At 35.3% G+C, this 125318-nt stretch overlaps 2 protein-coding genes and 1 pseudogene across 3 annotated transcripts in view; all 3 read right to left on the bottom strand.

Annotated features, from left to right (window-relative positions):
- Positions 1-6115: 6115 nt before the first annotated feature.
- Positions 6116-69252, bottom strand: LOC115424787 (potassium voltage-gated channel subfamily H member 4-like; annotated as a pseudogene).
- Positions 69253-75222: 5970 nt separating this feature from the next.
- hcrt (hypocretin (orexin) neuropeptide precursor) lies at positions 75223-79988 on the bottom strand. The gene is made up of 2 exons (XM_030141873.1): positions 79657-79988; positions 75223-75685 (listed from the first exon to the last, which is right to left on the bottom strand). Exons 1-2 carry the CDS (start codon positions 79732-79734, stop codon positions 75329-75331), a joined length of 435 nt encoding a protein of 144 aa, XP_029997733.1. The 5' UTR covers positions 79735-79988; the 3' UTR covers positions 75223-75328.
- A 10182-nt stretch (positions 79989-90170) lies between these two features.
- The window catches only part of LOC115424443 (inactive phospholipase C-like protein 2), a 218188-nt gene continuing 183040 nt past the window's right edge, over positions 90171-125318 (bottom strand). The window contains exons 5-7 of one of the 2 annotated variants that reach the window (XR_003936083.1): positions 114872-114981; positions 90232-90911; positions 90183-90199 (exon numbers count right to left, since the gene is read on the bottom strand). Coding sequence is in view for 1 of the 2 variants with exons in the window: in XM_030141711.1 (XP_029997571.1) it covers positions 90447-90911; positions 114872-114981 (575 nt within the window). In the remaining variant the exon portion in view is untranslated. Of the gene's footprint in view, positions 90912-114871; positions 114982-125318 lie in introns of both variants that reach the window. The other variant, XM_030141711.1, reaches the window with a different exon arrangement.

Genomic DNA, 125318 nt, shown 5'->3' with positions numbered 1-125318 from the left:
TTTTTCCTGAGTGTTTTTATTCCTCTTTAGGCATGAAAAAAAAAAAAAAAAAAGTGATTGAATTTTCTTTTTAAAATCAGCCTGTTTTTCATGAGTTACAAAAATGTCCACTCAGCTCAGCACACCCATGAATTTATTCTTGAAGCAAGAAACATGTATTTAAAACCCAATATCATAAAGTGATATGAAAACAGTGAAATGAAACCATGTTTATGCAGCTAATCTGATGTTTTTCTCACATTTTAACATTCTAATACTAGTTATTACTCACTTCATGGAGATAATATGCAAACAATAAATATTAACAATTGATTTCCACTCAAGAACCAATCAAGAACAGCAAAGTTACAATAATGATGAATTGCAGTTTATGAGATGCATAAGTGTCCACTGTGTTGGTTGATATGGAACTAAACAACAAAACCCATGAATATACAAAATTAAAGCTGTAGAGTAACTGTCCACTGTAGTGACCACTATGCATGAAGGGTTAATTTCACTAAAATGCAACTCAAACCTTGAACCTTGTCTTGAGTCAGTTATTTATTTAAAAAAAAACAACTATGAAACTACTGTGATACATGACATTTTCAGCTCTGTATTTACTCTCTGATTTCACAATTAGTTTCCCTTCAAAAAAATAAGTTTAAGGCTATTTCCATAACCATTTGTCACCACTGAGTGGCGCTGCACAATCACAGCTGATTGCTTGTATCCAAGTCTGCACTGTCAGACTGACATGAATACACCATTTGGCTGTTTATATACTGTACATCCTCTTGAGACCCAGCGATGCATTTTTGTCCTTGGTAGTGGACAAGAGTTTCACAGCTTTACTTTAACCCTTTCATGTATAGTGGTCACTACAGTGGACAGTTCTCTACAGCTGTTCTCTTTTATATTCATAGGTTTTGTGTTTTAGTTCCATATCAGCCAACACAGTGGACACTTTTGCACCATCCCATAATAATACACTGACATTCATACCATTATTGTAACTTTGCTGTTCTTGATAAACCTGATCTGCAGTGACATGTTTGAGTGGAAATCAATTGCTAATAAAATTGGGAATATAAAATGTGAGAAAACATCAGATTAGCTGCATAAACAATGTTTTGATTTGATAGTTTTCACAGTTTTTTGCATTTACGTTCTTTGCTTCAAAAATTAAACATGGTGTCTAGCGGAATGAACATTTTTAGAACTTCACGAAAAATTATGAAGATAGATTTGTTTCTTTATTGCTTTAACCAAAAAAAAAAAAAAAAAAATTAAATTAAAAAAAAAGAAAAATTTCAATTAAAAAAAAAAATTTCACTTAAACCCCCCCCCTACTCAATCAAAGTTAAAAAGTGTTCAAATACAATTTTTTGGATCTTAATATTCTTTGCATTTGTCTTATTTTGTTACTTTTTTAATATATTTCAGATTATTTATTGAATATTTTACCAGTTGAATCACCCAAAATTGCTTTTTTGACTTTGTTTTCTAGTAGTGGAGAACCACAGTACATTTACTATGCTACAGCTACAAACCAAAAACAACTATTTCAATCAAAAAAAATAATATTCACTTCACTCAAAAAAAAAAAAAAAAAAAAAAAAAATTGAATTTTTTTATTGAACCTATTTTTATGAAGGTACATTTGTTTCTTTATTGCTCTAACCATAAAAATATTTCAATCAAAATAAATAAATAAAAAAAAGCAATTAAAAAAACATTTTCAATCAAAGAAAAAAAAAGTGATCATGTGCAAGTTTTTGGATCTTAAATATTTTTTTTTTTGCATTCAACACTTTTTTTTCTTTGAAGTTTTTTTTTTTATTGCAAATTTTTTTTTTATTGAAAATATTTTTTATGATTAGAGCATAAGAAACAAATCTACCTTCATAAAAAATAGGTCCAATAAAATAATTCAATCGCATGGTTTCTTCATGCCTAAAGAGGAATAAAACACTCAGGAAAAAAATCTCGACTAAGGTTCTCATAATTCATGCATGAAAGGGTGTAAAAAAGAAAAAAAAAAAAAAACAGACTACTGAAAGGAACATTATATATGAAAAAAATTAGTAAAAAATGTATCTGAAAAAACTGTTGCATCATGCTGTTCACAATTAAGGCAATTATTTAATGTAAAATGGCAAAAATGTTTACTTACTGGGTCTCAGGAGGACAATATATATTCAAATTTGTTCTCCCTTTTGTTTGATAAGTGGTTCATTTCTAAGAGTGTTCATTCTGTGGAATAGTCGTATTATTTATCCACTTACATAAGAGTAAAGATGAGAAGTGAAAGAGTTGGATTTTTGAAATGAGTCACAGATCCGAGCCCCATAAGGACGACAACATAAGAATGACCTACACAGGTGTGTTGTGCATATGTAGTGATAATGACACCAGTTAAAATATCTGGCAAACATGCATGGAAACACGACAGCTTGCAAAGTTATTAGCTAAGCTCAAGAACACAATATATTATGCTGCAGATATTGGTTCATCATATTTAAATAATATTGCATTAAATGTGAAATGTTTCTCGTTCATTGCTTAGTGAGTCGGCTGTTAACCCATAGGGCAGGGGTGTCAACTCATTTTAGTTCAGGGGCCACATTCAGCCCGATGTGATCTCAAGTGGGCCAGACAGTAAAAAAAAAAAATGAAAAAGCATAATAATCTAGGAATAATAATCCTAATTTTTACCTCTGCCAGGAGGTATTGTGATCACTTTGCTTGTGTGTTTGTTTGTTTGTGTGTTTGCTTGTTTGTTCGACGACTGCAACTGATCCAGAATGCTGCTGCTCGAGTCCTCACTAAGACCAAGAGAGTGGACCACATCAGTCCAGTTCTGAGGTCTCTACACTGGCTCCCTGTCTCTCAGAGAATAGACTTCAAAATTCTCTTACTAGCATATAAAGCACTGAATGGTTCAGGCCCAAAATACATCAGAGACCTTCTAGTCCAGTATGAACCATCCAGACCACTCAGGTCATCTGGTGCAGGTCTGCTCTGTGTTCCCAAAGTCAGAACTAAACATGGAGAATCAGCGTTCAGTTTCTATGCTCCATATATCTGGAACAAACTACCAGAAAATATCAGGTCTGCTGAGAGTCTGAGTTCTTTTAAGTCAAGGTTAAAGACTCACCTGTTCACTGCTGCCTTGACTAAAAGGCTTTTGACTTTTAAACTTTATATTCTCTTTGAAACTCTGCGATGCAACTCTTACTTTAATATGTGTGTTTTTATTTTTATTTTATTCTATTTTATTTTTTTATTTTTATGTTTGTTTTTATAACTCGCTGTTTTTAATCACCTTTTACATGTTTCTTTTATAATGTTTTAAATGTGTTTCTTTTTGTTTCTTTTATTTCAATGTCCTGTGTGAAGCACCTTGAATTGCCTTGTTGCTGAAATGTGCTATACAAATAAACTTGCCTTGCCTTGTTTGTTAGCAACTTTATAGGAAAACTATTACAACCATCTTTACCAAATTGTACCCACAGATAGGCCTAGGCCCTGGGACCAACCCATTACATTTTGGGCCAAGTAGGCCAAACTTCAAGGTCACAGCAAGGTCACAAAATCTACAATTTTCCTATCTCTCATCATCAAGCAATTTTCGAAAATTCATCAAAAATTCAAAAGAACTCCGATTAGCCTCCGATTTGACACACCATAGCTTATAACAATATCTTGTATCTGGCACAAAATTGTCCAGATCCACTGTGGAGTGTGGACTCTGGTGTAATTCTCAATTTAACGTTGAAAATCCCATTTACCACACATTTTTCATTATAATAAATAAATAAATAAATAAATAGACAAATAGATAATAAATATAATTAAAACACACTACAGACCCCCTGTACTGAAGACCTATAGTTCAAATCTATTAACTCAATCAAACTATAACTATAAAAATTTAAAACCTATAAAAAATGTATTACCATGTTTGACCGCAATTTTTCTGCTGTAGGAACAACCTTGAAACTGTTTAATTTAAAAAGAAAAAGTCGATCCACACATGCACACCGTTCGGGGTGCTTGGCGGAGGTTTGCGTTCTCTGTACACTTGTTGTCTTTGTTTTTTGTGTTGAAGTTAAATACTTTATGAAAATGTGAATAACTTGAACAACCATGTACATCCTGAAAATATCTATTAAAAATATAAGCGCAATTCAGTTGTGTCACAGCTTTTTATTAACACAATTCCTCCAAATGCAGAAAACATTTATAATAGGCATTATATTGTTAAAATTCACATATTTTTGTTAAGAAATCCAGGTTTCTCATATTTGTTCAGATTGTTCGCATTAGACCAAGGACAAAACTCGTAGTTGTCATTATCTATAGGTTATGTTATAATTTTACTTGATATCACAATTGATCTGTATGGTGGCCCCTGAACACCCTTGACTGTCAGTATGTTCAGTGGTAATTTTTTGCAACTGCTAAAAAGTCACCCCATGGGCCAGATTACACCATTTGGCGGGTTGTTTTGGCTGCAGGCATTATGGTTGACACCCCTGCCATACGACTTAGAACAATTTTGTTTCTACATGTAACCTTATTATTTATTACTTTTCCCACTGCATTTGAAGCAAAACTGACATTTTCAGTAAATAGTATCATTAAAATAATGTAAAACAAGTGGTCTACCACTGGTATCTTGTCAAACTACAGTTTACTTGAGAATTATTGTTGTAGAAGTAGTTATAAACGGCTAAAATTTGCTTAGAGGTCTTATTTATGTTTTTGTGCATGAGAAATCAATATTAATTGATAAATTTACAGGATTTCAGTTCTGTTGCAACATGTTGATGTTCATATGAACTACGTTTTTCAGCTCAAAAAGGTTCAATTTCATCACAATTACTGCTATATTTTCATGTCACAAATGGCCAAGTTATATTTTAACTGAGTTTACCTGAAAAATAAATATTCTATTCTTTTAGATTCCCCAATTTTTCTTACAAGATTATATACTACATATCACATGTTTTATTTTTACAGGTTGCAATATGGAGTATGGTGCTGATCCTCCTGCTTATGTTACGCCAATACATACATTAAGATGTCACAAACTCACTTTTTAAAACCAACAGTTTTGCTAATAATAAGCATTTTTATAAAGAAATAACAATTCTATATTGTTATTTACCTCTTTAGTATGATGATAAACTAGACAATAAATAATTCTGATACTAGTTTGCACTGGGATCATTTGTGGAAACGGTGACATGGCTGCTGAGCATCAGTATGATGGGATCTGTAACAACCATGTCACATCCGTCCACTGCCACATTTTGTGTTTTTGTGTCAGCTGTTATTGTTTTAGATCCACAATACTAACATTTATGAAATAGAGGAGAATTAGCAATAGTAAGTAGATAAGTTTATTAGTAATAAAGTACTGGTACTGACCAGAGCATCATGGGTATGTCACGTCCGTCCACCAGCAAAAGTTTTCACATACACGTGCTATTCAAAATCCATATTTCTGAAAATATCCACTGTCAAATAATATCAGTAGTCTGTGCACAAATGTATTAGCATTATTGCAACACAGTTCTATGCATTCTTACAACTTTTTTTTTTTTTTTTTAACAAAAATAGCACATCATTTGACCCCCTAAGTAAATTTTAGCCGTTGTAATTTATTGTTGTAGAAGTAGTTGTAACTGATGCATAGCTGAGAAACTACATTTCACCTGAATTATTACATGTATGTGATAAGATCAGTGCTTCAGAAGTTATTTTATATAACATTTTAGATAAGTATGCTGTCTCTTTTCCTCTTTTATGAAGGACTTTTTTGATGCAAGTGCAAAACTTACAGTAGCACATTTGGACTGACAGGATTTTATTGATGGAACAATAATCTATCACTTTACAATAAAAGCATCATTACACATGAACACAACACAATACTGAGGTCATTAGTACTGGGCTTGTATTCCTTCCATGTCTATCAGAGGTGGCTGAGTTTTCTGTGGTTGGAGGTTCAGTATTGTCCATCCTCTGCTGCACAGCTCTGCAGCCTCTATCCCCTACTGGTGCCACAGAGAACATGCAAGGTCCTGTGTTTGGTGCATAGGGCTGGATCCTAGTGGGGTCATTATATCTGGGACCCGCCGACAGGAACCTGCTGGTTGTGTCGGGTGCATCCCGAAGTGTGGACCCCTGGAGAGGCGAGAGAGCTGAAGGCGGTGTGGAACTGCGGCTGGCCTGTGGGAGTGACGGAGGAATGGATAGGGGTCTGGGGGTTTCTTCTATGTGTGGGATCAGAGTTAGTTTGAACATTTAGAGAGGCGTGGGAGAGGGTAAGATTTACAGGGGAGCACAGAGGGCGAGAGCTGCTCATTGTTGGAATAGACATGTTGTAACCCACTTGGAGCTGCTGAAAGGAGAACCGATCCCCAGGAGGGAAGGACCTGCCTGCCCATGAGAGTGTGTGGGCATAAGCAGAGTTTGGACTGGCTCTGGGGTTTGAAACGGGCTACACTGGCTCTGTAACATGTTCCCGTCTCTGTCAGAGCAGCACATGTGTAAACAAGGCGAATTCAGTAAAGAGGGACTCCTGCCTGAGAGGGTATCCCACGGCAACCCCAACGCATTTCTGGCAGGGTGGCTGATGGCGTCATGATGGAGGTGCAGACCGGTGGCGATATTTAAAGGGCCGTGCGGCTGCCAGTCACTGGAGGCCGTCACACTGGAACTGGGAGCCATCTGGCAGCCGTAGGAATAGGTTGAGCCTGCAGAGGTGTATGCAGCGTGGCCATGTGGACTGGAGGAAGTGCATCATATCATGGAGCTCTTTTGACAGGTTTGGAAACTTCTTGGTTTAAATTGTTTACCTGAAAAAAAAAGGGAAACATGAGAATGGGAGGGGGGTTGGGTGAAATGTCAGATTGTGTATTTTTTTCTTCTTTCTTTGTTTTTCCCGAGTTCTGTGAACGAAAATGGTCGTCGGAACTGGATCCGCGCCCCGGTTCACAGCGGCTCACTGCACAGCTTTGCAAGCCGCAGAAGCTGGCATTCGGACCCCGTAGGACGGCTTCCATGGCAGGCAGCGATGTGGGAGTTGGAGTTAACATTAAGGAAGTCATAAATGACATTCACCAGCATTAAAGAAAATGTAAACAGCAGAGGAGTGCAAATGTGTATTACTTTTTGGCTCAGACCTGAAGGAGAGCATTATTCGGAACTAGATCCGAGGTCCGTGGAGAGGCGGCTTGGTCTCCCCGGTTCACCCCATTTTAGAGCACCTCCCAGGCCCACAGAAGCCGGCCATGGAGGGCCTGATGCGGGCAAAGCAGGGCTTGGAGGTCGGTGCACGGCTTGGTTCTGAGTTCGGTAAACGAAACTAGTTCATTGATCCTTAAACGGAGCTGGTTCCGAATAAGCAGATCCAAGAAAGCTTATTCATAACCAGCACAAACTGGACTTCCGAGGTCCGTTTAATTTATACGTAGCCGATAGCTGATGAAAAGCCTGAGCTTGGAGGTCTGTGCTGTGGCGTGGTGTACCGGGTCACAGCGGCTTCGGTGCACCGGTCTGCAAGTTGTGCTAGAAGCCTGGAGCCCGCTTTGTGCAGGGCACAACGGGTGATGTGGAAGTTGGGGTTGGCATTAATGAGTAAATAAAATGACATTCACCACATTAAAGAAAATATAAACAGCAGAAGGAGTGCAAATGTTTATTAATTTATGGTCGGACCTGATGGAGAGCATTATTCAGAACGAGATCCGAGGTCCGTGGAGGACCGGCTTGTTCTCGCGATTCACTGCGGATTAAGCAGCTCCAAGCCCCACAGGAGCCGGCTTGGAGGGCGCTAAGCGGTGCATGGAGGTCGGAGCACGGCTTACTTCCATGACACTTAAACGGGACTGGACCCTTAAACGGAACTGGTTGTGAGTTCCGAAAACGGAACTGGTTCCATAAACGGAGCAGTTCCGTTTTCGGAACTCGGAACTGGTTCCGTTTACGGAACCACTTCACGCTTCCCTCTGCTCAGTGCATTGCCCGTAGACGCTCATCGTCCATGCACTTCAATGGTACTGAGTGGAACAGTTTTCCTTCATTGCCTCAAAACTGAACGGTAATTGGATAAATGCCACGATGTTGTCCCGCCCCGGACGCTCAGCGTCTCTGGGGTGAATGGAGCTATGGGGCGGAGCTCGGCTGGGCCTGGACGCCGGATTCCACGTGCTGATTGGGGGATCAGTTGAAAGGCTGAATCCCATTTGATTGACAGCTATTTGGAGATCTACTCCTTACTTGAACACAGTTCAGTTTATACTGTTGCACATTCTGCCTGTGAAATCATGAGAGAAACCACTACGAAATGGGCTTGTTCATTTCTTGCACTGTAAATAAAACACACAAATTGCACTGTCTTGTTCAATTTAACATAATTTCAACGTTTTCCTTGTTTACTTTGGTACGATAAGGTCACTGACCATTTCTTAAAAAGGAACAGAGGGACGAATTTATGTTTAAATAACTTGACTTTTTTTTTTTAATGTAAGCTGACAATGAGCTTCCCCTGTCTGAAAGACGAGCAGGCCGCCACTGCTGTAAATACTTGTTTCAATATGTAACATGTTAATTTGCAAAAATAAAGTACTTCAATGATGAGTTAAAACACAGGTTGCCACAAATATGTTGTTAAACATTTATTCAGTCTCCTTCACTTTGGCAAATGTCAATTCAGTCACTACACAATGATTCTACAAAATATAATATATATCAGCACCCCTAGAAATAATCTAAAATGACTCATATCAGCTGTAAACTGTTGTGCATTTTGAAACTTGATAATACATGATAATGACATACTAACATGAAATACTATTATTACTACTACTACTACTACTACTACATACTACTACTACTACTTATAATAAGAATACGAACCCACCTCTTTGCTTAGTTTGCCGATGGTCCTGTCTGACTTCCTCTGTCTCCAGAAGCAGGCCGGTGTTCCTTGGATCTGATCTGAATACAAATTAATAATTTGGAAGGAAAATTACACGTTAGTTGTTATCATCTAATCTTAAATGAGTCATAAAATGTTCAAATCTGATACTTTCCCATCTGTACTCAATCTTAAAAAAAAAAAAAAAATCACAGACCAAGTTTTTTTTTTTTTTTTTCACTTTACCTGCTGCATTTGTCTTCGCTTCACTCTGCTCTACATTAAACTGAAACCTGTGTCCGTTTGTCCTCAATTCCATCCACGACCCTGACAAAGACATAAATCACACTTAGATCAAAATACAAGTGAATAGATTGATATAAATCAGGATAATGCGGGTTTATTCTGTTACCTGGGGCTAAGGTTCAGTGGACTAACACAAGGTAAGGACGGCATAAGTAACTTGGCTGGCCGACAGCTTGGGGTTCGTGTCACTGATGATACTCGGTAAAGACGACGAACAGAGCTCGTCGTTGAACAGTTGAGGTGAAGGGCTACAGCCTCGGCTGCCCTGAGCCGGTGAGCGGCAGAGGCGAAGGGGGTGGAGCTCCTCCCCCAGCAGCGTACTCAGACGGGGCTGACGAACAGGGCTGCCCATTCCATGTAACAGAGGAACTCTTCTCTGGTGTCTCAGGTCATCTCCGTGTCTGACATCGTTGGCCTCAACAATATAAGGTAGTTTATGGTCCTGAGGAGAAAACACAGCACAGTTAAAGGATTTCCACAAGCAACTTAAAGTGTCCGAAAAATAACTTCTTGAAATGTTTATATTACTGATTTATTTACTAATCAGTGAAGCTTCATTACATTTTTCTGGCCTCAAATATCCTTCCTTCTTTCCTTTAAATCCTTAAAAAAACACATTGATTGAAACCCATATCTTCAAATAGTCCTGTGGTACTAAAAGAAAGTCTTAATGCTGACTGATATATTGCATCTAACAGTTTGGGGGTTGAAATAAACCACAAATAACATCCTCATGGTCTAAAACCACCTAAATAATCTTTTCAAGGTTGATAACATGTATTAGTATTTACAAAGAGTTCCGAACAACACCAAATAAAAACTTTGCTAAATTAATGAATTTCCTGTTGCTGTTATTTCATCTTTTAAAGGGGTCATATTTTGCTAAACCCACTTTTATTAGTCTTTGGTTACATTATTTGTGTATTTGGACCCTAATAGTGTGGTGTCAAAAAATCAGTATTTTAATCAAAAGTATTCAATTTGTATTCAGAAGTATTTAACCTGTATTCATTTGCATGCCAGAAGTTATTCTTAGTGTAATGTGTGGACTGTACCAGAGTAGCTGACTTTTTTTCCTGGGAGACCCACAAAAGAAAAAAACTCGTGTAGCCAATGAAAGAATGTGTGAATTTATGGAAAGTTAAAAAATGGGGCAGGCAGAAAGAACATGTGAGGTCATGGAAAGTTTTGGAAAACGTGGTGTACAAAAGAAGTACAAGTGAGTGGAAATTTGGACATTCTGGGAAATAATTGACATATTCTGGGAAAAAGTTTCATATTAATACATGATAAACTAATACTGGGAATTAGGTTGCATATTTATATATTCTGTATGTTCTGACAATCCTGACAGACACCAAAAAAGACCTTACCCTATTGGAGACAAGCTAAAAGGGGGTTTTCCGACATGACTCATTAAGATCAATATCTCACTTACAAGAGAGACCGAGTACAACATATAACAAGTGGTGCCAGGCACAACAAACCCCGCCCCTCGTACGTATTGTAGCTTATTTTGGCATCGATCCAGCTGATGTCATCATGTCTACGCATGTGGTGAATTCAGCATATCCGTTGCCTTCTATATATGTGCCAAGTTTGAAGTAAATTGAAATAAAATGAATGTTTTTATAAACGTGAAATTTTCGCCCATTATAAGTAAATGGGAGAAAAAAAAATAAGATTTAAAAAATTCATAAAAAATTTGAACTTTGACCCACTTTCCCAAATGTAATGAGTTCTATTCTGGTTCACAGGCATCTATAAACAATATAATGACATATTAATGTGAATACACATACAAAGAAACAAATAAACTGAACCAAAACAATACCTCTTGCCTTCACTTTGGGGGGCGGGGTAATAACAGTTCATTCAAAGTGAACATTTTATGTGGTACATCCTCAGAAATAGAATCACTAGTTAAAACAGCTGCAACTACTGCTGAAAATAGAGCCTATTGCACTGCACTTGGACACCATCTTCCAGGTGTCATGTCTGCTCCCAGACTGTGTCTGTCTTTTCTGTTTTGTCTGTCATTTCCTGTTTTATTTTGTTAAGTTTCCCTCTTGTGTCATGTCTGGTGACTTTACTTCCCCTCCTCGATTGTTTCACACCTGCTCCTGATTACCTGACTCCTCCCTGATTATCTCCACCGGTGTCCAATTGTCTTCCCGCCCTCTTGTGGTATTTAAACCCTGTGTTTTCCCCTGTTCTTTGCCAGTTTGTGTTCTACCTTTGTGTGCTCATTACCAGCGTTTTTGGATACATGTCAGTCTGTCTGCCCGTTTTGCCTTCCGACCACCGATTCTGCCTGTTCCTTGTCTGCCTCTCGTCTGGTTCTGACCTGGTTCGTACTTCGACTTCTGATTCTTGCCTATTCCCTGACTACCTCAGCCTCCAACGTGTTACCTTGTGTTTTGACCCTCGCCTGGACCTTGACCGTGAGTAGCCTTTCCCTCATGTCCCGTTGCCTCCTGAATTGCCCTCCTGTGTATGACCTGGCTTGTTTTTTGACTATCCTCTGTTTTGCCCTAGTTGGTGGTGTTGACGGAATCCTCTGGCTCGGCTGTGCTGACCATCCATATTCCCCGCTCACAGCCCGGACGAAGAGTCCAGTATCACACGCCTTCATAGACGTGTTAACTATTTTGTGCTGTGTTTTTCCTACTGTGATTGTGTTTAATAAACACTCTCAATTGGTCATCTGTGTTCTGGTCTTGCATTTGGGTTCAGCCTTTGTACTAGTCCCATTACACCAGGTTCAATGCAAGAAACTATTTAGGTTTGACTTTTATTTTACTCATTTGCCTGATTCTCCACAACTCTTAGCATCCATTATTAGGCCAATTTTTCTTCTTTTTCTTTCCCATTGCATTTCATCCATTTTATTCCAGAAATTTTTGTAATTCATGAAAGACAACAGAGTTTTTTCCACTTTGCCTGAACAAATTTTCAGTGAAACACCCTAATCTTGAGCTGTATCACATATTATCCACATGCATCATGCAGATGAAGGCTAACTTAATGAATCACACATACCTGAGACATCTTCTGAGACCATGGAAACCTTACCCCTGGAGATATGAAGTTAAAAAAAAAAAGGTTAAAATATGTTGGTTCAAGTATTTTATGATAATTAGCAAAGAAATGAAATCCGGCACATTGAAATATTTGGTTTAACACTTACGTCAAATCATTGCCTTCTCTCAAGTTGTAGGTGAGGTTGTGGTGGATGTCAGAGCTGAACCTGCTGCCATATTCTGGATACAGTTCAAGAACCTCCCTCAGAGGCCCGGACACTGATGTACTGAAGGTCACAATAGGTCAGCGCCTTCACGTCTGCATTGGTTTGATCACCTGATCATGTTCTGGGAGGTCAGCCCCGATGAGGTCACCTTTACCTGTAGGGATTAATGCAAAGAAGGTAGAAGAGGTTACGACAGTGTTTTTCAATCCTGGGGCTGGGACCCTACATGGGGTCACCTGAAATTTCTGGTAATTGACAAAAAAAAAAAAGCTACTAATAAAAAAAATATATGGTGAATTGAGAGACAATCCCAATACATAAAGGACATGCCAAACTCTGAAGCTGAAACTGAAGAACTGTGGTACTGTTTATCTGTCAAATGTTCATTGCAGCCGGTTTAAGATGCTGCAGCTCTTTCATAATTTCTAGTTATAATATACATTATATAGCCTAAATATCGTCTAAAATTAATGTTTATTTGCAACATAGTATAGAAAACTACATGATTAAAACAAAATTAATTTTATTCATTTATTTATTTCATTCATGGTTGTGCATTTCATCAGTAAACATTCATAATCATCAAGTAAACAAACATGTACACACCCATGCTCCAAAAGCAGCAGGATGAAGAAAATTTTATATTTCCTGCCCCCTTCTAAATAATAATAACCTTAATGGTTAGCCATACACACCTAGCTATAAAATCATACTGTATAAAGTTCAGACAAACCAAACTAAATACATCCAAGATAGTACCAAATGAATACAAAACCAAGTGCAAAACTACATGTCCAGAAAGTACCAAACATAGGTAAATATAAACCCGATGAAATGATGCAAAAACATTTTACCAGTCCAAAATAAGTAAATAAATGTCACAAAATACAAAACAAATATGAAGCCAAATGTAAAACTTATAACTGTTCATATAATGTCATTGTCTTTCTTTATACACTTTTTTCAGTTGGAATATGTTTTAAAGTCCTTCAGTTCATTATAAAGAGAATTCCAGAGTTTAACACCAACCACTGATACATCTGCTTCAAAGTTGTCCGTGCACACTGGTGTTTGAAATGACCTTTCCTTCTATGCTCTTCATTCTCTGAGGTGAAGACAAACAGTTCTTGTAATTTAGCTGGTAGAGCTTTACTTTTGGCCTTGAACATAACAAGTAATGTCTGTAATTTAGTTTTAGTGAAGAAAAAAAAAAAAAAAAAAGGGTCCGTTTTGAATGTCTGGGGTCGCCAGAAATTTGTGATATTAACCCTTTCACGTGTAGTGGTCACTACAGTGGGCAGTTCTTCTCCAGCTGTTCTCTTGTATATTCATGGGTTTTGTTGTTTTAGTTGCATAATCAGCCGACACAGTGGACACTTATGCACCATCCAATACACTGCAGTTCATACCATGACTGAAACTTTCCTGTTCTTGATAAACCTGATCTGCAGTGATATGTTTGAGTGTAAATCAATAGTTAATTGTCAGACTGTAATTAGCAGGGTTTTTTTTTTGAAAAACAAAAAGTTTTTTTTTTTTTTGCATATTATCTCCATGAACTAGGAAGATCATTGCTGTTATTGATTATTTAAGGAGAAGGAGTGGGATTTTAGAAGTTATGCTTCTTCTCGCTCCTTTTCAAATATGCATTATATGTCTTATGTTTAAGTGTTTTGTTTATTTTCTTCTGTTTGGATATTCATATTCAAAATAAATACATCAATCAATCAAATCAATCAAGTGAGTCATGTGGTGGAAAATTTACTTCTACACTGTTGGTACATCTTCTTTATTGCTGAGTCATTATTCATGTCATATGCCTCTATTTGTGATATTTACAACTGTGTAACATCCTGACCCAAGAGGGGAGTTCTTGCCTTGATTGGAAACCCAAACACCTAAATGTCTGAATGTGTAGATAGAGGATGGCGCCTGCACTCCAGATAGGATCCAAGCAAGGTTAGGGTGAAGAGGTCATGACCTCTTCACGGAGCAGAGAAGGAGTAGTATGGAGTGGCACGATGTACGTAAGGGATGACATCATGGTTTGAGGGGGTTGGATTTTGGTTCTATATAATCTTTAGTTTTCTCTTGTTTAATCAGACTTCACTTACAGAGCTTCTCTGTGAATAACTTTTCAAATAAATGATCATTTATTTTAACTCTAAGTTTCTCTCCTCTTCTTTGAGTCAGTGGTCAGTTGAACATTTCTACAACAGTCATAAGTAGTATTAGAGTATGTTAAAATGTGAGAAAACATCAGATTAGCAGCATTAAAAATGTTTTTATTTCATTGTTTTCATATCACTTTCTGATGTTGGATTTAAATACATGTTCTGTGCTTCAAGAATAAAATGTATGGTGTAGCCAAGTGGACTTTTTTGTCCACGAAAAAAAAAACCTCAATTGCATTGTTTTTTCATGCCTAATGAGGAATAAAAACACTCAAGAAAAGATCTCGACAAAGGTTCTAATAATTCATGCGTGAAAGGGTTAAAATGGGGTCACAGCCAAAAAAGGTTGGGGAACCACAAGGTGTAGGAGAGATAATAAATGCAGACATGAATAAGTGTAAAATATGTCCAAAACTGACCCAGAATGGCGAGGACCATTCCGTCTTTCAGGACCTCCAGGGAGCCGGAGCAGACATAATAGTGGCTTGCAGGGCATCTCCGTGTCGAATAAGATATTCTCCCGGCGCACAGAAGGAAGTCTTGATGTGCAGGAGAGGGAGCGCAGACATCCTCTACTGGCTCGCTCAAACACAGGCAGCTGCAGGATGTCTTTGTTCAGATGCATGGCGATGTCAGCTCGCAGCTCATCTGGGAAGTCATGCAGCAGCTGAAAGAGCAAAGAGATCCCAAAGTTTTTGAGGGTCTGTGCATTGTATTTCTACGGTGGCCCAGAGGTGCAACAGCCCAAAAAATTATCCACTATAAGAAAAAAAAGAGAACAGTCCAAAAAATTATCCACTATAAGAAAAATAAGAGAACAGTCCAAAAAATTATCCACTATAAGAAAAAAAACAGAAGAGTCCAAAAAATTATCCACTCTAAGAAAAAAAAGAGAACAGCCCAAAAAATTATCCACTATAAGAAAAAAAAGACAACAGTCCAAAAAATTATCCACTATAAGAAAAAAAAGACAACAGCCCAAAAAATTATCCACTATAAGAAAAAAAAGACAACAGTCCAAAAAATTATCCACTATAAGAAAAAAAAGACAACAGCCCAAAAAATTATCCACTATAAGAAAAATAAGAAAACAGTCCAAAAAATTATCCACTATAAGGAAAAAAAGAGAACAGCCCAAACAATTATCCACTGTAAGATAAAAAAAAACATCATCCACCTTTTCAATTACAGGGGCGTTTACCTGAAAGGTCTCTTGCTTTAAAATTAAGGCCACCACAAAGAATAAAAGCATAGGCTGAAAATTTTTAAGGCCTTGAGTTAATGTGGCTAATAAAGTTATTCTAAAAATATATAGTGGATAATTTTTTTGGGCTGTTCTCTTTTTTTCTTATAGTGGATAATTTTTTGGGCTGTTGCCTTTTTTTTCTTATAGTGGATCATTTTTTGGGCTGTTGCCTTTTTTTTCTTATAGTGGATAATTTTTTTGGGCTGTTCTCTTTTTTTTCTTATAGTGGACAATTTTTTGACTGTTCTCTTTTTTTTTCTTACAGTGGATAATTTTTTGGGCTGTTGTCTTTTTTTTCTTATGGTGGATCATTTTTTGGGCTGTTGTCTTTTTTTTCTTATAGTGGATAATTATTTTGGGCTGTTGTCTTTTTTTTCTTATACTGGATTATTTTTTTGGGCTGTTCTCTTTTTTTTTCTTACAGTGGGTAATTTTTTGGGCTGTTCTCTTTTTTTCTTATAGTGGATAATTTTTTGGGCTGTTCTCTTTTTTTTCTATAGTGGATAATTTTTTGGGCTGTTCTCTTTTTTCTTATAGTGGATAATTTTTTGGGCTGTTCTCTTTTTTTCTATAGTGGATAATTTTTTGGGCTGTTCTCTTTTTCTTCCGACAGTTGATAATTTTTTGGGCTGTTGTCTTTTTTTTTCTTATAGTGGATAATTTTTTGGGCTGTTGCACCTCTGGGCCACTGTACATTTCATATTGACAAGCTATGTATGAAAATATCAATATGAAACATCAAACACTTTATAGAGTGAGATTATCTGGCTTTTTTCTTAGCTGTCACTATCTCCGTGTTTGTTTGCCAAGTTGAATACTGCCGCAGAATGAACTGTCCTTCAAAGTAACCGACTAAACTTCATACTGTGCTTTAATTTGTAAAAAAAAAAAAAAAAAAAAAAAAAGCGTATTTGCCTTGAGGTCTCATTCTCTCTTATCTCTTTTAAAAGAAAAAGCACTGATTTTTTTTTTCTCGATGAAGTACCAGGCAGTTCCATAAAAACAAATGTGAGGCTTTAAAGCCAACATGTTTGGCCAGACTACTGACTGTGGTCGTTCAACAGGGAATTCATTATCTACAAATGACGGCAGCAGGAGTGTTAATGAGTATTCTTGTAATTATAGGGAGCACCTCTTTAGATCAATCTCTCATTGTTAAGAAAATTATATTTATAACCAAGTACTGTCTACTTAAGGAAATGGAATAAGGCTCCAGAGAAAATGAAATGACCCACATACTTAGGATGACATTTCTGAATCTAGGAGTACCACCACATAACGTATATTCTTACAAAAAGAAAAACCCATTAACACAACCTAGTCAGTGAAAAGTAAATATACAGTACCACTATTCAATCAACGCTTCTTATCAAGAGCAAAGTCGCCCATCTGTGAAGAAATATCATTTATATATTTATAGCATTTATTTATCCAGTTGAAATCCTCATCAAGGTGAAAAATCTCTTTTCCAAAACTAACTTTAGATTAGATTAGATTAGATTAGATAGAACCATACTGATCCTTTGGGCAGAGCCCTCAGGAAACTGAAAGCAGCACAACACTGAATATTCACACAAAACACCACAAGAAAAAAGCAATTCTCTCTCTCTCTCTCTCTCTCTCTCTCTCTCTCTCTCTCTCTCTCTCTCTCTCTCTCTCTCTCTCTCTCTCTCTATATATATATATATATATATATATATATATATATATGAACTATAGAAAGCAGAAGTGAAAAAATTGTAATTGCACATTGGAAAGTACTAGTAGAAGTGGCAAAGTAGTAAATAATCCAACCCAATCTAACCCAACCCAATCCAGTCCAGTCCAATCTAATCCAATCCAATCCAACCCAACCCAGTCCAATCCAATCCAATCCAGTCCAACCCAACCCAACCCAACCCAATCCAACCCAGTCCAACCCAACCCAGTCCAGTCCAATCCAACCCAATCCAATCCAGTCCAATCAAATCCATTCCAACCCAATCCAGTCCAATCCACCCCAACCGAATCCAACCTAATCCAACCCAATCCAATCCAATCCAGCCCAACCCAATCCAACTTTATTTGTAAAGTACTTTAAAATAACCACAGTGGACCAAAGTGCTGTACAGAAGAATAAAAACCAAAAACCAAAATAAGAGTAAAATACAAGAATAGATTAAAAGACATAGAACTGTACAAAAAAATTGAAAAACAAAAGAAAAAACAGTGCTGTACAGAAGACTAAATAAAACCTAAATAAAAGAATAAAATACAAGAATAAATTAAAAACATAAAAAGCTGTACAATTTAAAACAACAGCAACCAAAAAAACAACAGTAAGAAAAAGAACAATAAACCAATACCAAATAAAAAAAATAGAAAAAAAAATACATTCAACCATCTCAAATGGTTTCAAAGACGAAGAGGAAAAGATGGGTTTTAAGAAGGGATTTAAAAACAGACAGAGAGGAGGCCTTGTAATAATGCACAGATAGATATATAGAACGATATATAGAACGATAGAACGATAGATAGAACGATAGATAGATAGAACGATAGATAGATAGAACGATAGATAGATAGAACGATAGAACGATAGAACGATAGATAGATAGATAGATAGATAGATAGATAGATAGATAGATAGATAGATAGATAGATAGATAGATAGATAGATAGATAGATAGATAGATAGATAGATAGATAGATAGATAGATAGATAGATAGATAGATAGACAGACAGACAGAACCACAGAATAAAAGTTCTAATTATATGATAAAGTAATCATAGTAACATCTGACCAAGAATTCACATTGTTCCCACCAGATATCCACTAACCTCTCTGTGGTACATGAGACCTAAAACCTCCACAATATTCTGGATCTTCCATCAGCTACACCTCCATAATTTCTCATCCCCATTCCATCTGGTAAAATCACCCATGTGGCTGATGTCAACACTCATTTTACGTCCATCCACTCACAGGGGAAAAAAATTTACATAAAAGTAGTTATTTCATGCATGAACTGTAATGTCATATATATGTTAAATACCCGTGTGCGTTGGCTTAGAGTGGGAAGGCTGGCAGATGTTTAAAGACTAGGACTGCTGAACATGGCAGTGGAATAAGAAAAAAAGATTACATCTAGTCCGCTGGCTTCACATTTTGCAGCTGAAAATCGTAACATTGCTGTGCTGAGATATGTGGATATAGGGACAATTAAACAACAATGTAAAGGGGGAGATATCAGTAATCTACTAAAATTAGACCTGTTTAGGATCCACGCATTGGACACTAAATGAGGACTGGAAATGTACTTATGTTACCTTTGATGCACATTTTGTGTATCGGCTAAAATTTGCGTAGAGGTCTTATTTCTGTCTTTGTGCATGAGAAATCAATATAAGTGAATCCCCCAAATGAACTTTGTGTTGGTAAATGCAAGTTATGCAAATTTACAGGATTTCAGTTCTGTTGCAACATGTTGATGGTCATATGAACTATGTTTTCAGCTCAAAAATGTCCAATTTCATCACAATTAATGCTATATTTTCATGTCACAAATGGCCAAGTTATATTTGAACTGAATTTACCTGAAAAACAAATATTTTATTCTTTTAGATTCCCCAGTTTTTCTTACAAGATTATATACTACATATCACGTTTTATTTTTACAGGTTGCAATATGGAGTATGGTGCTGATCCATCCTGTTTATGTTACACCAATACATACATTAAGAATGTCACACGTCACTTTTGAAATCAACAGTTTTCTAATAATAAGCATTTTTATAAAGAAATAACAACTCTATATTGTTATTTACTTTTTAAACTATACAATAAATAATTCTGATCCTAGTTTATGCAAAATGTAAAACTGGTTTACATCTAGTTAAAAAAAAAACAAAAAAACATTAAAGATGTACTTTGAAACTTTAACTTGTTTTTAGGAGAGAATTCTTTATATTTTGGTCTAATACCGCCTGTATACCTGTTTACCAAGACTTTTTGAGAGACATTCTTGACATCTTGTACCTTTATAAGCTTTGGTATAACCCTAAAATAGTGATTTTGTTGTTCAATCATAGCACTATACAGCTCTATACAGAATACCATATGTATGTAGTATTTATGACAGCTATGTAAACTTATTTTCCACTACATAGTAGATCTACTCCTTCTGATTTTTAAAAAAAATTATAATTAGAATTTGAATTATTTTACAAATTCTTTATTTATATGTATGCATTTTTGCACAACTGTACATATTTATAATAATATATAAATAATCTACTAGAATAAAAACTGTTTAGGATCCATGCATTGGACACTAAATGAGGACTAGAGATATATTTTTGTTACCACTGACACATAATCTTGTATATGCAAAACGTAAAACTGGTTTTTACATCTAGTTAAAAAAAAAACATTAAAGATGTACTTTGAAACTTTAACTTGTTATCAGGAGAGAATTCTTTATTCTTTGGTCTAATACTGCCTGTATACCTGTTTACCAAGACTTTTTGAGAGACATTCTTGACATCATGTATCTTTATAAGACTTGGTATAACCCTAAAATAGTGATTTTGTTGTTCAATCATAGCACTATACAGCTTTATACAAGGATACCATATATATGTAGTGTTTATGACAGCTATTTAAGATTATTTTCCATTAAATATTGAATCTACTCCTTCCTATTTTTATTATTATTAGAATTATAATTATTTAACTAATTTTTTATTTATATGTATGCATTTTTGTGCAACTGTACATATTTATACTATTATATTCCACAACTTAGTTTTTTCTTTTTGTCCATTTTGTTAGTATTTTTGTTTTCACGTGATGTAACACCAAGAGATATGGGAAATTTTCATTAGAAGTCTGAGGAAAAACAATGCTCAAAACATTACTGCTGGAAAAAATTTTGCACAAGAGTTACACTGGTGTGCAGATTTTTTGTTGTTCTACTTGAATCAGTATATGAAGACAAAACAAACAACTTTTAAGCATTATCCATGAATAAATACAGCATCTGGTTAAATACAAGATGAATAAAGAACAAGTTCGACAACTATTTCAGTGCAAAGTCATTAATCCATAAAGACCAAAACATCCACCGGTGACCAAAAGCATCTATTGAGATCTACTAAGATGTTTAATAATTGTAAAACCACTCATCCTATCAATACATACAAGTAATTCAGGTAAAATCCAGTTTGTCATCTTTTCATGGTCATCAGATATGACCCATTTGGACGTTCACAAGCTCCGCAGTGAACATAGAAACACTGTCATCTTCTACAACATTGATTCACCAGTAAAACCACTGGAGTTGGATCAATGACAGTGGATGGACACACTTGACATTGACACATCTTAATTTAGGAAGTGTCAAAAAAGTAGCGTTGGGTCTTTATGGGTTAAATGGACTAGAATTTCCCCAATAACGCATTCTGACAGTTTTGGATCTGCCTATAAAAACTCTGTTCTAACTCTGGGAACCATCATAGTAGGATGTTCTGAGAGCGCAGACCTTCCTCACTCACCTCATTGGCATTGATACCATTGTTGGCTGACCAGGTGGCCTGAATCCATGTAAATAATTCAGATAAAATCCAGTTTATCGTCTTTTCATGGTCATCAGATATGACCCATTTGGAAGTTCAGAAGCTAACTGTTGGTGTGGTTGAGAACTTGTCTGTGGATGCAATTCTGGGTTGGGACTTACCTGTGTTAATGGACTTGTTGCATATGGACAATGAACTATCTGAAAAAAATGACTCTGGGAAAATGGGGGAAGGTGATGTGGATGTTTCTTGTCCTGTTGTTACCAGAGCCCAAGTAAAAGCTGGTGTCGAACCTCTTCCAAATTTTGATGTTAGTCTGTGTGAAGGTGGTACTAAGGGCCCCAGAAAATCTCGGCGTCAGCGTCGATTTGAGAAACAGCTAAAGCTAACAAAACCAGACCAAATGCTGTGTGACAAAATGTGGGATGTTCCTGATAATATTTCTGTGTTGCAGAGGGCAGATGCTACACTGAATCCTTTATTTTCTAAGGTGGTAATGGAACCCAGTGGGAACTGTGGGGGGCAGGAACAGTTTATTATTGAAAATGATGTGTTGTACTGTGTGGGTAATGATGCTAAGCGTCTTGTGATCCCGCTAGCTGTAGACCCCTTGTTATGCACTTGGCACACACACTTCCCTGGGCTGGGCATCTGGGTCACCACAAAACTTACATGCGTGTCAGTTCCCGTTTTTATTGGCCCTCTATGTACACCGACATTCAGAAATATTGCGCCACATGCCCCCACATGTCAGGAAAACATCCAACACACGCAATCTGACCGTGCTACTTGCAGCCACTGCCTGGTCATTTCCACACCTTTCCGCAGAATCGCATGGACATTGTCGGCCCTCTGGTAAAGAGCAGCGGAGGTCCTCAGTACATCTTGGTGGTCTGTGACTATGCTACACGGTTTCCTGAGGTCTTCCACTCCGCACCATCACTGCACCAGCGGTAGTACGAGCACTGGTACAGCTGTTCTCCAGGGTGGGGATACCAGACGAAATCCTCACTGACCAAGGCACCAACTTCACATCCAGGCTGATGCAGGCTCCTGTACCGACAACTTGGAATCACCGCACTCAAACTACACCTTATCACCCACAGACCGATGGACTGGTGGAAAGGTTCAACCAGACTCTTAAAAAGATGCTCTCAGAAGTTTGTGGATGACACAGGAAGAGACTGGGAGCCGCTGGCTGCCTTTTCTGCTGTTCGCCTACCGGGAGGTTCCACAGGCTTCAACAGGGTTCTCTCCCTTCGAGCTCCTGTATGGCTGGGATGTCCAGGGCCCACTAGATCTGCTCCGGAAAGGTTGGGAAGCTCCACCCACCACGGCAGGGGACAGAGGGATTGTGCAGTTTGTGCTGGAGATGAGAGAGCAGCTGGCCAGGTACCAGGAGGAAGCAGAGGTCAACTTACGTGAGGCCCAGAGAAATCAGAAGACCTGGTATGACCAACAAGCTCGTCATCAAGAGTTCCAACCTGGCCAGAAAGTCCTGCTGCTTCTCCCCTCTTCCAACAGCAAGCTCCTGGCCAAGTGGCAAGGTCCTTACCTCATCACCCGCAGATGGGCCCCGGTTACCTATGAGATCCATCATCCAGAGAAGAAAAGACAGAAACAAACATACCATGTAAACCTGCTGAAAGAGTGGAAGGACAGGCAACCTGAAGTACCGGCTCTACTGGTGAGGGAAGGTGGACCTGGAGGAGGAAGAGGATGCTGGCCCAGAAACCCAGCTGGTTTCTGAAACTCCTGTCCTGACACATCTGGCTCCAGAACAAAAGCTCAGCTGCTCAAGGTTTTCCAGGAGGCGCCATCGCTCTTCGCTGCAAGCCCGGGGAAAACCACAGTAGTGGAACACGTCATCAGGCTTAAAGATGGACGACCAATTCGCCAACGTCCCTACAGGGTCCCACAACAACTTGTGGTCAAGCTGCAGCAGGAAGTGGAGGAAATGCTGAAGTTGGGGGTCATCGAACCATCTAACTCTGAGTGGTGCAGTCCGGTGGTCATCGTTTTCAAAAAGAATGGGTCTCTGCGCATCTGCATTGATTTCAGAAAACTCAACTCCATCTCTGAGTTCGATGCCTACCCGATGCCGAGGATTGATGACCTCCTGGAGAAGATTGGAGCCGCCAAATACATCACCACGCTGGATTTGTGTAAAGGGTACTGGCAGGTACCACTGGAGGAGTCAAGCGACCATACACAGCCTTCCGAACACCAGCTGGCCTTTTCCAGTTTACTGTGATGCCATTTGGTCCTCCATGGAGCACCGCCACCTTCCAGAGGATGATGGACAAAGTTCTCCAGGACTGTGGGCACTGCAGCGCTGCTTACCTGGATGATTGGTGATCTTCAGTAACACCTGGGAGGATCACCTGAGACACCTGTCCCTTGTCCCTGGGAAGATTCAGCAGCAGGGTTAACCCTTAACCCAGCCAAGTGTGAAGTGGGCACAGCAGGAGACAAGGTACCTGGGTTACCAACTGGCCGAGGAGAGGTGCGTCCACAGTGGATACGGTGGAAGCTATCCGCAATTGCCCTCGTCCTCGCACCAAGAAGGAGGTGCGGTCCTTCCTCGGGTTGGCTAGCTGGTACAGGAGGTTGGTGCCGCATTTGCCACCATTGCAGCCCCACTCACAGCACTCACCAGCAAAGACCAGAAAAATCCAGTCGGTTGGTCAGAAGAGTGTGAGACAGCTTCAGCACCCTAAAATCCTTCCTGTGCTCATCACAGTCCTCAAGAGTCCTGATTTCAATCAGAAGTTCCTTGTGCAGGTGGATGCTTCTGCTGTGGGCCTGGGAGCAGTTTGGCACAAGGGGAGCACGGAGAGGAGCACCCATCCTGTATCTAAGCCGCAAGCTTCAGCCTCGTGAGACCAGGTATTCCACTGTGGAGAAAGAAGGCCTGGCCATTAATGGGCGCTGGAAAGTTTGAAGTATTACTTACTTGGAAGGGAGTTCGACCTTGAAACAGACCACAGGGCACTCACCTGGATCAATTCCATGAAGGACCACAACAGCCGTTTGACCCGATGGTACCTGTCACTCCAGCCGTTCCACTTCACAGTCCGACACCGAGCAGGAAGAGCAATGTGGTAGCTGATTACCTTTCCAGGCTGCCGCACATCGTCAGCCTCCGGGAGGTGGGGGATGATGTGACGGAGCGACCCCGTCACTGAGTCTCCGCTGTCTCCTGCTACGTGCGGAGCACACCGACCCGGCACACGCACACACATACAGGCACGCGCACACACACACTCATGTTATTCAGTCTCTCCCCGTCCGTGTTTGCACTCATTCATCAGTTCACCATTCACACCCTCTTCTCCATCCAAACTATAGCGCAACCGAGGGTGCACACTCGGCCGCATTTTTCAAGTAATTGCATACATATCTACAACAGTTCAATCACTTACCTGGGTCTGTATTGTCTCGGCGTTCTGCCATGCCCGCCACGTCACTCAAAGGGACAAGAACGAGGGGTCATTTCCGGGGCATTATTATGGGGGGAAATCTCGCACGGTTTCCAGTCATGTGATTTAATTATGTAGTGTTTTTGGTTTTCTGTATTTTTATTTCAAGGAAGAAGGTATTTTGGTTTGATATTTAATTGGAAAATCTATTGAATTGTGAAGTGTTATATGTTTATTTTAGTTGTGAATAATTGTGTTTAAAAACACTGGTAAAAATACATTTTGTTAAAAAGTCTTTATTTGACCGGCCCATAAGGAGGGGCTTAGCATTTAAAGGAGGCTGCTGAAGCCCTGGTGAGTGAGTCTTCTCAGAGTTGCAGAGCTGGCAACTGAGCTGTTGATTCTGAACCTTGGTGAGATTTTTTTTTTAGTGTGTGACAATTTTTTGGTGAGTTATGGAAGAACTCTGTTTAAATGCATTTTTTTTTTCTTGAACTTTGTAAATTTGTAAATAGTGTTTTTTTTGTTTTTCCTTTTTTTTTTTTTTTGACTTCACTTGTAAATATTGCACTGCACTTTGGGAGGCTGACGGCAAAATAAACCACCACCATTTTTGCACTTTCAACTACGCCTGTGGTGTTATATTTTTGAGCAGTGTGAGAAAGAACCCCGCAACAAAAGGTTAAATAGAGAGAGGAATTAATTTGGGAACTGCCAAAAAAGTTGCGCTGTGTCTTTATGAGTTAAAATAGACTTAAATTTCCCCAATCACACATTGTAACAGTTTCGGATCTGCCTTTAAAAACTCTGTTCTAACTCTGGGAAACCACCATAGTAGGATGTTCTGAGAGCGCAGACCTTCCTCACTCACCTCATTTGCATTAATACCATTGTTGGCTGACCAGGTGGCCTGAATCCATGTAAATAATTCAGGTAAAATCCAGTTTATCGTCTTTTCATGGTCATCAGATATGACCATGGGACGTTCAGAAGCTCCGCGTTTGAACATAGAAACACCGTCATCTCTACAACACTGATTCACCAGAAAAACCCATGGAGTTGGATCAATGACAGTGGATGGAGATACCTGTTTTTATTAAGCTAACGATATATTTTCCTGCAAAAGTCAGGTTTTCTCTGTTTTTGGGATGATAACTTTCAAATGTAATTCAGCACGTTGATTAAAGTACATGATCAGTAAAATAAATACTGGAAAATACCTGATTTTCACTGAAAAAGTGCAAAATGGAGAGGATGATATATGATAAATAGCGATAAATCACTTAAGGAAGGTTAAATAGAGAGAAAAATTAACTTGGGAATTGCCCAAAAAAGTAGCACTGGATCTTCTGGTTTTAAAATAGACTTAAATTTCCCCAATAACACATTCTGACAGTTTTGTAAATATGTAAATAATTCAGGTAAAATCCAGTTTGTCGTCTTTTCATGGTCATTCAGATATGACCATTTGGACGTTCCGAAGCTCCGCAGTGAACATAGAAACACCGCCATCTTCTACAACATGATTCACCAGAAAAACCCATGGAGTTGGATCAATGACAGTGGATGGACACACTTGGTTTATGTTCAGTTAATGATAGATTTCCTGTAAACTGTCATTTTTTCCGTATGATAACCCTCAATGTAATCTAAACATGATGATTAAAGTATATAATCAGCAAAATAAATATAGGAAAATACCCAATTTTCACACACAAAAACAGCTAAGGGAGAGGATAATATGATGATAAATAGTGATTAAATCACTTAAGAAAGGTTAACCCTTTCATACATAGTGGTCACTACAGTGGACAGCTGTTCTACAGCTGTTCTCTTGTATAGTCATGGATTATTTATTTTTACAATATCTTTATTTAAGTTTTAAGACACTACATATCTTTTCTGACATGAATTGGTAACCTTGTGTAGATCTCCCCTGAGCATAAACCCCCAGAATCACAAGCCCCCCCCCATAGTTTTCACAGAATTTATCAGGAAATACATGTTTCTTTGCTTCAAAAAATTAAACGCACGATGTCCAGCTGATTCTTATTCTATTATTATATTTTACTTTTTATTTTCTAATTTTTTGAAAACTTTTTAATTTATTTAATCAATTTATTTATTTATTATGTATGTTATTTTTTATAAGAAATTTTCAATCACATTGTTTTTTCATGTTTAAAGAGAAATGAAAACACTCAGGGAAAAAATCTTGATTAAGGTTATCATAATTCGTGCATGAAAGGTAAATATAACGAAAAATCAATTTGGAACCTGCCAAAAAAAGTAGGGCCATGTCTTTCTGGGTTAAAACCAGACTTAAATTTCCCCAATAACACATTCTGACAGTTCTGTAAAAACTGTGTTCTGGCTCTGGAACCCCAATTAGTTGGATGTTCTGAGAGCGCAGACCTCTTCCTCACTCACCTCATTGGCATTAATACCATTGTTGGGCTGACCAGGTGGCCTGAAAGTACTCCAGCATCCTCTGCTTCAGCTGCTGAGGGAAGTCGATGCACTCGAATGAAGTCCTTGAGGTCCTTCATTCGTGTTGTGGTACAATGAGCGTAGCGAGTACAATGCGCTGGATGATGGCAGTTACGTTCCAAACACCACAGCGTGCATCAGAGCTGAAAGCAGGACAGTGATCTTAGATAGGACATCACGGTAAATGTATCATTTTTTCGTGATAAGCAGGAGACGTACCACCCATGAGCATGATGCAGATGGAGAAGATTTTTTATGCATCTGTGTTGGCGCACACGTTTGCACGAAACCCGACAACGGTGAGGCTGCTGAGGGTGAAGTAGAGCGAGGCGATGTAAGCGCTCGGCATGGAGGGTCTCCTATGGTGCGTTGGATGTATGGGGTCTCTCCAGACGCTTTCCCAGCTCCTGAAGCCAACCTGGAGGAGGAGGTCAAAATGTGGTCGGATAACATGAGCATAGATGTTGTAGGTGTAAGGGTGTGTATTGGAAAGAATCTGGCGATATGTAACAAATCACACTAGGATCACGATATGATATATCACAGGTGTCAAATATGGGGCCCAGGGGCCAAATCCGGCCCGCCAAAGGGTCCAATCCGGCTCGTAGATGAATTTGTGAAATGCAGAAATTACACTGAAGATATTAACAGTCAATCATTTTACTTTAGGGCCCATATAAAGCCCTCCTTATGTCTCAAGTGGGTCAGATCAGTAAAATACTACCATAAAAACCTGCAAATAATGACGATTCCAAGTTTTTCCTTTGTTTTAGTGTAAAAAAAAAAGTGAAATTACATGAAATTGGTGTAAATTTACAAACTAGCCTTTCACAAAAAATATGAAAAACTAGTAATGTGTTAAGATAAGTGCAATTTTACTAATATTCTGCCAGTTACTAAAATATTTTGTAAATTTGCAGATCCATTGTGATCTGTAAGTTTTAATGCACATTACAAATGATAAGCAGAGGCAAAATATAGTTAAAATTGCACTTATTTTTCTTAATAAATTTCAGTTTTTTCATGGTTGTTCATGTTATTCACATTTTTAAAAGGGACAGTTTGTAGATGTAAATGTTTCCATAATGTACTTTACTTTTTTCACTATAAAACACATTGAAATGCTTGGAGTTGGCATTATTTATATTATTATGTTATTATTTAGTGGTCCGGCCCATTTCAGATCATACTGGGAGGATGTGGCCCCTGAACTAAAATGAGTCTGACACCCCTGTAATATATCATGATACTGTTAAAAAATCAATTTTTTGTTTGTTTCATTTTTTTTTCCTGGAAGAATTGAATTACACCAGAAATATGCATAAATACTAAACACATTTTTATTTGATCACAACGTGAGCTAATGCTATATCACAAAATATTCCTGTGTTCAAACTTAAATTATATTTTACAGACATTACAGTTTAAGCTCCTGTTCAAATGTTCAGATTCTATTAGTTCATAACTAACATCAGAACATTATTTTTGTGCAAACCCAACAAAGTAGCTAACAGCTGCCTCTCAGACAGTAAAAAGTGATTTTAGGATGCTACAAATAACCATTATGTAATAAACAGTGTTAAGTAATAATAAATAAATAGAAACGAAAAACAAAACAAAAATTAACCTCTACAATATCTGCATTATTATAATACTTTAAAAATATCAATACAGTACTTTTTAATATCGATACAGGTGTGTGAAATGAAATATCGCGAGATATTGCAGAACCAGTATTTTCTTACACCCCTACTTAGGTGACAGTATTATAGGAAATCTCTCCTCCTCATTCCTGTTGTTAATGGATGTCCCCTCTTTTGTGGTAATACACTATAAAAATTCTAAATCTTACCAAGTGTATTTTTCCTCATTTCTAGTCAAATATCTCATCACACTTAAAATAAGGCATAAACACCTAAAGAGGAACTTTTCAGTGAGATATAAGACTTATTTTTAGACAATAGATCTTGAAAATCTTATTTTAAGAAAATCTTACCAAGATAATTTTCACTTGTTCCATTGGCAGATTTTTTTTTGTTTGCTAAATTCAAGATTTTTTTTACTTTTTCAAGCAATGGAAGAACATTTTCAAGATCTGTTATCTAAAAAAATAAGTTCTTATATCTCACTGAAAAGTTACTCTTTAGGTGATTATGTTTTATTTTAACCCTTTCATGTATGAATTATGAGAACTTTAAATCAAGATTTTTTTTTCCTGAGTGTTTTTATTCTTCTTTAGACACGAAAAAAAAGAACTGCAATTGAAATTCTTTTATGACCTATTTTTCATGGAGTTCCAAAAATGTCCACTCAGCTTGACAGACACCATGCATTTAATTTTTAAAGCAAAGAAACATGTATTTATTGATATATTGTGTGAAAACAAGGAAATAAAAAACATTTTTAATGTTGCCAATCTGTTGTTTTCTCACAGTTTAACATACTTTAATACTAGTATATTCACTTCATGGAGATAATATGCAAAATCATAATGAATGAATGAATAATAAATAATAATAAATAAATAAAACCTTTTAATTGCAGTTTATAACAATAACAATCAATTAATTTACACTCAAACATGTTAGTGCAGATCAGGTTATCTAGAACAGCAAACTTACAGTAATGGTATGAATGTCAGTGTTTGGGATGATGCATTAGTGTCCATTGTGTTGCCTGATATGAAACTAAAACAACAAAACCCATGAAGAGAAACAGCTGTAGAATATCTGTTCACTGTATTGACCACTATGCATGAAAGGGTTAAGTGTGATGAGATATTTTGACAAGAAATGAGAAAAATACACTTTCCAGTGTATAAAAGGCAAAGAGTGATATAATGCAGAAATGATGTAATGAATGGCTGGTGATATAATGGATTTACTTCATGACTTGCACTTCCTGGGGACTGAGGAGCCAAGCTAGAGGTTTAAACTGATGCTGAGGCATTCAAGCATGACTAAAGATGTGCAGCGTGCCCCCTTAGCTGTCATGAGAGGCACTAAGAAATGGTTTAGTAAAACTAATGAGAAGAAGGACCGTTATATTTTTGATTTAATGGTGTTGGAGTTGTCAGACACACTCACACAATGACTCATCCTATGTCCCAGGTAACCGGGTCACTGCTTTCTATCTCATTGCGGGCCAATGACGTACCAGACACAAGCCATCCAGTGAGCCAGCAGGGCAAACACTGACATAAGCAGGGTGAGGACCACAGCGCTGTACTGGGGAGTAGCGATCCGTTTCTGTAACAGGCGCAGCAGACGCAGCAGGCGGACCTGTCTTCAACAAGTGGACCAAAGACGTCTGATAAGGAGAGGGGCGAATGCAAGGGAAGGGTTACATCTGGTCAAAACAATTAAACTACAATAATCTACACCAAACTTATATTTTGGGTAGGTAATTACTTCTATTTTAAGGATTTTTTTTTTTTTTTTAAACTTAATTTTTATTTAGTTTGCTCATCCAATATATAAGACATTTCACTATTACACACATCCCCATATGGCACACATGAAAAACAACAAAAACAACAAACAATCTATATCTACAGTAATATTGAATTACAGTCAATCACAAATGAAACATGAATGACAAAAACATAAATCAATCAATCAATAAATAAATAAATAAAAATTATACACACACACACAAATACGTATTATAATACTACTACTAATACTACTACTAATACTACTACTGCTACGACTACTAATAATAGACATTTTATTTATAGGCGCCTTTCAGGACACTCAAGGTGCACCGTACAAAGTTGTTAAAAGTAAATAAGATAAATAAAACACAATTAAAATATAAATACACACATGTATACAATAGGGTGGTCCAAACATTTTTTTTAAGATTCTCAGATTAGAACCCTGCATTTGGTTCCATATCTGGCCAAATTACTTCAGTCCAAATTTTATGCAAATTAATTAATATTAAGGTTGCACAAGACACATGAAGACTACTCTATATACCATAACAGAACTAGCCAAATGAATAAGGCATATTAGAATATTTGTAATTTTATTCTCAAAATCAAACTACAACTCGCATAAAAATGTTACTTAGAAAGTCCAGCAACCACTGCTGCTTTATTGAAGTTACAAAAAATGTTCCTGTGTTCTTTGACATTTTGGAGCCAGTACTGTTTGTGATCTTCATTTTTTGTTCGACTACAGTTGAAGTCTTGAATAAGTGTCACCCCTCTTTCAGCAACATCATTGACAACTTTTCTGGAAAGCACAATTTTAGCAGCCTTCTGAAAGTCTGTATCATCAGCCCTCTTCTGGAGGAATTCTGAAGAATGTTTGTGGCAGATCCAAAGTTTCAAAGAAACACATGGTGCTGGTGGTGACAAAATCCCTGATTGCTTCCCTTCATAATCTGCTGGATTAAGGGCATCCCATATTGACTAGATGAAGCACTCAAACCTTGGTTTTGATAGTACTGCTGCTTCTCATAGCAGTCAGCTCGGCTATGCTGAAAATGCAAAATTAGTCAATTTCAAGGAAAATTCCAGCAACTTGTGCAACCTCTAAAACATCTCCTTTTTCTTCCAAATTTTTTCCTAAATCATCTTTTGAATGCCAAACCTAATGCAGGGTTCTAATTGAGGTTATCTGAAACTTTACTTTTTACCATGATTGTTGGACCACCCTAGTATACAACCACTTGTGAATGTTTATTGCATTAAAAGCTTAATCATGGGACTCCATCTCTTTATAAATAGCTCTCCCTGAATTCTAAGTACATATGTAATTTGCTCCATCTGATAGATTTCCCTCACTTTCTCAATCCAAATGTTATATGTTGGAGGTTCAGGTTTCAACCACTTGCTAGTGATGCATTTAATGGCTGCTGTTAGTAAAATTTGCAAGAGGTATTTTCGGTTATTTCCCTCTAAACTTTCTGGGATTACACCTAAAATAGCAAACTTAAAATCTTTAGAAAAGGAAAATGTATTTTGAAATGAGAAAAAAAAATCTGTGATAAAAAAAATAAAAAAATAAAAAAAAAATTGAGAAGTTTTAGGAGTGTGAATGTTTGGAAAATGGCAAAGATTTCTGCCGTCATTCTGGGTTCATTTTATAAACTCTCATAAACGAACTAAATTTATTCCAAATACATTGATATTGACAGTTATATTATTTGTCATATTCTAAACACACAGCATTTAAAATTAATAAATGCATTATCTATGCAAAATTAATTTGAATATAATGTTAATATTATTTGTATGTTGTAAATATTGTAAAAAAAAAAAAAAAAGTATATGATATTGATAATTGAAATAAAAATGTTTCATTTGATATTTACTTTAGTCGTCCATCCTGACGCTGACATTTTTTAAAACTCTTTCTATTTTAATATGATAAATATTTTTTCTTCTTAACAAAAAAAAATTAAGGAGTTTTATGATGTGAATGTTTGGAAAGTGACACAGTTTTCTGCTGTCCTTCTGGGTTAATTTTATAAACTCTCACAAGTAAACTACATTTATTCCAAATACATTGATATTTGACTATTATATTTTTATGTCATATTCTAACACACAGCATTTAAAATTAATAAATGCATGTATCTATGCAAATACATTTGAATATAATGTTAATATTATTTGTATGTTGTAAATATTGTAAAAAAAAATGTATATGATAGATATTGAAAAAAACTGTTTAATTTGATATTTACTTCAGTCATCCATCGGTGACGCTGCCATTTGTCAAAACTCTTGCTATTTAGGTATGATAACATATTTTTTTCCTCTAACAAATTATCATCGTAAAATAGAGGATTTAAGGTATACACTGAATAATAATATAATAAACTTCACCTTTGAGAACTTTGTAATTCTTGCAAAAAATAGAAGTTAATTTGTGTCCATCTGTGATGCAGTAGTTTTTGATATTTTTCATTTAAAAATTTTGAAACTAAATTTTGCCCTTTGAGTATGTTTAAGATGGCATTTAGACCTTTCCAATTCTGTGTAATATTTGTCTTAAACTTGTCTGGTTCAAAAAGTTGGTCTGTCCATCTGTGACACACAAACAATGGATGAATCCATTTTTCCTGACCCCTACAAGATCATTAAACCTTCTACTTCTACTTCTGTTCTACACTTCTACTTCTGAAGTTCACCAACTCTTTCTTTGTGAACTTCTTGTTATAAATGGACTTTGAACATGAAAGCATTTAACTATACTCATAAAAACTTGCAAAGGGTTCATCTTACCACTGTGATGTTGAAAGCGTGAGGAGGTCAAAGGGCAAAGCCGCAATCAGTCCACAAAGAACCAGGTGCAGTAATGGAGGTAAATGGATCGGGGTTGTACACTACCTGACCAGACTGACTCACATAGGTGGTGGGAAATTCAGAATAATATCTGAAAGAAAAAAAAAAAAGAATACAGAAAAACGTGAAATGACTGCTTGGTAAAAATCCTCCCTTGAACTTTAGCTCAAATAAATGCAAAACAACAAACAGACTGCAATTTAGTTTCATAGACCAATCACTGTGACAACTCTGATGGATACACTGAGCAAAACACTATAATAAACTATATCACATCAGTTCTTAAGCCTTAAAGACCTCCAGTTATTATGAGGTGACGTCCAAATGACCTGGAATAAGTGATTTATCACTATTTAAAACTATTTACTATAATATTATCCTGAAAATCAAATATTTTTCCTACATTCAATTTATTGACTGTGTAAATGTCCGTAAAAGCTCAGAGTAAATTCAACAGTTACAGTGAGAGAGACAGAGAGAGAGAGGGAGGGGGAGAGAGAGAGAAATAGAAAGAGAGGAGAGAGAGAGAGAGAGGGAAAGAGAGAGAGAGAAGAGAGAGAGAGAGTGAGAAGGGAAGAGAGAGAGAAGAGAGGAGAAAGAGGAGAGAGAGAAGAGAGAGAGAGAGGAGAAAGAGAGAGAGAGGAGAGAGAGAGAGAGAGCGAGAGAAAAGAGAGAAGAGGGAGAGAGACGGAGAGGAAAAGAAGAGAGGGAGAGAGAGAGAGAGGGAGAGAGAGAGAGAAGGAGGAAGAGAGAGAGAGAGAAAAGAGGGAGAGAGAGAGAAAAGAGAGAGAGAGAAAAGAGAGAGAAGAGAGAGAGAAGAGAGAAGAAAGAGAGAGAGAAAAGAGAGAGAAGAGAGGAGGAGAGAAAAGAGAGAGAGAAAGAGAAAGAGTGAGAACGCGAAGAGAAAGAGAGAGGGAGAAAGAGATAGAGAGAGTGAAAGAGAGAGAGAGAAGAGGGAGAAAGAGAAAGAGAGAGAAAGAGAGAGAGAAAGAGAAAGAGAAAAGAGAGAAAAGAGAGAAAGAAGAGAGAGAAAGAGAGAGAGAGAAAAGAGAGAGAGAAAGAGAGAGAAAGAGAGAGAGAAAGAAAGAAAAGAAGAGAGAAAAAGAGAGAGAGGGAGAAAGAGAGAGAAAGAGAGAAAGAGAGAGTGTGAAAGAGAGAGAGAAGAGAAAGAGAGAGAAAGAGTGAAAAGAGAGAAAGAGAGAAGAGATAGAAAGAAGAGAGAGAGAAAGAGAGTGAGGGAAAGAGAGTGAGAAAGAAGAGAGAAAGATTGAAGAGTGAGAAAGAGAGAAAGAAGAGAGAGAGAGAGTGAGACAGAGAGAGAGAGAAAAAGAGAGTGAGTCAGAGGTGTGCTGTTTGCAGACAGACTTGGACAGCAGCTGTGTTCACATGAACTCTGTGAGGAAATTCCAGTCATTTGCTGAACATCAATAAGAGAAACTGCAGCAAAAGTATGATCTCATCGCTCTAGTATGGATCCCATACCCATACTCCCTTGGTATTGATACTATTGACATTCAGATGGATAAGCCCAGCCCTACCACTCCATAATAAATAAAGCACAGCCTTTGTTTCTTACCATTACTTTTTTTCCAGACAAAGGCCCATGACACTGAAAAGGAGTTTGTGACCCACTTTGGGTGGTGACCCACCAGCTGACAGTCCGTGGTGTAGACACTGTCACTTACCATAAACTGACATATCTGCATTAAAGGTGGTGACACACCTGTGAGAGCACAGAGGCTAATTTTAATCATTATCATCACCACGGCCGTCACAGAAACAAACCCCATCCCACATGACAGATGTGATATCACACTTCCTTCAGAGCAGAAGTAGTTCAAAGTGAAGAAAATCTAATTATGATTTACATCCGGGGGGGGGTGTCACCCAGTGTGGGCGAGTGGAGGTGGTGGATTCAGTCGTGCATCTGCCATCACCACGGAAACAGCTGTAGCTGCCTTGGGAAATAAAGTTGTTCTTAATATAAACTCAATATTATTGTCTCTTCACAATGAGGATTCTTTTGTTTAAAGGTCAGCTCAGTGCGCAGTGTGTAATCAGTGGAGATGTTTCTTTAAATACTATAAATGCTCCTCAATAACAAGTAGACACCAATGCCTACGAGAAGAAGAAACACTTTCATTTGCTGAGTTTTCTTAAAAAGGTTCTGAAATTACACTAAAATATTTTCAGCACTTGCATCATGTTCTGCTTTAGTGTGATTTATTGTGACTCTTGTTAGAACTATGTTTGAACCCTTTCATGCATGAATTATTAGAATCTTTGTCCAGATCTTTTCTTGAGTGGTTTTATTCCACATTAGGCATGAAAAAATCAATGCAATTGTGGTTTTTTTTTTTCATGGATTTACAAAAATGTCCACTCAGCTACACCACACATTTTATTCTTGAAGCACAGAAACATGTATTTAAATCTCAACATCAGAAAGTGATATGAAAACAATGAAATAAAATTTTTTTTAATGCTGCTAATCTGATGTTTCTCATTTTAACATACTCTAATACTAGTTATGACTCACTTGATTGATTGATTTGATTGATTGATGTATTTATTTCTAATATGAATGTCAAAACAGAAGAAAATGAATAAAACACTTCAGCATAAGATATATAATACATATTCAAAAAGGAGTGAGAAGAAGCATAACTTCTAAAATCCCACCCCTTCTCCTTAAATAATTAATAACAGTAATAATCTTCCTAGTTCATGGAGATAATATGCAAAAAAACCCAAAATTTTGTTTTTACTGTTAATTACAGTCTAACAATTAACAATTGATTTACACTCAAATATTTTACTGCAGATCAGGTTTATCAAGAACAGCAAAGTTACAGTAATGGTATGAATGTCAGTGTATGGGATGATGCATAAGTGACTGAATTTTAAGTGTTTGACACAAAGAGGCAAATGAATGTTGAGTTTAGTCACTATGACAGACTATGTGTGAGTTATTTTTAACCCTTTAATGCATGAATTATGAGTACCTTAGTCAAGACTTTTTTCTTTAGTGTTTTTATTCCTCCTTGGGCATGAAAAAAACCAATGCAATGGAGTTTTTTTTAATTTTTTTTATTGAGTTAGAAAAATGTCTGTGCATTATATTTTTGAAGTAAAGAAATATGTTTAAATCCCAATGTCAGAAAGTGATATGAAAACAACGAAATAAAAACATTTTTAATGCTGCTAATCTGATGTTTTCTCACATTTTAACATATTCTAATACTAGTTATTACTCACTTCATGGAGATAATATGTAAAAAAAACCAAAATTTTGTTTTTACTGTTAATTACAGTCTAACAATTAACAATTGATTTACACTCAAAAATTTTACTGCAGATCAGGTTTATCAAGAACAGCAAAGTTACAGTAATGGTATGAATGTCAGTGTATGGGATGATGCATAAGTGTCCACTGTCGGCTGATTATGCAACTAAAACAACAAAACCTGTGAATATACAAGAGAACAGCTGGAGAAGAACTGTCCACTGGAGTGACCACTATGCATGAAAGGGTTAATTAATAAGCACCACTTATACATTCTAATCAACTGAATGCCCTGGTTCAGTGTGTGCACGTGCATCAATAACTTTAGTTTGTGTAATTATGGATAAGAAGAAAATATCCCACAGGTTAATATGAGCACTCTGAGACTATTACACATAAAACATAGATTGTGCAAATTATAATTCAGAAACACAATACATAGGAAGACTGTAGAGGAGTTTAACGCTAGAAGCTGATGTTTTACCTGACGAATTTTAAGTGTTTGACACAAAGAGGCAAATGAATGTTGAGTTTAGTTACTATGACAGACTATGTGCGAGTTATTTTTAACCCTTTCATGCATGAATTATGAGTACCTTAGTCAAGACTTTTTTCTTTAGTGTTTTTTCCTCCTTGGGCATGAAAAACCAATGCAATGGAGTTTTTTTTTTTTTTCATTGAGTTAGAAAAATGTCTGTGCATTATATTTTTGAAGTAAAGAAACATGTTTAAATCCCAATGTCAGAAAGTGATGTGAAAACAATGAAATAAAAACATTTTTAATGCTGCTAATCTGATGTTTTCTCACATTTTAACATATTCTAATACTAGTTATTACTCACTTCATGGAGATAATATGCAAAAAAAAAAAAAAAGTCTAACAATTAACAACTGATTTACACCTAAACATGTTACTGCAGATCAGGTTTGTCAAGAACGGGCAAAGTTACAGTAATGGGATGAATTACAGTGTATGGGATGATGCATAAGTGTCCACTGGGTGGCTGATATGGAACTAAAACAACAAAACCCATACATATGAATAACTGTCCACTGTAGTGACCACTATGCATGACAGGGTTAAAGTCCTGGTACCTTATTCTTGTGAGATAAGTGAATAAAAAACGTGATTTTAATGGCAATATTTGAGTTAACTAATAATCATTTTTGATATAACCTTACTCTAAATATCTAAGCTCTGAAAATGTAATTTATCACTTAAAAGGTGTTCCAATCTTAATGTAATTTTTAATTTTTTTGTACTTTTTATTTTAATATTTTAAATCATTTTTACAGTGCAGTAACAAAACAAAAGAAAAAAAGAAAAAAAAAAAAACCACACACAATACAACAAGGGGGGATGCTGTTCCTGATGCATTCGACTGCTTTTCTGTACTTGATCTGATATCAGGAATTAGTGTCTTTGAATATGGTCCATTTCTCTCATCTTAATCCTCAGATGAAATGTTAATTTTTCCATGGTATATATTTCCTCTATAATGTCCAGCCATTGTTGTAGTGGAAGAGGGTCATTTTTTTTTAACCTGTTCCTTGTGACTACCTTTTTGCAGGCAAGAATTAAAATTTTAAATAAGTAAGTGTCTTCTCTTTTAATTACGTCATCAGGTATTAAACCAAAGTAGATAATCTGGGGGTCCATTGGGAAATTTATAATTTTAAATATTCTCCATTGTCTGAACAACATGGTTCCAAAACATTTGCATTTTTACACATATAGAAGATATGCGAGTGGTTGGCATTCATGTGAACACATCCTCTCCTCACAGCATTGCTACTGTTTTCCCAATTGTTTGCTTTTAATATTTGGTGTTATGAAAAACCGAATAAGGTTTTTCCAGCCAAATTCTCGCCAACCTTTAGAGCTGATGGATGTTAGCTGCATTTTACACATAGAAATCTTAACCCTTTCATGCACGAATTATGAGAACCTTAATCAAAATTTTTTCCTGAGTGTTTTTATTCCTCTTTAGAGATGAAAAAACAACAATGTGATTGAAAATTTTCTTCTGAAAAATAAATAAAAAATAAATAAATAAATAAAAATTATTTAAAAAATGTAAAAAAAAAACATACAAAAAATAACAATGAAAAAAAAAAATCTCATGAACCTATTTTTCATGAAGTTGCAAAAATGTCCACTCAGCTGGACACCACACGTATAACTTTTGACGCGCAGAAACATGTATTTACTGATAAATTGTGTGAAAACTATGGAGAGGGCTTGTGATTCTGGGGGTTTATGCTCAGGAGAGATCTACATGATGTTGCCAAATCATGTCAGAAAAGATATGTAGTGTCTTAAAACTTTAATAAAGATATGTGTAAAAAAAAAAAAAAAAAAAAAAAAACTACAAAAAGAAAAACAAAATCCATGAATATACAAGAGAACAGCTGTAGAAGAGCTGTCCACTGGAGTGACCACTGTGCATGAAAGGGTTAATGTAATTTTAACATTTACAATTTTCCAGTGAACAATCCGAATGTATCGTACCAAGTATGAAGAGCACCTCCACTGCGATGTCGCTGCCTATCGTGCTGTGAGTGATCAGTGAATGATGGACGCTGTCTTCATCATGACTGGCAAAGCAGACATCGTATGGCACGGTGACTGCTACGTAGAAGGTCGCCAGCAGAATTAACCAATCCCATAAGGCCTTGAAGATACTGTAGTGAAGAAGTATGAAGCGGACTTCTTTACAGACGCCACCTTGTACTCGAGACGGTTTTCTGGAACATGCTCTGGTGGAGGGTAGAAGATGGAGCACATTTACTGTAACTGACAGAAAGATCCTGACTATCACAATGTAGAGCATGAGATTTAACCCTTTCATGCATGAATTATGAGAACCTTAGCCGAGATTTTATTCCTTAGTGTTTTTATTCCTCTTTAGGCATGAAAAAACAATGCAATTTTTTTTTATTGAACCTATTTTTTATGAAGGTAGACCATAAAACCATAAAAATATTTTCAATAAAAAAAACAAAAAACATTTGCAATGAAAAAAACATTTTCATCAATGAAAAAAAGTGTTGAATGCCAAAAAAAATTTAAGATCCAACAAATTGTATTTGGACACTTTTTTTCTTTGATTGAAAATGTTTTTTTTTTTTTTTTTTTGAGTGAAAGTGAAATTTTTATTTTTTTTGATCGAAAATTTTTGTTTTTGGTTTCTATGTGTAGCATAGTAAAACATACTGTGGTTCATTCCACTACTACAAAAACAAAATCAAATAAAGCAGTTTTGGGTGATTTAACAGGTAAAATATTCAGTAAAATAATCGGTAGTATAATTAAAGTAACAAAATAAGATGAATGAAAAAAAATATTTAAGATCCAAAAAGTTGCATTTGAACACTTTTTTTCTTTGATTGAGTAAGGTTTTTTTATTGAAGTAAATTATTTTAATTGAAATTTATTTATTTATTTGATTGAAAATATTGTGTTTTTGATTAAAGCAATAAAGAAACAAATCTACCTTATAATTTTTCATGGCGTTCCAAAAATGTCCATTCCACTGCACCCAATGTGTTTAATTTTTGAAGCAAAGAATGCAAATGCAGAAAGTGATGAAACTGTGTGAAAACTATGCAATAAAAACAATTTTAATGCAGCTAATCTGATGTTTTCTCACATTTTATCATATTCCCAATTTTTAATTATCAGTTGCTTTACACTCAAACATATCACCGGCAGATCAGGTTTATCAAGAACAACAAAGTTACAGCGATGGTGTGAATGTCAGTGTATTATTATGGGATGGTGCAAAAGTGTCCACTGTGCCAGCTCATATGGAACTAAAACAACAAAACCCATGAACATACAAGAGAACAGCTGAATAGATGTCCACTGTAGTGACCACTATGCATGAAAGGGTTAAATCCACAGATTTCCAGGAAAATTTATGTTGGTAGTTTGGGATATGAACTGGGAAGGACCAGGCATGTGATTGGAAAAGGACAAAAAAGCAGGAATATCCTCTTTGTATATGATAGAAAATACATTAAATGTTCAAGATGCCAAGATTTAAAAAAAAAAATAAAGGAAAGAAGTAGGAAACTATGGGTCCAGGGACATGACCCTGATGAATTCCAAAATCCACCAGCCATTCAATTTCTTATCAGAAAGTGTTTTTTTTTTCTCCCAGCAGTACAATTTTAAGTCAAACATATAGTATCTATAATATTCCAACTGCTGTTTCTTTAATCCCTCACAAACATTGACTCTTGCTTTGACAAGAGTTGGAGGCGGGGTCATAGGTTCCAAAAACTGCGGCCTGTAAAATCATCTAATCATCGTCTGTCTCAATCCACTGACAAATCACTCTAACAAAATAAAGTTACAACTGAATTCTTGTTTCCAAATAGCATAACTTTATACTTCCCTCCCCATCTAAAAATATTTTACTCTGGATCATTCATGAGAGTCACATTTTCAGGACAGCAAACCTAGAATGACAGATTAAAACCAGAAAACCTGAAAAATCACATGCCTGAAGAACTTTTGATTTTGATGAACATACTGAATCTAAAGTTTAAATACATGAATGAATATTTTGTTCAAAGAAAAGCAAAATCTAGACACAGAAGACAATATAATGCAATTTTTTTTTCCCACCGCGTCCATTAATGTTCACATTTGACATTATCATTACGAGAATCAGGACGGGCACAGATGAAACGGACATAAACTCTTGGAATAAAAGTTAAGTTCATGAATGCTTTAGATGCATCAGTTCATTAATGAGTTCAGTAACAGGGATGTACGATATGAAAATTTCATATCCCGGTTATTGTGCTCAAATTATCAGTTATCTTATTATCACGGTATTGTTGAATTGTGCACAAAATGTTCAAAAAGTACTGATACACACACTGAAATAATTTAACCAAATTATGTTTGAAAACAAAAAACAACAGCAAAATAATCAATAAAATAATCGGCACAATGTACTTTTCTCTTGGCAGAAACATTCAATATTAACCCTTAGTGGTCTGAGTCTATTTTCGCCATTTTTCAGTCCTTTTGATTTTGCCTTTATATACTATATAACAAATGTTTACTACACCTGTGAGTGCAGCTTATCACTCACTAGCCATGAGCCTCGGAGTTCTTCTTACCCGACACGTATCAGTAAACAAAAGGGTCTGGAATCCAACTTTTGTGTTTGCGGTCTTTACTTAAAACTTAGAATAATACAAACAAAAGATGAATTTCTAAATTAAATTACACGACGGTCGAAAGACTGTGATGCTCCAGGCTTCAAGCTTCTGGTTCCGCTCCTTTTTCTTTACATATTTATAATCTTAGCGGCCAATAGGATTGCATCACAAAATTATATCAAGACTTCTACTATTACTACTCAACATTCATATAATATACATAAATTATTAATGATAAATCAAACCTAAATATAAATATGAGTTTTTAACTGAAACACAAAAAATGTCTCTAACAATACCCATGTTTGGGATCTTTTTTTTCAGCATAACTTCATTTATATCTTCTGCCTATTATTTTTTCACTTTAATCTACTACACTGAAACAAAAATATAAACGCACCATTTGTGTTTTTGCTCCCATTTTCATGAGCTGAACTCAAAGATCTAAAACTTTTTCTGTGTACACCAGGTTTATTTCTCTCACATATTGTTCACAAATCTGTCTAAATTTGTGTTAGTGAACCTTCTTCTTTGCTGAGATAATCCATCCACCTCACAGGTGTGGCATATCAAGATGCTGATTAGACAGCATGATTTTTGCACAGGTGTCCTTAGGCCTGGCCACAACAAAAGGCCACTCCAAAATGTGCAGTTTTATCACACAGCACAATACCACAGATGTCACAAGTTTTGAGGGGAATATGCAATCGGCATGCTGACTTCAGGAATCTCCACCAGAGCTTTGCCTGTGAATTGAATGTTCATTTCTCTACCATAAGCCATCTCCAAAAGTGTTTCAGAGAATTCATGAAGACTGTGCGAGGAAAATGGTGGTCACACCAAATACTGACTGGGTTTCTGACCCCCCTGGACCACCCAATACAGTAAAACTGCACATTTTAGAGTGGCCTTTTATTGTGGCCAGCCTAAGGCACACCTATGCAATAATTCTGCTGTCTAATCAGCATCTTGATATGCCACACCTGTGAGGTGGATGGATTATCTCAGCAAAGGACAAAGGAGAAGTGCTCACTAACACAGATTTAGACAAATTATGAACAATATTTGAGAGAAATAGGCCTTTTGTGTACATAGAAAAAGTTTTAGATCTTTGAGTTCAGCTCATGAAAAAATGGGGCAAAAACAAAAGTGGTGCGTTTATATTTTTGCTCAGTGTATATCAACACAAAGGACAAAGAACACACACACAAAAAAAATCTGATTTGAAAAATGTATATAATTTATTGCATAAATAACACAAAGATGCTTAACGAACCTTTTCAAAGACTTTAAAAGTGAATATTGGTTCCAAATATTAGGTATATAAATTAAAATTGTAATAATTCAAACTACACTCAAATATTTGAGATAAATTATATCTTACATGGGCGTTTTCTCTGGAAAAGTGTGGTAATCAGTCACGGTTATCATGATAATTAGAATTTAAACGGTAATACTAACCGTCTGCAATTTTACCACGGTTTATCGTTATAACCGGTGATCGTTACCTCCCTATTCAGTAATAATAAATGATGAATACTGATCTGTATACTTTCTGTTTCTACTCACATTCGTCAGTTTCTTCTTCTCTCGTTTGGGGAACAGGTTTGTCAGCTGATGTACAATCGTTCTCCCCCTCTCTTGTACTTGGGAAAAGTGGGATCTGTTGTTTTCCTGCTGTGATGAATGACCTCTGCCATCCCTGCTTAGAAAATTACAATACATGAAGCTTTAAAACTGTGTAAATGAATAAGCAGGTAGTATCTTGTACTGGAGACATTCTCTAAATTAAATTGAGAATGACAAATAAATTAAAAAAAAAAAAAAAAAAAACACGTATGTTTGGCCATGTCTCACCGTCTCCTTCAGAGTAGTGATGGTTTTTCCCATATGATTCACTGATGTCTTTGAAGGATAAGAGGAACAACACCACTGCTCCATTCTCGTTTTTAATTGGCACAATATCCAGGAGGCACCAAAATGAATTTCCTGAGGATATTAAACTGGCATTAGATTGAGATTACCTACAAAATTATGACTGGATTTCAATTAGTGCTGAAATAACAATGTGTTTTTAGGTGGTTCAACTCAATTCACCTCACCCTCTTATGTGTCTTTGTAGAAACTATCTAGAACACAGGTGTCAACATGCGGCCCGGGGGGCCAAATCCGCCCACCAGTTGGTCCAATTTGGCCCCTGGGATGAATTTGGGAAATGCAAAAAATTACACTTAAGATATTAACAATCAGTTAATCATTTCAAATCAGGTTCCACATACAGACACATACAGTCCAATTAGATTTCAAGTAGGGCTGTGTATTGGCAAGAATCTGGCGATACGGTACAAATCACAATACTAGGATCATGATACGATATATCATGGTATATCATGCTACTGTTAAAAAGGCAATTTTTGTTTGTTTCTTTTTTAAAATTACTATTTCCTTGAAGAATTGAATGACATCAGAAATTATGCAAAAATATTTGACACATTTTTATTTGATCAGAACAGGATCTAATGCTATGTCACAAAATTTTCCTGTGTTAAAACTTAAATAATATTTACAGACATTACCGTTTAAGATCCTGTTCACATGTTCATATTCTATTAGTTCATAACTAACATCATAACATTATTTTATTATATTACATTATTTCATTATTTATTTTAAAATGAACCTCCACAATATCTGCATTTGAATAAATACCTAAAAATATAGATACAGTACTTTAATATCAATACAGTATTGTGAAAGAAATATCGCAATATATTGCAGAACCATATTTTCTTACACCCCTAATTTCAAGTGGGTCAGACCAGTAAATATTATCATAACCTATAAATAATGACAACCCCAAATTCTCTGTTTGCATTTTTTTTGGTGTAAAAAAAGTAAAAATTACATCAAAGTGTTACATTACCAAACCACTTTTACAAAAAAACGGGAATAACCTGAACAAACATGAACAAATGGAAATGTCTTAAGAAAAGTAAAAGCAATTTTCCAATATTCTGCCTGTGACTAAATGTTTTGTGCGATTGTAATGCACAGTGTAAATGATAAACTGATAAACAGAGGCAGAATATTGTTAAAATGTTAAAATTGCACTTGTTTTTCTTAAGACAATTCAAGTTGTTCATGTTATTCAGATTTTAAAGAAACTTTGTAGATGTAAACCAGATCATAATATAATTTACTTTTTTTTTTTACTGTTATTTTACTGGTCCGGCCACTTGAAATCATATTGGGCTGAATTTGGCCCCTGAACTGAACTGAGTTTGACACCCCTGATCTAGAAGATGTTATAAGTGTTCAACTCTCTGACCTTGTCAACACGTGCTCACCGTTTTTCCTGTAGAAGCAGACCTCTCCTTGGTACTCCTGATGGACCTCCAGGGCTTTGTCCACCTGCTGGGTCACACGTCACTGGTGTCAGCCCCGTACAGGAAGTTGCATGTACACGTTTTCTGCATCACTTCAGTCCGAACGAAGCCGGTCAGCTCACAAAACCCATCAGAGGCAGTATACGATGGGGGTAGCCATGGCAACCCTGAGCATTTCCCAGCAGGAAGTTACTGTCTGAGAGGAAAATAAAAACATGCGTTCAAGGTCCAGGCTATTGTGGTATTTTGAAGAACTGAAGAAAAGGGGTTGAAACCAGCGTTAATTTCTGCTTTTCGAGTTGCAAAGCTAGAGATAAAATACAAAGTACTGTAAAACTATCTAATCTTTTTTATACTACTGTGTCTTGGACGAACACGCAGTCCAAAGTACTTCATGTGACAAATTTAAACAAACAAAATAAATCACAATCATTTAACAAGACTAAAGATTTTAATAAAACAAAAACAACAACAACAAAGAACAGATAAAACTGTATAAATTAAAATAAATAAATAAATAAATAAATAAAATAAAAACCACAAGCGGTGTTAAGGGCCCTCGCCCTCCCACCCGACTGCCTCCCCATGCGACCACCAAGGCCACCGACAGTGAGAGGACACCGTATTGTAAGCTCAATCCGACATTCTGCAAGATATCACACTTCTATACTTCTGAAATGGCCACTTCGTTGTGAGGTCATCACAGCCATGCCCAACATTTGATCAAAAATGTAGATAATAACTTTTGATCACACGTGTGTAGGGGAGTTTCACTAAGTTTGGCCCAAATTGGATGTAAACCCTAGGAGGAGATGATGAAAGTATGAGGGGTGGGATTCTGCCAAAAACCCATTCATTTCTATGGTACAGTTTTGGTGTTGTCATGGCAACACAATTGTAAATAGGGGTGTGTCCTCATTGGCTTTTTGGTTCAGTTTGGCATAAAGGATGTGTGTACCAAATTTTTTTTACTATGTCAAAAAAATTTTTTTTTGTCCCATTCAAAAATTTTAGGTGGCCGTTTTACGATCCAACTATACGAGTTCTGTATCATCGTGTCCAGGTTGTCATTCTGCACAAATGTTACATTGGGCCCAACTTAATCTGACACTGTATGTGTGAGATATACACACTTTTATACGTCTGAAAATGGCTGCTTGGTTGTGAGGTCATCACAGCCACGCCCAACATGTGATCAAAATGTTAATAACTTTTGGTCACATGTGTGTAGGGGATTTTCACCAAGTTTGGTCCAAATTGGAAGTAAACCCTCGGAGGAGAGGATGAAAGTATGAGGGGTGGGATTTTATACTTCCATGCAATATGGCCGACTTCCTGTTGGGTTTAGGGCGGGGCCATAATGTAATTTCTTACTTGTCCTACCATGGGCTATGTCTGTACCAAGTTTCATGTTTCTACGTAGAAATTTTTTTTTGGTTAGGTTCCCATCTGCGCAATGTATTTTCATATTTGAGGGGGGCGTGGCCAAGTCCTTTTTCAATATTTTGAAAATTCTTCTTGCTGGAAAAATCTACTTTTACAAAATGTAATGTATATATTTTGATTTTTGAGGGGGCGCTGCCAAGGTCATTTTGCGATATTTTTTCTTGGCGACTTCAAACAAAAATTTTTTTTTGCTGGGCTTGAATTTTTGGTCAAATAAAATTGACTTTTTGTTCACGTTCAGGGGGTCAAATTTGCGTTCAAAGTGGTGAAAGTACATGCTTCCATACAGTTCCCTCAATTACAATTATGGCCACGAATGTCTTCTGTAAAGCCATAACAACCTTAATATTGATGAAACTCAGTTCATCTTTGCGTCCAAAGAAGGTTGTAGAATTTGTTTTTTAACTACTCTTGAAAGTTAAAGGGTAATTCTGGACGGTATCACACAGATGACTGTTCTGACTAAAAATATCCCAAAATAAATACCTATAAAACACAATACTCATGATGATGCTGAACTATCATCTTAGTCAGTGCCTCTGCTAATGCTAACTGAGCAGTTATACTACAGACCAGTGTTTTTCAACCTTGGGGTCGGGACCCCACATGGGGCACCTGGGATTCAAATGGGGTTGCCTGAAATTTCTAGTAATTGATGGAGAAAAGTAGAGAAAACGCCTATGTAAAGAGATGTTTTTAGGTCAAATATTTGAGTATATTATAATTTATTACAATTTAGATTTTATATACTTAATATTTGGAGCCAATATTCACTTTAAAGTCTTTGAAAAGGTTCATTAAGCATCTTTGTGTCATTTGTGCAATAAATTATATACATTTTCAAATCAGATTTTATATTTTTGTGTGTTTTTTGGCCTTTGTGTTGATATAGTTGATAAAGTGAAAAAATAATAGGCAGCTGAGTTAGATGAAGTTGTGCTGAAAAAGAAGACACTAACATGGGTATAGTAAACATTTCTTTGTATAGTATATAAAGACAAAATCAAAAGAAGTCAAAAACAGCCAAAAATAGGCTGAGACCCTTAACGATTAAGATGCTGCAGCTCTTTCATAATTCACATTTTGAGTTCTTGTTTGTTCAGTATTAATTGTCAGCCTTGTAAATACAAGCTGGACTGACTGTACATATCCTGACCAAGGAAAATTAAATTAATTTCAGCAAAAAAATGTCTCTGGTTTGAAAGTCTGGGGTTGCCAGAAATGTGTGATGCTAAAATGGGGTCACGAGCCAAAAAAGGTTTGGAACCACCGCCACAGACTGGTATCTGTAGATACTGTAGGTTAACAGGTACTCTCTCTTTATCAGTATTATATTAATTCAGGGTTGAGTTAACATGGGTTCAGGCTTACTTTCTGTTGGCATAAGGGAACTCTAACTATATTTTGCAGAGATAAAATAACAGAATAACACAATCTCCAGGTGTTACAGTTTGACATAGACTTACAAAACATTATAAATTAAGCTGGAATTGAAACAGGTTGTAGAAATCCACTCGATTTTTCCCAGAATGAATATAAAGATAGCTTTGCAGCACCTGGAGGGTTCAAATTCAATCTTTTTAAACTATTAGGGTCCAAATACACAAATGTGGTTCAGTTGATAGAGCAGGTCACCCAATGACTGAAGGGTTGGCTTGATCTGAACATAACTGTATTTGTTAAGTGATGCTTATGTTGGGTTTTCATAATAAAAATGTATGGTAAATATTCTAAGTCAAATAAGGCATGATTATTTTATTTGGGCAATGAAAAATATTTTTGGCCAATAAATTTTTGGAGGTCATTAGCCAATAGCAGATGAGGTAAAAAGTTAATTTTACACCCTGGATCCCACCAAAGAAATAATAATGTTAGTATATTATTATTATTATTATTATTATTATTATTATTATTATTATTATTTTCATTTAGACATTATTTATCTAGAATAGAATAGAATAGAATAGAATAGAATAGAATAGAATAGAATAGAATGCCTTTATTGTCATTATACATATGTACAACGAAATTGTAAGTGACAACTCTCTGGTGATGCGTAGTGCAAAAGTTTAAAGAAGAAAGGAAGTGTGAATATATATACAGTATAAAAACAGACATGTCACCAACCGAGAAAAAACAAAACAAAAAGAAAACAGTAGAGCTAAGTATATATTGCACTTTGACCCTGGCTGAACACTATGACTTATCTACTTTCATCCTCATCTTTTTACATTTTACTGATGATGCACTGACTCAAAATAATTAAATAATAAACTAAATAATATACTAAGGATTACTTTAGATAGGTAGATATACTGTAGGCACTGAATTTCCTTTAATATCTCTTAAATATCAGGTAGGGGTGTCAGAAAATATCAGTTCTGCAATATATTGCGATATTTTATTTCATGATACTGTATCGATATTAACCCTTTCATGCATAGTGGTCACTCCAGTGGACAGTTCTTCTACAGCTGTTCTCTATATATTCATGGATTTTGTTGTTTTAGTTCCTTATCAGCCAACACAGTGGACGCTTACGCACCATCCCATAATACACTGACATTCAGACCATTACTGTACCTTTGCTGTTCTTGATAAAACTGATCTGCACTAACATGTTTGAGTGTAAATCACTTATTGTTAGACACAAAGGTTTTTTTTGCATGTTTATCTCCATGAAGTGAGTAATAACTAGCATTAGAATATGTTAAAATGAGAGAAAACATCAGATTTGCAGCATTAAAAAATGTTTTTATTTCATTGTTTTCATATTACTTTCTTACAGAACAGGATTAGGGCCACTGGACTTTAATGTTAGAATTCTGACTTTAAACTCAGAATTCTGACTTTTTTTTCCTCAGAATTCTGACTTTAAACTCAGAATTCTGACCTTATTTCCTCAGAATTCTGACTTTAAACTCAGATTTCTGACTTTTTTGCATAATAAAAATTAAAAATATACATATATTGGACCATTTTTAAAAAAAAATTTATTGTATTTTTTTTCCAGCGGCCCTAATCCTCTTCTGTACTTTCTGATATTGGGTTTTAAACACACATTTCTATACTTCAAAAACTAAATGCATGGATATTTTTGTAACTCCATGGAAAAAAAATCAATCACATTGGTTTTTTTTCGTGTCTAAGGAGGAATAAAAACACTCAAGAAAAAAAATCTTTACTAAGGTTCTCATAATTCATGCATGAATGGGTAAAAAATTGCTGTATCGATACTTTTGGATATTTATTCAAATGCAGATATGGTGGAGGTTCATTTTTGTTTTTTTGTTTTTCTTTTTGTTTCTATTTTATTATTATTTATTATTATTTAACATGGTTTTATTAAATAATGGTTATTTGAAGCATCCTAAAAGCACTTTTTAGTGTCAGAGAGGCAGATTTTAGTTCCTTTGGAAACTAGAAGAATTAGATTTTTTTTGTGTGTGTGTGAGATATAGCATTAGATCCTGTTCTGATCAAATAAAAATGTGTTTAGTATTCGTATATATTTCTGGTGTAATTAAATTCTTCCAGGAAATAATCTTCAAAAACAAAAACAAAAAAACCCTAAACAAAAAATTGCTTTTTTTAACAGTATCATGTAATATTGTGATATATCGTATCGCGATCCTAGTATTGCGATTTGTATCGTATCGGCAGATTCTTGCCAAAACACAGCCCTAATATCAGGCAAATCTGATGTTGTAACATCCACATAATCTGCGGTTGCTCTTTTCCCTGTTTTCTTTACCAGCTTCCACATTTGAGTCATTTGTTTGTACACCAGCAGAACACATCCATTTGTATTTATCTGAGTCATTCTATGGGCTTTCAGCTTGGATGCTCTGAAAATAACCCAGTCCACATCAGAGTGGGCTTTGAAGTGTGCTGCTGGTGTGTGTAAAGTCTGAGGGTGTATGCAGGGGTCCAGCTGGCTTCATGGGGGTTTAGTGTCTCGGCGAGGAACTGAAACCTTAATTAGCGAGTGGAACATGGTTTTATCCATCGAATGGTTTTGCAGTGCATTTAGAAATCATCAGAAACACACCAACGCTAAACCCATCCCTGTCAGTGGAAGTCTCATGTAGAAAAATGTCAGGTCTTCTAGATTCTTTAACCCATAAAGACCCAAACATCCACCTTAAACCAAATGTAAACTACTAATACCTGTTGATCCACTAATCCTGTTAAGCTATGTAAATAATTGGAGTAAAATACAGTTTGTCATCTTTTCACGGAACAAAAAAGCACAAATTGTTTTGGATTGCCCATACAGAACTAATATAACGACAATGCAGAACAGTTTGGCATGGTTAACTGTAAAACCTAGATGGAAATATTATTTATTACCATTTATTCGTAACATTGGGTATGGTTACATGATGTTTTTTTTAAATCCGATTTATTTTTCCAGAAGAAATTAATCCAGAACTTAAGTACCTTCTCTTCTGTTTACATGGAAATGTTAAACCTGAATAAATGTTTACATGAGAAACGTTTGTTCGGTTCTTGCAGCCCTTCTGTTAGCTTAGCTTAGCATAGTCACTGCACTTCCATGGTCACACTTAGCCAGTTTTTTTAAAGGTGATTTGTTGTCTTTTGTAAGTGATTTTGTGAAATCCGATTCTCCCTAATTATTTCTTTAGACCTGCGACTTACTGCACTCATACAATCTTGGGACTGTTGTGTTGACGAAAGTTGGAAAATCTTTTTGTTGGAAAGGATGCATGCGCTAAATTAGCTTTGCTTTACTGTTTTAGCTTTGCATTAGTTTTTATTTCCCCAGATTTTATTAGTGCAGTAAGTCACATCACCATGATTTGAGCCTCAATTTGTGATCATACTGACCCCAGCGGATTAAAGTAATGATTAGGGAGACTTTAATTTCACAAAATCACTCATAAAATACTACAAATCACCTATAAAAGCCTGGCTACGTCTGACCATAGGAATGAAGCGATTATGCTAAGATAGGCTAAGCTAAGCTAACGGAAGGGCCGCGAGAACAAGGCAATCAGTGCACTGCAGTGCAAACTGATTTGCCCACTTATCGAACTCATTAGTGCATGACAAAGGAATGAATAAAAAACAAGTGGTGAACTCTTCCTTCAGGGTTTTAGAGGCTGGTACATACCATCAGAATAGCCCACTGGAACGGTTTGGTAAGACTAGCCTGCATTGCATATTCTTCCGCCAGCGCAGAATGTGTGCGTCATCGCGACAGGACAAGACAACGAGCATGTGCAGAATGGCAGGAATAAAGTCCAAACGGAATAAAGGGTTTACATGTCCGAGGAATAATTTAGACTGGATTCAAAAGTGGATTAAAACAGTGACTTTAATCAGGTTTAAATTTAATCTGAACTTTTTTTTTCATCTGGAATAAGGTGTTTACTTGGGCATCTGAAACAGGATCTAACCTTTAATCAGTTTAAACCAGGAATAAAAGTTGTCATGTAAACACATCTAATATAGCAACAAAAACTCCAGAAATTATTTACTGAAAACTGTCATTTTTTTGCTGATCAGCATAATTATTGTACAAGGCAAACCAGTGAAACATGGTGTGTCCTGCCTTTAGGCCTTTAGGCAGAACAAATCAATTACTGTTAACTGTTTTTTTATCAGGCCATGGTTGCATGGAATGGATTGCCAAGGTTTCTGTTGTTGGAAAATAATAAAAAAAAAAAAAGTTTTCAAAAGAAATGAAAACTTTTCTCATTTACACAATGGACATGAAATGGAAATAGTATAGCTCAGTGGTTCTCAAACTTTTTACAGTGGAGTACCCCCTAAAATATATATTTTTAGCCAAGTGCCCCCAACTCTCGCTTTAGCATTTTTGATTGAAAAAAAAAAAAGGGAGACAAAATTTGTTCCTGTGCCAAAGGTGTCTGTCTGTTTATATTTACAACATTTTGTAAAGAAACAACATATATTTAACTTAAAAATATTAAAAATAACAAATCGTTACAAGTAAATTTATGTGCAAAATATAAACTGAAATAAATAATAAACTCTTTCATTGATAAGACAAAAAAAAATCGGTCATTAATGAATAAATGAACCTTTCATCAACAAAAACAATGACTTAATTACTCAAATAAACTCATCTTGAATCATATAAAATAGAAATATTCTTAAAATTGTACCAAAGTGTAAACAAGATGACAAACAATAATACAGAAAATAAAAATATTGAAATAAAATAAGGTCAGGAGTCAATTTTATTATATATTTGAGCATTAATTCTCATTTATTTTTTGGTATTTTTTTTATTCAGTTCATCAATTTAATGTATTTTTCCCAAAAACTTTTAAGTACCCCCAGGGTTTGTTCCAAGTACCCCCATTTGAGACAGACTGGTATAGATAATATTGAAAGATGTCATATGATTTGTATCAGACAGCTATTGTTTGCTGATTGAGAATAAATGTATAGCACTTATTTTGTTTGTTTATTTATTTTTATTGCATTGGGCTGTTGTATATGTCCCGTTTGTGTGTGTGTGTGTGTGCATGTGTGTGTGTGTGTGTGTGTGTGTGTGGGCGTGAATGGTGTAAGATTAATATAAATAATTAAAATTGTAATGTAATGTAGAGGAGACCCCAGGAAGAATAGCAGCTGATGTTTCAGTTACTGATGGGGATCTTAATAAATGAAATGAAATGAATTGAAATTAAATTAAATGGTCATCAGATATAACCCATTTGGACATGCAGAGGCTCCATAGTTACCATGGAAACACCGTCATCTTCTACAACATTGATTCACCAGTAAAACCCATGGAGTTGGATCAATGACAGTGAATGGAGACAATGGGTTTATGTTCAGTTAATGATATATTTTACTGAAAAAGTCACTTTTTATTCAGTTTTCTCTGTTTTTGATATAATAACCCTCAACTTTACTCTGAGCTTTTATGAACATCTACATCAGGGGTGTCAAACTCATTTTATTTCAGGGTCCACATTCAGCTAAATTTGATCTTAAATAGGGCCGAACCAGTAAAATAATAGCATAATAATATATAAATAATGTCAACTCCAAACTTTCCTCTATGTTTTAGAGTGAAAAAAAGTTAATTTACATAATGAAAAGGTTTACATCTACAAACCAGCCTTTCAAAAGATGTGAATAACATGAACAAACTGAAAAAATAACTGTAATTTTAACAATATTATACCTCAGTTTATCATTTACACATGTACATTATAACTTACAGATCACAGTGGATCTACAAACACACAAAACATTTAATAACAGACAGAATATTGTTAAAATTGTACTTACTTCTCTTAAGACATTTCAGGTTATTCACATTTTTTGCAAAATTAAACTTTGTTTTAGTGTAAATACATGAAAATATTTACATTTACAAAGAGAAACATTTGAAGTTATCATTATTTATATGTTATTATGATAGTATTTTACTTAATCCTGCCCATTTGAGATTGAATTGGTCTGCGTGTGGAACCTGAACTAAAAGGATTGTTAACATTTTAGTGGAATTTTTGCATTTCAGAAATTCATCTTAAAGGCTGGACTGGACCCTTTGGCGGGCCGGATTTGGCCCCCGGGCCGCATGTTTGACACCTGTGATCTACATGATCAGTAAATTAAATATAGGAATATACCAGATTTATACTGATAAAAATGCAAAAACACAGAGGATAATATTCTAATAAGTTGTGATAAATCATTTAACCCTTTCATGCATAGTGGTCACGCCACTGGACAGTTATTCTCCAGTTGTTCTCTTGTATATTCATGGGTTTTGTTGTTTTAGTTCCATATCAGCCAACACAGTGGACGCTTATGCATCATCTCATACACTAACATTCATACCATTACTGTAAATTTGCTGTTCTTGATAAAACTGATCTGGAGTAACATGTTTAAGTGTTATTTTACTTGGTATTTTTATTTCACAGTTTTAATTGTACAGCTATTTTTATGTCTTCTTAATCTATTCTTGTATTTTAGTCTATCATTTTGCTTTTTTATTATTCTCTACGACACTGTTTTTAATTGTACACCTGCTTTATGTCTTTAATCTATTCTTGTATTTTATTTTATTTTATTTTATTTTAATTTAATTTAATTTAATTTATTTATTTTTATTATTTTGGTTTTCCCCTGTAAGTCGCTTTGGAAAAAAGCGTCTGCCAAATGCATAAATGTAAATGTTATGTAAATGTAAATCAGTTGCTTGTTATTGTTATTAGACTGTAATTAACATATTGCATAAATTCATGGAGTGAGAAATAACTAGTATAAGAGTATGTTAAAATGTGAGAAAACATCAGATTAGCAGCATTAAAGACGTTTTTATTTCATAGATTTCACTCAGTATATCAGTAAATACATATTTCTTCGCTTAAAAAACTAAACGCATGGTGTCCAGCTGAGTGGACATTTTTGCAACTCCATGAAAAATAAGTTGATAAAAAAAAAAATTTCAGTCGCATTGTTTTTTTTTTTTATGGCTAAAGAGGAATAAAAACACTCAGGGAAAAAAAATCTTGATTAAGGCTCTCATAATTCATGCATGAAAGGGTTAAAAAAGGGTTAGATACAGAGAAAATGTCATTTGGGAACTGCCACAACAGTCACACTGGGTCTTCATGGGTTAAGTACATGTCTTCCAATTGAAAAGGACACAGACAATACTGAGAGCGATTATATAACCTGAGTGCATGAGAATGGAAGTTTTATGCCTGAGAAATAGGATTTGGTGGGTAGACATCTGCAAAATCAATTCAGAAAGGCACATTAAGTTAAAATCTGTGTTTAAAAGACAAAAAAACAAAACAAAACAGATAATATTAGCGATAAACTGTAACACTGGAGAGTCATGTGGGTCAGGAAGTGTGGGCGGAAAAGCAGAAGAAAGACAGCATGCAGAAAAAGAACTGAATTAATAGGCAGCATACTGTAAAAAACACACAACAATGTGTTTTATAAGTCATGTGAGGAACATTATCCTAGAGCTGGGGAATAAAATAACCTCCCTCCTGATTTAATTGAGCAAATTCTACATTTGTATTCACATTCAGAGGGATGGAGTAAATGGAGTAAATCCTCGTCTTTTCACACATTTATTTGCTTTCTCTTTTGATTATAGCAGATTGCATTTCAAAGTTTGGTTTGACTAAGCTGCAAAACATTATAATGATGATGATACAGCAGCAAAGATGAAGCTGAACACCTGCTCCAAAAGCTAGGAAAGTCAACACTGGCAAGAGCTCGGTTTATTTGGCTGTATTTTTATTTTTGCAGGATGTCAAAACAAACATAAAACAAGAAAAGCACTCAGAAAGCGTAGACCTCCGCCAAGAGAGATCTGCCCCCCCTCCCTTCATTTTGTTCATTATTTTCTTCATTTTTCTTCATTTTGTTCATTATTTTCTTCATTTTCTTCATTATTTTCTTCATTTTTCTTCATTTTGTTCATTATTTTTATTTTTGTTCATTTTGTTCATTATTTTCTTCATTTTGTTTTTATATTCTCTTAATTTTTCTTCATTTTGGTTTTATATTTCCTTCATTTTTCTTCATTTTGTTCATTATTTTCTTCATTTTGTTTTTATATTCTCTTCATTTTTCTTCATTTTGTTTTCTATTCATTTTTGTTCAATATTTTCTTCATATTTGGTCATTTTGTTTTTATATTTTCTTCATTTTTCTTCATTTTCTTCATTATTTTCTTCATTTTTCTTCACTGTGTTATTATATTCATTTTTCTTAATTTTGTTCAATAGTTATATTTTCTTAATTTTTGTGCATTTTGTTAATTATTTTCTACATTTGTGTTCATTTAATTTATATTTTCTTCATTGTTGTGCATTTTGTTCATTATTTTCTTCGTTTTTGTTCATTTAATTTTCATATTTTCTTCATTGTTGTGCATTTTGTTCATTATTTTCTTCGTTTTTGTTCATTTAATTTTCATATTTTCTTCATTTGTGTTCATTTATTTTTTGTATTTTCTTCATTTTTGTGCATTTTGTTTATTATTTTGTTTATTTGTGTTCATTTAATTTTTGTATTTTCATCATAGTTGTGCATTTTGTAAAAAAAAAAAAAAAAAAGAGGATGCGGCGTATTTGTTCCAAAGGTAGACACATAAGTGATGTATGATGCGCATGGATATCTCCTACCTGATATTTGTGGAGTTAATCTCATGAGAAACTATATTAAGAAGTAATCTTTTCACACTTCTGTTGCCATAGTGATTTGTGCAGAGAAAATAAAACATATGGCAATGCTGCAATTTGCACCTACAGGGTTACCAAGAAACTGTGCCCTCTGAAACGCAGACATGCTGCTGTATTCATTTCATTCTGATTTAAACAGTGGGTAAACATAAAATAGCCCTTAAGTGCTGTTTTCTGTCTGTATAATCCTATCACCTACGCATGCAATTAAAGAAAAGACCACATCAGCTCAGATACACTCTCTTAAATGTAAACTTTACTCAGAGACACATTATATAAATCATCTGTCGATGTATTTTATTACAGAGGATGAAACATATCCGTACTGACGATTGTTAAAGCCTTCTGAACCCAGTAAACGCTTAATGATTTCTCATGAGTAGCTGCATGTTTTAAGCAATTACATAACAAAAACAAACTTCACTTTCTTTCTGACTTTTTTCCCCTCAGTATTCTGACTTTAAACTCAGAATTCTGACTTTTTTTCCTGAGAATTCAGACTTTAATCTCAGAATTCTGACTTTTTTTCCTCAGAATTCTGACTTTTTTTCCCTCAGAATTCTGGCTTTAAACTCCAAATTCTGACTTTTTTTTCCTGAGAATTCAGACTTTAATCTCAGAATTCTGACTTTTTTTTCCTCAGAATTATGACTTTAAACTCAGAATTCCGACTTTAATCTCAGAATTCTGACTTTAAACTCAGAATTCTGCTTTTTTTCCTCAGAATTCTGACTTTAATCTCAGAATTCTGACTTTTTTTCCTCAGAATTATGATTTTAAACTCAGAATTCTGACTTTAATCTCAGAATTATGACTTTAAACTCAGAATTATGACTTTAATCTAAGAATTCTGCTTTTTTTCCTCAGAATTATGACTTTAATCTCAGAATTCTTACTTTAATCTCAGAATTCTGACGTTTTTTCTTCAGAATTATGACTTTAAACTCAGAATTCTGCTTTTTTCCTCAGAATTCTGATTTTAATCTCAGAATTCTGATTTTTTTCCCCTCAGAATTCTGACTTTAATATCAGAATTCTGACTTTTTTTCCTCAGAATTCTGATTTTAAACTCAGAATTCTGACTTTAATCTCAGAATTCTGACTTTTTTTCTTCAGAATTATGACTTTAAACTCAGAATTCTGCTTTTTTTACTCAGAATTCTGACTGTAAACTCAGAATTTTGACTTTAGTCTCAGAATTCAGACTTTTTTTCTTCAGAATTCTGACTTTAATCTCAGAATTCTGCTTTTTTTCCCCTCAGAATTCTGACTTTAATCTCAGAATTCTGACTTTTTTCCCTCAGAATTCTGACTTTAAACTCAGAATTCTGCTTTTTTTCCTCAGAATTCTGACTTTAGTTTCAGAATTCTGACTTTAAACTCAGAATTTTGTATAATTCTGTATAATCCTGTCAACTATGCATGCAATTAAAGAAAAGCCCACATCAGCTCAGATACACTCTCTTAAATGTAACCTTAACTCAGAGACACATTATATAAATATCTGTCTATGTATTTTATTACAGAGAATGAAACATATCCGTACTGACAATTGTTAAAGCCTTCTGAACCCAGTAAATGCGTAATTATTTCTCATCAGTAGCTGCATATTTTAAGCAATTACATAACAAAAACAAACTTCACTTTCTTAGGTGCGAATCACTGTTACAGTCACACATTCACATCTACACCCGGTACATCTGCTTTCTTTCAGTTAATTGCAATCATTCAGACACAATAATTATTACATCTAATTATCTCTAAGAGCACTTATGAGAAGCAGAAGGATGCCATTCCATCACCAACCTGGGCAATTAACAGAAGTCATAATGGATATGGTCATATAACCATTCAACTGGATCCATGAAATACATAACGGGAATAGATATTTTGGGAGTAATTATTAGACCACTGGTGGTTTTCTGTACAAATTGGACATAACAGCCTTTCAACATGACTTGTTACATTCTGTTCTGTAAAATGTTAATTGTTTGTTAGTAGTCGACGCTCTTAACCCTTTCATGCATGAATTATGAGAACCTTTGTCAAGATTTTTTGTCTTGAGTGTTTTTATTCCTCCTTAGGCATGAAAAAAACAATGTGATCAGGGTTTTTTTTTCATGTAGTTACAAAAATGTCCGCTCAGCTACACCGTGCATTTAATTTTTGAAGCAAAGAAAGCTATATTTAAAACCTACAGGGTCAAAACACAGTAATGTTCTGTCAGAGAGCGAACTTTAATTGATTGTCATTCCAACAGTTATGTCAGTATAAAATAGCTTCTTGTTTTGGATAATCCCCAATGGTCCGCTATGGCAAAAATGAATTTAAAAGTAAAAATGTGAGAAAAAATGTGAAAATGGAGGAAAAAGTGACGTTTTCAGTAAACTATACGATTAACTGAACATAAAAACAAGTGTCGATCCACTGTCATTGATCTAACTCCATGGGTTTTACTGGTGAATCAATGTTGTAGAACACAGGCGTCAAACATGTGGCCCGGGGGCCAAATCTGGTCCGCCAAAAGGTCCAATGTGGCCTACAGGATGAAAGTGCAAAAATGAACCTGAACAGTCCAGGTTTTCCAAATCCTTTTGGTTCAGGTTCCACATACAGACCAATGTGATCTACAATAAAAATAACAACACAATAACCCAGAAATAATGACAACTACAAGTTTTCTTTGTGAAAAATTATGTGGAAAAAATTTAAGTGAAAAAAATAACATTACACTGCGAAAATATTTACATTTACAAAACTATTCTTTCACAATAAAATGCAAACAAATACATAAATATAAACAAAGATGAACAACGCGAAATGTGCAATTTTACAAATATTCTGCCTGTTACCAAATGTTTATGTAACATTGTGTGTAAATGTACATGTATAAATAAAAAGTGGAGGCATAATATTGTTGAAATTGCACACATTTTTCAAATGAAATTTCTGTTTTTTCAGGTTATTCACATCTTTTTTGTAAAATGTAAATATTTTCATAATTTAATTGTTTTTTTTTTTTTGTACTAAAACAAAAAGAAAAACTTGGATTTGTCATTATTTATAGGTTATTAAGTCATTATTTTACTGGTCTGGCCCGCTTGAGATCAAATTGGGCTGAATATGGCCCCTGAACCAAAATGAGTTTGACACCCCTGTTGTAGAAGATGACAGTGTTTCCATGTGCACTACGGATAATAATAATAATAATAATAATAATAATAATAATAATAATAATAATAATAATAATAATAATAATAATAGTTGTTGTTGTTGTTTTTAGAGTGCAGGCATTAACTTGTGTAATATTTCCATGTTGCTATTACTACATATGAAGTTACTATTGTACATTCAACACACATAATCTAATTTCCTGTCTTACGTTGGCATGTCTAACCTCTTTCTCCTCTGTTTGTTCCATTTTATCTCCGTTGTCAACATCCCACCCCTCCATCCCATCTTCTTGTTTCCTCTCCTCTCTCTCATTAAAGGAACCATGGGGGGACGGACCCTGAAGGTTCCAGAGACCCCATCCTGACTCTCTCCCCAGGTTTGTGAATGTCATCCCATCTCCTTTAACCCTTCATCCTTCTGTACATTATCCCTCCAAACCAGTCACTCAATAAGCAGTTCCTCATTCAATATCCTGCTGTGAATCACTTTTCACGAGCTACACATTTTATCTTGTTTTAACACCGGTCTTATTCCTCTTGTGCGTTAAGAACACTTGGGTGGCGTTGATACGGAACATGATATAACAAATAACTGGATGAAATGTGGACCTTTTACTCAATCTATATGGAGATTTTCATGTTGCATTCTCCCCTTTGCACCCTCATGTAAAATCTACATCCCCAACGTATCTTGAGAAATTTTTTTCCCCCTCACACACTGCAAAAAAATCTAAATCTTACCAAGTATATTTTTCTCATTTCTACTCAAAATATTTCATCACACTTAAAACAAGACATCATCACCTAAAGAGTGACTTTTCAGTGAGATATAAGAACTTATTTTTAGACAATAGATCTTGAAAATCTTATTTCAAGAAATCTTACCTAGATAATTTTCACTTGTTTCATTGGAAGATTTTTTTGCTTGAATTAAACTAAAAAAATCTTGAATTGAGAGAACAAAGATTAAATGTGCAACAAAATGCAAATGATTTAGCCTTTTGTTGCAGATACTAAATGTTTCAGGAGCTGTTTTTGCACAGAATCATCAAAATTCATCAGTAAATGGCTTTGCATTCATGTGAATATTTAGTTTCAGATGCTATTTCTTGTTCAAAATGCATAATCCAAATAATAACTCAGGATACTATCAGTTAAAATGCAGAAGCAGAAGCTGGTAGATACACTTTTAGCTTCTAGACCTTTACACATTTCCAGACTTTATGATTTTTTTTAGTTGCCTATATCTGAAAATCTATATATTGTGTGAATCGTTATGGTGTTGAAAGTTCTCAGCAGGCAGAATTTTTTGCTTGAATTAACTAAAAAAAATCTTGAATCAACCCTTCCATGCATGAATTATCAGCACCTTTGTCCAGATCTTTTCTTGAGTGTTTTTATTCCTCAATAGGCATGAAAAAAACAATGCAATTGAGGATTTTTTTTTCATGGATTTACAAAAATGTCCACTTGGCTACACCATGCATTTTATTCTTGAAGCACAGAAAACATGTATTTAAAACCCAATATCAGAAAGTGATATGAAAACAATGAGATAAAAACATTTTTTATTTAAATTTTTTTTAATTACTTTTTTTTTTTCATTTTTTATATTTTTTTTGCATTTTTGTATTTTTATTTATTTATTTATTTTTTATTTTTTATAAAAAAATATTTTTAATGCTGCTAATCTGATGTTTTCTCACATTTTAACATACTCTAATACTAGTTAGGACTCACTTGATTGATTGATTTGATAGACTGATTTATTTATTTCGAATATGAATGTCAAAACAGAAGAAAATAAATAAACAAAACACTTAAACATAAGACATAATACATGTTCCAAAAGGAGTGAGAAGAAGCATAACTTATAAAATCCCACTCCTTCTCTTTAAATAATGAATAACAGAAATAATCTTCCTAGTTCATGGAGATAATATGCAAAAAACCCAACAACAAACATTTAAAAAAAACCAACCAACCAACCAACCAAACAAACAAACAAACAAACAAACTGTTAATTACAATCTAACAATTAACAATTGATTTAAAATCAAACATATTACTGCAGATCAGATTTATCAAGAACAGCAAAGTTACAATAATGGTCTGAATGTCAGTGTATTATTATGGGATGGTGCATGAGTGTCCACTGTGTCGGCTGATATGAAACTAAAACAACAAAACCTGTGAATATACAAGAGAACAACTGTAGAAGAACTGTCCACTGGAGTGAACACTATGCATGAAAGGGTTAAGCAAAAAAAAAAAAAAAAAAATCTGCCATTGAAACAAGTGAAAATTATCTTGGTAAGATTTCTTGAAATAAAATTTTCAAGATCTATTATCTAAAAATTAGTTCTTATATCTCACTAAAAAGTTACTGTTGAGGTGATTATGTCTTATTTTAAGCGTGATTAGATATTTTGACTAGAAATGAGAAAAATACACTTGGTAAGATTTACATTTTTTGCAGTGTGTCTTAGTGCGTTTGCACCTGAAGTCACTGTTGATAGAGCACATGTCCAATAATTACTCCCAAAGCTGTATCTGCACATCTTAAATCCAGAACATGATGCCCACAGGGTTATATAACCACAGTGCACCCTCTCCTACCTCATTAGTCTGGAACCAAAAGGGTTATTTCAGTTGCAGTCACTTAATTTGGTACCTGCACATGTTCAATTCCAATCAATCAGGTGTAAGCTTTACATGGAACTTCACTTGATTTGGTGTTTGTTTTAACCTCCTGTTTATGGAGTGCACAGATGAACTAAAGAGTAACTATTTGTTGTGCTAATCTGTGATTTACATGCATTTATAGCAATGTTTTGTTTGTCTTTGAGTTACCTGATGTGGCTGGTGGGAGGTCTCTTCCTGGTTTAGCAAAAGATGTAGCTAGGGGATTTTTTTTTTTTAAGGAACTTTATTAAGAATCACAACAAGACAATCAAACATTACAGGCAACAGACAACAGACAATATACAAAATACAATAAAAAGACAGTACAATTTTTGAAAGGGGGTATAATTACTCCAGTTTCATATTAATGGATTTTGTTGTTGTTTTTTTTTTTTTTTTTATAATTCAATTTTTTATTGGCGTTTTCACTTTTACAATGTTGCTTAATGTTAACAAACAGGGCTTTTATACATAAATTGAAAGTATCAAAAAGTGATTTAGAGATTTATTCCGAACATGCAATGAAATTTAACATATATGCACTTGCAAACATACATAATAATACAAATATAAAGAATCATAACAATCTTAGTCTCTCCATTTTATATATATATATATATATATATATATATATATATATATATATATATATATGTATATATATATATATATATATATATATATATATATATATATATATATATATATATATATACAGGGTGGGGAAGCAAAATTTACAATGAACATTTAGTTGTTTTTTCTCAGCAGGCACTACGTCAATTGTTTTGAAACCAAACATATATTGATGTCATAATCATACCTAACACTATTATCCATACCTTTTCAGAAACTTTTGCCCATATGAGTAATCAGGAAGGCAAACATCAAAGGGTGTGTGATTTGCTGAATGCACTCGTCACACCAAAGGAGATTTCAAAAATAGTTGGAGTGTCCATAAAGACTGTTTATAATGGAAAGAAGTGAATGACTATGAGCAAAACTATTACGAGAAAGTCTGGAAGATACTATTAAAGAAGAATGGGAGAAGTTGTCACCCGAATATTTGAGGAACACTTGCACAAGTTTCAGGAAGTGTGTGAAGGCAGTTATTGAGAAAGAAGGAGGACACATAGAATAAAAACATTTTCTATTATGTAAATTTTGTTGTGGCAAATAAATTCTCATGACTTTCAATAAACTAAGTGGTCATACACTGTCTTTCAATCCCTGCCTCAAAATATTGTAAATTTTGCTTCCCCACCCTGTACATATATATATATATATATATATAAACCTAAATAAAAACCTACTTTTTCGTTTCCTCTTTGCTTCTTGGTCCCTAACAACACGCCTGACTATGCTGTCAATAAAGTACAAATATTATCTTCGAACTCATGCATGCTGCTCTAAACCATTAACCTGACATGTATTTCTATGTATTAGACAGAGGTGCTTAGATGAATGCTATCTTTTCTTCTGTGACAGAGGTTGACTGATCCAAAGCCTCTGTGATATCTCTCTCCTCTTTACGATGTAATCACATGGTTCTCCTGTCTGACTCCAGCCTTGAGTCATATTCACACTGCGGACGTTTACATTATTTCTCCAGCGTTAGAAAGCAGAGGAAATATTCTCCTGCTCGTTGTATACGCTTCTCGCCAAATACATGTCCTTGCACAGACGGCCTTTCAATCCATTCAACACTGATTTGAAGCTTAGATTCAATAGTGCAGTTGGCCCTTTCACCTCCCACTCAATCCGCCCACTAGTGTTGTTGATGCAGACATATTACCGACATCTGCACTGGCTCATGCACTTCTGTGTGATCGTCCATGTCCTTTTCAACACACACAACCAAGTGAAGACGGGATAGATAAGTTTTGTGTGTCCTGGTGTGCAATACGGAGGGACAAACAGACATAGTGCTGTTACACTGAACCTGTGAAGGTGCTAAATAGTAAAGAACATGAACAGTCTGACCCGTACACACACTGTCAACACGTTCTGGTAAGTGTTGTCTACTGCCTGCAGAGAACTTTCAACACCAGAACGATTCAGACAAGATGGAGATTTGCAGATACAGGCAACTAAAAAAACATAAAGTCTGGAAATGTGTAAAGGTCTAGAGGCTAAAAGTTTATCTACCAGCTTCTGCTTCTGCATTTTAATCAATAATATCCCAAGTTATTATTTGGATTATGCATTTTGAGCAAGAAATAGCTTCTGAAACTGAAACACATCACTTGAATGCAAAGCCATTTAATGGTGGATTTTGGTGATTCTGTGCCAAAACAGCTCCTGAAACATTTAGTATCTGCAACAAAAGGCAAAATCATTTGCCTTTTGTTGCCCTGTCCCTCCACATTTAATCTTTGAGCTCTTTACATTTAACCTTTAAGATCTAAAAAGCTACCAGAGACCAAAAGCATCTACTGATCTAAACTGTTTAATACTTTCTGATCCACTTATCCTATCAATATGTGTAAAGGATTCAGGTAAAATGCAGTTTGTCATCTTTTCATGGTCATCAGATATGACCCATTTGGATGTTCAGAGTCTCCATAGGGAACATGGAAACATCATCACCTTCTGCAACATTGATTCACGAGTAAAACCCATGTGGTTTGACATATGACAGTGGTTCCAGATGCTTGTTTTACACTCAGTTAATGATATATTTTGCTGGAAAAGTCACTTTTTTTGCCTGTTTTGATGTAACTGCATTTCAATATGCTGCCCCATCTGCATGGAATGCCCTGCAAAACAACCTAAATCTATCTGAACTTGTTACTATCGGTGAATTTAAAGCTACTTTTATGTAACTGGTCAATGTAACTGTTTTTTAACTTGCACAAATGATTGTTTTGTAACTATCAATTGTAAGTTTTTGTATTATGTGTTGATTATGTCTTGTCTTGTCAGAAACTGTGTCAGTGTTATGCTGCTTTTCTTGGCAAGGTCACTCTTGAAAAAGAGATTTTAAATTTTTTTTTTTTTTTATTGATTTGTTTCAAATATGGATATGATACAAGCTTCCTGTTTACTACTATTCGACTTCTTTACACAACATAATATAGAAATGAAAATTCAAGGAAGCATAAAATAATGATACACGCAAAAGAAAAAGAAAGAAGTTATATTCGAAAAGGAGTGAGAAGAAGCATAGCTTATTAGCTCTCACCCCTTTGTCTAAACCAACAATATGTACATGTATACATACATACATATACACATATACATACATACATATATACACCCATATACGTACACATCTATCCATATATACACATATATACATACACACACATGCACATATGCATATGCACACGCACACGCGCGCGCACACACACACACACACACACGCACACACACACACACACACATATATATATATATATACATACATACATATATACATACATACACATATATACATACATACATACATACATACATACATACATACATTCACATATATACATACATACATACATACATACATACATACATACATACATACACATACATACATACATACATACATACATACATACATACATACATACATACATACATACATACACATATATACATACATACACATACATACATACATACATACATACATACATACATACATACATGTGCTCATGCATACATATACACATCCACATAAATATCACACACACACACACACACACACACACACACACACACACACACACACACACACATACATACAAACATACACACACATGCATACATATACACATCCACGTATATCATATACATACACACACACACACACACACACACACACATATATATATATATACATACATATATACACACACACACACACACACACTTTACATATACATACATACACACACATGCATATACGCACATATACATACCCTTGCGCATACACTTACATATACATAATTTCAATGAGGCTTTTTTTACCTGGTTAAATAAAGGATATATATTTATATAATAAGCCTTGAATTTATTCTCAGCTTTCATGAACATTCACATAAACAGTTAATTAAATACAGGAAAATACTTGATTTTCACTGAAAAACGCAAAATGCAGAGGATCATATTGTAATAAATGGCGATAAATAACTGAAGAAAGGTGACACATAGAAAAAAAAATCATTTTGAAGTCACCACAAAAACAGTTTTAAGCATTAAAATGATGAGAAGATCACATTTAATGGTCAAGGAAAATAGAAATGTTGATTGTACCTGAGTTTTTATGCAGGTAATAGAGTCATGAATGTCTTAGATGTATTTTTATTAATCATTTGCTGAAGTTGGAATACTTTAGTTTTCAGACACCTTCCTCTTTTTATTCCTATTTATACACATCAGTTATCACCTTCAGGTTCAATAATTACATACACTTATCTATCAAGAGTAAATCACTTGTTTTGATTATTTCATGAGAAGAGGTAAAAGTATTTTCTGTCAGTTTTATGGGCAGCAGTGTTTGAATGGAGCACAGTGAAACTAAGTATGTTTGGTATGTGTGTGGTGTGAAGAGACTCTAAAATATTGAAAGATATATTAACTTTTTTTTTTTTGGTTTTTGCCTGAGGAATACGATGACTTGGACTGAAGAATTCATGAATGTTGGATAAGCGTAGTACAACAAGTGCCCCTTAGTTCCAATACATCATCCTGGAGCGGCTCTCCATCTACTTAAATATCATAACTCCCAGTCTTATAATTGGACCGCGCTGTTCACGTATCTATCTACAGGGACGACTCAGTGCCAGTCACAGCCAAAACTGGGTTACAGCAATGCCAACGGCGATGGACCCAAAAACTTAGGTTAGAGTCGTGACACTAAAACTGACCTATTTGCACGGACACAATTATATTTTACTCTGCATTTATAAAATATAACACAGCATTGTAGAGACAACATAGAATATTTATATTATTTTATATCTCAAAACTGTAAAAAGCGAAGACTATTTTTGTTTTGACTTCCAAATGAAGTTTTCTCTGCATTTAACTTTTCCTGAATGATTCATCTGCATTTATTATACTATTAGAATCTGCATTTTGCATTTTTCAGCAAAAATGATCTATTTTGTCATGTTTTATTCATAGATCAAGTAGATGTTAAGAATAAATGCAAGACTTATTATATTATTTTTCTAGTTTGATTTCACTTCTTTATGTTTTTGCTTGTTTGTTTGGTTTTTGCATTTTTTTTTTTTTTCTATACCAGTGGTTCCCAACCTTTTCTGGCCCGTGACCCCATTTTAACATCACAAATTTCTGGCGACCCCAGACATTGTTTTTGATCATGTAACAGTTTGCTATACTATGTTGCAAATAAACGTTAATTTTAGATGACATTTAGTCTATATAATGTATATTATTATGGATGGAGGCAGAAAAGCCAGGTGTAGATTACTGCACAAAATTGAGAATTTTATTTTCCTCGGTCAGGATATGTACAGTCAGTCCAGCTTGTATTTACAGGGCTGACAATTAATACTGAACAAACAAGAACTCAAACTATAAATTATGAAAGAGCTGCAAAAAAACTTTTGTTGCTAATTACAGTCTAATAACGATAACAAGAAATTGATTTCCACTCAAACATGTTAGATTTGGTTTGTCAAGAACAGCCAAGTTATAGTAATATTATCAGTTGCAGTGTATTGTGTATTGTGTTGGCTGATATGTGACTAAAATAACAAAATCCATGAATATACAAGAGAACAGCTGTAGCATAACTGTCCACTGTAGTGATCACTATGCATGAAAGGGTTAATGAGCATCTAAATTACATAGAGGAAAATACATGATTCACAGTAAAAAATGCAAAAAAAACAAAAAAACAAAAAAAACAGAGGATGATATAATAACAGAGGGTAATAAACCACTTAAGAAAGGTTCAATAGAGAAAAAAATCATTTAGGAACTGCCACAAAATTAGCACTGGGTCTTTATAGTTTAATATAAAGAATAGAATATACTTACGGGTGCCATCAAAGTGGTTTGCAATGGAGTCCAAAAAGGTATTTTGTGGGGCGAGGAGGCCTTTCATCACAGGCATCTTGGACCAACTGTATGAGGTTCTCACAATTTTCCCAAAAAAGAACCTGAAAAAGAACCACAGAGCTTCTCTTTTCTTGAATAAATCGCTCTTCCTCAAGGCTGTGTCCAAACCCAAGTTGCTTCTATTCTATTCTATTCTATTCTATTCTATTCTATTCTATTCTATTCTATTCTATTCTATTCTATTCTATTCTATGTTGTTGAGAGGAAATGGCTAACTAGCATCACACAGAAATCGGAATTATTCCTCAGCGGAGAGGTCAGAGGTGTTGATCGTTAAAAAGACTTCATCTCAGCATCGAGGATGTGGCTGCTCATCTCTCTTCCCTCAGCATCAGTAAAAGCAAAGCCTCAGTGTAACTCCACTCACCACAGTTCCTGCCATCTCCAACTCCCTTGCCTCTCCCTTTCCCTCCCTCCCTCCCTCTGTCTCTCACACAAAAGCCATCCCCCTTTTCCACACACTGTGAGTTTATTAGTTATATCTCCTGCCTCATCTCTCCTACTTCTCACTTCCATGTAGAAATCACTTCCTTTCTCCCTCACACTCTCTGTACCTGTGCACATTTTGTCACCTCCTTCTGAGTTAAGTGTTCTGCTTTTGGTGTACAGGAGGCTTCCTCTAAACTATTATTATGTAGAAGGACGTTATATATGCAGTGACGCACAGGAGAGGAGCTCATCATATGCTTCTGTGGAGATCCTGCATCACAGAAAATAATAATAATAATAATAATAATAATAATAATAATAATAATAATAGCTTTATATAATAATCATCACCATCATCATCATAATCATGATAGCTTTATTTATATGATAATAATAATAATAATAATAATAATAAGAATAAGAATAAGAATAAGAATAAGAATAATAGCTTTATATAATAATAATAACAACAACAATAATAATAATAATCATCATCATCATCATCATCATAGTTTTATTTATATACTACTACTACTACTACTAATAATGATAATAACATAATAATAATAGCTTTAGAATAATAAAAGTAGTAATAATAATAATAATAATAATAATAATAATAATAATAGTAATAATAATCATCATCATCATCATCATCATCATCGCTTTATTTATATACTACTACTACTACTACTATTACTACTACTACTACCACTACTACTACTACTACTACTACTACTACTACTACTAATAATAATAATAATAATATCTTTATTTCTATAGCACCTGTGCTTTGACAGACAAAGCAGAAGGGCACAACAGTAGGATACGATATGCAAACAAAGACACTAAAACAGAAACAACACAATAAAACAGATATGTACAGCAAACACAAAAACATGACAATTCGAATAAATTGAGTGAATCGGAGTAAAGAGGGCAGGGATAACATAAGATGATGCTGTCAAAACAATGCAAAAATGAAGGAGCGAGATAAAACAACATCATGTATGAGAATATAAATGAATAACCAAACAAGATAACATTAAAAATTAAAAAAATTAAAAAGGGACAAACATCACATAAAGGCAAGTCTATAAAAATGTGTTTTAAGAAGTGATTTAAAAATAAGATGGTCGTTACATTTGGCTCTGAAATGTGCACAGAGCTTGAATTATATTTTCTTCTGGCTGATGCTGCAGGAGTATCAGCTGTGGAATCTGACTGCATCACATTTTCTTTGCAACATACACACCCTGACTATAACACACAGCTGTTACGTACACAGTTAGACTCAAATAAATGCATGTCTGGATAACAGTTTGTCATATAGCACCTTTACCAATTACCACTTTCCTCTACTGCTCCATATGGAGTTGAAAGGTGTTCTGCATCATGTCGGATCCACCGAGACCTGACATGTCATTAATGCATAGGAAGCACAATTACTGTGGATTAAGAGATGCAGTTGAAGTTAATCCTGTTGCCGGGCAGCAGATGTTGAAAAAGAGTCTCCATTTTATGCAGAGTTTTTTTTCCCAGCAGTTTAAGCAAATTCATAGATTCATACTGACTGAAACAGACTGAAAAAAAAAATGTTTTGGAGTCACTTTGCAGGCACTTTTCACAATGCAAATCATAAAAATGTCCTAAAAATGAGGTGCAAAAATGTGCAAAAGCCTATATCTGCTCATGCTATTGTCTCTATGGGAATCTTCATGCAAAAGTAGTTTTTACGGAGACTATCTAGAACAGGCGTGTCCAATCCTGGTCCTCGAGAGCTACTATCCTGCATGTTTTAGATGTACCCCTCTTTCTTTCAACACACCTGGTTCAAATGAAAAGCCTGTCATCAAGGTCTGCAGAAGCATGATAACAACTGTCAGGTGTGCTGAAGAGGGAAATATCTAAAACCTATAACAGGGGTGTCAAACTCATTTTAGTTCAGGAGCCACATTCAGCTAAATTTGATCTGAAATGGGCCGAACCAGTAAAATAAAATATAATAATATGTAAATAATGTCAACTCCAAACTTTTCTCTATGTTTTAGAGTGAAACAAGTACATTTACATTAGGAAAAGGTTTACATCTACAAACTATCTTTTCAAAAGATGTGAATAACATGAACAAACTGAAAAAATAAGTGTAATTTTAAGAATATTCTACTTCAGTTTATCATTTACACATGTACATTGTAATTTATACATCACAGTGGATCTACAAATACACAAAACATTTAGTAACAGGCGGAATCTTGTTAAAATTGTACTTACTTCTCTTAAGACATTTTAGGTTGTTCATATTTTTTCAGGTTATTCACATTTTTTGGGAGATTAATCTTTGTTTTAATGTAATTACGTGACAATATTTACAATTACAAAGAAAAAAATTGGAGTTGTCATTATTTCTATGTTATTATGATAGTATTTTACTGAATCCTGCCCATTTGAGATTGAATTAGTCTGAATGTGGAACCTGAACTAAAAGGATTGTTCATATCTTAGTGTAATTTTTGCATTTCGCGAATTTGTTTTAGTGTAAAAAAAGTAAAATTACATGAAACAAACTATCCTTTTACAAAAAATGGGAATAACCTGAAAAAATATGAACAACGTGAAATGTCTTGTAAATGCAATTTCATCAATATTATACCTTTTACAAAATGTTTTGTGTCATTGTGATTGTAATCTAAGTTGTAACGCACATGTGTAAATGATAAACCGATAAATTGATGAATATTGTTAAAACTGCACTTGTTTTTCTTAAGACATTTCAAGTTAGTCACGTTATTCAGATTTTTAAGGAACCAATGTAGTTATAAACATTATCATAACGCAGAGGTGCCAAACATGCGGCCAAGGGACCAAATCCGGCCCGCTAAAGGGTCCAGTCCGGCCCTTGGGATGAATTTGTGAAATGCAAAAATTACACTAAAATATTAACAGTCCTTTTAGTTCAGGTTCCACATTCAGACCAATTCAATCTCAAGTGGGCAGGACCAGTAAAATACTATCATAATAACATAGAAATAATAACAACTACCATTTTTTCTGTTTGTAAATGTAAATATTTTCATGTATTTACATTAAACAAAGCATAATTTCGCAAAAAATATGAACAGCCTGAAATGTCTTAAGAGAAGTAAGTACAATTTTTTTCTGTTATTAAATGTTTGGTGTGTTTGTAGATCCACTGTGATCTATATGTTATAATGTACATGTGTAAATGATAAACTGAGGCAGAATATTGTTAAAATTACACTTATTTTTTCACTTTGTTCATGTTCTTCACATCCTTTGAAAGGATAGTTTGCAGATGTCAACCTTTTTATAATGTAAATTTACTTTTTTCACTGTAAAACACCGAGAAAAGTTTGGAGTTGACATTATTTATATATTATTATGTTATATTGTTATGTATGTTATATTATTTTACTGGTTCGGCCCACTACAGATCAGATTTAGCTTGAACTAAAATGAGTTTGACACCCCTGTCATAACGTAATTTTACTTTTTTCACTGGTATTATTTTACTGGTCCGGCCCACTTGAGATCATACTGGGGTGAATGCAGCCCCTGAACTAAAATGAGTTTGACACCCCTGCTTTAGATGTACCCCGCTTCCTTTCAACACACCTGATTCAAATGAAAAGCCTATCATCAAGGTCCGCAGAAGCCTGATAAGGACTGTCAAGTGTGCTGAAGAGGGAACTATCTAAAACCTAAAACATGTAGGACAGTAGTTCTGGAGGACCAGGACTGGACACCCCTGATCTAGAACATCAGAGTCTGTTATTGTCTCTATTGTACATGACGAGAGCATTTCCACTGTCCTTTTTTGTTTGCAATTAAATGAAAGAAAAGCAAGAAAAGAAAAAACTAAATTCAAGCAACAAATTAAAATGACTAAAAGAGAATGAAATGTAGTAGGTGAATATTACGTGCTTTCTATGCATGATTGTCAAAGAGAGTTTTATGCATTAGTAGTAGCATTAAATGAATTATGATTAAATGATGATGGAAACTACTTTTCTACTGCATAATTACTAGATTACTACTGTTTCACTACCTTTAATCTGTTTTTTATTGCATCAGCACCATCTTGTGGTCGACTTTTTTCCTCACAATTTAAGATGATTTAAATCTCAGTCATCATAAAAGTTACATGCTCATGTATTGAGACTTTCTGCTCCGATGAAGCAACATTTGTGCTTAAAATAAAAACATATCAAGTTAATCTGTTCATATACATAAGTACATAAGGTAAATTAACATGCATTTGCTGTTAGATTTGGTGAGAAGTGTAAATGCATATAGGAGATAGCAGTGTTTTTCAACCTTTGGGTCGGGACCCCACGTTGGGTCACCTGGAATTCAAATGGGGTCACCTGAAATTTCTAGCAATAGATAAAAAAACAAAACAAAAAAACCCCCAACAATTTACTAATAAAAAAAATATATGGTGAGTTGACAGAGACAATCCCAATCCATAAAAGACATGACAAACTGAGTCTGAAACTGCAGCACTGTGGTACTGTTTATCTGTCAAATGTTCATTGTGGTCAGTTTCAGATGCTGCAGCTCTTTCATAATTCATAGTTTGAGTTTTTGTTTGTTCAGTATTAATTGTCAGCCTTGTAAATCCAAGCTGGACTGACTGTACATATCCTGACCAAGGAAAATCAAATTCTCACTTTGTGCAGTAATCTACACCTGGCTTTTCTGCCTCTGTCTATAATAATATACATTATATGGACTAAATGTCGTCTAAAATTAACGTTTATATGCAACATAGTATAGCAAACTACTACATGATCCAAAACTATTTAATTTTAGTAAAAAAAAAAAGTCTCTATTTTGAATGTCTGGGGTCGCCACAAATTTGTGATGTTAAAATGGGGTCACGAGCCAAAAAAGTTTGGAAACCACTGAGATAGTATATTTATAAAACAGTTCAAATTCAGTTATATCTGCCTCTCAAACCACCACCCTCCTCTCTATTGTGTGTTTGTTAAGGTGTTGTTTTTTGTCTTAATTCATTCTGTCTACCAATTATTTTTGCATTTGATACATCTGTGTAAGGCCTAATATTTTAAAGTAGGCACATGTATGTACAAGCTATGTCTACTCTTTATTTATTTATTTTTTTTTACATTTTTACTCTCTCTTTTCTATTTTCTGTTGGCTCAGTTATTATTTTTGTATATCACAGATTTGTTACTATTTGTACTTTATTGATTTTCTACTGCACAGAGACTTCGTTATAATGTACTTTTTCTTGGTGTTGCCCCTTCTCGGAGGGTCTTGGAGTTGGTTTGGGTATGGGGGAAAATTATATAAAAGGCAAAGTATAATGTATGCACTGTAATTCCACTTCTTTGTATGTACTGTTATATTGCTCAAAAAAGATTAAAAAAAAAAAAAAAAATCAGTTAGGCCTATATCAAGTGAATTTTTTTCTTGAATGGGTAGGTAGTAAATTCATCTATGTTAACACAATCAGATGTGACGCTGATACTGGAGACACACCCAAAGAACAGCACATTTTCAATTTATTACTGATTTTATTATTTTATTATCGCACTGCCTTTTACATATATGTACAATAGTACACATCTTTCTATTATTCTCTCATTTTACATTTAAAAAGACAAAATTCACAGGAAATCAGATTTTTGACGAGAGTAAAACATTTAAATCACCATTATTTTTAATTATTATTTTTTACCAACAGAGTCCCAGTATGTTTGTAAGCTCAGGTATTTTGTTTCAAACAGGTAAAGATGTTGTGATGGTGTTCCCTGCTTGCATTGTCCAGTCACTTTCCTGTTCTCCAACCCCCTCCTCAGTCCTCTTCCCCATAGTTAAGATTCCTGCCGCCTGGTTCTTGGAGCCGTGGAGGAGCTGATGCAGTCGACTCTGCAAACGATGCTCATCCTCTAAGCGTTTGCCCAAAGTGAGGATGCCGGCGGCCGCGTCACCTGTGAGGGTTCCCCTGTTTCCGGAGCGACACAGCAGCACATAAAGGCGACAGGACCGAGACGGCTGGCTGCAGCACTCGGCCACAGTGTGGGCATCACAGGCAACATGAGACAGCAACAGCATCAACAGCAACGCCAGGGCTTTCTGCTGAACACAAGACAAGAGTTTACCGACTTTTACACTGGCTGGTGTTTGGAAACTGGAGAAAAGATGGACATTTTTGTTGTCATTACTTTTATATATCAGTGAAACATATCTGCAACTGAGGATTTTTTGTGAAAATGTGCCCGGTTAGAGCTGAAAAGTGCATGAACAATGAGGTATTTATTCTACAAATTTAAAAAAAAATATATCAGAACTCATGTGGAAGTGGAATTTTTAGTCACAAAACACACACACTCTACAGTCAAAATGTATAATTGATTATACAGAACATAGTCATGAATAAATAATTTAATCTGTTTTATTTTATTTTTTAAATTTTATTTATTTATGTATTTTTTTAATTTTTATTTTTTTGTATTTGTTTTATTTTTTATATTATTTATTTTATTTTATTTTATTGATTGATTGATTGATTGATTGATTAATTTATTGTTTTACATTTTTATTTATTTATTCATTTAAAAAATAAATAAATAAATAATTTAATCTAATTTAACCCTCAATACTTACTTGCTCATTAACAACCAGAGCATAGGTCCAACCTGAGCTTTAAACGACCCAAAGCATTAAACCATGGAATATTAAAAATTCACTCAATAAAGCTTTGAAGAATATGTATGTATATATAAATATAAATGTGTGCATGTGTATAAATATATACACATATACATATACACTACTACCTGTATATATCCTATCCGTAGTACACACCTCTCATCTGTAGTACAGAGTTAGCTTTTGTATATTTCTTTTTGTATATTTTGTTGATTTCAGAAGTTCTCATAGTACTTTCGTAGCACATGTGTATTAATATTTTATTCTGAAGCCTTTGCACAGTCCTACTTTTCTTAATATTCTGTGATATTTTTCATTTTTGTCTTATTCTAGCGGTATTGTACCCGCGGTGCCATTGTACAATAGTGCCCTCCTGTGGTGTAACAGCGGCATTGCACCCGTACGCCCTCCTGTGCTGCAACATCAGGAGATCGATTGGACACACACGCGTCGGACACAGAAACGTCCATTATAATAGGATAGTCCTTTTGCACTAAGTGTATTGCCGTTAAATTGAACTGAGCTGCTAAATTGATTTTCATTGTTCCTGTGACAGTGACAATAAAAATCTATTCCATTCTATATAGATATATACGTATCAGGTTTGTACAAAATGCAGAATTTCAGAATTTAATTCAATTCAGTGAATGAATTGGAACTGACCCCACCCTACAGGTTGTTGAATTGAATTTGAATTTGAATTACAGGAAGTGGAACTGAATTTATTACATTTGATCATTTATCACATATCAGCTAGACAGTGATACTTTTAACATACATTTTTAAAATTCCAAATGGAAGTACAGACACAAACATTAAACATACGTTCCCTAATACTGAATAATTATCAATATCTTAATTTCAAAGTAATCAAATGAAACAATGTTCTGGTAAATGCAGTTATCATGTATTGAAGTACTTTACAGGGTAACGTTGTTGCATCTAATGGTCAACAGTTCCTCAGATGTTTTGTCATTGAGGCGGTATTGTTCTGGTCTGAATATCTGTATGAAATTCATGTTTTAACCCCTTTCGCCCTATCAGCCCGCCCGTGGGCTGAAAAAATTATATTAATATTCATCTACTATAAAAATATAATCATTCAGGACAATGGATGTTTTTTTCAACTTTTGCTCAAAGTTTAGACTCTAATGTTAATAAAAGTACATCAAAAGTGTATTTTAGTGCAAACTTTAATGTTCAAACATGATTTTTAATCTTTGTGGGGTGGAATATACGCTATTAAAAATCTCTGACACGAACAGTTAATTTAGGCATAACATCGTCAATCCAGCCGAAAAAAAACAGGCGAGGATAAAAAACTCTAATTTCTCTTTTAGTTTGTTACAGTTTACTCAGGCATAGTAATAGATACAATATTTTAGACAATGAGAAGAGATTCTGTGAGGTCTCTAAATGTCCATAGACACCAAGAACATCCATATGAACCTTATTATTATAAGTATTCTAAGTAATTCTTCGTTTACTTTGGGTATGTCTTTTTTGGCGTTTTTCCCCTGAAAATATGGTCAGGGTTAAACAGGTTAATCATATGTAATATATACTGTAAAGCTTCATTATTAAATAAACCTTAATTATGTACCATGAATTTCTTAGAATTTTATGGAATTCCAATTCTACTTCCTGTAATTTGAATTCAAATTGCAATTCCGCTTCCTGTTTGCAATCTCAATTCAAATTCAAGAATTTCGTTAGAATTCAGGGATCATTCTCACTTCAATTCTGAATTTTGTACAACCGTAATATGTATGAATGTGTTGTCTATGTATCTGTATATTTCTATATAATAAAGAATAATTTACTCCTTATCTTCGGGATGGTGTGAAGCAAAATAAATGTTTACTTCACCCGCTCCTTTTTGAAAATGTAGAGAAACTGTATTTGTTGCTCTTTATTTGAATTATATTTTTATTTTATTTTCTGGTTGATCGATCTATTGATTAACTTCTTTAGTTCTCTGTCTTCCCACGTATTAAAATAAAAGACTAAATTACTGTTAGTATTACACATGACTACATGTTTGATCACTCCTCAGAAAGTGTTCATAGTCCAACATAAAATCCATAATAATCCACTGAACAAAGGGAGATTAATAACTGCAACCCAAATACTATATATTTATCATATAAGTCAGATGAAAAACGATAAAATTGTGCATTTTCACAATAAAGTCAGAATTTTAAAATGACGCAAAAAGCCACCTGGAACTGAAAACATCCACTGAACTAAAATTTGTACTACTTTTGATCCATTCATTCTATCAATACATGCAAATATTTCAGGTAAAATGCAGTTTGTCTGTTTTTCAGCAGCATCAGATCTGACCCATTCAGTCGTATTTTGCAGAAAAAGTCACTTTTTCTTCAGTTTTCTCTGTTTTTACATAATAACCTTTCAATTTACTCTGAGCTTTTATGAACATCTATATGATCATTAAATGAAATAGAGGAAAATACCTGATTTTTGCTAAAAAGTGCGAATAGCAGAGGACAATAATGTAATAAATGCTGACAAATTGCTTAGGAAAGGTTAAATGTAGAGAAAAAAAAAAAAATTGTGAAATGCCACAAAAATAGTTTTAGGTCTTTAACCCTTTCATGCATACTGGTCACTACAGTGGACAGCTATTCTACAGCTGTTCTCTTGTATATTCATGGATTTTGTTGTTCTTTTCATTGTTTTTTTTTTTTTTTACACATATCTTTATTAAAGTTTTAAGACACTACGTATCTTTTCTGACATGAATTGGTAACATTATGTACATCTCTCCTGATCATAAACCCCCAGAATTACAAGCCCTCCCCAGAGTTTTCACACAATTTATCAGTAAATACATGTTTCTGTGTGTCAAAAATTAAATGTGTGGTGTCCAGCCGAGTGGACATTTTTGCAACTTCATGAAAAATAGGTTGATAAGAATTTTTATTGTTATTATTATTATTTTGATTTTTTGATTTTTTTAAAAAATTTTTTCAATTATTTTTATTTTATTTATTTATTTGTATTTATTTTTCAGAAGAAAATTTTCAATCGCATTGTTTTTTTCATGCCTAAAGAGGAATAAAAACACTCAGGAAAAAAATTTGATTAAGGCTCTCATAATTCGTGCATGAAAGGGTTAAACAAGCTGAAAATACAAAAAACAAAGGTACAAATGCAAATAGCTGGAACACAAGTATTTGGTTACCATGTAAGATAACAATAAATATATGTTTTTTTTACCATAACACATAATAATATTGAATATTGCTAAAAGATGTGAACATTTTAACAAAGCAAATAATCAGGATGCGTTATCTTACAGCTATTCATACTACAATGCAAAAATCTCTTTTACATTTCACAAAACTCAGTCAAAACTCCAGCCACCGTACCCTGTTAGAAGAGTCCATCCCAGCAGCTTTCTGGAGGTCGGTGAGGAACCACTTGTGGCTTGTGAAAAGAGAAGTCATCTGATCTTGTTCTGTCCTCAAGTGAAGAACCAGTGTCTTTTATAATCCTGTCATGTACACCACATCAACCCTGTGTGGACGTCATCTCCACCGTCCAAAACATAACAAAAAGCCCCTCTAATTCTCATGTCTTTACCTTCTACTCATTGGAAGGTTGAATATTATGTTAAGCTTACGTTCACTAATTAGTCTTCTGCGGCAGATCATCTCCAAGACACTTCTCTGGATCTTTGATGATCTGCAGGTATGGCTTTGTGTCTGCATGCCAAAGGTTTATTAAGACACACCATTATGTTGACTCAATGAGGTCATATGTCCAATGAGTTCTAAAAAAAGCCCCTTACAAATAAAGAAAAGCCCAGGTGCCCTTTCCTCGGTTTTAATGGCAAGCCTATTTAAGTCATGTTAATGAGCTTGTATGGACTTTATCCTATTGTACAAAAGGTGTCATATTAACAGTTACTATGTCAGTTTGAGCATTTTCTTGCTGCTATACAGAGCAGTCACTCATTAGTTGAACAGTGTTGAAAAATTAATGGGGCCACAACTGAAGAACACCCACCTATGGTACCGAACACAGAGGACATTTACACACGAGCTTTGATTATGGCATACATTCAGCGTAGCATTGTTTTGAGAAGGTTACCAGGGTTCCAGCGGGGTCTTACAAAGTCTGAAAAGTCTTGAATTTACAAATCTGTATATCAGCTAAAATTTGCTTAGAGGTCTTATTTATGTCTTTGTGCATAAGAAATCAATAGAAGTGAATCCCCAAAGGAACTTTGTGTTGGTAAATGCAAGTTATGCAAATTTACAGGATTTCAGTTCTGTTGCAACATGTTAATGGTCATATGAACTATGTTTTCAGCTCAAAAATGTCCAATTTCATCACAATTAATGTTATATTTTCATGTCACAAATGGCCAAGTTATATTTTAACTGGATTGACCTGAAAAACAAATATTCTATTCTTTTAGATTCCCCAGTTTTTCTTACAAGATTCTATACTACATATCACATGTTTTATTTTTACAGGTTGCAATATGGAGTATGGTGCTGATCCATCCTGCTAATGTTACACCAATACATACATTAAGAATGTCACACGTCACTTTTGAAATCAACAGTTTTCTAATAATAAGCATTTTTATAAAGAAATAACAATTCTATATTGTTATTTACTCTTTAGTATGATGATAAACTATACAATAAATAGTTATGATACTAATCTTTGCACAGGGATCATTTGAGGAAACGGTGACATGGCTGCCGAGCATCAGTATGATGGGATCCGTAACAATCATGTCACATCCGTCCACTGCCACATTTTGTGTTTTTGTGTCAGCTGTTATTGTTTTAGATCCACAATACTAACATTTATCCACTGTCACGTCCGTCCACCAGCAAAAGTTTTCACATACACGTGCTATTCCAAATCCAATATTTCTGAAAATATAGCTTCCACTGTCAAATAATATCAGTAGTCTGTGCACAAATGGATTAGCATTATTTCAACACAGTTCTATGCATTTCTTACAACTTTTTTTTTGGACAAAAATGGCCACTCATTTGACCCCCTAAGTAAATTTTAGCCAATTTAATACCTAAAAAAAAGTCTTTAAAAGGTATTAAATTTGATATGATATGTCTTAAGTTATGTTGCCGTAAATTTGTTCATTGGATTGTGTTTAAATGTGTCTGGGAAATGTCCAAGATGCAAAGAAAGTAACCCAAGTCTACTTGGTCCCACCCAACACTTTATGTTGAAATTAGGAACCAATTATCGCTGACTTTGCAGCCCAGGTGTTGGAGTAAATAAATACATTCTCGGAGTCGCATATTTTTGCCAGTATGGCTGTGAAATAGGCATTAAATTCTGTAGTAGTAGTCTTAAAAATGAGGAGTCTCCTGATTGGTCCGTCATGAAAACCCCGACCCAGAGTCCTCGATATATATCAGAGTTGTGACACTTACATGGACCCCCGTTGTCAACGAAATATGCACCTACTTCCGAGTCATGGAGGGGCCAATAGTTCCAAACCTTGAGTGTAACGCCATCGGAACACATTCATTTCTATTGCAGCTGATCTATCAACTCCAGCGGTAAGTTAATAAGATATCGTCATTTAAATTATCGAGCGTATTTCCTGTATTAGCAGACATTCATTAGCTAGCTTGACTTGGCCAGCTGTTGAGATTAAACTACCATAACCAGAATTATGGAGTTTCTAAGGTAAGGTAACGTCAGTACAAATGTTGTTATAAGTGGGTTGTATTTTAGTTGTTTTGCAGAACCTGGTGGTGTTGGGTTAAGTGTGTCAGCTGAGGTCATGTGCTAATCAGTGTCTAAGCCTTTTTTAAAACAGCGGTAGGTAGAGAGTAGCTGTAGAGCTGAGCTCTGCCACTAAAAGCTCATTTAAGTTATTATTCACGAGTTAAAGGAAGCGAAACTTCTGGGGGGGTGTCTAGATAACATTGGTGCTATAATCCTAGGTTTAGGATTAAAGTTAAGGTTAGATCTGAGCTAGACTAAATGATACCCACAAGCCCAAGACTTAGGGTAGGGTAAGGGCTAGTCTAAATGACTGTCACCTTCTGTTGTGGAGGGGTATTGTAGATGGGATTCCTACATAAACCATTAGGTTGTGTTGACATAAAGGAATGTTGTAGTTTTAAGGATTTTGCATGTCCTGTTTTTTTTTTTTTTTTTCTTTTTTCATTCTTTTTTAAAACTTTATTTACTTATTCTATTTTTTATTTATTAATTTTTTTATTTATTACATTTTTTTTTAGATTTTATTTATTTATTTAATTTTTCTATTTTTTATTTATTTATTTATTTATTTATTTTTTACAGTTTTAAATTGTTTTATTCATTTATTTTAATTTTTAAATTTTTTTTAATATTCATATGTCATGTTAAAAAGACATGATTTAAAAATGTTAAACCACTAAACATGAATTAATATAATAGAACCTACATGTTATACTAGTGTTGTTAAAACAGACACCCATGTTCCTCATTTTGAGTGTGTTACCACATTCTCATGTCAATAAAACAGAAACTTTTCAATATTTTACTCCAAAATTTATTTTCAGCATTGTTGAACATAATATCTAAAAGGTTTTGTCCTAGCTGATATCAATTTCTGTCAAGAACTGCACGTTTTGAATGTTTGCGTAAAGTTAAAAAAAACTGATATCCATTTCAAGTCCGCGCAGTAATTTGACATTTTTCACCTAAAAATTTTATCTCCCCAACTTTTATTGTACATAATGTTAAAGTGCTTTTAAATATGTACTCAAATATGTATAATACATGCATATAAGTTACTCTGCTTACATGACAGAGACTGTTTAAAAACTTATGTGCCCACATGTTACCACTTGATTGGACCCATTAATGATTTAGCCTCCCAAAGACGATCAAAAGACATGTAAATGAAGATTGTATCTGATATTCCCAAAATGGATTTTAACTCATGTTTTCATGTATCCTTCCTCATCTGCCTTAATATGAATTTTGCCATACTTTATTTTATGATTTTTTTTTTTTTTTTTTTTCATTTAATAGTGTGCCCTCTTGGCCATAGATTCTATTCTCATTGGACTTCCTGGATAAATAGGGGTTAAATGAGAAGTACAAAAACATATGGAAGTGACTCAGATCAGAGCTGATAAGGTTAGATTCCATGTGATTTGTGTTGTCATGTAAAATAGAAGGTATGGGGAAAAAAAAACAAAACAGGATGTAGAAAACGCTTTGCATGCAGCCTTTGCATCTTCCAGCCATTTCCTTAACCCTTTCATGCATGAATTATGAGAACCTTAATCAATATTTTTTTTTCCTGAGTGTTTTTATTCTTCTGTATACATGAAAAAAAAACAACGCGATTGCAAATTTTCATTTGAACCTATTTTTCATGGAGTTCCAAAAATGTCCACTCAGCTTGACGTCATATGTGTTTAATTTTTGAAGCAAAGAAACATGTATTTACTGATATATTATGTGAAAACTATGAAATAAAAACCTTTTTAATGCTGCTAATCTGCTGTTGTCTCACATTTTGACATACTCTAATACTAGTCATTGCTCACTTCACAGAAATAATAATAATAATAATAATAATAATAATAATAATAATAAAACCCTTTTAATCGCAGTTGAATAACAATAACAAGCAATTGATTCCCATTCAAACATGTTAGTGCAGATCAGGTTTATCTAGAAAAGCAAACTTACAGTAATGGTATAAATGTCAGTGTTTGAGATGATGCATAAGCGTCCACTGTTTTGTCTGATATGGAACTAAAACAATAAAATCCATGAATATACAAGAGAACAGCTGTAGAATAACTATCCACTGTAGTGACCAGTATGCATGAAAGGGTTTAATAGTCACTGCTTCCTTATGGACAACAGGAAGCAATTCTTTACACCAGTCTATCTGATCATGAGTATCATATAAACAATGCAACGCTAGTGTACTGATGCATGTAACAAGATGCAAATTAAAAAAGCCAAAAGCAATCGATAAAGCATTTGGAAAGCTGTATGGACTGCTTTTTATTCATTGCAAAAGCTGCTTTTAAAATGAAAAGAATACATTTTTTGGGCTGGTTTATATAACGAGTGTCATCTGAATCATCACACATAAATAAAGCAAAATATCTGTCAATATACTGATGAATGCATTAGTAAAATTCAAGTGAAATATGCCGTGAAGGGCACTTAAAAACCCATGTACCCACTTCTGAAAGAGGAGTCATTACGGAGCAGTGAAAGAGAGGAGACAGGAAAAAACAATGAAGCCAGTTTTAATGGGCCACTTAAAGGAGCTCTTACAGAATCAACACTCATTTTGCAGTGAAACACATATCAGGTTGTTGTTTGACCCTCGTGTTGCGGCGCTAACCTTTCATCCTAGTAAACCCACATGCACTGGCTGTCCTTATCTGCATCACAGAACACCAGGTGTGAAATTATTGTATGTGTGGAAATAATGTTAAAAAAAGAATCAGAATATCAATATAACTAACAACAGTTATTATAATATCAATCATTTATGTCTGTGTCTGCAAGAATTATTATAGCAATATATACCCTTCATACATTTTACATAAAGTTTACATCTATATTCACTTTATCTGTGTTTGTATTGACAGCAGTATGATGCTCCTATATCTTTCACCTTCTGCCTCTAATAGGCTGGGTGAAATATTCCAGTTGTGATCGGCTGGTGAGCTCTGCCACATAAGGGCGAGGGCTAGCTCCACCCTCGGGACCAAAACATCAACTCACATAACATCACACACACACACACACACACAGTCCCTGTGGAGAAGACAAAGAGTCCCTGTAGGGAGAGTCCAGGAATGCTAAAGAACTAAAATCCTATGGAGCGACCCCTTTTAGAAGTGCAGGGCCTGATGGAGGGTTACACCAGCAGGGGGTGCTAGAGCATTACTGTGACTGAACACATCAGCTGCATTATGTTTTTCTATTTTAGCTCTACAGTTCCCTGGTTTGTGCTGAAATGCTCTACTTTGTGCCCTTGAAATGAAAATGACATCCTCTTCACTGAAAGGAGTGAAAATCTACACTTAGCTTTATTTTTTATGTCTAAGTGGGAAGAGGAAGAGCGTGAGCATGACAAAATAAAAGCTCAAAGACATGCCAAGTAGTCTCTGGAAATGAGAAGGCAAATTTGTGGCATAAAATGCCAGAATGAGGTAAAGCCTGTACCCACAGAGCTAGAGTACATGGTGAAGGTGCATGTAACTAGCACTGCCCAAAGAGAGACAGGGATATCTACTTCGACCCATCCATTTAGTCCGTGTTTCCCTGGGTCCAACACAGATCATTAGAGGACCGACCAATTCCCTTTTGCATTTCAGGAGAGAGACAGAAGAGAAGACTGAGGAGACCTTGGTTCACATGGAAAAACCATTCCATATTTACAGCGGAGAGAAAGAAACTGTGGGCCTCATGCAGCAACATTCTGTTATTTTTCTGAAAAGATACAATAGAAATCCATCATCCATCACAGGTCTGTGATAATTATCCCCTTTCAAGTGTATAAAAACAGAAAAAAAACAACATATTTTATTATTTCCACTGTTAGATGAGCTATGTTAACCCTTTCATGCATGACGTCCACATTTGTGGACACATAGTTGAAGCTCACTTTCCATAGGGTTGTAAAGGCAATATTCTCCAAACCACATGGGAGCAGTCTCTATAAACCAGACCTGGGCAAAGTAAGGCCCGTGGCTGACCCTTACCGGCATGAGGTCACTGGCAAATTAAAAGTCAATGCAAATATTTATCAGGGTAATAGATGCAACCAATGCAACGGCACAGCTTTTATTTAGTAGGATCTGCTAAATTAGCGTGTTTTCGCACATACAGGGTGTCCCATAAGTCTCCATACATAGGAGACATAATACATTCCATACATATATGGTTCTAACATGTATTTCTTTATATTTCCTCTTCATAGTTCTTTAGCAGACACGCATTGAAATGTGTTCCCGACAAAATGGCAGTCATATAGAGCATATTATATAAATAAAAATGGTTTATGTCAAGAAACGTTTATTTTTCCTATGTATGGAGACTTATGGGACACCCTGTACTTTCCATTCTCAGCATGAAGCTTATGGTGATAATAAAGCTTATTGGTTTGTTGGTCAGTTTCAGCCCATTAAGATGTCAGCTAATGCCAAAAAAAGGAAGAAAGATTGATTAAGAATGCACAGATTTTAACAAGACATGGACTTCTAAGTATTTCTTCACTGAAGTCAGAAAAGGAACTGAGATATGCAAACAAACAAAGCTGCATTTATGGTTTTTCATGTAAAGTTAACATGGAGCTGGTTTTGCACATTTTTGAAAATGTTTTTGTGAATATTCATTAGATAGTTGTATTCTGTGCTCCACATTTCCATCGTATCATTGTACTGTTTCATTTACTGTTTTTATAGAGATATATATCGAGCAGAGCTGCAAGTGAATTGATGCGGCCCTTAATAACTGTCAAAGTTTCTCATGTGGCCCCACAGGAAAAATAATAGCCCACCCCTGCTATAGACCTTACGCAATGAAAATGAAAAAAAGCGTCATCTTAGTTTTAGAATTCTGACTGCTCTGTGATCTCATAAATTTAACCTCCTCAGACCCAGCTACTGGTTTTCTGTCCATGTTTGTGGACAAGAGTTTAAAAGTTTTATTAAAAAAACAACTGTCCACCAAAAAGGACATTCCATAAAAAAAAAGAAAAAAAAGATGCATCTGAGAAAACTGTTGCATCATGGTGTTTCCAATACAGGCAATTATTTTATAAAAAAAAAAAAAAAAAAAAAAGCCAAAAGTTGCACTTTCCTGGGTCTCAGGATCTTCTTAATAAAACCATATTAAAAAAAAAAAAAAAAAAAAAATTCAAAATGCATTTCAACTTTAGCCTGATTTTGAGTAATAAAATCAATCTAAAAAAAAAATCTAGATACTTTTTTTTCATAATTCATGCATGAAAGGGTTAATGAAATCATCTTGGATGTCCAATATTTCAGTTTTTTTTTTATTTTTATTTTTTTTACAATTGTTCAATTTACTTTTTAAAATTCTAACTATCTCTAGTCATAATATCAGGTTTATTTTGATATTGTATCTTTGCTGAATATTTTAGTAACGGAACATCTATATTCATGTTACGCCGTCTCTGCCATGTTAAGTTTTTACAACAAAAGACCAGTAGATATATGATTAATGGCATAATATGTTTCAAAATTCAGTAATTCACTAAGTATAATAATCGTTCAATAAATGACTCCTCTTTTTCATGAACCTGTAAGAACTCAAGCATCATGTTGAATAATCTTAAAGTAAACATGATTTTCCAGAGGAGTCAGTGCTGGCATTCAAGAAAAATTAAATAACCAGCAGCGACAGCATACAACACTACGATGCTGTAAAGGTCAGCAACAAAATAACAGATACTATAAGAAAATGTTCTGACATGAAAATGCACTAGCCAATCGCTGCAGGGGGCGGTGTTCTGGAAAAAAGACTAAGATACTGGAGGAAAATCTGATCTTGACATGTTGATTCTAGTTCTGCAATAAGACTAAATTTTTAATTTCCAATCTTGTGCCATCTTTTACTGAATTTGAAGATAATACTAGCTAAATCGGTCAAATGTACGTTCAGTGAAAATGGGGTAATTTCTCATTTTTAATTCACTGATTGTGTGAGATTGTGTATGAGATGTTCATAAAAGCTGAGCGTCATTAGATCAGAAACAGATCTATTATTATTTATTGTTGATTATTTAAATGCATTTATTCGTAGTTGCGTTCAATAGTCCTGTATTTGTGCAATGATTTATTTATGTTTCTCACACTGCACTTTGGATGTGGGCTGATGTCTGTGGTAAGCTGCAAATGAATTGCCAGTAAGGGATAAATAAAGTTTTCTGAATCTGAATCTGAAGAGAAAACTAAAGAAAAAGTGACTTTTTCAGCAAATATATACTTAACTGAGCATAAAACAAATGTCTCCATCTACTGTCATTGATCCAACTCCATGGTTTTTACTGGTGAATCAATGTTGTAGAAGATGACAGTGTTTCCACGGTAACTATGGAGCCTCTGAACGTCCAAATGGGTCATATCTGATGACCATAAAAAGATGACAAACTGTATTTTACACCAGTTATTTACATGTATTGATAGGATTAGTGGATCAACAGATATTAAACAGTTTACATCAGGTTTTGGTGGATGTCTGGGTCTTTATGGGTAATGGTCTTCATATGTAAAACATCTTTGAATTGGACCAGCCTTTTCCAAACTGTCACCTTTTTATGATGATGGTGCATTTGACTTAAAATTAAAAATTTTCCTGACCTAAAAGAGAAACAAAAATAAAAAAAAAACAAACCCTCACATTTCAGTTTGTACTAATGTGACCAAATAAAGTAGAGGCAGTTTGTTTGTACTTGTTCCTGCATGAGGCCCTTACGCCGCGTTTCCACTACATGGAACCGCCTCGACTCGACTCGGCTCGGCTCGACTCGGGTACCAGGTCCTATTCCTGGAGACCGTTTCCATTACAGGATACTACCGACTTTACAGTACCTGGACGTCATAGCGATGTGGCGCGTTACTTCCGTGTCGTCTGCTCTTAGAGTTGCTGCTAAACTCGCTCGTTGCCTGTTCTTTTGTCAAGTTCATGCTGAATTTTTACGTCTGAACCTCCTCGACTGATTATGGTGTAGTTTTGCGGGCTGTTATCATGTGGATTCACCTACCGCTATATTTACTGTCAACTTCCGCACCTAGTTTTTTTGAAACGGCGGGTCACAGAGACGACTGTTTGACCAATCAGTGGTCTGCAGTGTTTATATGTCACGTTTTAGTATCTGGTCCCCAGTCCTGGAACCTTGGTGGAGGTGATACCAAAAAACTAGTACCGGGTACAAGATTCCAGGTGCTTTTTCGTAATGCAAACGCAAAAACGCCGAGTCGAGTCGATACTACCAGTGACGTGCAGTTAGAAGAGGCAGGGGGAGTCAGAGCCTCCCCTGTCAATCTTGAAAAGAAAAAAAAGTTAACTATAAAATATAATAAATGTTGATAGTTGTCAGCTGGTATGTACTACAAACTCATTTTCCGTTCGAATCCAATATTGTTATTATTATTATTATTTTTTGGTCAATTAGAATAGCAGAATTTCCGCATGCTCCGTTCAAATACAGGGAGGAGATGCGCCGTGAGGCAGCGCTGTGCTGTGCCTCCAGGAGAACTGTCTACTCCCCTCATGAACTCTGCTGGTACCCGATGAAAATATTGTGTCGCTGTCCCTCTGTATATCGCAGTTAAAATGCTTTCAAACACTCTGATTATATGCTCTATCCTTCCATAATCTGAATAACGTATGGAATGTATTTCCGTAATGTGTTTAGGCTCGTAGATTAATCATAAAACCGCAGTGAAAAAGTCACTAGGGGAGGCAAACAGTACCCCTGCCTCATGATAGATGGCGCCTGTGAGTCCACAGATTCATGCGCTTATAATCTTCTTTGTTCTTTTTTATACACTTTAATTCACCTCATCAAAAATGGAGGATTACATTTCTGAGCTGAGAATGGATGGATTTCATGTACAAATAAAGGTAAGACCATAAACTTTTTTTTTTATTTTTAGTTTGAAATGGCTCTTTTTGAAGGTTTCCAGTTGAGTTCCTGCCAGTCTACCCATGCTGACTTGATGCAGAGCCCATATACTCAGGCCATTCCTTTTGCTCACTCTCTCTATTCCAGTTTCTCAGGCCACCATATATTTGTAGATCTGGCTCTGAAAGAGTCAGTGCCTCCCCAGCCATGAACCCCACTGCACGTCACTGGATACTACGTAGAGGAAACGCAGCATTAGTCTTTCCAGTTCGTAGTTCAGAAGTCTGTCTCTCCGGTCTCTGACTAAACCCTCTGGTCAAACCTTCCCACCTGATCTTAGACCTGAGTCTCACTGCGAACACGACGAGCCCTCCTCACCATCACCAGATCTGTTAATCTCTCCGTTACTTCCTCCACCTCCCTTCCCTTACTGGCGACCATCGCTGCTTCCTGTTTTCCCTCCGCGTCTTTTCCTGTATCTACCTTCCTATCGCTGTCTCTCTCTTGGCAGGTTTCTCTGTGGGCACAGGCTGCGGGTCAGCAGGACCCCGCCGGATCATCCCCACCCACCATCTCCTTCTCGGGGATGGCGTCTAGAGGTGCCGCTGCCCTCTGCTGCTGGCTCTGGAGCTGAAGCTGGGGTAAGGGCGGGGGCTGAGGATAAGCCGGCGGTTTTGTAACAGTTTGAACCAGAGGAAGCGCAGGGAGCTGGAGAGGCGGCAGGGTTTGTGGGTGGAGATAAGCCGGAGGTGTGGTCTGGGGTTGGTAGTGGGGTAGCGGCGGTGGCGGAGGCTGTGGGTGGATCTTGGCCTGAGGCGGCGGCGGCGGCTGCTGCTGCTGCTGCGTCTGGACCTGCTGCTGGGGCTGGTGATGCGGGTGGTGCTGAAGCTGTGGAGATGCTGCTCCGTTCTTACTGAGGCCACAGGACTGAGCTGCACAGTGGATCTGCCGCAGAGTGTCCAGGGCTTCACTCTTAGCATGTTTCAGTAAGTCTGCCTGACCCTAAGAGGGAGACACCAAGAAAAAAAAAAAAAAAGTCAGACTGAGACAAATATTTATGATAGATACAAGGTATTAACCCATACAGACCCAGTACTACTATTAAAGCAGTTCTCAAAAAACATTTCTCTATTTAACCTTTTCTATGTTTTATCAGCATTTATTATAATATTATCCTTGGTATTTTGTGTTTTTTCAGTGAAAATTAGGTATTTTTCTGTATTTATAGGGTGGGGAAGCAAAATTTACAATATTTTGAGGCAGGGATTGAAAGACAGTGTATGACCAATTAGTTTATTGAAAGTCATGAGAATTTATTTGCCACAAGAAAATTGACATAATAGAAAATGTTTTTATTCTATGTGTCCTCCTTCTTTCTCAATAACTGCCTTCACACACTTCCAGAAACTTGCGCAAGTGTTCCTCAAATATTCGGGTGACAACTTCTCCCATTCTTCTTTAATAGTATCTTCCAGACTTTCTCGTAATAGTTTTGCTCATAGTCATTCTCTTCTTTCCATTATAAACAGTCTTTATGGACACTCCAACTATTTTTGAAATCTCCTTCGGTGTGACGAGTGCATTCAGCAAATCACACACTCTTTGACGTTAGCTTTCCTGATTACTCATATGGGCAAAAGTTTCTGAAAAGGTATGGATAATAGTGTTAGGTATGATTATGACATCAATATATGTTTGGTTTCAAAACAATTGACGTAGTGCCTCCTGAGAAAAAACAACTAAATGTTCATTGTAAATTTTGCTTCCCCACCCTGTAATTCACTGATCATATAGATGTTCATAAAAGCTCTAATTAAGGTTGAGGGTTATTAAATGAAAAACAGAGAAAACTACAGAAAAAGTGACTTTTTCAGTAAAATATATCATTAACTAGTGTGTCCATCCACTGTCATTGATCCAACTCCATGGGTTTTACTGGTGAATGAATGTTGTAGAACAGGGGTGTCAAACTCATTTTAGTTCAGGGGCCACATTCAGCTAAATTTGATCTTAAGTGGGCTGAACCAGTAAAATTATAATAGAATAATATATAAATAATGTCAACTCCAAACTTTTCTCTGTGTTTTAGAGTGAAAAAAGTCAAATTACATTGTGAAAATGTTTGCACCTACAAACTATCCTTTCAAACAATGTGAATAATATGAACAAACTGAAAAAAAAGTGTAATTTTAACAATATTATGCTTCAGTTTATCATTTACACATGTACATTATAACTTACAGATCACAGTGGATCTACAGATACACAAAACATTTAGTAACAGGTGGAATATTGTTGAAATTGCACTTACTTCTCGTAAAGACATTTCAGGTTGTTCATATTTGTTCAGGTTATTCAGATATTTTTTGCAAAATTATACTTTATTTTAGAGTAAATACATGCAAACATTTATATTTACAAAGAGAAAAATTTGGAGTTGTGAGTATTTATAGGTTAATGATTGTTAACATCTTAGTGTAATTTTTGCATTCCACAAATTCATCCCAGGGGCCGGACTGGACCCTTTGGCGGGCTGGATTTGGCCCCCGGGCCACATGTTTGACACCTGTGTTGTAGAAGATGACAGTGTTTGTTACGTTCACTACGGAGCCTCTGAACGTCCAAATGGGTCATACGTGATGACCATGAAAAGATGACAAACTGCATTTTGCACAAATTATTTACATATGTTGATAGGATTAGTGGATCAACGGGTATTAAACAGGTTACATCAGAAGATAGTTTTGGTCGCTGATGAATGTTTGGGTCTTTATGAGTAAAGCAAAGTAGCAGGACATTTCGTTTCCTTATGCATTCCATCAGAGCAGTTTTAGGAAACATCTTCTATGGATAATCCGCCCACAGACTGTATTATTATTATTTCCAACACTTTAACAGTTTATTTGAGAATCAACCATTCTGCTGGACAACCCTGGTGGACTGGATAATTTTACGTTTTTGGCAATCTGCCTTGCTTTCTTGTTGAATCTGTGAGAAACCGCTTTCGCTTCCTACAATACACTTCACAACAAAATTTCCGAAAAGGCCTGAATGACATTTTGGTTTGATATGTAACCAGCGAATTGTGTTTTTGATACAGTCATCTTGGAAGCTGTTCAGTGTGAGGGAAGTGAGTCAGATGCATAAGCACGGAAAAACTAATGGATTGGTGATAATTAGGATATCACTGGGGTTTTCCAAATTTGAAAAGAAATTTGTGATGAAAGTCATTTGTTGTTTTAACCTACTGTAGATGTTCATTAAGCTCAGAGTAAATTAAAAGGTTATTAAATCACAACAGAGAAAAGTGAAGAAAAAGTGACTTTTTAGTAAAATATATCATTAGCTGACCATGTTAGCTAATGTTTTTTTTCTATGTGCTTTGTAAATGTATAAATTGTAATATTTTTATATTGAGAAGTAATCATGTTATTTTAAAACAAATCTTAAGAAATCTATAATCAATAATGAAACAATGTTAAATTAATACAACTATGTTTTTGTTTTTTGAATTTTTCCTGTCTTTGTGCTTTGTAAATGTAAAAATTGTAATACTTTAATATTGGGATTGGACCCCAGGAAGAATAGTCTCTACTTTGCTAGAGACTAGGGATGTAACGATTACCGGTATAACGATGAACTTGCCAACAGTTATTATTATCCTTTAAATTCTAATTATCACGATAACTGTGGTTGATTACCGCATTTTTCCGGCGAAAACGCCTACGTAAAGATCTGCTTTTATGTCAAATATTTGAGTATAGTTTTCATTTATTGGAATTTTGATTTTATATACCTAATATTTGGAACCAATATTCACTTTTAAAGTCTTTGAAAAGGTTCCTTAAGCATCTGTGTGTTATTTATGCAATAAATTATATACATTTTTCAAATCAGATTTTATTTTTATTTTGTTGTTTTTGTCCTTTTGTGTTAATATCTTAGGTTAAAGTGAAAAAATAATGGGCAGATTATATAGATGAAGTTGTGCTGAAAAAAAAAAAGATCCCGAACATGGGTATAGTAAACATTTGTTTATATAGTATATAAAGGCAAAATCAAAAGGACTGAAAAACGGACAAAATAGGCTCAGACCACTAAGGGTTAATATTTGAATGTTTCTGCAACAGAAAGTGCATTGTGCCAATTATTTTATTTTATTTTATGTTTTTTTGTTGTTTTTATCAAAATACAACTTGGTTAAATTATTTCAGTGTGTATAAGTACTTTTTGAACATTTTGAGCACAAATTCAACAATACCGCGATAATAATGATAACCGTGATAATTTTGGTCACAATAACCATGATATGAAATTTTCATATTGTTACATCCCTAGTAGAGACTAATGGGGATCCTTCAATAAAGAAATAAATAAATATTATCAAATGTCTACAACCACCGTCATTTGTCAAACTACATGGGCTTTATTAGTGAATCATTGCTGTTGACGGTTTTTCCACGTATCTGACGAGAAAGAAAAGCTAACGAACTGCGTTTTACCTGAATTATTTACATGTACTGATAGGATTAGTGATTTAACATCAGTAATTTGTTTTTGGTTACCGGCAGCTGTTGACGTCTTTGAGCATTAATAAGTTTTATTTTGTCTTTTTTTTTTTTTTTAATGGTTATTTTTTCACTGTGTAATGTGAGATGCATAATCTGCGGTACAAAAACACCTACGATCGATATTCAAGTACACATGATACATCATAAGTAGCACTGTGTACGATAACCTCTAATTAACTTCCAACTGCGTTTTACCTAAATTATTTCACAGTATCGATAGAACTAGTGGTTCAGTAGATGGTATTTAGGCCTTTGAGGGTAAATCAATGACTTAACACTTGTGGTACATCATTAGTACTCCTACGGAAACATGAATTAATTACAATGCTAAACCTTTAAAAGCTTAACTTGTATTTTTTTTTTAACAGATGTAAGCCACGTAACACACCAAACTGAAGAAATCCAAACTATTCTGTCAGTGTTTCCATTCTTTCATCTGCGTTGGACTATTCTGATGTCATTTCCACTCCACTCGTTGCCCTGGATGTAGTCTATCATTACACTTTCAGATTTATTGCTGGGGATGTCTACAGAGCACATCACTGTTTACTTTTATGAGAAAATCGGGCGGCCGTAACTGGCGGTAAGAAGACAACAGCACTGCATTTTTGTTTATTTATACAGCACTCAAATGTCTTCTTAATTATAGGTCGAGTTCGCACTGCACTGGGTCCTGAGAGTTTTACTCCCTGACAATCGACGCAGTAAAACCAAGGCTGGGATGTGAAGAATTATGCTGCATAGAAATGAAATGATTCACAGAGTCTCCTGGGGTTCTGAGGTTGGACAGTCTGATCTCATATGCTTGGTTTAAGGCCCTTGTGGTTGATTTGGACCAATGTTTGTGTACATATTTTATCTGCTTGTAGTGTATTTGTGTATAATATTAAGTGTGTTTATATTGTATATTACATACATAGAAGCACCGTTTGTCTGCAGAGGGTGGAGCAATATTTAACCCTCCAGTATCCCGTCCAGCAAGGCCCTTACTAAGCACCAAGTGTGCCATTTTGGCCCACTTGTGGAATAATGTCAAAAAAATTTTCATACAGTTTGTTTTTAATTCTTTTACATTTTTTTTTCTATTTCATCAACTTGAGCCGTAAATAAAAATACCAAATACTCAATAATTGTCACATTTTTTAACCCTTTAAATGCCGTGTTTGTAATGTAAACAAACCATTTTTTTATGCAAAAAACACACAAAAAAAATTTTTTTTCAATATACTCCATAAAAAGTGGATCACATATTATTAGATTTTTTCATCCTTGCATATGTCAATGATTAACTCCAACACTGGTTAATTTGCATGATTATTTTTGGCGCTAGGTCAAATGTTCAAAAATACTAGCATCTGTCACCAAGTGTGCGTAAAATGCACACCTATAAATCAAACTATTAAATATTGTATATTGACTTATTTTTCTGCTCTAATTTGATTTTATTTTTGTAAATCAAGGTCAGCCTTAATTATCATACATATCAAATAATAATTCATTTTAGATTTTTTTCAACCCTTTAAACGATCTCTTTTGATCATGATGTCACTACATTTTTTGATGCAAAAAACACAAAATAGGATTTTTTTTTTTTCAAAATACTACATAAAAATTAGATTTCATATTATTTGATTTTTGCAGCCTGGCATAGGTCAATGATTAACTCCAACATTAACAACGTTAATAAATTAATTTAGACCCTCACCTCTCAAATGAAGCCCAGATATCAGCAAAAGTATGATTTATGCCTTAATGGCTTACGGATCAAAAACAGTGGTTATAATGGAAGAAATAGTGCGTTTTAGGCACACTTGGGAGACAGATGCTAGTCTTGTAATTTTCTTTTGTTTACAATGTGCAAATTTTAGTTGGTGGCCAGAATTTTAAAGATCATGCACAAATGAACAACTTTTGAATTCTAACCTTATTTAAATTGTGAAAAAATAATATGAAGTTTTTTAACACAAATTGCAAAGTGTGCCTAAAAAGCGCACCCGGATACCGGAGGGTTAAAATACAATTTAGCTGATATTATTTATTTATATCAAAAAACAGAGAAAACTGAAGAAAAATAAAATATATCATTAACTGAAAAGAAAGCAAGTGTGTTTATCCACTGTCATTCATTAAACTCCATGGGTTTTACTGGTGAATGAATGCACTGGTCTACAATTTTTTAGAAATGATTTGCTTCAGACATTAAATGTGCTAAATGTTCTGTATTTTAATAAGATTAATTGGAAAATAAATGACAAAAGTGCCAGTTTGCTAATGTTTTCAAGGTATATGATTAAGTGTTATTACACATATATATTGGTTTTTGTACATTTATATAATAGTTTTATAAATCTTCCACTAAATAGAACCTGTAAAGTGAATGTATTCTAATGTGCAGACAGTGTTTTGAAGTAGATCTTGTAGCTCTGAGTCAAATATTCCTTTTGAGTCAAACCCATTCTCTCGTTAATTCTTGAATTTCACATTTTGACCCAAGGCTGCATCTTGGAAAGTTCAGCCAACCAGCATTTTTGACTTGATTTTTCTTCATCGGTGACTCTCATGTGGTAAAATTTCATTACTTTTATTCTAGAAGCATTTTCCTTGTAGACCAGTGATGTTGTAGAAGATGACAGTGTTTCTTACGTTCACTACAGAGCCTCTGAACGTCCAAATGGGTCATATCTGATGACCACGAAAAGATGACCAACTGCATTTTGCACAAATTATTTACTAATGTTTAAAATACATTTAGTAATATTTTATTTAATTTATTTTATATTTAACATATAGCAGCAGAATTATATTATTCCTGTTTTTCTATATTCTATTGTCTCCAAAAATTTGGGGGAAAATGTTCAAAAATTCATAATAAATGCATTAAAGACATTTTGAGGTTTTTTTTTTTTATCTAAATTTTCCTTTTTTTTCTAAACGTTTTAAAAGTGAGGTTACAAGTGTCTCCTAATTATGAAAATTTGCTCAGATGTTCTTTAAGGTGTGTTTGGGTCTTTATGAGTAAAACAAAGTAGCAGGACATTCCCTTTCCTTGTATATTCCATCAGAGCAGTTTTAGGAAACGTTCTCTATAGATAATCCACCCACAGACTGAATTATTATTATTATTTCCAACACTTTAACAGTTTATTAGTTGAGAATCAACAATTCTACTGTTTTGCTTCGTCTGTACTTGAATCATCACACATACTGTTATAAACATACATACAGTACAGATAATGTGTTGAAGACTATTGACATTTCTACCCTTTCATGCATTTACTGTTAAAATCGGTGCTAAAACTGAAAATGTTGTTAGTTTTGTTTTTTGTGATTCACAGAGTCTCCTGGGGTTCTGAGGTTGGACAGTCTGATCTCATATGCTTGGTTTAAGGCCCTTGTGGTTGATTTGGACCAATGTTTGTGTACATATTTTATCTGCTTGTAGTGTATTTGTGTATAATATTAAGTGTGTTTATATTGTATATTACATACATAGAGGCACCGTTTGTCTGCAGATGGTAGAGCAATATTTAACCCTTTCATGCATGAATTATGAGAGCCTTAATCAAGATTTTTTTCCTTAGTGTTTTTATTACGCAAGACATTGAAAAAACAATGCGATTTAAATTGTTTTTATGAACCCATTTTTTATGGAGTTACAAAAATGTCCACTCAGCTGCACACCATGCATTAAATTTTTGAAGCAAAGAAACGTATTTACTGAAATACTGTGCGAAAACTATGAAATAAAAACATTTTCAATGCAGCTAATCTGATGTTTTCTCACATTTTAACGTACACTAATACTAGTCATTACTCACTTCATGGAGATAATATGCAAAAAACCCCACAAAAACCTGTTAATTACAGTTTAATAACAATAATAAGCAACTGATTTACACTCAAACATGTTAGATCAGATTTATGTAGAACAGTAAAGTTACAGTAATGTTTTCAATTGCAGTGTATGGGATGATGCATAAGCGTCCCATGTGTTGGCTGATATGAAACTAAAACAACAAAATCCATGAATATACAAGAAAACAGCTGGAGAATAACTGTCCACTGTAGTGACCACTATGCATGAAAGGGTTAAATGTCGAAAAATACCAGATTTTCACTGAAAAATGCAACATTCAGAGAATGATATTATAATAAACGGTGACAAATCACTGAGGAAAGGTTAAATGTAGAGAAAAAACATAATTTGGTAGTCTCTACATGCAAATAGATTATATGCAAAAAAACACAAAAACCTGTTAATTACAGTTTAATAACAATAACAAGCAACTGATTTACACTCAAACATGTTAGTGCAGATCAGGTTTATCAAGAACAGTAAAGTTACAGTAACGGTATGAATTGCAGTGTATGGGATGGTGCATGCACTGCAAAAATCTAAATCTTACCAACTGTATTTTTCTCATTTCTTGTCAAAATATCTCATCACACTTAAAATAGGACAGAATGACCTAAAGAGTAAATTTTTTTGCTTATTTCAAGCAAAAAAATATCTGCCAATGGAACAACTGAAAATGATCTTGGTAAGATTACTTGAAATAGGATTTGCAGATCTATTGTCCAAAAATTAGTTCTTATATCTCACCTAAAAGTTACTCTTTAGGCGATTATGTCTTATTTTAAGTGTGATGAGATATTTGGATTAGAAATGAGAAAAATACACTTGGTCAGAGTGAGATTTTTGCAGTGAGCGTCCACTGTGTTCGCTGATATGAAACTAAAACAACAAAATCCATGAATATACAAGAAAACAGCTGGAGAATAACTGTCCACTGTAGTGACCACTATGTATGAAAGGGTTAAATGTCGAAAAATACCAGATTTTCACAGAAAAATGCAACATTCAGAGAATGATATTATAATAAACGGTGACAAATCACTGAGGAAAGGTTAAATGTAGAGAAAAAACATAATTTGGTAGTCTCTACATGCAAATAGATTATATGCAAAAAAACACAAAAACCTGTTAATTACAGTTTAATAACAATAACAAGCAACTGATTTACACTCAAACATGTTAGTGCAGATCAGGTTTATCAAGAACAGTAAAGTTACAGTAACGGTATGAATTGCAGTGTATGGGATGGTGCATGCACTGCAAAAATCTAAATCTTACCAACTGTATTTTTCTCATTTCTTGTCAAAATATCTCATCACATTTAAAATAAGACAGAATGACCTAAAGAGTAAATTTTTTTGCTTAATTCAAGGAAAAAAAAAAAAAAACAACTGCCAACGGAACAACTGAAAATTATCTTGGTAAGATTACTTGAAACAAGATTTTGCAGATCTATTATCCAAAAATTAGTTCTTATATCTCACCTAAAAGTTATTCTTTAGGTGATTATGTCTTATTTTAAGCGTGATGAGATATTTGGATTAGAAATGAGAAAAATACACTTGGTCAGAGTTGGATTTTTGCAGAGTGAGCGTCCACTGTATTCGCTGATATGGAACTAAAACAACAAAATTCATGAATATACCAGAGAACAGCTGTCCACTGTAGTGACCACTATGCATGAAAGGGTTAAAATACAATTTGCATGATATTATTTATTTATTTTTAGTAGGTTGCTTCTATGAAACTGGGTTCATTTTTGGTATTTGGCACTTTTCCCGCTTTTTAGACCCAATAATAAAAGAGAAATTTAGACATATTTTCCCCCAGGATGTACCTAATGATGACCTCAGATAAATGCAAAAAAAAATTATACTCTTGCTCTGAGCCATCCCAAAATTAATGAATTTTTAATAAAATATTGAGGCCAAAATAGGGGCATGAAAACTAAGCTACCTAGGTGTCAGTGCATTTGATCTGGAAAACATGGCTTGAAATGGTCTTATATAATACTATAAATTAAGACACTGTGTTAAATTTGACAATCCTAGTGGTTTTTCTAATCCAGACATGCTGGTTTTTCATGAATCTCAGTCTCATTCCAGGTTTTACGTGTAACCCATTGTGTCCACTTGCGTTATATGCAGAACCTGCCCATTAAACACAAACAAACTGTGAGTGATTTTGCAACAGTGGTCATTTTTGTGAAACATCCTGCCTTGCATAATTAGTTTGATTCCCAAAATGTACCTGTGAGAGAATAAAAAGATATGTATTATATTCCAATTCAACCAATACGTCAGTGCATTCCTGATTTTGTATAAATTAATTGTTCATGTGAGTATTTTTAACTTGTTTTATACACTCTCAAAAATAGAGGTACCAGCTTGTACTTAAAAGGGTACAAATGCTTGTCGCTGGGGGTGTACTTTTTTCAGAGACATTTCTGTACCCTTTTGAAATGGTCTATTTTTGTACCTTAAGTACTTTACATAGAAAGAAAACTCTCATATAGTTGATAATGCCATGATGTGTAAAGTTTGAACTGGTGGCCTAATTGAGAAAAAAAAAAAAAAAAAACGGCATAGGCAAGCTACGACATCAAGACATGGAGGTGTGAATGAAAACTTGATAAAACAGAGATTATGGCAATAATCAGAGGTTCTAATAAGCTAAATAAATTATTAGGCTATTATCACTGAGCTAATTGGACTATTAAATTAAAACACAAATTATTATTAAATATAATATAGAATAATTAAAGGGTGGGGAAGCAAAGTTTACAATATTTTGAGGCAGGGATTGAAAGACAGTGTATGACCAATTAGTTTATTGAAAGTCATGAGAATTTATTTGCCACAAGAAAATGTACATAATAGAAAATGTTTTTATTCTATGTGTCCTCCTTCTTTCTCAATAACTGCCTTCACACGCTTCCTGAAACTTACGCAAGTGTTCCTCAAATATTGGGGTGACAACTTCTCCCATTCTTCTTTAATAGTATCTTCCAGACTTTCTCGTAATAGTTTTGCTCATAGTCATTCTCTTCTTTAAATTCTAAACAGTCTTTATGGACACTCCAACTATTTTTGAAATCTCCTTTGGTGTGACGAGTGCATTCAGCAAATCACACACTCTTTGACGTTTGCTTTGAAAAGGTATGGATAATAGTGTTAGGTATGATTATGACATCAATATATGTTTGGTTTCAAAACAATTGACGTAGTGCCTGCTGAGAAAAAACAACTAAAGGTTCATTGTAAATTTTGCTTCCCCACCCTGTACAGTATGATATATAATAAATAATGTGCTAAGCCTAATGTTTGAACTATAACACTGGTCAGCAACAAATTTATTAAGTTTTTTGAGCTGATTTAGGATCATTTTGGTGTGCTGAATCCAAAAATCACATTAATTTTGCTCAATCAGGTCAACTTTCTGAACTATGCTACATTTTGGCTTTTTAACATTTTTGCTTACATTTATGGGCATTTTCACATCATATGATACAAAATTCTTTCATATTTCTTGCAATAAATGAGTTCTGAAGATTTTACTTTTGCCAATTTATGATTAATGTTTTTTTTTAATATTACAGGTGAATGAAATGGCTTTGACTAGAAGATCTTGCAAAAATAAGCCTGACGTATTCTGCTACATCTGCGGTGAATACACCATTGTACCTAACAGGAATCCTGTTAGAAAATGATTTTTTTTTTCGCTTAAAACCTATTTTGGGTGAGAACTATATAAAAAAATCAACTGATCAAGTCACAAAAATGTAATCAATTTTGTGAGAAGATCAAATTAGCAAAAAAACCTGACCTGACTGAGAAAAACAGATGTCATTTTTGGATTTAGCGGTGCAAAATGGTCCTAATTCAGTTGAAAAAAACCTAGGGGTCAAGTCACGCGGTTATGTAAGGAGTGCCCGACTACATTTTATACTCTAATTCAAAAAGTATTTAAGCTAGAGACATGAATAATACATCATTTTAAAGGTATTAACTAGTACTTGACGCTCATAAAAAGAAACAAAAGCTATAGTGCCATCTTTTGCCATAAAAATTTGAAAAACTGCATGGTTATGTAGGGAACAAAAATTAACATCTAAATTTTCCTTTTTTTTTAAACGTTTTAAAAGTGAGGTTACAAGTGTCTCCTAATTATGAAAATTTGCTCAGATGTTCTTTAAGGTGTCTATTTTGATAACCTATGGATGCATTTTTAAAAAAAATTTTTTTAAACATAACTATGACTTTTGGCAAGAGTTTTAACCCTTTCATGCACAGTGGTCACTGCAGTGGACAGTTATTCTACAGCTGTTCTCTTGTATATTCATGGATTTTGTTGTTTTACTTGCATATCAACCAACATAGTGGATATTTATGCACCATCCCATAAGACACTGCAATTCATACCGTTACTGTAACATTCCTGTTCTTGATAAACCTGATCCGCAGAAACATATTTGAGTGTAAATCAATTTTTAGTTGTTATTCGTCTGTAATTAACAGTTTTTTGTTTTTTTTTTAGTTGTTGTGTTTTGTTGTTTTTTGCATATTATTTGAGTGAGTAATAACTACAGTCTACTCTCGTTATACCGCCAACTTCCGTTCACGGCCAAATTGGCGGTATAGCGAAAATGACGTTACAACGGGTTGCGTCCATAATGTGCATGTCTTTACTATATGATGTCTATGCTGCCTCCGTTAACCCGTTCTAATTGCGTTTCTAAATAAATCTTGATTCTGTTATGTTGTAAGGGATCATTTAAAGTGGGGAAACATTTAAGCATTATTATACCGTGTCGGGAAATGACACCATCATCTTGAGGCTTTGGCTTAATCCCACGTCCTCTTCCCGACATCCTGACCTACTGAGTGTTCTGCGATAAATGAACGGTGGCCGTTCCGTAGACCTACTCGTAGCTTGTTGCGATCAGTGTCTGGCGCGTTTGTTTCAGTGCATTGTTAAAATTTATGTGTACTCGATGGCAATCCCGCTGGCGGTATAACGGTCAGGAAATCAATGGTATAAGTGTTGTTAGTGCATGGAACTGGGCTGGTGGATGGCGATAGGCGGAAATGGCGGTAGCTAATGGAATAATGCATTGGGGATTTTTGTGCAATGGTTTTGGTCGGCGGTGAGCGAAAATGGCGGTATAACGCCGGGCGGTTTAACGAGAGTAGACTGTACTATTATAGTATGTTAAAATGTGAGAAAACATCAGATTAGCAACATTAAAAAAAAACATTTATTTCATCGTTTTCACACAGTATGACAGTAAATGCATGTTTTTTTTTTGCTTCAAAAACTAAACACATGGTGTCCAGCTGAGTGGACATTTTTGTAACTCCATAGGTTCATAAAAAAAAAAAAAAAATTCAATCACATTGTTTTTTTCATGCCTAAAGACGAATAAAAACACTCAGGGAAAAAATCTTGATAAAGGTTCTCATAATTCGTGCATGAAAGGGTTAAAGAATGGAATGGTTATGTATGGAATTCGGAATTTCGGTTATGTAGGGAAAGAAAAGACGGGTAACAAATTTACACATGCGAGACAACTTGCAAAAAACATTTTTTTTGTAACCCAGTGTAATTAGTCCTACTGTTCAGTTCTCCTAGCCTATAGCCTATTCTCATGGCCTACACACATTTTTTAATGCTGCAGGGTACCTTATGGAAAGACAAATTTGTACTTTACATAACTTTGGACCTTTTTTCATAGTCTAAAGGTGTAATTCTGGCCTCCTAAAGACCAATATTATACTTTTGAGAGAACATTCTTAAAAAATGTACTTATAGGTACATAAATGTTTTGATCTCGTACCTCTATTTTTGAGAGTGTACTGTCCTATTTTCACAGTGCACCCCCCCCCCCGCCAAAAAACAAAAAAGTGAGTAACTCCATACATTGCCCTCCTCTTGAGTGAAAATGAAATGAATGAGAAATACAGTAGAGGGCAGTGTTAAGCCAGCAAATTCTCTTATTTGGTTGCTTGCCAGTCCTTCATACTGTTCTTCTCATCTGGTGAATAGTGCTGTCATATGGTGATAATGTTATACTACATTTCGGCTCCTTAACTGGGAACGTCCCAGAGATGAATCCCTGCCATATGTGGAGGAAGTGGTCAGGGCAGGCATCCTGTTATACGGCACTGTCAGTTCAATCTGGACCACATCCACCACCGCCTGATTCCTTAAGTTAGCTGCCTCTGCCATGTGGAACTGTGGCTGAGTCTTCTCCACAGGCGGTTATTTCTGTTTGGAAGAGGTGCTTATATTAATAGCACATCCCTCCTCTAGAACACGGGGGAAAAAAAAATGTAGCCACATGCAAACACCGATGTCTTTGAATCCTTCAAATCTACCCTTCAGTCCACTCTTTTGGTGTTTTTTTTTTTTTTTTTCAAACATCTGTTCACAAGCATGCCATAAGTCAGGGGTCTCAAACTCATTTTCTTTCAGGGGCTGCATTCAGCCTGATTTGATCTCCAGTGGGCCGGACCAGGAAAATAATAACATAATAACCTATAAATAATGACAACTCCAAATATTTGTCTTTGTTGTAGTGCAAAAAAGACCCATTGAATTATGAAAATACTTACTTTTATGAACTATTCAAATAAAAAAGATGTGAATAACCTGAAAAAAAAACAACATTTCTTAAGAAAAATAAGTGCAATTTTAACAATATTAAGCCTCAACTTATCATTTCTACATGTGAATTGTGGATCGAATCTACAAAGACACTAAACACTTAGTAACAGGCAGAAAAGAGTTAAAATTATGCTTAATTTTCTTTAGACATTTCAGGTTGTTCATATTTGTTCAGGTTATTCACATTTAATTGTTACAGGATAATTTGTCAATGTAAATGTTTTCATAATTAAATGTTATTTTTTTGCACTAAAACAAAGAAACCAATTTGAAGTTGTCAATTCAAAATTTTTTTCCATTTTAGCCAATAATTAGTAAATTTTTCCAAATTATGGTTCAAGGAGAAAGTTAGTTTTTCCATATTGTATATTTCTTTAATAATTCCAATCCATTCCTTACTTGTTGGGGGTTCTTCGCTCAGCCATTTTCTTGTTACGGCTTTTTTACAGGCTGCCATTATTATATTAATCAGGTATTTGTCTCTAGAGTTGACTGTGGGTGGCAGATTTCCAAGATAAACTGTGCAGAAATCATGTTTAATCTCAAACCCCATTATTGTGTTAATCATTTTCACCATTTCAATCCAGTAAGGCCTAATTTTTGGACAATCCCAGAAAATGTGAAAATGGTCTGCAAAGGCGTTCCCACATTTTCTCCAAAAATTCCCATGACTCGGTAGGCCCGTTTGCATTTGTCTTAATTTGGGGGTAATGAAAAATCTGACAATATTTTTCCAGCTGAATTCCTTCCAATGACTTGAATTTGACGTGCCTGATTGGGTTTTACAAAAGTTCCACCAGTCCTCTTCTGAAATGATTATTTTGGCCTCTTTCTCCCATTTATATTTAATATCGAGTGTAGAAACTCCTTTGTTTGATTGTAAACATGAGTAGATCTTTGCGATTAGTCTGCTGGTGACTTTGGATTTATATGCAGCGATCATGATGCACTTTGTAAATTCATCCCACGGGCCGCATTGGAACCTTTAGTGGGCCACATTTGGCCCCCGGGCCGCATGTTTGAGACCCCTGCCATAAGCAGTCTCTTCCTGCTTCCCATCCAGGCACGTGCATACATAGGGCCCAAAGGGGGCTTGAGTCCCTGCCCTTTTTGCATCGTAGAAAAAGTGCCCTTTTTACGTTTAAAAGAAAACGGCTGTATAAAAACGCCACAGTTATCTACCGTACGCATTTCCTTTTTATAGTGCGTATGTGTGTTGAGTCTGATGACGCGTCTCTGTCCGCTGTCTCTGACCGAGGGGCGGGGCTTCCCTATGCTGCACGTGCACATGCATAGAGAGAGAGAGAGAGAGAGAGAGAGAGAGAGAGAGAGAGAGAGAGAGAGAGAGAGAGAGAAGCCGCGGTCACATCTCCACTGTGTAGTTCCTGCACAGATGAGACAGGACAGTGGATTGACTTCAACCTTTGTAGCTTATCAAGCCCCCCCCCCTCTCTAAAATTACTTGAATGTATTGAATCGGAAACAGGAGGAATCATTCACTCCACTTGATTTTACTGACAATTTACATTTGTTTCCAGATCTTCAGTTTCTTGTGCCTTTGCTGCTGTGACTGTTTCTCCAGTCGGAACAGGAAACTCAAACAGCAGTCACAGTAGGACTGGTTTGTGTGGAGCCTGGACTTTTTTTTTTTTTTTTTAAATGAAAGCTGCGTTAATGTGCACCTTGGGAAAAATATCTTATTAGCCTTAGCTTACCAGTTTGGAAGTTATGACTCGGTTTTGGGGAGTCGGGAAATTGTTCTAGTTTATTGTGTAGCTAATCTCAGGTCTCAGACTATGTTAGCTATCAACAACAACAACAACAAATTATTGAGATCAACATGTTGACTGCAGTCCTGTAGGCATGCAGGCTGAACTACAGACTAAACAGGACTGTTTTTCTAGTATTTATTTCTATGTTTTTGTCAGTGTTTCACAGTTGAATGTTCATGTGTTACAATCTTTATCTTCAACAATATATCGCCTGATAAAAAGCCAATGTTTTATTGCTTTTTAGAACTGCAGCTGAATCGCGTGTCCTCCAAACCTCAGTATTATGATACATTTTGACAATAATTTGATGACACAAGAGAAACAGCAATTGCATCACTCACAGCTACACAATATACACAGCTATGTTGTTGTTATCTATGGCTACTTTATTAATTTTACATTAAGCCACATATTGTGTTATTAAGGCCTGAAAAAAATTTGGCGCACACATACTGCCCTTTTGTGACTTTGAGCCCCTGCCCCTCTATGATCCTGTCCATGTTCCTGTTCCCATCTATTCTCTTTCCGTCCCTCTGAACTTCAGTCTGGACTTGGTCTGACCTGCAGTGACAGCATGTTGGACTAACATCTCCGTGAGCAGACAAAAGCTGACCTATTCTTCCTTGGACTCCAGTGCAAATGGTGAAAGGGATAAAGTTCTCAGGACCAACAAGTCGGTGGAAGCAGTCTGACATATTGCAGGATGACAAAAGGTGCTGGCCTGCATACACCACCCCAACGCTGTGCCACCAGGTGATGTTAATACACAGCAAATGGCCTTTTATCGAAGCCACTTCAACACGAAAAAAACCACAAGCATGAATAAGTCATATGTTTGAAAAATACAAATTATGTAAGTCATGACTCACCAGGCATAAAATAAGACAGCGGGAAGCGTGTTCCTGCGCTTCTGGAGCCAAATCACGACAAACAAATGTATTTGGGTGCGTTCACCCCTACAGCTGGCCTAAGCTGTCCACAGGGGGTTAAGCCCCACAAATCTTACCACTATATCCTTATTACATTTGATCCTAATCCGCTCCATGTTTGGCCAAATCAGTCTACTCATTTAGTTTGTAGATAATTCCATCTCGGCTTCTAGTCTGTGTTTAAGATCATCATATCTGCAAAACGCTACATTTATAACCAGTGTTGGGAGTAACATGTTACAAAAGTAATGCATTACAGCACAGGTGTCAAACATCCGGCCCAGGGGCCAAATCCGGCCTGCCAAAGGCTCCAGTCCGGCCCTTGGGATGAATTTGTGAAATGCAAAAATTACACTAAGATATTAACAATCCTTTTAGTTCAGGTTCCACATTCAGACCAATTCAATCTCAGGTGGATCATAGTAACCTATAAATACTCACAATTCCAAATTTTTCTCTTTGTAAATGTAAATATTTTCATGTATTTACACTAAAACAAAGTATAATATTGCAAAAATATCTGAATAACCTGAAAAAATATGAACAACCTGAAATGTCTTAAGAGAAGTAAGTGCAATTTTAATAATATTCCACCTGTTACTACATTTTTTGTGTGCCTGTAGATCCACTGTGATCTATAAGTTATAATGTACATGTGTAAATGATAAACTGAGGCAGAATATTGTTAAAATTACATATTTTTTCAGTTTGTTCATATTATTCACATTGTTTGAAAGGATATTTTGTAGACGCAAACATTTTCATAATGTAATTTTACTTTTTTCACTCTAAAACATAGAGAAAAGTTCGTAGTTGACAATTCTTTATATATCATTAAATGATAATTTTACTGGTCCGGCCCACTTCAGATCAAATTTAGCTGAATGTGGCCCCTTAACTAAAATGAGTTTGACAGCCCTGAATTACAGTAACATTACTTTTTACTGTAACGCAGTAGTGTAAGGCATTACTAATCAGTTTTCTGTAATATTTTACTTGGTACATGGTCAATAGCGCTTCTGTTACAACACACTTTTCAGCCATAATTTAATTGCTTCATTGAAAACAAAAAGCAAAAAAACAGCAAGATCGCAAGACCTTAAAGGAGTGATATTTTGCTTTTCCAAATGTAATTATGCATTTTCAAACATTCCCCTGTGGTCTACATGAACTGTAACTGCTATGTTTAGGTCTGAATTCTTCATTAATTCAACTCCACAGGTCCATCTTCAACCCTATTTCTGAGTAATGACACCAGAAAGGTCGTTTTGAGCGCTGGCCCTTTAAATGCAAATGAGCTACTTTATGCCCCACCCCCTCCATGTTGTTGGCTGTACTGCTCTGTCTCTTTCAACCAAAGACTGATCATTTTTGGTAATCGGCTTGAAGTTTGGACATATTTTCAGTTTGGACTACAACCACTGCTGCTAACAAACAATTATGTCGTACTCAGAGAAATGTTCGTTGGAAATCTTGACCTTATATGTGCAAATGTCGTGATGTAACTAATTATAAAACGTAACAAATTAAGCAGGAATTAAAACAGGTTGTAGAAATCCACTCGATTTTTGCCAAAATTAATATAAAGATAGCTTTGCAGCATCCGGAGGGTTCATATTCTAACTTTATGAACTATTAGGATCCAAATACACAAATAAATGAACCAAAGACTAATAAAAGTGGGTTTAGCAAAATATGACCCCTTTAAGGACTCAGAAATGCAGCAGGAAAGTTCTATTTCCTGTTGGTGTTCAGCCAATGGGTGAAGACAGCAGAAGACAGTACACTGGTCACATGGACGTATGCTCATTACTAACCCTAACCCTGCTTTACAGAAGCTAGTTAGCATGACCCCTACATATACATATTACCCCTTTAACCCTTTCATGCATGAATTATGAGAACATTAATGAAGATTTTTTTTTTTCCCCTGAGTGTTTTTATTCCTCTTTAGGCATGGATAAAAAAAGAAACATTTTTATGAACCTATTTTTCATGGAGTTACAAAATATCCACTCAGTTGGGCACAAAGCGTTTAATTTTAGAAGCAAAGAAACATGTATTTACTGAAATACTGCGTGAATGTTCAGTGCTGCTAATCTGATGTTTTGTCACATTTTAACATACTTGCATGGAGATAGTATGCAAAAAAAACCAAAAAAAAACCAACCTTTTTGTTTAAAAAATACAAAACAGTTAATTACAGTCTAATAACAATTAGCATTTTTTTTTTAACTCAAACATGCTACTGCAGATTAGGTTTATCTAGAACAGCAAATTTACAGTAATGATATGAATTACAGTGTATGGGATTATGCATAAGTGTCCACTGTGTTGGCCGATATGGAAATAAAACAACAAAAACCATGAATACGCAGGAGACCAGCTTTGAACAGCTGTGCACTGTAGGGACCATTATGCATGAAAGGGTTAATGTGTTATGAGAATAAACAGACAACAGTTAAATACTGTAGAAACTAGCACTAAATACTGTAGAGTGATTTTGTAGACAACAGTGTTAATCTTCTTTTAAAGGGGTCATATTTTGCTAAATCCACTTTTACTAGTCTTTGGTTCATGTATTTGTGTATTTGGACGCTAATAGTTCATACAGTTTGAATTTGAACTCTCCAGGTGCTGCAAAGCTATCTTTATATTCATTTTAGTAAAACTCGAGTAGATTTCTTTCAATTCCTGCTTAATTTGTTATGTTTTAGAACTAGTTACATCATGACATTTGCACATATAAAGTCAAGACTTTGAACGAACATTTCTCCTAGTACGACATAATTGTTTGTCAGCAGCAGCGGTTGTAGTAAAAACTGAAAATATGTCCAAACTTCGAGCCGATTACCTAAAATGTTCAGTTATTGGTTGAAAGAGACAGAGTAGCACAGCCAATAACCTAAAGGGGGTGGGGTCATTTGTATTTTTAAAGGGCCAGTGCTCAAAACGACCTTTCTGGTGTCATTACTCAGAAATAGGGTTGAAGATGGACCTGTGGAGTTGAATTAATGAAGAATTCAGACCCAAGCATAGCATTTACAGTTTGGGATGTAATGATTAACTGTTGTAAAATTGCAGACGGTTAGTATTATCATTTAAATTCTAATTATCATGATAACTGTGTTTGATTACTGCACTTTTAGGAGAAAAAACGCCTATGTAAAGATCTGCTTTTATGCCACATATTTGAGTATAGTTTTAATTTATTGCAATTTTGATTTTATATACCTAATAGCTGGAACCAATATTCACTTTTTGAAGTCTCTGAAAAGGTTCGTTAAACATCTTTGTGTTATTTATGCAATAAAGTACATAAATTTATCAAATCGGATTTTATATTTTTTTGTGTTTTCTGGCCTTTTATGTTTATATAGTTGGTTAAAGTGAAAAAGTAATAGGTAGATGATATAGATGAAGTTGTGCTGAAAAAAAAAGATACCAAACATGGGTATAGTAAACATTTCTGTATATAGTATATAAAGGCAAAATCAAAAGTACTGAAAAACAGCCAAAATAGGCTCAGACCACTAAGGGTTAATACTTGAATGTTTCTGCCAACAGAAGGTACATTGTGCCTATTATTTTATTTATTTATTTATTTTTAAATCCAACTTGGTTAAATTATTTCAGTGCATGTATCATTACTTTTTGAACATTTTGAGCACAATTTCAATAATACTGCAATAATAATGATAACCGTGATTATTTTGGTCACAATAACAGTGATATGAATTTTTCATATCATTACATCCCTATTTACAGTTTATGTAGACCATAGGGAAATTATATAAAATGCATAATTCCATTTAAAAAAAAAAAAAAAATATCACTCCTTTAAAAGATTACATTATGTCATTTGTTTCCAAGAGTCCTTTTCTTTCTGTCTTTCTTTCTTGGCAGCAAAGTACAAAGAGTGAAAGGATTTGCTTATTAACAGAAATGGACAAACACCTTCATTCAGCATGAATATTTTGATCTGACAGCCACTGTTGCAGTAAGGACCCGAGAAGGAGGAGGCAGGAGAGAGTGAGAGACTGAGAAAAGACATGACACTTTGTCTTTCTTCACAGCTCTCCTTCATCCACCAGCGCATGCTTCCAGGCCTGCTGAGGATTTGGAGAGTTTGACAGGTGAAATAACCAGGCATGGATGCCAGGCTTGGCAAAGAGGCACCGGGCTCTCACCAAATGTTCAGCATGAGACACGCATTACAACTGAAGAACGGTAGGAAAGGCAAGGAGGTGGAGAGAACAGTCATCTGAGGAACTAAAATACCAGGAAAAAGAAAGTAGATGAAAGAGTGAAGGTGGTGGTGAGAGAAACAAGGAAAGTGTTGCATGAAAGTTGAATATTCATTCAAGTCATATATTAACAAATACTGCTCAGCATTTGCTGCTGTAAACTGAGATTCCACTGCTTTTCGTCACAAAGGCCAGCACAAACCATCTAAATAACAGTTTTTATCCCAAGGCCATAACTGCAGTGAATACTGCTGGACATTAAATAATTGTGTGGAATGCTGAATGTTGTCCATGATGGCTAAAATTCACTTAGAGGTCTTATTTCTGTCTTTGTGCATAAGAAATCAATATAAGTGAATCCCCAAAGGAACTTTGTGTTGGTAAATGCAAGTTATGCAAATTTACAGGATTTCAGTTCTGTTGCAACATGTTGATGGTCATATGAACTATGTTTTCAGCTCAAAAATGTCCAATTTCATCACAATTAATGCTAAATTTTCATGTCACAAATGGCCAAGTTAGATTTTAACTGGATTGACCTGAAAAACAAATATTCAATTCTTTTAGATTCCCCAGTTTTTCTTACAAGATTCTATCCTACATATCACGTTTTATTTTTACAGGTTGCAATATGGAGTATGGTGCTGATCCATCCTGCTTATGTTACGCCAATACATACATTTAGAATGTCACACGTCACTTTTGAAATCAGCAGTTTTCTAATAATAAGCATTTTTATTAAGAAATAACAATTCTATATTGCTATTTACTCTTTAGTATGATGATAAACTATACAATAAATAATTCTGAGTTAGTTTTTGCACAGGGATCATTTGTGGAAACGGTGACATGGCTGCCGAGCATCAGTATGATGGGATCTGTAACAACCATGTCACATCCGTCCACTGCCACATTTTGTGTTTTTGTGTCAGCTGTTATTGTTTTAGATCCACAATACTAACATTTATGAATAAGAGGATAATGAGCAATAGTAAGTATATAAGTTTATTCCTAATAAAGTACTGGTACTGACCAGAGCATCATGGGTAATGTCACGTCCGTCCACCATTAAAAGTTTTCACATACACGTACTATTCAAAATCCAATATTTCTGAAAATATAACTTCCACTGTCAAATAATATCAGTAGTTTGTGCACAAATGTATTAGCATTATTTCAACACAGTTCTATGCATTTCTTACAACTTTTTTTTTTTTTTTTGACAAAAATAGCCACTCATTTGACCCCCTAAGTAAATTTTAGCCGTAGAGTATATGATGTTGTTTTATGTGTCTTTTATACATCTAGTAACAGAATGATGCTTTTTAAATTTTTTTTTTTAGATATTTATGCCATCAAGGTTTTTCTTTTATATTTTAGCTTTTATACTCATTTATATTCATTATTTATACTTTTTTATGACACCTAGGACGACTGCACTTTAATTTCATTTTACCTGTACAATGACAATAAAAACATTCTATTCCTCTAATCTGTTCTATTCTATATTTTCAGTCCTCAGCCAACATTAGGTTTGTTGGTTTAGTAAAGTTCTAATGACCACACAAATGCAGTATCAGTCTTCGTTTTAAGATATAATCTGGATATATGTGCATATATGTATGTACTGCAGTAAAAACAAAACTTTCAGGGGAAAAAAAACAGCTTCTATAAACCAAAGTGGTAATATTTAGTGTGGATTTAACATTTCTTTAACCCTTTTGTTCAGACAATGTGACATTTCTTGCATTAATTTTCGAATGCTTTACACCAGGTTTTATTTAACACATATCACGTTTCTAATAGTTTGTGCTGCATCCCACTAAATAATGACATTAACTTTTAGAACACATTTAGTTCATTTTTGTGAGTGTGTTTTAAGGCTGTGCACATATTCCCTGAAGAAAAGAGAATTTGAAATAAACATGTACGATCAGTCTAACCCAAGTGCAAAAACAACCAAAGTAAGAACAGCCAAACACTTTTACACAACACTCTATATTATGTGAATATGTCATCATCAGCTCTGGGGAAATGTAACGGACAGTTTCCACTGTTTTCTAACATTTTATTCCAAACAAATACCAATTAATCCATTAAACAATTAAAAATAGATTAGTTATAATCAGATTAAGCTAATCTTCAGGGTACCTGCTAGTTTTATATTTATGTAGACGGACACAAAAAGGCTGGTGGAATTAAAAAAAAAAAAAAAAAGTAACATCTATCTGTTCTGACACTCAAGTAAAAAGCTCAGCCAAGAGAGCTTTCTTCACTCAATACTAAATGATTTCAGGATGATGAGATGAGATAAAAATATCTTGGTTGCTCTGTCCTTACTTAGCCAAACTGGCCCAGTGTGTAGTGCACAGACTTAGCAGCATGTGGTGTTTTATCTGTGCTGGTAATACCAGCACTGGACTCATAGAGGAAGTGAGATGAGGCCATTGGGCAACCTTATCTCTGGTGTCACAGGGCAGGCACAGACAAGAATGCTTTTGCTGAGCATCAGCCTCAAGGCATTTCCATGGGGCTGAGCATCCCCTTATGAGGACTAATGAAGCAGCATGCACACATCCACAAGGAAGTGCTAACAATCTTATCATGTCTTGTCAAGATAGTAAGTTGTACAAATAAATAAAACAGTACTTGGAATAAGCAGTAATTAATTAAGAGATTCAGGGATTAGAGAAGAGGCAAATACAATTAGCCTGCAGAGGTTTCTGAAGGCACCACAGAGTTGAATCTCAGCTACGGGGTCTGGGATTGCTTATACAGCTGGTTGTAGTCTCCGATAGAATCTCACGTCCACATCAATCAATGGCATCAGGCAGTATTTTATAAAAACAGGAGGTCGGATAATTATAGTGGTCTTTGGTGTAATGAAAACCACATGTGAGTTGTGGTTGGGCTCATCTTACCTTGAGCACAGTGATGTTCCAAGCGTAGCTCTCCATGGCCTTCTGAAGCTTACGACCCTTCAGACCTTCTTTTGCTCCGATGCGATGCAGGTCCTCGTGGAAGTCCAGACCTGGGAACAGACACAGTGAGTATCTTTACACATGATTATCCCGGATTTCACAAGTGAATTTGACAGAGGTCATGTAAACAGAATATTCTGCTTGGATATTCCAAATTGGGGATTTTTTTTTTTTTGAATGGAACATTTTTTGATTCAGCCGTATGGGATCTGCCAATATTATTCCAGGTTTTTACAGTTGATTGCAACACATGGCACTGGTCTATCATCAGCGGAGGTAAAGCCAAACATTCCCTCTGGTAAAGATGGACTCTCTCAAGAAAAGTCCACATTTCTGGTCAGAAGGATAAAACACACCAGCTGTCAGATATTGTGACAGAGGATGCCAACAGGTTTATGGATGTGAGTAAATCAGAGGTGATTTCTCATCGACTGCAAGAGAAGCTCGGCTTCCCCTAAAATTACGAAAATTAAATGGTTAACTATGTTTGGTTGTGTTGACACTTCATTGACTACAAATGTGTTAGAACACGTTCATCTCACAGACGAGTTCGTTCAGAATCAGCTTTATCACAAATCAACAGACTCGATGTTGTTCACTTCTCATACATTCCCGTTGCGCTGTTTTCTCATTCAGTCTCTGCTCAGTGCATTTGTCCATAGACGCTCAGCGTCCATGCACTTCAATGGGACTGAGTGGAACAGTTTTTTTCATTGCCTAAAAACTGGACGGTAATTGGATAAATGCCACGATGTTGTCCCGCCCCCGGACACTCGGCATCTCTGGGGGTGAATGGAACTGTGGGCGGAGCTTGGCTGGGCTGGACGCCAAGCTTCCACATGCTGATTAGAGGATCAGTGGAAAGGCTGAATCCCGTTTGATTGACAGCTAGTTTTAGATCTACTCCCTCATTGACAGAGTTCAGTTTAATACCGTCGCGCATTCTGCTGTGAAATGGAGAGAGAAACCACTACGAAATGACTTGTTCATTTCTTGCACTGTAAATAAAACACACACATTGTACTTCCTTGTTTCAATTTAACATAATTTCAATGTTTTCTTGTTTACTTGGTACGATAAGGTCACTGACCATTTTCTTAAAAAGGAATGGAGGGACGAATTTATGTTTAAATAACTTCACTTTTTTTTTTTTTTTTTATTCAAGCTGACAATGAGCTTCCTCTCTCTGAAAGACAAGCAGCCACCACTGGAGCAAATATCGAAAAGTCGACTTCATTCCTGAAGGTGTTTGATGGAACAAAAGAGGGAGGCTGAGTTGACATGAATATATGCATTATCAATCTGGTGCTGCTTCCACTGATTCAGGATGCGGTAGAGCCAATCACAACCTGTCTATTTGAAATGGGGCGGGTCTAATGTGGTTTGATTTCCATAGTCAAGGGGCATGACTTGACTATGGTTTGCTCACCTTGCGACCAAACATAGTCTGATCCAACCAATTTATTTATTTAATGCACATATTCATAAAAGGTCAGAGTAAATTCAGTTTATTATATCAGACCAGAGAAACTGCAGCAAAAGTGACTTTTTCTGCCAAATATATCATGATCTAAATATAAAAACAAGCGTCTACAACTACTGCCACTTTTCAAAATGCATGGGTTTTACTGGTAAATCAATGTTGCAGAAATTGACAGTGTTTCCATGTTTACTACGGCGCCTCTGAACATCCAAATGGGTCATATCTGATGCTGAGCCCAAGCAGAGAAACTGCATTTTATGAATTATTGAATTATTTACATGTATTGAAAGCATTCGTGGTTCAAAAGTTATTCAGCTTTTTAGATCAGTAGATATTTTTGGTTGCCGGTGGCTGGTTAATAAGGTATTTTTAGTTTATTTTATATGATTATTATTTCACTGTGCAGTGTGTGATGCATAATTTGTGCTACAAAAAACACCTATTCTTGATGACCACACTCCCCACACAAGTACAGGCGCTACATCATTATAGGGTAAAATTAAAGTAGCACAGTGTAAGATAACCTCTAATTAGTCTATCAGTCGGTTCAGCTGCATTTAGCTCAGCCAGACCATTACTAATCCATGGGGCTTTAAGAACAAACTCCTCTTAAAGCTGTAAGTCTCAGTCTGTTTCTCAGTCTGTCCCCGACGACTGACCTGATGCTTCCACATCTCCGTCTTAGCGCGAAAGAAAAACATAATACACTACGATTCACAAAAAGCCTTTCTTCAGAAGTCAATCATTCTTAGTTCTCAGCCATTTTCTGCAGCTAGTAGGCAGATACTGCATCTAAACTGCTGTCAGAGAAGTCTTTAATTAAATTGATTTTTGTTAGACAACAGGATAATTAACTCAGTCAAGTGTCAGGCTTTTGCTTGTGCCCTGAAAACAGTGTTGGGGAGACTTCAACTACATGTAGTGGAACTACGCAGTTCAACTACATTTTGCTGTAACTTGCTGATAGTTAAACAACATTCATATTTTGTGCCGCATCAAGTAGTTCAAGTACTTTTTGTAGTTTAACTACTCAATTTGCAAACTACAAACATAAAATTAAGGGTTTTTTTTAGTGCTGGGCAACAATTGAAATTCTTAATTGCAATTAATCGTGTGGATTTCTGTGATTAATCGCAAATAATCGCATAGTTATATGGGGGGGGTTGGCAGCATCAACAGCATGTATTGCCTTTAAGTAACATTTCAGACTTGAAGTACACCGGTGATAAAAAATAATTCCTCATTGTAGTGCTTCCAAACAACTGTGTCCTTCTCAACCCCACCATCTGAAGACATTTAAAATGAAAATGTCCATGGAAAAGACCGCTACTTTTCTGCATGTTTATGTCCACACCAGTTTATTTCTGGTTGTGAGTGATTGACAGTTGATTTTAGGATAACTGCACCTCTTATATGCTATGTAATAAAATATTTAGCAAAATAACCCAATACAAATTCAATTGTAGTTTAACTACTCAATTTGCAAACAACAAAAATAAAATTAAGGGGTTTTTTTAGATTTAGCTTTGTAATATAAGTAGTATTTCACCATCAAGTGCAAGACAGTCCCTTTTTCTTTGATCCTGAATTGCTTTGAAGGCATGATCATGTCATGACAACACAGCCAAACACTGCCTCTGGTTGGTTTGCCTTGGCAGCCCTTGAATGCTTTGCAGATGTGTGATCATTATTAATGTTTTGTGGTCGTCATCACCATGGACAACCCTCCCTCCAGCGCCCCGATAGCAACATGCTGCCCCAACCATGGCCATATTTTGTTTCATATACACCACATATTCTCAATTTAATGCAAAAATAAAAAGTAGTTGCTAAAACTACTTTTTCTAGCTGTAGTTTTAAAAACTACATTTCTCCAGGGGTAGAAATGTAGTTTGTTTGAACTACTGCCATGATGAACTACTTGTAGTTTTACAAGCTACACTTGCAAAGTAGCCCCAACACTGTCTGAAAATGCAGATTCTATCCTAAAAGACAATTCTCTGTCTTCCTCAGCTAAAAACTCTGAAAATAGTGCAGGTTATGCCACGTTTCCACTGCATGGTATCGGCACGACTCGACTCGACTCGGCTCGGCCTTTTTGCGTTTCCATTATGAAAAGGACCTGGAATCTGGTACCTGGTACTTTTTTTTGGTATCACCTCCGGAGAGGTTCCAAGCGATACTAAACCGTGACGTATAACACTGCAGACCACTGATTGGTTGGACAGTTTTCTCTGTGACCCAACGTTTTACAAAAAACAGATGTGGAAGTTGACAGTAAATATAGCGGTACATTAATCTACATGATAACAGCCCAAAACTACACCATGGTCGGTCGAGGAGATTCAGTCTTTGGTGGCCGACGTAAAAATTCAGACGAGACAACACGCAACGAGCGAGTTTATCAGCAACTCTCTGAGCAGACGACATGGAAATAACGCGCCACATCACTATGACGTCCAGGTACTGTAAAGTCAGTAGTATCCTGTAACGGAAACAGTCTCCAGGAATACCGAGCCGAGCCGAGTCAAGCTGGTTCCACGTAGACCACACATCCTTTCTTTTTTACACCTAATATATGCAAATATTATTCCGGGAAGTTGATTTTAGAATAACTGCACGTCTCATATGCTATTTAATAAAATATTTAGCAAAATAACCCAATGCAAATTCAAAACAGATCACAAAGTTGAGATAAATAAGCAAATGCTGCAGTCTCTAGCTCTCAGTGCACATCAGAGTCGTCACTGCAGACAAAAGCCAGAGCCCCTGTTGTTCTTTAACTTCCATATAATGGGTGATGTAGAGCCATTGCAGAGGATGCTTTTCAGAGCCTGAAAGTTGTGTTAACAGGGTTTAGGGCTGATTTGATCTTGTAATCTGGTGTCTTTCATGGGCTGCTGTTGGTGCAGAGCCGAGTCGAGGCGGTTTGTGATTGCAGGACTAGAGGAGTGAGGCAGACAGGGAGCTAAATAAGAGATGAAATTAGCTGGAGGCGGAATGTCGTAATACAGTCTCTTCAAGCTTTTAATTTCCCAATTATTAAATATTTCCTTCCGCCGAACAGTCCCACAGTTGCTCTTTCTTACTGTCACTTAAACTATTTCAGCCCAATAAACAAAATGTGTCAAGATCATACGCTTTGCTTCAGGAGAAAGAAGAATAAGACTATGGGACAAACGCATGAAACTCCCAAACAGCTCAGTGACAGTTTCTAGTTTGCAAAGAGTGTTTTTTTTTTTTTTATTCTTAATGAGAGCTGCAGCAGCATCTCTTATGATTAAGATGCACAGAAGACAGAGACAACGACAGCCAGACAGCCAGACAGAAAGGTAAGTAAATAATCAAACAGAATATCCAAACAGGAGCTGATGAAAAGACTTGATAAAAAAAGATGGGAAACAGGATGAAAGGGAGACTATACAGTCAGATCAGCGTTTCATTAGTTTATATCAAGTAAGAAGCACTGCAGCGGCTGGGTAGAATATCATCACAGTAAACAGACAATGGGATTTTCCAGGGGAAGACAATAATCACATAAAGCCAAAGACAAATGGTGAATGGGAGACGTCTTCATCTCTCGGTTTTTCCAAAAATGGAATTGACATGAAGTGACCTCGAAATATAGCAGCACGGTCAGAAAGGCAGAAAAAGAAAAAAAACGACATCAATAAATAAGCGTGGTCAGGCTGGTGGGGAGGCCAGAGCTCCTTGTCCCGTGCAGTAATTAGCCTTGCTTGCCTGGATGCAGGGCTGTATTCAAACCAGATACCTCGCTACTTAGAGAGATGAGAGAACAACACAGAGCCAAAGACACGCTGAGGCTTAATTAACTGCTCTCTGCTTCTTTCTCTAAGGTATCCTCTATTCTACTAAGATCTAAACACTGCAGCCTCTCAGTGGTTTTCATCAGACTAGCAAACCTTTCCATAGTAACCAGATGAAAATGAATCAGTGAAAGGTTAGAAAGTTCAGTAACAAAAGGACTATATATAAAATGTTATGAAATGTCAGATCTTTGAATGACTTGGCAGTAGGAGTGGGTGATAGAAGTCTTTTTTATATGTTCACTCCCCTCTATTTTGCTCCTGTTGTTCATCCTACCTACCTGCATTTTCACATCCAACACAATAAACGACAGAGAATAACAGTTTGTATAATACATTATGTATTGCATAATAATTTGTGTTCTACACTTATGTAAACATTAGTGCTAGGCAACAATTGAAATTCTTAATCGCAATTAATCACGTGGATTTCTGTGATTAATCATGCGGGGGGGGGGGGGGGGGGGTTGGCGGCATCAACAACATGTATTGCCTTTAAGTGATATTTCAGACTTGAAGTACTGCAGTGATCAAAAATAATTCCTCATTGCAGTGCTTATAAACAACATTGTCCTTCTCAACCCCACCATCTGAAGACATTTAAACTGAAAATGTCCATGTAAAAGACCGCGACTTTTCTGCATGTTTATGTCCCCACCAGTTATTTCCGGTTGTGAGTGATTGACAGGAGTCTTAAGCCCACCCCAAATGCTGTCATTGGTTGAAACGCTTGATGACGCCAATTGGCAAACCAACCCTGATCAACACCCCCCTCTTCCTGTGACCCATGGTTTACCTACGTGTATTCACAGAATGAGAGCAACGGACTTTCAAAATAATATGCGATGTTGAGTTGTTAAAAGCAAGCAAAGGCAAAGGGGGCCCTCTAGTGGTCGGAATAAGTTGCACTAACGTATGTTTTGTCCTTTCGGTGTTACCATAGTCACTTTGGACATAAGAAGGAACTAACAGACACATTTCTTTCACTCCGTTTGTATGGCCCCAAAAACGTTTGCCGGTGAGTATTTTATGTTCAGTTGTTGTAAGACTGAATAGTATAAAATATCTCTGATGTGAACTTTTGTTGCTGGATAAAAAGACGTTGTAAATCTTAAATTAATCTGTAAATGCTAATCGTTAGCGTGTCTATGGATTCTCCCATTCAAGTTAGCATCGAGCTAGCGATCTTTTTCCCATTCATTTAAATGTATAATGCCATGTAAATGTACTAAGGCAATGAACAGAACTGAGACATATTTTGTATGTATGTTGCAATTTTATAGTGAGTCTCAAGTCTTTGGTGGGCCGCATTTGGCCCACCAAAGGTTCCAATCTGGCCCGTGGGATAAATTTAAAAAGTGCCAAAATTCCATAGTCTTGAAATGAATTAAGCAAAAAAAAAAAAAAAAAGCTTGAATTAAGGATAAAATGTTGAATTAAGCCAAAAAAAATATTAAATTAAGCAAAAAAAACCCCCAAAAAAACAAATTAGCTTGAATTAGGGAAAAAATGTCGACTTAAGCAAAAAAAATCTTCAATTAAGCAAAAGAAATCTTAAATTCAGCCAAAAATCTTGAATAAAGCAAAAAATCTTGAATTGACAACTTCAAATTTTTGTGTTTGTTTTAGTGCAAAAAATAACATTAAATTATGAAAATATTTACATTTACAAACAATCCTGTAACAATAAAATGTGAATAACCTGAACAAATATGAACAACCTGAAATGTCTAAAGAGAATTAAGTGGAATTTCAACAATTTTCTGCCCGTTACTAAATGTTTTGTGCCTTTGTAGATCTGATCTGTAATACACATGCAGAAATGATTAGTCAAGGCAAAATATTGATAAAATTGTACTTATATTTCTTAACAAATTTCATTTTTTTCAGGTTATTCACATCCTTTTTGTTTGGATAGTTTGTAAATGTAAATATTGGCATAATTTAATGTCATTTTTTGCACTAAAACAATTTGCAGTTGTCATTATTTATTGAATCATGCTATTATTTTTCTGGTCCGGCTCACTTCAGATTACATTGGGCTGAATGTGGCCCCCGGTAGAAAATGAGTTTGACACCCCTGCAATAAAGAAACAATAGAAAATGGACAGGAGTTGGAGCTTCTTATCATACAAATATATTAGACATGCATTGCAAACACATAAGGCAGCAAACAGAGAGTACACACACACACGCACATACACGCACAGGCACAGTGGTAGCATCTGGAGGTGGCAGAGTGTGTATCCCAGCTGTCTGTTCGCCCATTAGGGATGTGTGTGATGGTGAGCCATCAATAGTGCCCAGGGGGAATCATTCAACACCTCTCCATCCTCATCAACACGTCAGCTTCACTGCCCAAATTAAACTGATTGGCTGCAATAATGAGTGGGCATAAACTGAATACGGGAAGGAAAGAAGAGAGGACGGAAGGAGGAAGGAAGGAGGGAGGAGAGAGGAGGGAAGAGGGGCTGCTGGGAAACAAACGCCATAGCAACCCAGGACCAACCTGCGCCGCTGTGTATTCTTTAACTATGAGTGATGAATTGCCAAAACGGCAGTCGTTCCACGTTGATCCAAATGGAAATGAGACCGAAGTTAGAAGGTAAGAGGTTAGTTCAGGGCCCTCATTTCACATCGCAGCCCCGCATGTCAGCGTGATTATGGCTTTGTCACAAGAGCATTTAGCTGATGAGCAGAGCACACTTTTAATAGCTAGGGCAAAAGTGTCAGGTCCAATCAAAGGCCTGAAATTAAGCTTAGATACTCTCTCTCTCTCTCACACACACACATATACACACACATATGCATACACACTTCCTGTCTCATCCCATATTCTCTCGATGTTGACAGCCTCTCCTCTAATAGCACCTTTTTTCCGCTTATCACACAGCCATTACACCAAAATTATACCTTTGGCTTCTATATCGATCATGGGGACAAAACCTTCAATTCTATGCAAATCCACCATCGAGTCCGTCAAATTCCTGCACTCACAGAATCTCTATCTGTGTTTTTGATTTTTTGCTATTCTCTCAGTGGTCTGTGCATAATTACATGTCTTATAAGATGGCTTCAGAAGGGCCAGTTCAGTCTATTTCTGATGCACCGTGTCATATACAGGGTGGGGAAGCAAAATTTACAATGAACATTTAGTTGTTTTTTCTCAGCAGGCACTACGTCAATTGTTTTGAAACCAAACATATACTGATGTCATAATCATACCTAACACTATTATCCATACCTTTTCAGAAACTTTTGCCCATATGAGTAATCAGGAAAGCAAACGTCAAAGAGTGTGTGATTTGCTGAATGCACTCGTCACACCAAAGGAGATTTCAAAAATAGTTGGAGTGTCCATAAAGACTGTTTATAATGTAAAGAAGAGAATGACTATGAGCAAAACTATTACGAGAAAGTCTGGAAGATACTATTAAAGAAGAATGGGAGAAGTTGTCACCCGAATATTTGAGGAACACTTGCGCAAGTTTCAGGAAGCGTGTGAAGGCAGTTATTGAGAAAGAAGGAGGACACATAGAATAAAAATATTTTCTACTATGTAAATTTTCTTGTGGCAAATAAATTCTCATGACTTTCAATGAACTAACTGGTCATACACTGTCTTTCAGTCCCTGCCTCAAAATATTGTAAATTTTGCTTCCCCACCCTGTATAAAGAGGTTCATACTTTTACTATTACAGCTAAAATTTATTTAGGGGGTCAAATGAGTGGCCATTTTTGTCCAAAAAAAAAAAGTTGTAAGAAATGCATAGAACTGTGTTGAAATAATGCTAATACATTTGTGACTACTGATATTATTTGACAGTGGAAGCTATATTTTCAGACATTACCCATGATGATCTGGTCAGTACCAGTACTTTATTAGTAATAAACTTATATACTTACTATTGCTAATTCTCCTCTTATTCATAAATGTTAGTATTGTGGATCTAAAACAATAACAGCTGACACAAAAACACAAAATGTGGCAGTGGACGGATGTGACATGGTTGTTACAGATCCCATCATACTGATGCTCGGCAGCCATGTCACCGTTTACACTAATGATCCCTGTGCAAAAACTAGGATCAGAATTATTTATTGTATAGTTTATCATCATACTAAAGAGTAAATAGCAATATAGAATTGTTATTTCTTTATAAAAATGCTTATTATTAGAAAACTGCTGATTTCAAAAGTGACGTGTGACATTCTTAATGTATGTATTGGCGTAACATAAGCAGGATGGATCAGCACCATACTCCATATTGCAACCTGTAAAAATAAAACGTGATATGTAGGATAGAGTCTTGTAAGAAAAACTGGGGAATCTAAAAGAATTGAATATTTGTTTTTCAGGTCAATCCAGTTAAAATCTAACTTGGCCATTTGTGACATGAAAATTTAGCATTAATTGTGATGAAATTGGACATTTTTGAGCTGAAAACATAGTTCATATGACCATCAACATGTTGCAACAGAACTGAAATCCTGTAAATTTGCAGAACTTGCATTTACCAACACAAAGTTCCTTTGGGGATTCACTTATATTGATTTCTTATGCACAAAGACATAAAAATGACCTCTAAGTGAATTTTAGCCATCATGGACAACATTCAGCATTCCACACAATTATTTAATGTCCAGCAGTATTCACTGCAGTTATGGCCTTGGGATAAAAACTGTTATTTAGATGGTTTGTGCTGGCCTTTGTGACAAAAAGCAGTGGAATCTCAGTTTACAGCAGTAAATGCTGAGCAGTATTTGTTAATATACGACTTGAATGAATATCAGACTTTCATGCAACACTTTCCTTGTTTCTCTCACCACCACCTTCACTCTTTCATCTACTTTCTTTTTCCTGGTATTTTAGTTCCTCTGACATTTTTGACCTGAAAACATAGTTCATATGACCATCAACATGTTGCAACAGAACTGAAATCCTGTAAATTTGCATAACTTGCATTTACCAACACAAAATTCCTTTAGGGATTCACTTATATTGATTTCTTATGCACAAAAACATAAATAAGACCTCTAAGCAAATTTTAGCCGATTAGATATTTTTATGCTCTCA

This window comes from Sphaeramia orbicularis, chromosome 8 (assembly GCF_902148855.1).
Source record: "Sphaeramia orbicularis chromosome 8, fSphaOr1.1, whole genome shotgun sequence".
NCBI classification, from domain to species: Eukaryota; Metazoa; Chordata; class Actinopteri; order Kurtiformes; family Apogonidae; genus Sphaeramia; species Sphaeramia orbicularis.
This window is presented reverse-complemented; position numbering and strand designations above follow the sequence as displayed.

What these genes read in the sequence shown, in the direction of transcription:
- hcrt (XM_030141873.1), bottom strand. Translation starts at nt 79,734, where the DNA reads ATGACTTCTCTTTTCACAAGCCACAAGTGGTTCCTCACCGACCTCCAG. An exon ending in GGATGGACTCTTCTAACAGG is followed by an intron (nt 75,686 to 79,656) that starts GTACGGTGGCTG and finishes TGTGTTCAGCAG; the next exon opens with AAAGCCCTGGCGTTGCTGTT.